The 144,179-nt window shown below is 37.1% G+C and overlaps 3 protein-coding genes across 4 annotated transcripts; 2 read left to right on the plus strand and 1 right to left on the minus strand.

Moving 5' to 3' along the window:
* Positions 1-25,475: 25,475 nt before the first annotated feature.
* Positions 25,476-37,839, plus strand: LOC104225714 (uncharacterized). Its single transcript, XM_009777566.2, has 20 exons — positions 25,476-25,661; positions 25,743-25,829; positions 25,954-26,022; positions 26,564-26,696; positions 26,828-26,874; positions 26,969-27,055; positions 27,321-27,382; positions 28,088-28,130; positions 28,222-28,302; positions 29,397-29,513; positions 30,608-30,713; positions 30,850-30,913; positions 31,142-31,184; positions 33,927-34,187; positions 34,269-34,430; positions 35,103-35,237; positions 35,356-35,508; positions 35,666-35,752; positions 37,378-37,446; positions 37,541-37,839. The coding sequence occupies exons 1-20, from the start codon at positions 25,530-25,532 to the stop codon at positions 37,646-37,648; spliced, it is 2,046 nt and encodes a 681-aa protein (XP_009775868.1). The 5' UTR covers positions 25,476-25,529; the 3' UTR covers positions 37,649-37,839.
* Positions 37,840-50,145: 12,306 nt separating this feature from the next.
* On the plus strand, positions 50,146-52,209 carry LOC104225715 (adenine/guanine permease AZG2). The gene has a single exon (XM_009777568.2). The coding sequence runs from the start codon at positions 50,335-50,337 to the stop codon at positions 51,958-51,960; it is 1,626 nt and encodes a 541-aa protein (XP_009775870.1). The 5' UTR covers positions 50,146-50,334; the 3' UTR covers positions 51,961-52,209.
* An 867-nt stretch (positions 52,210-53,076) lies between these two features.
* Positions 53,077-62,665, minus strand: LOC104225716 (B3 domain-containing protein Os01g0905400-like). 2 transcript variants are annotated; one of them, XM_070171163.1, is made up of 7 exons: positions 62,535-62,665; positions 61,556-61,718; positions 56,025-56,931; positions 55,817-55,909; positions 54,966-55,043; positions 54,689-54,810; positions 53,077-53,586 (listed from the first exon to the last, which is right to left on the minus strand). In XM_070171163.1, exons 2-7 carry the CDS (start codon positions 61,673-61,675, stop codon positions 53,344-53,346), a joined length of 1,563 nt encoding a protein of 520 aa, XP_070027264.1. In that variant the 5' UTR covers positions 61,676-61,718; positions 62,535-62,665; the 3' UTR covers positions 53,077-53,343. The 2 variants fall into 2 exon arrangements, with proteins under 2 accessions (XP_070027264.1, XP_009775871.1); XM_009777569.2 differs by having other exon boundaries at positions 53,254-53,586; positions 56,013-56,931; positions 62,535-62,635.
* Positions 62,666-144,179: the final 81,514 nt, after the last annotated feature.

Consider the following 144,179-nt stretch of genomic DNA (forward strand, 5'->3'; position numbering starts at 1 on the left):
TATATATATATATATATATATATATATATATATATATTATCACTTGGAATCTTCCTTGATTTTGAAAAAAAAAAATGAGTAAGAAAGAAGAAAAAAGGAAAGAAAAATAAGGAGTTGTTGTCACACCTCCTTTTTCCGGCACCCGCGAGGGTGAAGAAGTTTTTTCCAATTAAAGGACAATCGAAACGAGATTTATTTATTTATTTCAGAGTCGCCACTTGGGAGATTTAGGGTGTCCCAAGTCACCAATTTAATCCTGAATCGAGGAAAAGAATGACTCCATATTACAGTCTGCGAATCAGAAATCCGGATAAGAAATTCTGTTAACCCGGGAGAAGGTGTTAGGCATTCCCGAATTCCGTGGTTCTAGCACGGTCGCTCAACTGTTATATTTGGCTTATTTAAAACAATTAAGAACTTATATGCAAATTTAGCATTAAACCGCTTTTATCATTATTCTTATTATTATTTTATACAAGAATTGCAACGTCGTGAAAAAGCATCTCGAACCACGTCACAACCAGTGTACACGTGATTTGTTGACGCATTTTGACTTCGTCAAGATCGGGATTTGGGTTACATAAATGCACACCCGTATTTAAGAAAATAACTTTATTAAATATGCGCCAAAATACTACGCGTTATTAAACTATTAGGTAGGACTGTGAAATTTACTAAATGGCCCATCCCGGAATCTAAATATTTTTTTAAAAAAATAAATAAATAAGATTGGACGACCCTGCAAATTTTGTATTGTTTATATTTATTTATTTTTAGCGAAATCCTCCCTTATTTTATGATTATTTTTTAATGACTACATTTTATTATTACTAAGTTTTTCTATAAATATAAAATCAATCTCTACATACTTAAAATAACATATTAGATACTAGTTTAAAACAAATATTAATGAGAAGTAATATTACTAAAATTATAATTATAAATACAACATGGAATTGTCAAATAAATTTTTTTTTTTTAAAAAAAAATTAATTATCCCATAGTCGGATTAAAAATTATATTGTTAGATGACTTGAGCTATTGAAATTAATTATTTAAAAATACTGAAAATTAGAAATAATCTTGATTACTAAACCGTATTTCTAAAAATTAAATAATTTAACCTTAATTATCCTTGTTTTAATTCAAATTATGTCATAATACTTGATTCGCAAAATTAATTCTTGTTTTAACTGAATTTAGCTACATGATTTCGATTAACTTAACGTTGGCGATACTAAAACCCTTATGAATAAGGAACTTAATCAATTTTGCCAAACTGATTTAATAAAGCCATTTTTACATTATTTTCTTCTATTTTTATTATTTGACAGTTTATTCAGTAATGAACATGCTTAAATATATACTACCTAATAATCAGGTTAAAGCAAAGCATTATTTAATACATCGCTACAATATGCCTAATTATGCAAACGACGGCGATTTACAGAATAATAATACATAAAATAACCTAAATACAATTAAAAAAAATTTAAAACTAAATTAGAAATTTAGCATTTCATTCTTCATTTCAGCTTACAAAATGCCAAAATTACAGTTGTGTACCTGATATTGCCAATATAAGAAGAAGAAATTCAGCCACGTAGTACGTAACACAGCAACAACAATAATAACCAGCAATCTAGTCAACAGAAATCCAAGTGACAGATTTGAAAATCAAAATAAAATCCAGAAACACTGTCAACAAACAACGGACAGAAACCAATGGAATTTTCAGATTTGAAAGGCTAATTAATGTTTAACCCTTAATTTCTAAACTCGTATATCAGAATATTTATCAGGTGTGTACTACTCTCTCTTCTAATTTCCAGCTCTTTTTATTTGTATTTTTTTTTCTTTTTTTTTCTTGAAAGTTTTAATATTTTTCGAATTTTTTCTTTCTCTCTTAAATATTCAGCTTTTTTTTTCTCTCTTTCTCTATCCCTTCTTTTTTTTAAAAAAAAAATCTGATCAAGCCTCCTATATATATCACATCCCAAACCCTTTAATTAATTAATAAAACAACCATTTTCTCCTACCAAACCCATTATCTTCCCACTCATCCCCATTTTAATCCCACTAAATTAAACAAATATATCAACCACACCTCATTACATCTTGTCCCCCATGCTTATCATAAACAATTATCATATTCCCCTCCACTACATTATGTCTTGTCCCCCATTATATTAAACAATTATATCACCTACACCCCATTACCTTTTGTCCCCCATGCTTAACATAAAGAATTATTCAAAATGTTCAATTCCCAAACTACCCCTCCAAACTTATTGCAATTACCATTTTACCCCTGAACGTACTGCAAATTACCAAACTACCCCATCATCTATAACCAATTCACCTAATCAATCTTAACCAAAATATAGCCAATATGATCAATTTCTAACAATGTTCAACAACAAATTCAAACTAAATGATGAACAACAAAGAAACAACTAAAATTATCTTGATTGAACAACATCTTTAACAACAAACAAACCTACTTTCAGATTCAACAACAACAACAACAAACAAATATATTCAGATTTCTAAATTCAATAATCATTTGAACTTAAAATCTAACAACTTTACAACCAACAATTCCTATATTAAAACTAAACAAAATCATGAAGCAAACTGAAGAAATAATCAAAAAATGATAATCAACAAACAAGAAGATCAAACTATACTAATTTCGGATTCAAGATCAATCAAACAAAGTATGAGCATAAATGAAAAGATTCAACAACAATAACAAACAAGCTTTATTCAACTTTGAATTAAACTTAAACAAAAACAAATAAACATATTCAAATCACTAATCTTCAAATAATCAATTAATCTTTTTAAATTAAATCCAACAAAATTATAACAAAGATACATGATCCAAAAATTAAAAACCAAAACATAACTTCACATTAAATCACTGAATTAAAAACGAACTTCAAAAAAAAATGAATGAATACGAATTAAATCTATATTAACAACAAACAACGGATTCAAATGATTTAAGCTAACACTTTTCTATATTAAAACTAAATCCTCTTAAAATTAATAAAACAAACTGAAAAATAATTTAATAATTAATTGAACTTCAACTTAAATCTAATAACAATATAATTAAACTAACAATTTTTAAAGCAAACTTATACTAATTCCAAATCTGAAAATATCAAACAAATTACGGACGAAAATAAACTTAGAACAACTAACCGTAAATGACCACCGACGAACTCGAACGAACTTTAAACGAAACCAACGAAACTTTGACATAAACGAACTTGAAGATGACGAAGCGACAAGCTGCGATGGTAGCCATGGCGGAAAAAAAACGAAGAAGAAGGAGCAGCAACACAAAACAGTAGCAGCAATATGAAGGAGAAGATGCAAATGGCAGCAGCACGAAGCTGCCATGAGCAGCACTGCAGCAGTACGAAGGCAGCAACGGCAGGCAGCAGTACGAAGGCAGCAACGGCAGGCAGCAGCGCAGCAGACGGGCAGCAGCAACGGCACGGAGGAGCTGGGAGGCGAGGTGAGGCAGCCATGGCAGTCCGCGCGACGAAGAAGACGCAGCTGGTCGTTGACGAGGAAGATGAAGCAGAAAACGCAGCAGCAGCGGCTGGACGCGAGGAGGAGGAAGGAGGAGTCGTTCATGTTGGTGAAGCCGCGGGTGTGTGTGTGTTACGTCGCCGTGGTTGTGTGTGTGTGTTGTCGACGTGGTTGTGTGTGTGGCGTGGGGATGAAGGGAATGAGAGAGGAGCAGCCATGGGAGGGGCTTTGAGCTCTTTTGGAGAAGAAGGAGAAGAGAGAAAGAGAGGGGGGGGCGGATGAGTTTAGTCTAGGGTTTTCTTTTTTTGTTTTTTTTTGTTTTTGTTTTGTAAAAATGAAAAATAAAAATGAAGAGGGGGAGTTAGGTTGTTGGTACTGGACTGGGTCGACCCGGTTTGGAATGGACCGGGTCATAGGGAAGGTTGGGCCATTTTTTGGGCCTGTGGCTTGAAATTGAAGAAGTGGTCCAATCCGATTTTTCTTTGTATTTTTGCCCTCTTTTCTTCCTTTATTTTTCTAAAACTAAATTATAAAAATACTTAAATTATTATTAAGAATTAAATTAACTTATAAAAGCGCAAATTAACTCCCAATAACAATTAACACACAATTAGGTAATAATTAAGCATAAAATTGTACAATTGGACATTAAATGCTAAAAATGCAAAAGATGCCTATTTTTTGTAATTTTCAATTTTTGTAAAACAAACTTATTTACTAACAATTGTATAATTAAATCCTACATGCAAAATGTGACATATTTTTGTATTTTTTATTAATTTAACAAATAAACATGCACAGACAAATACAAATAATTATCCAAAAATGTCACAAAATTCTCAAAATTGCACACCAAGGAAAATCATTTTATTTTGAATTTTTTGGGAGTAATTCTCATATAGGGCAAAAATTACGTGCTTACAGCTGCCCCTCTTTGCCCGAAGACACGAAGGGTTTTCGTGCAAAGATAAAATGAGTGATTTTTGCCCATCCAAGTACTCTGTATGAAGCATTTTTTTTTTTGAAAAAAATTTTGACCGAACCTTTGCTTCAGAGGTTCCTACATATCCGGGGCTAAACAGGAATCAGGTCAATGTAGTTCGGAAAGTTTTGGTAGCTGGGACTACCATGGGACTGCAATGTTACAGGTGGGCGCCTAATGGTAAAGACATGAAATGTATTCCCTTGTTATACAGGTGGGCGCCTAATGGTAAAGACATGAAATGTATTCCCTTGTTATACAGGTGGGCGCCTAATGGTAAAGACATGAAATGTATTCCCTTGTTATACAGGTGGGCGCCTAATGGTAAAGACATGAAATGTATTCCCTTGTTATACAGGTGGGCGCCTAATGGTAAAGACATGAAATGTATTCCCTTGTTATACAGGTGGGCGCCTAATGGTAAAGACATGAAATGTATTCCCTTGTTATACAGGTGGGCGCCTAATGGTAAAGACATGAAATGTATTCCCTTGTTATACAGGTGGGCGCCTAATGGTAAAGACATGAAATGTATTCCCTTGTTATACAGGTGGGCGCCTAATGGTAAAGACATGAAATGTATTCCCTTGTTATACAGGTGGGCGCCTAATGGTAAAGACATGAAATGTATTCCCTTGTTATACAGGTGGGCGCCTAATGGTAAAGACATGAAATGTATTCCCTTGTTATACAGGTGGGCGCCTAATGGTAAAGACATGAAATGTATTCCCTTGTTATACAGGTGGGCGCCTAATGGTAAAGACATGAAATGTATTCCCTTGTTATACAGGTGGGCGCCTAATGGTAAAGACATGAAATGTATTCCCTTGTTATACAGGTGGGCGCCTAATGGTAAAGACATGAAATGTATTCCCTTGTTATACAGGTGGGCGCCTAATGGTAAAGACATGAAATGTATTCCCTTGTTATACAGGTGGGCGCCTAATGGTAAAGACATGAAATGTATTCCCTTGTTATACAGGTGGGCGCCTAATGGTAAAGACATGAAATGTATTCCCTTGTTATACAGGTGGGCGCCTAATGGTAAAGACATGAAATGTATTCCCTTGTTATACAGGTGGGCGCCTAATGGTAAAGACATGAAATGTATTCCCTTGTTATACAGGTGGGCGCCTAATGGTAAAGACATGAAATGTATTCCCTTGTTATACAGGTGGGCGCCTAATGGTAAAGACATGAAATGTATTCCCTTGTTATACAGGTGGGCGCCTAATGGTAAAGACATGAAATGTATTCCCTTGTTATACAGGTGGGCGCCTAATGGTAAAGACATGAAATGTATTCCCTTGTTATACAGGTGGGCGCCTAATGGTAAAGACATGAAATGTATTCCCTTGTTATACAGGTGGGCGCCTAATGGTAAAGACATGAAATGTATTCCCTTGTTATACAGGTGGGCGCCTAATGGTAAAGACATGAAATGTATTCCCTTGTTATACAGGTGGGCGCCTAATGGTAAAGACATGAAATGTATTCCCTTGTTATACAGGTGGGCGCCTAATGGTAAAGACATGAAATGTATTCCCTTGTTATACAGGTGGGCGCCTAATGGTAAAGACATGAAATGTATTCCCTTGTTATACAGGTGGGCGCCTAATGGTAAAGACATGAAATGTATTCCCTTGTTATACAGGTGGGCGCCTAATGGTAAAGAATAACTTGAATTTGTTTCCTCGATTCTTCGAGAAAAATTTCACTTGTGGCAGAAAATTTTCTGCCCCAGTTCTGGCGATCTTTCCTATGGCGTGTCTTTAGGCCATCATCAACACCTTATTTCCTGTTCAAATCAAAGAAAATTTAGTTAGTTTTTTATATATATATATATATATATATGGCGAGTGGTCATGTCGCTCCTGATGGGGATGATTGTTCCCTTCCCCTTATTCCTGTTTGGCGTTCCCAAAACTTGTTGGGGATGATGTTATTCGCTGGGGATAACATTCTGCTGGGGATGGCTTTTCCATTTATCCCTTCCCCGTTCTGTATCTCAAAACTTGCTGGGGGTTATTTTGCTGTAGATGGATTTTCCTTTCTTCCTTTCCCATTCTGTGTTGTCCGACCACCTCGGAACTTGGTCGATATTCGGTCGGAGTCCTGTTGAGGATCCTCTTGGAACTTGACCTACAATTTCCTCAACATGTTTTTTTCGGTTCTTCCCCGTACTTTCCTTGCCATTTTAGGACAATATTATTCGGCCTGGCAACCAACGTGTTTTGTCTTATTGCCTTGTCTCTGGCCTGCCCTCTTCACATTTTACGTTGTACCATTTTGGCAACTGGTAGTAAGCTCTGAAAGACCTTTCTCAAAAATAAATTTCTGGAAAAAGTCTTTTTAAACAAAGAAAAGAAAAGAGAAAATCTTTTTGTACAAATGATGGGGGAAAGAGAGAAGAAAAAAAATGAACTTATCTGGGTGGTACAACCGATTCCAACGATCATGTTGTGCATTCCGGATAAATCAACCCAGTCTATTTGTGTCGATCAATCTTTCTGATGTCTTCACTTGCTGGGGATAAATAGGTGACTACTTCTTTGCAAAATGCGGATCCTTTCCGCCAATATACTTTGTCGCCTCATAGTGCCATTTGAGGGGTTTTTATTAATAAGACTCTCTCATTTCTCACAGCTCCCGTCGCCTTATGGTGCCTGTGAAGGTTTTCACCGATAAGACTCTCTCATTTTGCTTCTCTCAGCTTACGTCGCCTCATCGTGCCTGTGAAAGTTTTCACCGATAAGACTCTCTCATTTTGCTTCTCTCAGCTTACGTCGCCTTATGGTGCCTGTGACAGTTTTCACCGATAAGACTCTCTCATTTTGCTTCTCTCAGCTGGGGATTGGAGTGTTGCCGGTAAGATACTCTCTGCTGGGAATTCTTATGGCTATCAATTCTTTCAGCTCATGATCCTTATTTAGTCGGTGACCAGCGTGTTATTCTCGGCTTTCCTTTGCCTGTCTTGGTACCCCTCGGATACTGATCGGGAGATCTTTTTTGGATATCGATATGGGTTTTAGAAGAAAAGGATATAAAATTCAAAATAGCTTTGATGGGTAAAACATTACAACTCTTGGAATCAAACTCTTTTTTTTCCAAAATTTAAAAACATAACTTCTGCCCCAGTTTTCTTGCTTGGGGAATTTTTGATTTTTTGTTACATTATGAACGAGCCGTGAGGCGCCTACGTATCCTCTTTGAGGAATCAGGTCGAACGTAGTTCACTTGACTCCTTTGTTTTCTTACGACCTTCAAAAAAAAATTATTATTATTTTTTCATTAATGATTCCAAGAGAGGGGTATAAAAAGATAAGTAAGGCTCAAAGGGGTAAAGCAAAGGTTAAAAGTGTTTGGATAGAAGAAATAATTGTCTCCGTCATTTCATTATCCGCTAATCACTAAGTACAAACAAACAAATAAACAACAAAAGAAATTACACATAATATCTTTTGACTGCATCAGAATTGATAGCCATGTCGACGCATCTTCCTTCGACATCTGTCAGACGTAAAGCGCTGTTGGATAATACTCTGGTCACAATATACGTCCCTTGCCAATTCGGGGCGAACTTGCCTTTTGCCTCAATCTGATGTGGGAGGATCAGTTTCAATACTTGTTGCCCTACTTCAATTTCCTGGGGCGCACCTTCTTATTGTATGCTCTTGCCATTCTCTTCTGATATAACTGGCCATGACATACCGCTGCCAATTTTTTTTCATCAATTAAACTCAACTGCTCTAGTTGAGCTTTGACCCATTCATCATCGTCAATCCCGGCCTCAACGACAATTCGAAGGGATGGAATTTCGACTTCTGCTGGTATTACTGCTTCAGTTCCGTATACCAACAAATAAGGAGTCGCACCTATTGAAGTACGAACAGTAGTGCGGTATCCCAACAACGCAAATGGTAGTTTTTCATGCCATTGTCTGGATCCTTCAACCATTTTCCTCAATATCTTCTTTATGTTTTTGTTGGCTGCCTCAACCGCTCCATTCGCCTTGGGCCGATACGGTGTGGAATTACGGTGTGTAATCTTAAACTGTTCACATACTTCTCTCATCAAGTTGATGTTAAGATTATCACCATTGTCCGTGATTATTATTTTTGGGATCCCAAATCTACAGATGATATGAGAATCGACAAAATCTACCACTGCCTTCTTGGTTACTGACTTGAAAGTTTTGGCTTCAACCCACTTAGTGAAATAATCGATGGTTACCAGAATGAACCTGTGACCGTTCGAAGCTGCCGGCTCGATAGGCCCAATGACATCCATGCCCCATGCTACAAATGGCCATGGTGCGGACATTGTGTGCAATTCCGTTGGTGGAGAATGAATCAGATCTCCGTGTATCTGACACTGATGGCATTTTCGTACGAAACTGATACAATCATGCTCCATAGTGAGCCAATAATATCCCGCTCGCAGAATCTTCTTTGCCAACACATATCCGCTCATATGGGGCCCACAGACTCCAGCATGTACCTCTGTCATCACTATCGTGGCTTGACCTGCATCAATACATCTCAGCAATCCCAGATCTGGGGTTCTTTTGTACAACATTCCTCCACTGAGGAAAAATCCATTTGCCAGTCGTCGAATGGCTCTCTTTTGATCTCCGGTTGCCTGCTCCGGGTATATCCCCATCCTGAGGTATTCCTTGATATCATAAAACCATGGCTCGCCATCCATTTCTTCTTCTATTATGTTGCAGTAGGCATGCTGATCACGAACCTGAATATACAATGGGTCAACATGGATTTTGTCTGGATGGTGCAACATCGATGCTAAAGTGGCCAAAGCATCGGCAACCTCATTGTGAACTCTCGGGATGTGTCTGAACTCCACTGATCGAAATCGCTTGCTCAGATCGTGCAAACATTGTCGATATGGTATAAGCTTCAAATCCCGTGTTTCCCATTCACCCTGGATCTGATGTACTAGGAGGTCCGAGTCTCCCAAGACCAAGACGTCCTGAACATCCATGTCTGCAGCCAATCGTAGGCCCAAAATGCATGCCTCATATTCAGCCATGTTGTTGGTACAATAGAAACGTAGCTGAGCTGTAACAGGATAGTGATGTCCTGTTTCTGAAATAAGTACTGCTCCTACTCCAACTCCTTTTGCATTAGCAGCCCCGTCAAAGAAAAGCTTCCACCCTGGTTCCTCATTCAGTTCTAACTCCTCTATATGTATCACTTCTTCATCTGGAAAATACGTCCTCAAAGGCTCGTATTCTTCATCAATAGGATTCTCAGCCAAGTGATCGGCCAATGCTTGGGCTTTCATGGCCGTCCTCGTCACATAGACAATGTCGAACTCTGTGAGTAATATCTGCCATTTTGCCAATCTTCCTGTGGGCATAGGCTTCTGGAAAATATACTTTAATGGATCCAGGCGTGAAATAAGGTAAGTAGTATGTGACGACAGATAATGCTTAAACTTTTGTGCTACCCAAGTTAGAGCACAACATGTTTTCTCAAGTTGAGTGTACTTATTCTCATAGACTGTAAACTTCTTGCTGAGATAATAGATGGCTTGCTCTTTTCTTCCTGTGATGTCGTGTTGACCCAACACGCAACCAAACGAATGATCCAGGACCGTTAGATAAAGGATTAATGGCCTCCCCGACTCAGGTGGAACCAATACAGGTGGATTGGATAAATAACCTTTGATCTGGTCAAATGCCTCCTGACATTCTGCCGTCCATTCTATCGCGGCATCTTTCCTCAGCAATCGAAAGATGGGTTCACAAGTTGTTGTGAGCTGAGCGATGAATCTGCTGATATAGTTCAACCTTCCCAACAGACTCATTACTTCTGTTTTGTTCCTCGGTGGCGGCAATTCCTGGATGGATTTGATCTTTGACGGATCCAACTCAATGCCTCGCCGACTGACGATAAATCCTAACAGCTTTCCAGATGGAACACCAAATGCACATTTGGCTGGGTTGAGCTTAATGTCGTACCTTCGAAGTCTTTGGAAAAACTTCCTAAGGTCTGCTACGTGGTCTTCCTGACGCTTGGATTTGATGATCACATCATCTACGTACACTTCGATCTCTTTGTGTATCATATCATGGAACACAGTAGTCATTGCTCTCATGTACGTTGCCCCAGCGTTCTTCAAACCGAATGGCATTACCCGATAACAATAAGTCCCCCATGGCGTAATGAAAGCTGTTTTCTCTGCATCTTCTTCATCCATCAAAATCTGATGATACCCAGCGTAGCAATCCACAAAGGAGCCGATTTCTCGCCCGGCGCAATTGTCGATCAAGATATGGATATTGGGCAATGGAAAGTTATCCTTTGGGCTTGCCCCGTTCAGATTGCGGTAGTCGACGCATACCCTGATCTTCCCATCTTTCTTTGGTACTGGCACCACATTAGCCAACAAATCAGGATATCGAGTGACCCGGATAACCTTTGCTTGCAGCTGCTTGGTTACTTCTTCTTTAATCTTCACACTCATATCTGTCTTGAACTTCCTCAGTTTCTGCTTGACGGGAAGGCATGCCGGGTCAGTGGGCAATTTGTGAACCACTAGCTTGGTGCTTAAACCCGGCATGTCATCATACGACCATGCAAAAACATCTTTAAACTCAATGAGTGCTTTGATTAATTCTTCCCTGATGCCAGGCTCAATATGGATGCTAATTTTGGTTTCTCGGACATTATCCGCATCCCCTAGATTTATAGCTTCGGTGTCATTCAGATTAGGCTTGGGTTTCTCTTCAAATTGGCATAGTTCTCGGTTTATTTCTTCGAAGGCTTTATCCTCGTCATATTCAGACTCATCATCACAATCGATCTCTTGTATCATTAAATCATAGTCAGATTGATTTATTAGACTAGGTCGAAGATCCGTCGTGCATGCCATGTCATTAGAACCAGTAAAAAGAGAACTGTTCAGAAAGAGAAAAGAATAAAACAAAATTAAAATGAGACAAGAAAAGAATTTTATTAAAATGCGGGATAACAGGGTTCACACTTTTACAAGATAAAATAAGATTTGGATTACACCCTGAATAATCCGAAAAATAAGAAAGCAAAAATCAAAGCCTACTACCAGGACTCTCCCCGAGTAGGAAGAGGAGTAACCGTCCAATTGTTGGTTTTGGCCTCAGGCCCCATAAACTGTATGTCTGTTCCGCTGGAACCCTCTCCGACTTCTACCATATTGACATCAGTGAACAATCTTTCGAAGCTCTGATTCAGATCCCCGTCAATCCCAATCAATGGCCCGAGAACTTTCGGGACCGGTGACCCCTTGGCGCTTGCTCTAACAAAAGATCTTGAGAGACGTGGCACAGGTTTGGGAAGAAACCAAACTTTCTTCTTCATTTTCCGCGCTCGCTTTACATCTACCGCAGTCGGTTTGAACCCCAACCCAAAGGTCTCCAAATTCTTGGGCAAGGAAACAGGTTGAACAATTCCCTGAAGCTCAGCTCCCAAGCCTTTTCCTGGCACAAACCCATTACCCAGCATTTCTGAAACCATCATGACCGTTGCGGAAGCTACCCTAGGGTGCTGAATGATTTCACCCTCAGGGATCTTGTTTGCCGATACCGCATCAAAAATCTGGTAGACCCAGGGACCTTTGTCATCATTGGTCTCTATGAAGGGTACAATGGCGCCTCCTACGGTGCACGCAGTGTCCTCGCCGTGCAACACGACCTCTTGTCTATCCCACTCGAACTTGACCATCTGATGCAAGGTGGATGGCACTGCTTTGGCTGCATGGATCCACGGTCGTCCCAACAGAAGGTTATAAGATACCGTAGCATCTAATACCTGGAATTCCATGGTAAACTGGACTGGACCGATGGTCAACTCAAGTACAATATCCCCCACGGTGGCTGTTCCATTTCCGTCAAATCCTCGGACGCAAATGCTATTCTTGTGGATTCTTCCGTGGTCGATCTTCAATTGGTTCAGGGTGGATAATGGACAAATATTGGCACTTGAGCCGTTATCCACCAATGCCCGAGTAACTGCCGAATCTTCACATTTGACAGTTAGGTAGAGAGCTTTATTATGCTCCGTGCCCTCCACTGGCAGATCATCATCTGAAAATGTTACCCTGTTCACCTCGAAAATTTTGTTGGCAATCGTTTCCAGGTGATTTACAGAAATCTCATTGGGCACATGAGCTTCATTCAGTATCTTCATCAGGGCCCGACGATGTTCATCCGAATGGATTAATAATGATAGCAGTGAGATCTGGGCCGGTGTTTTCTTCAACTGTTCGACCACGGAGTAATCCTGCACTTTCATCTTCTTTAAGAAATCCTCAGCTTCTTCTTCTGACACAGGTTTCTTTGTTGCAGCTGGATTGGGTCTTCTCAACTCCGCCGGAGCAAAACACCGTCCTGATCGAGTCAGTCCCTGCGCCTCACAACTATTCTCCTCCACTTGTTGTCCCTTGTACATCACCACTGCCTTCTCATACTTCCAAGGCACAGCCTTGCTATCAATCACTGGTGTTTGGACTACTGGTTTTATGATGACCGGTTCCCTGCAGACCCCCTTCACAACAACCACGGGTGCAGATGATGCTCCCGTTATTACCAACTTGGCTGGTTCTGGTTTCCTTGTAGCGGCAGATGGATTCTTCCCCAATATCACCACTGGCTTGACATCTTCCCCCTTCAACTGTACCCCTGCTTCCTCATCGATCGATTTTTCTTTCGGAGTGGCACGAATCATCATCACAGTTTGTGAGGGTTTCTTCGGCTCCCCTCCTTCGTGCACAAGCTCGATCATGTGGGCTTCGGGGTGCTTTGGCAATGGGTTCTGGTTAATGTTGGGTGCCTCCGGGGCCTGTACCTCGATCTTGTTGGTATCAATAAGATCTTGTATCGCATGTTTCAGCCTCCAACATTTCTCGGTATCATGTCCGTGAGCTCCCGAACAATATTCACATCTTACCGAGTGATCCATATTTTTGGGTAAGGGATTTGGCAATCTAGGATCCACAGGATTTAATAAACCCAACTGCCTCAATTTGTGGAACAAGGCAATATAAGTTTCCCCCAACTCAGTAAAAGTTCTTTGCCTCTGCAATCATTCATTTCTGAAGGCCGGATTTCCCCTGAAACCCATCCCTGGAGGGTTCATGTAGGCTCTTGGCGGTGGATAGGTCTTTGTGGTGGTGGGTAGGTGTTATGTGGAGGTAGGTATGTATTGTGGGGAGCCGGCGCGCGCCATTGTGGGCGAACCGGAGGTTGGGTGTATGTCTGGGCTTGATGGACGGTGAAATGTTGTTCTTGTGGTGGGTAGTAGGGTTGTGAAGGGTAATTTGGAATGTGTGGGTAGTTTAGACGATGGGGTCTGGGTTGGTAATGAGGGAAAGGACCTCTAGATCTGGACCAATTGTCGGCCTCTATTGTCGTGACCTCCTCTCTCCTTTTCTTTCCGAGCGCACCTCTCGTGCCGCTCTAAATGGCCTGAGTTGTTGCCTTAATTGTCGAGTAACTCAGGATCTTATTGGACTTAAGTCCCTCTTATATCATACCTCCCATTTTCACCACTTCATTGAATGATTTGCCAACTGACGTCACCAAGTGACCAAAGTAAGTTGGCTCGAGAGTTTGTAGAAAGTAATCCACCATTTCTCCCTCTCTCATTGGGGATCAACTCTGGCTGCCTGTTCTCTCCATCGGAACCCAAATTCCCGGAAGCTCTCTCCGGGTTTCTTCTCAAGCTTTAGCAATGTGAGACGGTCTGGGACTATCTCAAGGTTGTATTGGAAATGTCCTGGGAAAGCCTGTGCCAAGTCATCCCAGGTGTACCACCTGCTCGGATCTTGTCTTGTATACCACTCTAATGCCGACCCGCTCAAACTCTGGCCAAAGTAAGCTATCAATAGCTCATCTTTGCCCCCTGCTCCCCTCATTTTGCTACAAAAACCCCGTAGATGTGCCATAGGATCGCCATGCCCTTCGTATAAATCGAACTTGGGCATCTTGAACCCTGCTGGTAATTGAACGTCAGGGAAAGGGCATAGATCCTTGTAAGCCACGCTGACCTGGTTACCTAACCCGTGTATGTTCCTGAAGGATTGCTCCAGGCTTTTAAATTTCCGCATCACCTCGTCCTGCTCTGGGCTCTTAGCCGGCTTTTCAATCTCCGCCGGGACCTCAAAGTGGGGATTATAGGTATGTGGCTCGGGTGCTTTGAATGTGAGTTCAGGGGGGTAATATTGTGTGTCGTGAGCCTGAAACAGTGGCTCACTGGATGATCTGTGCAATGGGGCTGGGGGAGGTGCCACAAAGACGGGAACATTTGGTGGAGGAGGGTTTTGATTGGGTGGTGGAGCTTGGGGATCATAAGCCTCTCTTCCCTGATAATAGTGAGGACTTGGGAAACTTGTTGAAGGACCGGGAGAGGGATATTCTGATGTGTGTCCTGGTTGGAGAGTAGGAGTAACAGGTAGTTACTGCCCTTTTTGGGCTCTAGCCAAAGCTATCTGCATTTCATTCATTTCCAGCCTCATCTTTTCCATTTTTTCCATGGCTTCCTTCAGCATCTAATTTGCTGTTTTTTCCGACTCAACACTGTTGTCTGATCCAGTCATGCTTTCTGGTATAGGACCTTTCGATCTTGTTTGATAATGGTACGGTGCCAGTACGCTCTAAAAACTAACTGATATTGATTGGAAAAATAACAAACTTGTTAGTGTTAGAGTCTTAACAGATATTGTAATTGCACGTTGGGAGATGCAATGCTCTTAGGCAGTTAATCATTTCTAACATGCTTTTGCTCTGACCGCATGCATCATCCCGGCTTATTTTGTTCTGACAGATATACATATATATATATTTATATTTTTTTTTCATAATTACGGTCGAATCCTATAGAGATTGCCTACGTATCGTGACCCCGCACGAATCAGACCAAGCGTAGTTCGTGCCATAAAATAAAGACTCAATTATAACTTTTATTATTCAAATATGCTATTACAAGCCATAAAAAACAAACAAAAATACAGACTCCATACTTTTCTTTTTAAGAATGTTTGAAGAGAACATAAGGGTAGACAACAGACTCTGAAAAACAAACAAGTGCAAGATTGAACTAGGGATACATTAAAGCTTTGGATTTTGGTGCCCGCGAGGCATCGTTCGGCCTTTCCGCGGGCTTTGGTGCCAGGCTTCTTTGCAAGCTTTTTAGTTCCTCCATGATCCGGTGGACATAACCCATAACTGAGGCAAAAAGGATATCACGGGGCATCTCTTCACATGTTAGGCACTTCGTGGTGATATAGCACCCTATCTCATTGATCCTACCCCTGATTCTATCCCTCTCTATGCAGAGTTGTTCTATCAGTTGATTCTTTAGTCCCAATATTCGAGTATTGTCGATGAGTTGATCTTGGAACCTCTCCATTTGTTCTTCCATCCGGGCTATCGACTCATAGCAGCGTTCTCTATCTATTCTAGCATCCCGGGTTTGTTCAAGGATCCGATCATTGAGAATGGAGTTTATCTCTCTCAATGTCGCAACACTCATTTCGTAGTCCCTTTTCACTTGACATAGGTGCTCTCTCCGCGCTACTGTAACTTTTGCCCACCTGATCTGCATTCTTGCTATACAAGCCTCAGATCTCTCCAAGTCTTCTCGGCTTTTGCTGACCTGACTCCTCAACTCTGCTATCAACCTCGTATCAGCCCGGCTTCTCAGTTGGTTGTTGGCATCCATTTTCATCCTCCGGATCTGAGCTTTAAGGTTCTCGCTTTCTCTGGTTAATCTGTTCTTTTTTCCCTTGTCGGCAGCAACATGCACTTTGTTCTTAAATTTTAGATCTTTAATCTGTTGTTTCAGCTTGCCTATTTCGACAAGATATTCCCGCTCTTTGGCCAACTGGTCCCAATGTTCTTGTGAAGCCTTGGCAAACTCTTAAAGGTGAGGTCTTTTAGCCGGCCTTCCAGATGACATTTCCCCTTTGTACCAAGCCTGATATCCAGGTGAAACTTCCCCTCTTGCTTGATTCAATACACAAGTATTTGCCTCTAAGTATTGACATTGGCTCCAAATCTGGCGAACCCTCGCTTCAGGAAACTGACCATCGGAACTGATCTCAATTACCTGAGTGCTTAAATCCTCATCTTTGGGCACTATCTGACACCTCCCAAGTTGCCTCAAAACCCGATACGACGCATAAGGTTAAATGCTCTTAAGTCCCATCAAGAGAAAATGGGGTCTAGCTGCTGGCATGTATATGACTTCGTCGATCGGTAACCATCCCAGTGTCCACTGTATTTGACTGGCGTTGAGGGTCCGGAAATATGAAGTCCATGCCGAGACTCCTTCAGGTAGGCGGGCCTCATTAATTCTGGTGTAGAACTCCTCTATGCATGTCTTTTCAGAAGACCCATGGCTTAGGAACTGGGCTCGGTGACATAGGTGTTCGGTCATCCACATTTGCAACAACAAGTTACAACCTTCAAAAAAGTTTCCTCCGGCTTTGCAGGCCGTGAGAGCTCGGAACATATCATATACAATCATCGGTGCCAACGTGCTATCTTTTTGAGTGAGCAAAGTACTGATGACCCCAGCTATCTTTATGTCAATATTCCTGTCTTTCCTCGGGAAAATTAAAAGCCCTAAGAAGGTTATCATGAAAGCAACCCGTCTATGTTCGTCCCACTTTCGACGGTTACTTTTGCTGCACAACTTGTTTTCTGGCTTGTCGAATCCTCCTATGTGGCCATATCTTTGGTATATGAAGCTCAGAGTGCAAAAACCTTTTGCCAAATCAAGGTTATGGATTGTTCTGACTATCTTTAACGAGTCCAGAAATCGGTGCACTGCTACAGCTCTTGGAGCAACCAGGTATTTATGCCTCAACGGAACCTCAGTACTGCCGATGTACCCTGCTATTTCTTCTAAAGTTGGGGTGAGTTCAAAGTCCGAGAAATAGAAGACATTGTGCGCAGGGTCCCAGTAAGGGACTAGGGCTCTTATAATATCTCCTCGAGGCCTGATGTCCAACAAACTCGTGAGACCTTTCAAATGTTTCTTGATTTCGTCATGGCCTTCTTTGCCTAAATCACTCCACCATAGCCGCAACTGGAGGGGAATTTTATTCATGATTGAAAAAGGTTCATTCTGAATCGTGCTCATTATGCACATTTATTAATATGATTAAACAAAAGAAAATTTATTTGACTCAAAATGATTTGATTATTTTCTTAAAAAAAACAGATCTTCCGAACACGACCTTTCAGCACTTCAGGGACGAAGATTTTAAGGTTGTGCGAGTAAAAAAAAAATGACAGAAGTGGCCATTTACACAAAGTCAGCCTTCCGGCGTTCCTTTTGGGAGCATTCAGCTTTTGATAAAAAACGGCATCACTCGACTCTGTGACAGAAAATTAAAATTTTGACATATATTTTTTCGATTTTTTACAAAATGGGAGGTTGGACCCGAAGAGGGTTGCCTACGTATCTCACGTCCTGTGAAAATCAAACCGGCGCAGACATAAACTAAACTTGTAAACAAGACTCTTTTCTTTTCTTTTTTTTTTCAAATAAATTAAACTAAAAAAACAAAACATTTTTATTTTTATTTTTTCAAAATTTTGGCATGGTTTTGATACTTTTTGGACTTTTGGTTTTATTTTTCTAAAAGATAGTTATCTCCCTACACTGCTATTTTTCTCTTCTTCTTTTTTTTCACAATTTATCTTAAAAATTGATGATTTCAGAAGCCGGTCAGCATGCAGATCTGAAGCAAATAAATATGCAAATCAAACAGGATGCAGCAGGATGGTCTTTTTCTATTTCAGGTTGCTAGTCCTAGACGGACCCAACCCCTATGTTGAGTCCCCTAAGTCAAATGCAACGTGATGCAAATAAGCGTTCCTACTAGGGATCCGGCATGAAGTCACGTTATTCTATGTTCAAAACCTGGGTCGGTGTTCTAGATAGTGTACCCGAGCGGACAACTCGAGCTGAGGAAGGAGCTCCTTTCCGGGAACCAAAAGGCCAGCAGACTTAGAAACTTTCCGAGCCTCTTCTATTCAGGATATGACACTAACAGAATAGGGAGTCTTAACCAGTAAGCACATCCCCGGAGGTAAGAAAAGAAGGTTTCGGTACAGTTTATATGTACAGTTCAAATAATATCAAAGTAGTAAAAAGCATCATTTTGCACATCTAGGCCAAAACATGTAATAAGATCAGATAATAAATAAAGCCAAATATAACAATTCATCTAAGCTCGAATTTCTAACCCTGAACCAGTGGTTCTGGGTTTAAAATCCCCAGCAGAGTCGCCAGAGCTGTCAAACCTCCTTTTTCCGGCACCCGCGAAGGTGAAGGAGTTTTTTCCAATTAAAGGACAATCGAAACGGGATAGTCGCCACTTGGGAGATTTAGGGTGTCCCAAGTCACCAATTTAATCCCGAATCGAGGAAAATAATAACTCCATATTACAGTCTGCGAATCAGAAATCCGGATAAGGAATTCTGTTAATCCGGGAGAAGGTGTTAGGCATTCCCGAATTCCGTGGTTCTAGCACGGTCGCTCAACTGTTATATTTGGCTTATTTAAAGCAATTAAGAACTTATATGCAAATTTAGCATTAAACCGCTTTTATCATTACTCTTATTATTATTTTATACAAGAATTGCAACGTCGTGAAAAAGCATCTCGAACCACGTCACAACCAGTGTACACGTGATTTGTTGATGCATTTTGACTTCGTCAAGATCGGGATTTGGGTTACATAAATGCACACCCGTATTTAAGAAAATAACTTTATTAAATATGCGCCAAAATACTACGCGTTATTAAACTATTAGGTAGGACTGTGAAATTTACTAAATGGCCCATTCCGGAATCTAAATATTTTTTTTTAAAAAAAATAAATAAGATTGGAGGACCCTGCAAATTTTGTATTGTTTATATTTAATTTTTTTAGCGAAATCCTCCCTTATTTTATGATTATTTTTTAATGACTACATTTTATTATTACTAAGTTTTTCTATAAATATAAAATCAATCTCTACATACTTAAAATAACATATTAGATACTAGTTTAAAACAAATATTAATGGAAAGTAATATTACTAAAATTATAATTATAAATACAACATGGAATTGTCAAATATTTTTTTTTAAAAAAAAACTAATTATCCCATAGTCGGATTAAAAATCATATTGTTAAATGAATTGAGCTGTTGAAATTAATTATTTACAAATACTGAAAATTAGAAATAATCTTGATTACTAAACCGTATTTCTAAAAATTAAATAATTTAACCTTAATTATCCTTGTTTTAATTCAAATTATGTCCTAATACTTGATTCGCAAAATTAATTCCTGTTTTAACTGAATTTAGCTACATGATTTCGATTAACTTAACGTTGGCGATACTAAAACCCTTATGAATAAGGAACTTAATCAATTTTGCCAAACTGATTTAATAAAGCCATTTTTACATTATTTTCTTCTATTTTTATTATTTGACAGTTTATTCAGTAATGAACATGCTTAAATATATACTACCTAATAATCAGGTTAAAGCAAAGCATTATTTAATACATCGCTACAATATGCCTAATTATGCAAACGACGACGATTTACAGAATAATAATACATGAAATAACCTAAATACAATTAAAAAAAAATTAAAACTAAATTAGAAATTTAGCATTCCATTCTTCATTTCAGCTTACAAAATGCCAAAATTACAGTTGTGTACCTGATATTGCCAATATAAGAAGAAGGAAGTCAGCCACGTAGTACGTAACACAGCAACAACAATAATAACCAGCAATCTAGTCAACAGAAATCCTAGTGACAGATTTGAAAATCAAAATAAAATCCAGAAACACTGTCAACAAACAACGGACAGAAACCAAGGGAATTTTCAGATTTGAAAGGCTAATTAATGTTTAACCCTTAATTTCTAAACCCGTATATCAGAATATTTATCAGGTGTGTACTACTCTCTCTTCTAATTTCCGGTTCTTTTTATTTGTATTTTTTTTCTTTTTCTTTCTTGAAAGTTTTAATATTTTTCGGATTTTTTCTTTCTCTCTTAAATATTCAGCTTTTTTTCTCTCTCTTTCTCTATCTGTTCTTTTTTTAAAAAAAAAATCTGATCAAGCCTCCTATATATATCACATCCCAAACCCTTTAATTAATTAATAAAACAACCATTTTCTCCTACCAAACCCATTATCTTCCCACTCATCCCCATTTTAATCCCACTAAATTAAACAAATATATCAACCACACATCATTACATCTTGTCCCCCATGCTTATCATAAACAATTATCATATTCCCCTCCACTACATTATGTCTTGTCCCCCATTATATTAAACAATTATATCACCTACACCCCATTACCTTTTGTCCCCCATGCTTAACATAAAGAATTATTCAAAATGTTCAATTCCCAAACTACCCCTCCAAACTTATTGCAATTACCATTTTACCCCTGAACGTACTGCAAATTACCAAACTACCCCATCATCTATAACCAATTCACCTAATCAATCTTAACCAAAATATAGCCAATATGATCAATTTCTAACAATGTTCAACAACAAATTCAAACTAAATGATGAACAACAAAGAAACAACTAAAATTATCTTGATTGAACAACATCTTTAACAACAAACAAACCTACTTTCAGATTCAACAACAACAACAACAAACAAATATATTCAGATTTCTAAATTCAATAATCATTTGAACTTAAAATCTAACAACTTTACAACCAACAATTCCTATATTAAAACTAAACAAAATCATGAAGCAAACTGAAGAAATAATCAAAAAATGATAATCAACAAACAAGAAGATCAAACTATACTAATTTCGGATTCAAGATCAATCAAACAAAGTATGAGCATAAATGAAAAGATTCAACAACAATAACAAACAAGCTTTATTCAACTTTGAATTAAACTTAAACAAAAACAAATAAACATATTCAAATCACTAATCTTCAAATAATCAATTAATCTTTTTAAATTAAATCCAACAAAATTATAACAAAGATACATGATCCAAAAATTAAAAACCAAAACATAACTTCACATTAAATCACTGAATTAAAAACGAACTTCAAAAAAAAATGAATGAATACGAATTAAATCTATATTAACAACAAACAACGGATTCAAATGATTTAAGCTAACACTTTTCTATATTAAAACTAAATCCTCTTAAAATTAATAAAACAAACTGAAAAATAATTTAATAATTAATTGAACTTCAACTTAAATCTAATAACAATATAATTAAACTAACAATTTTTAAAGCAAACTTATACTAATTCCAAATCTGAAAATATCAAACAAATTACGGACGAAAATAAACTTAGAACAACTAACCGTAAATGACCACCGACGAACTCGAACGAACTTTAAACGAAACCAACGAAACTTTGACATAAACGAACTTGAAGATGACGAAGCGACAAGCTGCGATGGCAGCCATGGCGGAAAAAAAACGAAGATGAAGGAGCAGCAACACAAAACAGTAGCAGCAATATGAAGGAAAAGATGCAAATGGCAGCAGCACGAAGCTGCCATGAGCAGCACTGCAGCAGTACGAAGGCAGCAACGGCAGGCAGCAGTACGAAGGCAGCAACGGCAGGCAGCAGCGCAGCAGACGGGCAGCAGCAACGGCACGGAGGAGCTGGGAGGCGAGGTGAGGCAGCCATGGCAGTCCGCGCGACGAAGAAGACGCAGCTGGTCGTTGACGAGGAAGATGAAGCAGAAAACGCAGCAGCAGCGGCTGGACGCGAGGAGGAGGAAGGAGGAGTCGTTCATGTTGGTGAAGCCGCGGGTGTGTGTGTGTTACGTCGCCGTGGTTGTGTGTGTGTGTTGTCGACGTGGTTGTGTGTGTGGCGTGGGGATGAAGGGAATGAGAGAGGAGCAGCCATGGGAGGGGCTTTGAGCTCTTTTGGAGAAGAAGGAGAAGAGAGAAAGAGAGGGGGGGGGGCGGATGAGTTTAGTCTAGGGTTTTCTTTTTTTCTTTTTTTTTGTTTTTGTTTTGTAAAAATGAAAAATAAAAATGAAGAGGGGGAGTTAGGTTGTTGGTACTGGACTGGGTCGACCCGGTTTGGAATGGACCGGGTCATAGGGAAGGTTGGGCCATTTTTTGGGCCTGTGGCTTGAAATTGAAGAAGTGGTCCAATCCGATTTTTCTTTGTATTTTTGCCCTCTTTTCTTCCTTTATTTTTCTAAAACTAAATTATAAAAATACTTAAATTATTATTAAGAATTAAATTAACTTATAAAAGCGCAAATTAACTCCCAATAACAATTAACACACAATTAGGTAATAATTAAGCATAAAATTGTACAATTGGACATTAAATGCTAAAAATGCAAAAGATGCCTATTTTTTGTAATTTTCAATTTTTGTAAAACAAACTTATTTACTAACAATTGTATAATTAAATCCTACATGCAAAATGTGACATATTTTTGTATTTTTTATTAATTTAACAAATAAACATGCACAGACAAATACAAATAATTATCCAAAAATGTCACAAAATTCTCAAAATTGCACACCAAGGAAAATCATTTTATTTTGAATTTTTTGGGAGTAATTCTCATATAGGACAAAAATCACGTGCTTACAGTTGTGAATAAAGGGAAGATTATGGTGTGGAATGAAAAGTGAAGAAAGGATGAAAAATATTTTTGAAGGAAGTGTGCTTTAACTGTTGCAAATTGTAGCTTAGGGAGGTTTTGAGTCACTCTTATCCAAATTGTGCTCTGCCTTAACCAAAAACCTATATTACAATCCTTTAAGTCCTATTTGATTTTGAACCAAGTGTGTCTACATTAGTGGAGAAATACATGAAGGGCAAGCATGTATCACTATTTATGTGCATTTGAACATATTTCTGTGAGATAGAGAGTTAATTCTTTTCATTTGATATCCCATGTGTGTTTAAATTGCAATTTATAAGTCGAGATTCCCTCTTAAGTGTTAGGGCACCTGAAAATTTTGAGTTGTGAGCTTAATCCAATCTCCAATTGGGAGGAGTGAACAAAAGAAAATGGTTTGTGATAATAAGGCAAATTTTGAAGCGTTAGTGTCATGATTTGGTTGCTACTTTGATTAACGTGGTGTTTGAGCTCTTGAATTGAGATGAAATTTGTGAGAAGTTGGTGATTCATATGCTTTAGATTAATTGTTGGTACCAACCAAAATCACTAGATGGTGTTTAGTTTGAAACTTTTTGACTTGAAATGATGTTTGGTATGCCATTGAGCTTAATTGTTGATTTTATTAAAGGATATTCTTAGTTGTTGAATTGCTTGAGGACAAGCAATAGTTTAAGTTTGGGGGTTTGATAAGTTGGTATTTTACCAACTTATCTCTTCTTGATACTTAGGCTTTTGTATGATTTTGTTGAGAAACTAAGACATTTATTGAGGTTTATTGGCATATTTAAGGTATCAAGTGATTTAAAGAAGAAACGAAGAAACCAAGCCAAAACATGTTAAAATGAGAAAATTTAACTGCTGCCAGTAAATACTCTGCAGAGAAGCCATGCGATCGCGTAAGTTTAATAGACTGAAGTTATGCGAACGCAGTTGGAGATATGCGAACACGAGGAAGAAAGCCTGGTCAGCGGCTAGTCAACTATGCTACGCGAATGCGGGTCTATGTAGGCGATCACGTAGCTTTGGTGAAGCTATTCTCTACGAACGCGGGTATATGTATGCGATCGCACAACTTATTTTTTGGGAAAATTATGGACATAAATGAAATTTTACGTTTTTGACCCCCAAGCCATTTAATACACGACCTAGCTTATTGAAAGCAAATATTTGACTTATTTTTCAGTCTTTGGAATAGAGAATACAAGTTTGGAAGCTAGGGTTTTTGCACACACACTTGAGTCTTGAAGATTTGAAGCTTGTGGTTGATAATTTCTTACCCATTTATGTTCATTTCTTCATTTCCTTGCTTTGTATTGTATATCTAAGTGTATAGTATTTTTTCCAACACTTGAATCTTGTTTATGAGGATATTCATATTTAAAGTGGATTAAATATCTTGTTATGCTTATGTATTGAACGATTTTTAGTTATATTGAAGTGAGTTATTGTTTCTTTAATTATTCTTGTTCTTTAATGTTTCCAAAAGGATTAGTTAACCCTAGGACTCGCCTATTTACTTCGAATTAATTTTGGGAAAGATTATTTGGGGTTGGAAAAAAATAATTAATAAGAACTTGAGGCTTTAACCCCCACTTTATAGATTTTACCTAGGAATAGGAATGAACTACTTGTAGCCATAATCGGGTGTACTTAATCTCTTAATTGTTTTAGGGATAATTCAATTAGGAAATCTTGTTAGTCTTTGGAAGAAGCTAATATATAATTATTACCCAAGGCTAATTAACATAAACTCGCTCATATTTGTAAAATCGTGAAATACATTGGATCGTTACTTGAGTGTAATTTTCCTTGTATCCATACTTGTCGCCATTGATTATTTTATTTGCTTTCTAGCTTAGTTTTATTTTCGCATTTAGACATAAATATTTTCTCAAAATATTTCTAAGTGTTTGGCTTAGCATAATAAGTGATAATTCTCTTACACGCCTAATTGCCTACATATTGTTCTTTGTGGGATTCGACCCCGACTCATAGTTGGATAAATTATATTGCATGCGACCATGTCCATTTACTTTTTAGTAGTTGATTTAGACGTCATCAAACGGCAACAACATAAATTTCTTATACTGATTTAATTTATTATAACAGATTCTTTATTTTTTTGTTTAGGTTATTAATTATTATTATTTATTAAAATTACATGTAATTAACTTTTTTTACATGACTTGATTGTGTTAATTTTTTTTACTAAACTCATTTTACTTTAATTAGTTTTTCAAAATCACGGCCAGAAAGACGATATAAAATGCTCAATTTCGACAGCAGTGCGAACACTGAGCCGCCGGAAGTGAGAGCAGTAGGAGAAAATGGGAAAGAAAACGAAGAAACCAGGGAAAGGCAAGGAGAAAACAGAGAGGAAAACAGCTAAAGCAGAAGAGAAAAAGGCCCGCAGAGAATCCAAAAAACTCTCCCCTGAAGACGACATCGATGCTATACTGGTACAGTATCCCCTTCTTACTCCCACTCCCCACAAATAAACGTTGTTTTATACTAATTTAAGAGTATTGGAAAATACACAGCTGAGCATACAAAAAGAGGAAGCTAAGAAGAAGGAAATTCACGTTGAAGAGAACGTGCCTGCACCTTCTCCTCGATCCAACTGTTCGGTAAAATAAAATATCGTCACTTTTGATTATTTATGCGTTTAACGGAGTTCGACAACATCATTGATATTAATGTACTAGTGAACTTTTTATATAACTCTGTTTCTTGTTTAATTGGTTGTTGCAGTTGAGCATTAATCCATTGAAGGAGACTGAATTAGTTCTCTACGGTGGTGAATTCTACAATGGCAGCAAGGTAAGACGTTGGTAATTATTATCTGATATATTTCCCTTAAGAATTTGCTTTGGAATACTTATTCCAGTTTTTCTCTTTATATGTGTTTGTCTAGTTAATGCTGCAAGTTTAAGAAACACTTCCAGATAGCTTTGTAGTGGTCAATAATAATCCTGATTATGCGCCACCTATTCATAAAAATGTGGCGCCACTAAATAGACTATCTCTGTATTAGTTTTTTCGGCCCATTCCGCCTCTCAAGGGTCAGTTTGACTGATTTTTGGAGTTGGATTGGATATAATAATTCCTTATAGGGAAAAAAAGCTTGTCCATTTGCAAAATTGAATGAAAAGTACTATAGGATTGTAGGTTGTCAATGTTAAACGATGAAAGAAATAAACGTTTTTGTCAAATATCACTTTGTTTGACTCTCTTGAAGCCAAAAAGGTTACTAGTTTAGGGAAAAGGGAGTAATTTGTTAGCGGTTAGCATTAAGTTCCCTTTTTTATGTGTTATATTTTTGAACTGAGGATTTAAAATTTATGGAATTGGCTAAATACAGACATTTGTATATGGCGATCTCTACCGGTATGATGTGGAAAAGCAAGAGTGGAAGTTGATTTCAAGCCCTAACAGTCCGCCTCCTCGTAGTGCACACCAAACAGTTGCTTGGAAGAATTATCTTTATATTTTTGGTAAAAGATCCAAAGTTTAATGATCATGCTTTTTAGTGCACACAATTTGTGCATCTTAATATATGCATTTGAGTTAATGTCCTTTTCCTCTTCCCTGGTGATTATTGTGATAATTGCTGTTATGTTATTAGGTGGTGAATTTACGTCTCCTAATCAAGAGCGTTTCCATCATTACAAGGTAGAATCCATTATTTATCCTAGGAATGTCATGCTTTTGTCTTTGAGTCCAAAATTTACGATGTATGTCTATCCTTTTATCATTTGTGATGCAGGACTTTTGGGTGTTGGACTTGAAAACAAACCAATGGGAGCAACTGAATTATAAAGGTTGTCCTAGTCCACGTTCAGGTCATCGCATGGTACATTCGCTTTCTTTGAAATAACTTAATTCTTAATCATTCTTTGAAATAACTTAATTCTTAATCTTTCTTTGAAATAACTTAATTCTTGATGAGCAGCTCACTCTTGCTTACAGTGTGAAAAGAAAATACGAGGATGTGTATCAAAAACGATTATTTTTATCTAGAACAATGATCAATTGGATTCAATACTTGACTTCGGTTTCCTTTTGGAATTTATTTGGCCTTGCAAAGGTCCTTATGATTCAAACTTGGCTTATTGCAGATTTTGTACAAGCACAAGATTATAGTTTTTGGAGGCTTCTATGACACTCTTAGAGAAGTGAGGTGGGTATTTTTGCTATTTGTTGAATAGTTGCAAAATACTGAAATTAATATGAGAGGCTTTCAGGGACCTGTTAACCAATATTTTTTTTTGATTTGTTGTGCTTAGGAATTAGTGATTATTATCAGTGCTCCTAGTTGCTTTGTATGTGACCTGTGGCTCTCCTCATACTTCAATCAGCTAACTGAGGTTGTGAAGTTTACTCGTATATTGTTTGCAAAAAAGTTCTTTCTACCTGCAGTTAGGGCTATGTATTCACGTCAACATGCTCCCCTGATTTGTACTGCCAAATTTTTCTGCAGCCACCATACCTCCACTCACTTGAGGTAGGGTGGCACCAAGACCTCCAAGCCTTGCGGAGAATGGAGAGGCAAAGCCCAATTAGTGACCGCTTAACCTGCTAACTTTGCTTGTAGGGCAGAATGACTTGTTGAAAATTTCAGACAAGGTTTCACATGTATCCTGTGGATTCATGTATTGTATCCCCAAACATCACAGAATATTCTCCAGTGATTCATTTATTTATTTTTTCCAAGCTCCAGTGATTCCTTTATCACTTATTTATTTGTTTCTTTTCACTAGTAGCTCATTTGCATATGTCCTGCTAAGTATTATAATAAATGCATCTCAACGGAATTAACCTAGTTGGACATAAAGTGATCTTTTGGCTCGATTTCTAAAATTTACAAAACCTCTACTTGTTGCAGGTATTACAATGATCTGCATGTTTTTGATCTTGATCAGTATAAGGTGCAGTACATGATAAACATTTCTGCATTTTTTTCTAGTTTATTTGTTCAACAAGTTCTAACTGCTAATCGCTTTGATATTGGCGCTGCAGTGGCAAGAGATAAAACCTACACCTGGATGCATGTGGCCCAGTGCTCGAAGTGGCTTCCAGTTTTTTGTTTATCAAGATGAGGTGAATTATCAGTAACATCTTGAGTAATCCTCGCTCCACCACAAATTGCTCTACCTATCTTCTTTATTTGAGGTGCTTGGAATGAATGTATAATATGCTGCCACTCCGATTACTAACTAGTGGAGATTATTATCTGTCCTATTCTGCTGTCTGTTGAATTCCTGCTTTCTGCCACTCCCCCCCTGGTGCAAAACTTAGATATTGGCACTGACCAAGTATTGCTTACTGTTATTCAAGATTGTAGGTTCCACCATAAAACTTCCCACTTGGTATTCTTTTTAAGTACTCAAATTTCTTGCTGTTGTAGTAGTTTTTTTTTGGTGACTAGTTTATTGTATGTACTTCTTTGAGTGGTTAACCTGTACTTCTATGCAGCCCAAAGATATTTTTGGTCTACTTGCCATAACTCATTGAAATTGAATCAGATAAGATCTTCAGGAGTGAGTAAATATGTTGAAAATGTAATGCCTTGGCCCTTCTTTATGTTGTTTGAAGAAGAAGTAAGGATAGAAGGAAGGTTGGCAGAATTATTTGCTTTTTCTTGTGGCACAAAAGCTAGAAGATGAATGAGAAGAAGGGTGTTATTGCAAACATTTTGTTTATGTGACCAAGATATATTTGTTAAGAGATTTTTTATCTCTTCTATTCCTTTTTGGTTCCTTCTATTAGACAAGGAGAGTGCTTTAGGTGGAAAATTAAGTCTGAATTTTCCATTCTTTCATTTTGCCTTCCTCTCTGTTCAGCAAGTTAGTTCCTTTCTTTCTTTTCCTATACCCTTGAGGTGGAGCTATTTACACTCTTGGCCTGATATAGGTAATTTAATACATCTGGTAAATCTCAGGTATCTTTGAAGCTCTACTTAAGAATAATCGTTGGCTTCTCTGTTTTGTTGAATTCATTAATTGGTTACAAGTCCATTCGGTTTTGCAATGATGCTCTTTTAGTTGCATGACTTATATTTTGCATTGTCTCATCTGTTTCCTTTTGGCATTCTATGGGAACTTTTCAGTATTTAAGTTCGTGTCTCATATTATATGCTTCTGTTGGGGAAATCTCATTAATTGGTTCCTAAGTCCATCTTTTACAAATTCCAGATTTACCTATATGGTGGTTATTCCAAAGAAGTTTCATCTGATAAAAGTGGCTCAGAGAAGGGAATCGTTCACTCAGACATGTGGTCCCTTGATCCTAAGACCTGGGAATGGAACAAGGTTTATATCTTACTGTTCTCTTCTCCTCCTCTCCCTGGTATTCAGATACTTTTATGGTAGAAAGATAGAAGTAATATACTTTCAGCTCTCTCCCCCTTCTTCCCCTTCAAATTAGTTAGTGTAGCTCTCTATGTAGCAGATGGGTTTGAACCATTTGACTGGGCAATTATGTTTGACAATAATAATCATAAGTATGGTAAAGATGTCCTTACCCCTCTAGACTAGTATATTAAATAAAATATTAGAAAAGCACCTTAGTTCCAAATACTGGCAGACCATGGAATTAAATCACATATAAGATTATAACGTTATCGCCTTTCTCAACAATCAAAAAACATTACGGCCTTTCTCAAAAAAAGATTATAACAGTATCGAGCTTAGATAGGCATGTGCTGTTCAGAAATGTACTCCCCAGCCAAATGACTGGTCCAGACTTCAAAGTTTTTTGCCATTGTCACGAGAAATGAAATCAGTTTATTTTCTGAGAAAGATACCAAATATTTCTTTAATTATCTTTGGAGCAGGAAACTTGTGAGAATGCACGGGAAAAAAATCTATTGCTTAGTGTTGTACAACCCTATTTATATACAGTGATTACATAATAATAGGTATCTACTTCCCGGTGTGGGACACTATACATGACTAACTACTTAACAAAACTAAATAAATTTCTTTAAAGTACGAAACATTTTACCAGAATTCTCCTGCAGAATAGCCTCCCCCCCCCCAAAACCCCCAACCCCACCCCAAAGAAAAACAAAATTAAAAAAAGGAAAAAGATGAGCATTGTTGCTGCACGGGAACACTGTGAAATGGCTGTTGCATTTATATCTCCATCTAAATATGGATGGGAGTGGGATAATATCTTGCTTCTTTTACGAACTAGAGCACAGGTGTAGAAGCATCATCTGAAAGATTTATCTCTAAAATTCTGAGTTTAGTTTATGTTTGTTACTGTTTTCTTAGTTACATACTGACAAGTTGAAAGAGTTTTCTTATTGTACAAGTTGAAAGAGTGTTCTTATTGTATTGTGCAAATATTTTTCCATCTTCAGAACTTGTCTTTTTCTTAAATTTGTCTTGCTGCATGTAAGGTCAAAAAAAGCGGCATGCCTCCTGGTCCTCGTGCTGGTTTCTCTATGTGCATCCATAAAAAGCGGGCTATACTATTTGGAGGTGTCGTGGATATGGAAATGGAAGGTCGATTTCCTTTGTATAAGCATATCTTGTAGCTTTTTGTGCTTCTTTTCACATTCATTTGCTCTTTTAAAGGAAAAAAATTCAATATAGATGTCAAGGAATTGCGAACAAACATCTGACTCGATGTTCTGTCCAGGTGATGTTATGATGAGCCTGTTTCTGAATGAACTTTATGGCTTCCAATTAGACACTCATCGCTGGTAAATGCATATTCCATTCTCCTCTGTTTTTTTCTTGAGATGAATGCTCTGTTTACTTTGGTTTTAGCCACCTTAAGTGGCAGAAATATCTTATTAACAGAATGTCCTTCAAGTCAGCATGTCGTACATGCCTTTGTCTTTCACATTCTTTCTGTATCATCTTTCCTCCTTGGCCAGTAAAGTGCGGTGTTATTTCCTTTTGGAGGTTAATATTTATTCTGCTTACAGGTATCCGTTGGAGCTGCGGAAGGAGAAATCTACAAAACATAAGGTACTAGCACTATTAGCTTTTTGAATCATCTCTCTACCTGCTTAAACTACTGTTCAGGGTCACCATACTCCTCATGCACACCCTCTTGAAGCTTTGTTATACATGAGGTTTGCAACTTTTTAGTCCATTTACAATTTATTATAAAGTTACTGCTCTCCTGCCAGAAATTCACTACCTTTTGTTCTTTGGGTCCAATTATTTCGTCAACACCAATGAAATTAGGGAGGACAGGCGGAAGTGCTGATAGAAACTATAACGCAAGCAACTCTTAGACAGAACCTATCTTAGAAACTTGTGCATCCTTACATCACAAACAGGGTTGTAAAGCTCCTCTATCTTGGAGAGCAATGTAGAAAACAAAGTAGTGCTTGTACAGTTGTACTGTGGAGAACTAGAGATGTTCTAAACGAATAATACTGAGCCAAAATGAAGCCCCAAGTCCAAAGGCATATCAGTGTTATCAAAGGCGAAGAGCACAAAAAAGCTCTAAGGTCCATCGGGGCTTTAAGCGCAAAGCGCAACTAAAGCGTGGACTTTAATGAAAAAAGGCGCAACTGAATAAAAAGTAAAAATATGTACATGTAGTCTAAGACTAATAATTATAAGCATGAATAACAAATATTTGGACAAAGAAATTGATTTTTTTTACGATAAAGCGAAATATCAATTGTTTAATATCGCATTTCAGGACTACACTCGTTGGCAAGGGAAAGTATGCCTTAGAGCCTTGATGCGACACAAAAGCGCCCACAAAGCGAGGCGAAGCGCTCAACATGTTTTGAGCCTCGCTTCAGGGCTTAAGCGCGCCTTTGACAACACTGAGGCATATGCATGGCAGATGACGCTTAATCAGCCCTGTTCTTGTATGGGGCGTAGGTTTGGTCTTGGGCTGTTGTATGTGAATATTTTCGTAACTAGATACTTAATCACAATTTCGTTGACGTCCTCGTCAAGATAAAATCTGTGGATAATGAAGGGGCATGCCTTAGCATCTTAGTGCCTGTACTGAAGCTGTGGAAACATCCAGCTCCTGCTGCAGCTAGCTTAAGTGTTTAAGGGTTTAAATGCACCTTGAATGAGTCTTTAACAGCACTGAATCACATCATATTGCATGAGTAATTTTGGAATAAATCATATTGCATAATTTCTCATCTTATTTTGGGTCCAACCTAGATTTGAACTAAGGAAAGAAGTGGCCATATTATACTTGGGTAAGTTTGGGTTTTGGGGCAGACCAAGTTACTCTAGTTCTATGAGCTTCTTTGCTGCTATTGTTCAACCAGAAAATCTGTTGAGTAATATCTTCCCATGTCGAACATGCTCCACCTGCTAAGAGCTGACCTTTGGTTTGCACTAGAGGTGTAACTGAGCTGGGCTATCATGCGAGCCACTCATGCCCGGCTCTACACTTTCAGGTCTGAGTGAAGCAACTAGCAAATCTGCCGGAGCCGGAGCCTGTTGATGTCTGACTTGTTAGGCTTGCTAGCCTTACCGAGCCTGTCCAAATTTCTTTCCCTAATTCAAACTGAAGTACCATGTAACCCTGGCATGAAATATGAAGAGCCACCTCTACTTTCACCCTTTTCTTCTCTCTCACTAGCCAAAGTTGTATACTCATGCCTCTTTCCTTGAGGTGAGACTCTGGCTGCCTCTGCCTCCCAGGTATTCGTTCTTTTTCATCTCGGTCTGTCATTGAAATATCTTCCTTTTACAAATCGATGCAGCAGCATCTGTTTCAATTTGTCAAACAGCAGATGGTAAGTTTCACATTTGCAAGTGCTGGTCAAAGTATCGTTTATTTGAAGATAAATAAGAAAATTTTAGAAGGTCAAATTATTTTAATTTCTTAGAGTGAAGTTAAATGAGGAAACATGGCCAATGAGGATATATATTGCCGAACCCAACTTATTAGGGATTCATATAACCGAACCCAACTTGTTTGGGACTGAGGCATAGCCATTGTGGTAGAATGACTGAGTATATAATGGTGATTATTCATTTTCTAACTAAAAGAACAGTTATTTTGGTTAGGAAACACAAGGAGCAATTTGTGATTTTTATGAGGAATTTTTTATTATATCTGTTCTGCCTCATTGGGGTTTCGGTGTGCTGTATGTTTTTGGTTTTCGTTTTGTCTTCCGTTATTCTTCTTCTTAAAATCTACACCCTAGAAAATAGACTCTTCATTTTAGTTCATTGACATTGTTGGCCTCTGTTTCTTTCATCCTGATAAAAACTGATGCGCTGATACGAATTTTGCTTGACGTTGTAGAGCATACCGTTGTGCTTGGTGTTTTCGAGCATACCGAACAAACCTGAGTCCGGCGGAATGAGGTTCCAGCTGGGCTCAGGCTCCTGAATCTGAAGCCAGTTGAGCTCAAGCAGGTCTTCAGTTGCCCTCTAAATGTATTGAATGTAGCCGAGCTAACCTAGTAGCGTAGCTCGGCTTATTTTACATTCCTAGTGAGAATAAATCTGAGTTTCACTAAGCTGCCAGGTGGCTAATATTTTCTGGAGAGACGCTTTAGTTGGTTGCATGCGAGCAAGACATGTTTAGCGTTAATCTTACTGCAACTAATGCACAAGTGAATTTTTCTTTGCCTTTAGAGGCGTTCTCATCTCTTGCCCCTCTAGAATAAATGTGTTTCTCTCTTTTTGTGTATTCTGAAGCATGTATGTTAATGTATCTCCTAAAAATTGAATTTGATTGATAAAGACAGTGTTTTGTTGGTTCTGCTGCAGAAAAAGCAAATTTTGGATGAGCAAGCTGACAGCATGGATCTTGATAGTAAGACAAATGCAATGGAAGTTGACGCGAATGTTGAAGATGAGGACCTGGATTATGAAGAAGAGGCCACCACAGAAGGCAATATCAATAAAATGTCTTCAAACATGAAAAGGAATGTGACTATTGATGATGGCAATGTAGCTGCTAGATCTGAGGAAAAGCCAGTCGTTTCTAGCTCTAAATCTTCAGCCGTGCAACATTCAGCTTCATTAGATGTCAGTTTTGCTGAATAACATAATATCTCAATCATGTATATTCATTTGTTTGTTGCCACATGATGATCGTTCATCTTTCAGGTAGTGAAGCCTTGTGGACGTATTAATTCATGCATGGCTGTGGCAAAAGATACCTTATATATCTACGGGGGCATGATGGAAATTAGAGATCAAGAACTTACTCTTGATGACTTGTATATTCTTAATCTCAGTAAACTCGATGAATGGAAATGCCTTATTCCGGTTAGTTAATATTTTTCTTTTGTTGTTTACTGTCTCTTTCTGTTTAGCTTATCTATAGTGAGTCGATCTTGCCTCCCTCTCCCCTCTCCCCTCTACCTCTACCTAGTTGATCCATAATTATTTGGTTCCTTAGGAAGCAAAATCTTCATAGTTGATTAATTTTTCTATTATCACCCCCAAAAAGGATGGATTATCTCTTATATGATACTTATTCTTTCTTCATAACAAGTTCAAGCGGTTAATCATCTTCACATATCATGATGCAGCATCCTTATATATTTTGACTTGCTTTGCCTTCTGAAATTTTACTTCTTTTTGAGGTGATTCCCCTTTGACTAAAATGTGATAAGAAATGGTTAATCAACCAAGTTCTACTGGAGCTTGCGGGCATTATTTTGCACCTTACCCCATTAAATGGACTTGTGTGTAAAAAGAAAAAGGGACAACTATTTTTGTGAAGAAAATATTCCAGTGAACTATTTGGTTGATGCCTATAGCCCTTGTGCAGCTAATTATATTGCCGACCCTTTGATGTGATGTTTTCTACATTAATTTAATTGGAAGTAACATCTTCACTTAAACATGTAAAAGATAGTGAAAGCGCTATCACATTGTGAACTTGTGTTTGCTTTTTCTACGTACCTTGGACTTATCTTTGGATTTTCTACCTAGGCATCTGAGTCTGAGTGGGTTGAAGCGTCAGATAATGAAGATGATGAGGATGAAGATGAAGATGACAGTGAAAATGAAGAATGTGAGAGTGGTGACGATAGCGATGAGGACACTGATGAAGAAGATGATGCTGAGGTCTGCTTCTTTAACTGAATGCATTAAGCAAATTTAAATCTTCATCAAATATCCTATTGTCATTCTGTCAAATATTGTTTGGAAGACGAACTGTGTTGTAATGCTCATCTATTTAAAGGCTAGGAATGGTGCATCAACATCACTTGAAACTGGAGATGCCGTTGCCATAATCAGAGGTGAAGGGAAAACACTGAGAAGGAAGGAGAAACGAGCCAGAATTGAGCAAATCAGAGCCAGTCTTGGCCTCTCTGATGCTCAAAGAACACCGATGGTACCCAGTTCTTCTAAATCTGTTTCTTACTGAGCAACAAATTTAGTCATTTTTACATTAGCTTAATTTGAATCACTAGTTTTTGATTTATACACTAAATTTAGCTTGGACATTTTCTTCTACTCTTCAAATTTACTTGCTCTTTTTATTTGTGAAGCCAGGGGAGTCTCTGAGGGATTTCTACAAAAGAACAAATATGTACTGGCAAATGGCAGCGTATGAACACACACAACATACGGGAAAGGTCAGTTTGCTTGTCTTGATTATTTGGGAAAAATACGCATTGGATAAAACTTGTTATAGACCGTTATTCTCCTTAGTCTCTTGTTATGGGTTTATCCATTTTTCTATGCATACCATTTTATAGTTATACCACTATAATGAGGGTTAAACTTGACACTTTATAAGGGTTTAGACATGAGAATTGCAAGGCGTCATTCTTTTGGTTGTAATAGGTGTGAAAAATTGGGCACAAAATTGGCGCATCTCAACTAGTTCTGGTGGGAAAAATGCAGACGGGAAAAATTAAGTTGGTTCCTTCACCTACCATTGTTCATCCTTTAGGCATGAAATTGGTCACAAAATTGGCGCATCTCAACTACTTCTAGTAGGAAAATGGTAGGAAAAATGCAAACCGGAAAGATTAATTTTGTTCCTTCACCTCCTATTGTTCATCCCTTTGGCATGAAAATCTTGACTAGAAATGAATATCAGGAAAAGGGACCATTTCAAGTTATGTTTTGGTTTTCTAACTAGTTATGGTGTTTCCATTATGGTTGATGCCAAGTAACAGTGCAGATGACGTGCCCATGTCTGAATTTGAATAGCTTTGGTGGAGATGCAGCATACATTCACATTTTGTCCTGTTTCTACAATGCATTTCTTTAGTCACAAGCAGCAGTCTCACATCCAAAACAATGTTTTGCCTCCTTGATTGCGATTCTCATCCTTAATTGCATTCTCAGAATATCTCCTTTCTTGCTTTTAAGGAGTTCGCACAGTTAGTCTTCAGCAAATACAGCTATGCAAGTACCTTCCACCTAATGGAGGAAAAAATTTCTGACCTGTGACCTAGTTTCCCAGATTTTTTTTTCTGAAGTCAGTCTTGTTCAACTTGACTTTATTTAACCCCTTCTTTGTGAATATATTTCTTTGACCCCTGTCTGCCTTTTGCATTGCGTTCTCTTGTCATAAATTCTGGTTAACACTCATTTTGAACAAGTTCTCAAGTTGGCAAAGTTAGATGATGGTTGCACAAGCTTTAAGAACTAGGAACAGTAACTGCTGCTGATCCTTTTTCCTTGTAATGGAACTACTCTAACGGACTAAAGGAGTTGAATGGTAAAAGGAGAACTTATCCAAATTCATGCACATGAAATATTACTATATATGAGGTGTGCACCTTCGTGTTAAAATGCATGGAGCTTCATTTGAAATATATATAATTGGGAGGAAATTCAAAAGAGTCAAGTTACTTATGTACCATCTCTGAAATTGAGAAGCAAGGATCAGATTGGCATTGCTTTATTGCTGGAGATGATTGAGCGGGATGGCACTAGTCGAACAAACCCTTTGCCTAGAGACCATGATGGTAATAGTGTGGTGCGAGACAGAGAGGTTGATCACTGAACAAGAATAACGTGCCAGGGAGGTCAACAGTGAGGGGATTATACATGAGAGGGACTGATGGAATGAAAAGGCAATTTGATATTGGCTGGTCTTGAGAATATCGAACTGACAGATTTTCCTGATAACTTATGGTTCTGTTTATATATGTACCTATGGTACTTTTTTCAAAAGATATTTTGACTATGTATATACGATATATATCTGTGTGTGAGCTCTAGCATTGTTCTCTTGTCATTGTAGGAGTTGCGTAAGGATGGTTTTGATCTTGCTGAATCTCGATACAAGGAGCTCAAACCTATCCTCGATGAGGTACGCTTGAAAACAATACAGTTTATTCTGTTGTATGCTGACATATCATTAGTATTCAGTGTTTGACATGACTTCCAATGGGGACAAACTGCAGTTGGCCATTCTGGAGGCGGAGCAGAAGGCGGAAGAGGAAGAAGGACCTGAAAAGAGTAGTGCAAAGACGAGAGGCAACAAGAAAAATAAAAACGTTGCATCTAAGTAGTCGGGACCTTAAATTCTCTCATCTCCTAATCTGGTAAAGGGCCTAAAAGAAAATCAGTGAAATGCCAATGTAGATTATTTTATTGAAATCATCCCCCCCCCCCTCAAAGATGAGCCAGTATGTATAATTCAAGCAGCGGATTTCCATCCTCAACAATTTAACTTATTTCGACCAAGCGTTTGACTTGCCCAGTGATTGTTTTATGTTTCCTCAGCAGCAATTTTGATATGGCTAGCCAGTTACTTGCATGAACATGATAATATTGCAGGAGATTATAGTTTGAAAGTCATTCCTTCTCAGTCCTGAATTTTATCTCTACAGTATCAATTACTAAAAGAATTTTATAACTAAAAAGAATATGAGAAAATGGATATGAATGTTAAGATGAATGTGTCCTCATCTGATTAAAATAAAAGGACGAGGTTTCTGCGTCTTATGGATGAAAGTTATAAAAAATTTACAATCTGTTGAATGAACTTGAATGTGAACTAAACTACCAATAAAACAAAATGTAAATAAACTATCCATATAGATGATTTTTTTTCCGAATCCATATAGGTGATATTAATTAGTAGGAATTAAGAATTAATTATAGACACCATTTAGCTAAGTCACTGTTTGCAAGAAGTGGGTTCTACTCATTTTGTGCTGTCAAATTTGAAAATAAAAGAGGGAGTGAATTTGGATACAATCATACAATATTGAAATGATTAGTTAGCTCATATAATCTTGTTTGAATTTGATACATTTTCCACATTACCATTATCTGAAATTCCACATATAACCACGGCTTGAATCTATGCCCACCTAATATCCACTCTGAACCCATAGCAGTCTCTCAAAAGATGGACCCATCTTCACATTTGTATTTATTTATTTATCTATTGAATTGTTTCATAATTGAGTTACTTTAACCATTTAAACATCGACCACGCCATAATTACATGTTTGTATATTAGTAATGTTTTTTCTACTTTATGCAAGAAATTATTTCTGTTTGTCTCACCTATATTACAACCTTTATGCGAATTAACCAACAATTTGGACCCAGCAACGTATACTAATATTCTTTTATTGTATTATATTATAATGTTTTTGTAAAATGATTTTAAACTCAATATTCCTGTCCAAGAAGTAGTGCCTATTGCTAATAATGTTCAAACTTTAATAAGCTAATATTTATTTTATAAGCTGCATGTCCCCATAAAGATATGTGCAATCCATGACAAAGCACGCGTTGCCATCTATCCTTGTATTTTAAGCTATATTTTTTTCCTTAAAAGTGCAAAAAGCCTGCTAATTATGACCACTGAATTAGAATCTCCCTAATTACGAGAGAATTTAGAAAAAAGATTTTGAACATAGTGAGGAATCGCAGACTTCTTCAATTATTAAGAATTGTGGGGGTTTTACTCTTTAAATGTAATTAGGGCAATATATTGTGAGATGGATAGAATCGCTCCACGGCTCTATTTTTAACCAGTGTTTTCGGATTCGAGAATAAAAAATTCATATTAAGGAGCTCTTTCCTCTTTAATGGGCCTTATACGGCGGAAATTCGTAAAACTAGCACAATATAGCCAGTTTTCGGACTGGTCATTCAAAAATAGCCAACATTTACGAAGTCAATGAAAAATAATCACTATTTTGCTGCAACAAGGACCGGTCCAACATAATATACTGGAGTTCGGTGCACCTGTGTATGAACTCCAGCATATTATGCTGGACCGGGTATACTTTGCTGAATCCAGTATAATATACTGGAGACTGGAGCACCGGTGCTCCAAACTCCAGTATATTATACTGGACAATTATACTTGCTGGAACTCCAGTATATTATGCTGGAGTTCTAGTGTATTTATGCTGGAACTCTATCATATTATGCTGGAGTTCCAGCATACTTATCCTGGAACTCCAGTATAATATACTGACGTATTTTCCGGGTTTTGAATAGTGTTTTCGCTCAGATTTATCTTTACATAAAAAGTGGTTAAATTTCGATTACTTTTGAAACTGGGCTATTTTTGAACGACCAGTTGTAAATCTGGCTATTGTTGAATTTCTCCTCGGAAATTCGGATTGGTCTTAATGCGAGTACCAAATATCGAAAGAGAAATTTTTTAAAAATAAAATAAATTTCTTTTATATTTTTCTCAGAAACTAATGCAATATTTCCCTAAACGTTTTCTCAAAAACTAAATCAAATCAGACAACAGCTTAAGTTTTCTAAAAGCTAAACCGGAAGTAAATCTGAAGAGCAGTTTCATAAACATCATCATATCATACGTTTTATATCTAGATATTTACGTAATAATTCATGTTTGACCTTTAAATATTAAAAAAAATACAAGATATGATGGGATAAAATCTGATTAAAATACAATGTTAATAATAATAGCTTTTATTTTGTTTTGCCTGAGAAAAATAGTATAATGATACTAGCTTGCTCTCTAGTACAATCTTTAACGTACATTAATCATTATAGGTCTTGCCGACTTGGTGAATTTGGACTTTGGAGGACATCAAAATGTGGAATTGTACCTAACCTTGAGGAAAAAAATTACACGTACACAAACTTTAAATACTATTCTTTTTACTAATATACTGTGTGTCTTATTCTGGCTAGATGTCCGATATCCGTATTAAAGCCCTGGTTAATGTAAATACGTGCTGCATAAGGTCCATTATAGGGAGACTATAATGAGTTCAATACTAAAAATATAACAATTGAACCCATAAAATTTAACTTGTTAATCCGCGTTTAACGGGACTTGTTTATATATGGTACACATTTTCTTGTGAAATCAAATCCAATATCAAAAATAGATGGCCGTTGATAAGTTTCATATGGTGAAAGTCCAAACCTATTTCCTTTTGGGATAAGCTCTTTTTTGACCTTTATTATAGGTCTAAAAACGTCAAACAAAGTCCAAATTAGTTCTCATAACGTGTCTGCCACTGTCTAAATTGCCTTTACATGTTACTAGTAGGTTTTAAAAAGTGCCAATAGTCATTATATATCCTTGTCTAAGCTTCTCCCAGTATGAAAACAACCGTTTGAATTACTCTCTAGAAGCGGATTTAGGATGAAAATTTGGATTTAATTAAACTATTCTTTTTTGATCGAACTACATACATATTTACAAATATAATAAATTAACATAATTATACATATAGTAAAATCACATTTATTCAATTATTTTGAATTTACTGAATTTAAATTAGAATTTACCCATATAATGACCACATGAAAAGAAACACAAAATACGAAAAATTTTAAGATGCGGAGGAAGAAAGTTTTATAGCGCAATATCGATCTAGTTCGAGTTACCAAAAAAAAAAAAAAGCGGCCAAAAAAAAGAAGAGAGAGATGCATTGAACTTGTAAAATGTTATAAAATAAAGAGCGTAAAGTAAAGACAAGTATAGAGAGAAACTGTTATATTATTCGAATTCAAACTGATGTACATAATGAACTGAAATCACTTCTACTTTTAGAAGAAAGAAAGTTGTTGTGTAAGCTGCTACTATACCAGATATGGATAATCTTCTACTGAGAGCAATGTTTATCCATAATGGAATACTGAAAGGATAAGCTTATTATACCCGATATGGATAATCTTCTACCGGGGGTAATGTTTATCCATAACTGGGTACTAAAAGGATAAGCTTATTATACCCGGTATGGATAATCTTCTACAGAGGATAATGTTTATCCATAACTGAGTACTGAAAGGATAAACTTATTATACCCGGTATGGATAATCTTCTACCGGGGATAATGTTTATCCATAACTGGGTACTGAAAGGATAAGCTTATTATACCCGGTATGGATAATCTTCTACCGGGGGTAATATTTATCCATAACCAGGTACCGAAGTGATAAGCTTCTTCAGGTAGCTTATTTCCAATAGAGTACTAAATAGATAAACATATTTACGGTGGAGTCCCATATGGATAAGCTTCTTGAAGAAGCTTATTTACAACGGAGTACTAAATGAACATCCATAATATAATATATTTATAACACTCCTCCTTGGATGTTCATTAAAAGATAATGTGCCTCATTAAAACCTTACTAGGAAAAATCACGTGGGAAAAAATCCCAGTGAAAAAAAAGAGTACACATATTTAGTAAGACGAATTGCCAGGTGCCTCAAAAAACCTTATAAGGAAAACCCCATGAGAAAAAACCTTAGTAAGGGAAAAAGAGTGCATCGCGTATTTTACTCCCCCTCATGAAAACCTTGTTTCAAATATTTGAGTCTCTGCATTCCAATCTTGTATACCATCTTCTCAAAAGTTGGAAGTTGGCAAAGATTTAGTGAATAAATCTGATGGATTATCACTTGAACGGATTTGTTGCACATTAATGTCACCACTTTTCTGAAGATCGTGTGTGTAGAATAATTTTGGTGAAATGTGCTTCGTTTTATCTCCTTTTATAAATCCTCCCTTCAATTGGGCTATGCATGCAACATTGTCTTCGTATAAAATTGTGGGTCTTTTCTCACATTCCAAACCACATTTTTCTCGAATAAAATGAATTATTGATCTCAACCATACGCATTCCCTACTTGCTTCATGAATAGCTATTATCTCAGCGTGATTTGAAGAAGTAGCAACAATAGATTGCTTTGTGGAGCGCCATGATATGATAGTACCTCCATATGTAAATACGTAGCCGGTTTGAGATCGAGCTTTATGGGGATCAGATAAATAACCTGCATCTGCATAACCAACAAGGTCTGCACTATCTTTGTTAGCATAAAACAAACCCATATCAAGAGTTCCCTTTAAATATCGCAATATATGCTTAATCCCGTTCCAATGTCTCCGTGTAGGAGAAGAACTATATCTTGCTAGTAAATTAACAGAAAATGCTATGTCAGGCCTTGTAGCATTAGCAAGATACATTAGTGCACCAATTGCACTGAGATAGGGTACTTCGGGACCAAGGAGTTCCTCGTCCTCTTCTGGAGGTCGGAACAAATCCTTATTCACTTCAAGTGATCGAACAACCATTGGTGTACTCAATGGGTGCGCTTTGTCCATGTAAAAGCGTTTTAAGACCCTTTCTGTATAGGCAGATTGATGGATAAAGATCCCGTCTGCTAAATGTTCAATTTGCAGACCAAGACAAAGTTTTGTCTTTCCAAGATCTTTCATCTCAAATTCTTTCTTAAGATATTCAATTGCCTTTTGGAGCTCTTCTGGAGTTCCAACAAGATTTATGTCATCAACATAAACAACAAGTATAACAAATTCTGATGCCATTTTCTTTATAAAAATACATGGACAAATAACATCATTTATGTAACCTTCTTTCAGCAAATATTCACTAAGGCGATTATACCACATGCGCCCAGATTGCTTTAAACCGTACAAAGATCTTTGTAATCTGATTGAATACATTTCCTGAGATTTTGCTTCAGGCATTTTAAATCCTTCAGGGATTTTCATATAAATTTCATTATCAAGTGAACCGTACAGATAAGCTGTAACTACATCCATTAGATGTATTTCAAGCTTTTCATGTAGTGCTAAACTGATGAGATATCGAAATGTTATGGCATCCATAACAGGTGAATATGTTTCATCAAAATCGACTCCAGGTCGTTGTGAGAATCCTTGTGCAACAAGGCGAGCTTTGTATCTTTCAACTTCATTTTTATCATTCCTTTTTCGCACAAAAACCCATTTATGACCAACTGGTTTTATACCAGCAGGTGTTTGGACTACTGGTCCAAAGACCTCTCTTTTAGCAAGTGACTTCAATTCCGATTGAATTGCCTCTTGCCATTTTGGCCAATCAGATCTTTGTCGACATTCTTCGACAGATCGAGGTTCAAGATCCTCACTATCTTGCATAATATTAAGTGCAACATTATATGCAAAAATATTATCCACCACTATTTCAGATCGATTTAAATTAATCCCATCACCGATCGAACTTATTAAAAGTTCTTCACTCACATGAGCTTCGGGTTCATTGATTTCTTCAGGAATCTCAGAACTAATCAGATTTTGGGTCTCTTCAGGAGATCCCTTCATAGTATCGTTTTGATCATTTGTCGATTTTCTTTTTCGAGGATTTCGATCCTTAGAACCCAAAGGCCTACCACGCTTCAGGCGTGCTTTAGGTTCACTATCTCTCATGCTAGTAGATGGTCCTACTGGGACATCAATTCGGATAGGCACATTCTCTGCTGGGATATGTGACTTAGTTATCCTTTTCAAATCAGTAAATGCGTCTGGCATTTGATTTGCTATATTCTGTAAATGGATGATCTTCTGGACCTCCTGATTACATATAGGGGTACGGGGATCAAAGTGAGATAATGATGAAATTTTCCACACAATTTCTCTTTTGATTTCCTTTTTCTCTCCCCCTAATTGTGGAAAATTTGTTTCATCAAACCGACAATCTGCAAATCGAGCAGTAAATAAATCTCATGTCAATGGTTCGAGATAGCGAATAATAGAGGGTGATTCAAACCCAACATATATTCCTATCCTTCTGTGTGGTCCTATCTTATTACGTTGTGGTAGTGCTACTGGCACATATACAGCACATCCGAAAATTCGTAGATGAGCAATATTTGGTTCATGACCAAAAACTAATTGTGACGGAGAATATTTATTATAATGTGTCGGTCTGAGACGGATAAGTGATGTTGCATGCAAGATAGCATGGCCCCAAGCAGTAGTGGGAAATTTTGTTTTCATAAGTAGTGGTCTTGCTATCAATTGCAGGCGTTTAATAAATGACTCTGCAAGGCCATTTTAAGTATGAACATAAGCTACAGGATGTTAAACTTTTATCCCAATGGATAGACAATAATCATCAAAAGCTTAAGATGAGAATTCTCCAGCATTATCAAGGCTAATAGCCTTTATAGGATAATCTGGGAATTGTGTCCATAATCGAATTATTTGGGCTAATAGCTTTGCAAACGCCAGGTTGCGAGATGATAGTAGGCACACATGAGACCATCTTGAAGATGCATCTATTAGGACCATAAAATATCTAAACAACCCACTTGGTGGGTGAATAGGTCCACATATATCCCCATGTATACGCTCTAAAAAGGCAGGGGATTCAATACCAACCTTCATTGGTGATGGTCTAGTGATCATTTTTCCTTGATAACAAGCATCACAAGAAAATTCGTCATTTGTAAGAATCTTCAAGTTCTTTAATGGATGCCCACTCGAATTTTCAGTAATTCGTCTCTCATTATTGATCCGGGATGGCTCAAACGGCCATGCCAAAGCACAAAAATATTTGAATCCGTAAACTTCTGGTTTACGATAGAGTGTGCTTCAATTGTACTAATTTTTGAATAGTATAAGCCAGAAGATAAAGTTGGTAACTTTTCTACAATGCATTTCTGGCCAGAAATATTCTTTGTAATACAAAGATATTCCCTGTTCATTTCATCTATTGTCTCAACATGATACCCATTTCGGCGGATATCTATAAAACTCAACAAGTTTCTTCGGGACTTGGAGGAGAACAATGCATTGTCTATAATAAGTTTTGTTCCCTTAGACAGAAATATTATGGCTCTTCCGGAGCCTTCAATCAAACTTATATTACCAGAAATTGTTGAAACATTTGCTTTTTCCTTATGCAAATAAGAAAAGTATTTCTGATCGTTGAATATGGCATGAGTTGTTCCACTATCAATAACACAAATATCTTCATGATTTGTCTTTGATCCAAACATAATTTGAGGGTTATCCATATTCTTCAAAATAACATAAATAAAATATATTATAGTAAACATCATTATCAAAGCATAACTTTTATTTATGTACAACAATTACATAACCATACTATCTATTACAAACAACAAAAATTGAAATATTTACATTTCTACAGATTCACTACCGATTACATGACTTGTTTCTCCTTCTAGGAGTGCAAAGTAATCAGCTACATCCAAATGCATGAAGTCTAAATTATCTTCAGAAATAAAATTTGCTTCAACATTTTTCTCTGTCTTCTTCAGGGAGGCTTGATAAAGCTCAACCAGGTGCTTTGGCGTACGACAGGTACGTGACCAGTGCCCTTTTCCTCCACATCTATAGCATGCATTTTCTGCATTTGGCGCTTGCACCGCTTCATGCTTTTGTTCCTTCCTTTTCCACTGTTGGTGGTGAGGAGGCTTCTTTGGTGCATTATTATTACCATGATTGGGGTTTCTTCCCCGACCACGGCCATAACCACGACTGGGGCCACGACCTCTTCCACGTTTAGCTTGGTGGAAGTTCGTCTCATTCACTTCAGGGAATGGACAAGAACCAATAGGCCGGCTTTCATGATTTTTCATTAATAACCCATTATGTTGCTCTGCTATAAGAAGATGTGAGATAAGTTCAGAATACTTTTTAAATCTCATCTCTCGATATTGCTACTGCAGGAGCATATTCGAGGCATGAAAAGTGGTGAAAGTTTTCTCCAACATATCATGATTAGTAATATTATCACCACATAATTTCAATTGGGAAATAATTCTGAACATAGCAGAATTATACTCACTAATAGATTTAAAATCTTGTAGCCTTAGATGAGTCCAATCATAACGTGCCTGTGGAAGAACGACCATCTTCAGGTGGTCATATCTATCTTTCAAATTATTCCACAGTATGACCGGATCTTTAATAGTGAGATATTCCATTTTCAGGCCCTCATCAAGGTGATGGCGTAGGAATATCATTACTTTGGCACGGTCTTGGTTTGATGCCTGATTTTTATCCTTGATGGTGTCTGCGTGACCCATCGCATCAAGATGAATTTCATCATCAAACACCCAAGACATGTAGCTTTTGCCCGATATATCCAGGGCTACAAATTCAAGTTTAGAAAGATTTGACATTATTAGGAAAAGAAAGTTCTTACCTCTAATACTTTCAAAGTATTTGCTCGAGATGTAAGAGTCTCGTGCTGATAACGTGCTATAAAATAAAGACTGTAAAGTAAAGACAAGTATAGAGAGAAACTGTTATATTATTCGAATTCAAACTGATGTACATAATGAACTGAAATCACTTCTATTTATAGAAGAAAGGAAGCTGCTGTGTAAGCTGCTACTATACCAGATATGGATAATCTTCTACTGAGAGCAATATTTATCCATAACGGAGTACTAAAAGGATAAACTTATTATACCCGATATGGATAGTGTTCTATCGGGGGTAATATTTATCCATAACTGGGTACTGAAAGGATAAGCTTATTATACCCGGTATGGATAATCTTCTACCAGGGGTAATGTTTATCCATAACTGGGTACTGAAAGGATAAGCTTATTATACCCGGTATGAATAATCTTCTACCGGGGGTAATATTTATCCATAACCGGGTACCGAAGTGATAAGCTTCTTCAGGAAGCTTATTTCCAGTAGAGTACTAAATAGATAAACATATTTACGGTGGAGTTCTATATGGATAAACTTCTTCAAGAAACTTATTAACAACGGAGTACTAAATGAACATTCATAATATAATATATTTATAACATAAAAAAATTTGTGCATGTCTTGTCATAGCAACTTTTAGATGTGAAGACAAATTTGGACGAAGAATACAAAGGTCGCGCTTGATATTAACCTGCTCTTTTATGGTGATTTATGAGTTTGGTCAAATCTACTAAATTTTTTCTAAATTTTGTATTTAACATTAAGAAATTCACAAGATACGTATAAATATTATCAAAAATCTAGTTATTAATATTTAAAATTGTTATAAAATTCAAAACTCATAAATTTTATATCATGTATCTGCTTTTGAATTAATTTTTTTTCTTTAAATATCTGGTTTTCCAAACATTGACATTAAGAATATAATTATTCACCTTTATTTCTTCTACCTTTATCATCAAGAAGTGAAAGTTCAAGCTAATGTGTTGGATACCATGAGCATTGAGTATTACCTTTTACAAATTAATTAGTGGAGTTAAAAGTTAACAGTGCGCAAACTTTAGCTCTACTCTATTTTGGCCTTTTCTTTTACTTACTTAAATTCTAGCTAGTGCTGTTTAAAGGCAACTTTTTTTTTCTTTATATTTTTTACTACTAACTCCCTTTAAACGATTAAATGGCTACCTAACTTCACTTATAAGAAAGTCTTTAATCAATAGTGGAGCCAAAATATATGCTATCCTCTTTTTTTTTTTTTTTTTTTTTTTTGTGACAGAAGGCCACTTTTCAGAATAATATTAATCTAACCATTCTAAAAATTTTAAAGTTGGAAAGAAATTAAAAGAAGTTTCTTTTCTTAATTGGCGTTGGGGGGGGGGGTGAGTATACCTACTCTAATGAGTCTTTGTTACTCCCTAAAATCTGGAATAATTTTAATTTGCAGGTAGAAAAAGTATATAAGTATGAATTTTGGATTTGTTCAAAGATTGAATAGAGATTTTTCTTAATATTTTGAAGGGAATAAAATCTTTGAGACAAGATTGCAAAGTGGAGTTTGATGTAATGTAGTGAAATGAAAATCTCGTTGGGACATACTATGAAGTAGCACATAATTTGTGGGTTTGGCCTATAAAGTATAAACAAAAAGGCATTGGTGTTTGGTGGAGAAATATGAACCTGTGAATTCATGAGTTGGTCATTATATATATATTTGACTATTTTATCTGTCCTTTTTGCCGTCAATCAGTCCATTATAGTTCATGATGTGATACCAAACTAACTTGCCTAACCTTTTCAATTTTCTTGGTTTCATTATACTAGCCTATCATATTCATTTTCCCCAAAAAAAAAAAAAACTGTTCAATTTGAATAATACTATTAATCTTTTTGATATATATATATATATATATATATATATATTTATTAGGTGGGACATCTCAAGGAAAGATAAAGGACAGTTTGAACAAATATTCATATAATTAAGGCTACTAAGTATTTTTCTTAAGGAATATTTCAACAACACAATAGAGTGAGACTAGCCAGTTAGGAGTTAGTCTGAGAATGCTATTGGTCGTCTACTGATGCATGACTTTTGACTTTATCTACTGGTTTTTACTACACCATTCATCTATTTCGTATTTCGTATTTCGTATTTCATATCTCATATATTGATGTTATTTTATTATGAGTCTTTTGGTGGTACTAATATATCGTCTCTTATTGCTTTCTTGAGCCGTGAGTCTCCTGAAAACAACCTCTTTGCCCCTTGGGTAGGGGTAAGGTCTGCATATATATTACCCTCCCCAAACCTCACTTGTGAGATTATACGGGGCCGATGTCGTTGTTGTTGAGTGTATAAATAAATAATATGACTGGAGGTGGTATGCCTTTGGAAAATGAGAGCAGAAATTAGAATAAAGATTGCATTTTCATTTTTTACGGTGGGGTGGGGACAAAAAGGGGTGCGTGGGGGGGAGGGTGCTCGGAATTATTAATTCACACCAAGATTTATACAAAACGATGAAGCAAAAATTACAATTTGGTAATTTTAAGGAATGTTTTTATAAAAACATATATAGGAAAATCATTATACCTTTCTCGTTAATCGTTGTGCAAATTGTGATAATTCACTTACTAGTCAAAGATCTTTCTTGGCTTTGAATTCAGTGATTGTCAGATTAGATTTATAATTATTACCACTAGCAATTTATCCATAAAATCCTGTAAACTACAATGTCAACAGTCAACAAGACTACAAGTTGATCCTATGCAAAGCTCTCAACACTACAATTTGACATTATCTCTGTTCTTAATCTAACAAACATTAGAACTCCACAAAATTAGCTCATGCCTTCATTTCCAAGTTAAGACCGAGAAGAATAACCTAATAATCCCTTTTATTTATTTTTCAAAAAAAGAGCTTAACCTCTATATATTGATAGCATAAAAAAACTTTTATTTAGGTAAATAATTGCACATGTAATTGCTATAACAACTTACATTAGTGAGTTGGAAAATGAGGTAATTGACATGTTAAAACAATCAAACTTGTTTTGAAACGCTATTTTTTTTTATCCGACGAGATAGGGACAAAGTTTGCATATACTCCACCATCCCTGGACTTTACTTGTAAAATCACACCGGGTATGTTGTTGACATGTTAAAACAAGCTAAAATACATTTGGCGATATAAAAACTTTTTACACTGACCACCAAAGGATGTGGTGCAGTGGATGAGACTGCTCTTTCCTTAACCAGATGTCTCGAGTTCGAGCTCTGGGTAGTGGAAAAATCCTTGATAGAGAGCGCTTCCCCCGAGTGGGGCCCTACGCGACACGAATCCAGATATAGCCAGACTCCAATATGAGTATCGGACACCGGGTGAAAAACCAAAAAAAATCTTTTTACAGTGCACTGTATATAAGTTAAGTCTTAAAAAGAACTATCGGGGTGTGTGTGTGGGGGGGGGGGGTGTTGTACCATAATAATCATACTAACCCACTAAAAACAACCTTAAAAGACATGAGTTTAATTACTTTTTGTTCTATAATGACCACATAACAATTAACAAAATCTGTACCCGTCAGCCCGCATGACTCAAATTATCTCATTATTAAAATACCCATACTGATTCATTCCTTAAATTACTACAATCCCACACTAAATTACAACTCTCTTCCTCCCTTATATTACTACTGCTTAGCTTTCCCATGTAAGCATTCAAAGAAACAAACACAAAACCAAGGTGAGAAAAAGATATGGGGAGAGAGCTCTGTTCAACTGGTTCTTTCACTAAACTTAGAAAATCTTTGACCAAAATGGAGATGAGAGTAAACGAAGCAATTTCAAAGAGTAAAATTGGCAAATACTTCAAGTTAGAAGCTAGAAAAAGCTCTTTTACTAAAGAATTTCGTGCTGGTACGGCGACGTTTCTTACAATGGCTTACATCATCACCGTCAACGCCAGCGTTTTATCGGACTCCGGCGGCACTTGCTCCGTTTCCGACTGCACTTTTCCGGCGAACCAAACACGTGCAACTCCAGAGTGCATGTTGAAACCAAATGAAGGTTATGAAAAGTGTGTTTCCAAAATGAGGAGTGATCTTATTGTTGCTACTGCCTTAGCTTCTATGATTGGGTCATTTGCTATGGGCTTTTTGGCAAATCTTCCTTTGGGCTTGGCCCCAGGTATGGGCCCAAATGCTTATTTAGCTTATAATTTAGTGGGCTTTCATGGGTCTGGAAAAATGTCATATCAAACTGTTATGGCAATTTTCTTAGTTGAAGGTTGTGCTTTTCTTGCTATAGCTGTATTTGGGCTTCGTGGGAGAATAGCCCGGTTTATTCCTCAGCCTGTAAGATTGGCTTGTGCGGCTGGTATTGGGCTTTTTATTGCATTTGTGGGCCTACAAGCCCATCAAGGAGTGAGCCTAGTCGGCCCAGATCCATCTACTCTATTGACCCTCACTGCTTGCTCTAGTACAAATCCGGTGACCGGAGAATGCACCGGCGGGAAAATGCAAAGCCCAACTTTTTGGTTAAGTTCAGTTGGATTTATAATTATGTGTTATGGACTAATGAAGGAAATTAAAGGTAGTATGATATATGGTATTTTATTTGTGACATTAGTTTCTTGGATTAGGAATACTGCTGTTACAATTTTTCCTAACACAACATCAGGTAATTCAAGTTATGAGTACTTCAAAAAAGTGGTAGATTTTCATAAAATTGAGTCCACAGCTGGAGCTATTAATTTTAGCCATTTTAATAATGGTGAAGTATGGGTGGCATTATTAACATTGTTATACATAGATGTACTAGCTACAACAGGTACATTATATACAATGGCTGAAATTGGTGGATTTGTTAATGAAGAAGGAGAATTTGAAGGTGAATATATAGCATATATGGTAGATGCAGGATCAACAATTGTTGCATCAACACTAGGAGTTTCACCTATAGCCACATTTGTAGAATCATCAGCTGGGATTAAAGAAGGTGGTAGGACAGGACTAACGGCGATTATCGTTGGATTTTATTTTCTATTGTCTTTGTTTTTTACACCTTTGATTGCTAGTGTACCACCTTGGGCTATAGGTCCATCTTTGGTAATGGTTGGTGTGTTGATGATGAAAGTTGTTAAAGATATTGATTGGAATAATATTAAGCATGCAGTGCCTGCATTTGTGACTATGGTTCTAATGCCTTTGACATACTCAATTTCCAATGGTATTATTGGTGGGATTGGAGTGTATATTGCTCTAAGTTTGTATGATAGTATGGATTGTTGGGTGAAGTGGTTGATGAGAATGAGAAAGATGGTGGTGAAGGAGCAAAATCAAGTGTCAGCTGCCACTACAGATCAGAACATTGAAATTGTTTGATATTTTGATTGTTCATCATTGTAATTTAGTAGTTCATTTGGGTTGGAAGTAGTTTTTGTTTTATTTCATGTAGTGATAGCAGATGCACAGGCCACCGTGAGAGATCACCTTATCAATTTTTTTTAAAAAATCCAGTTGGAAAAGGCAAGATGTGATAGATTGATCTTTCAAGGGCGTTTGTGCATCTTAGGCTTTGTGGTATTCAGCTATTCTGTGTCAAGTATTAAGATTTTGATAATTTTCTGTGTTCATCTCTCCCTCCTGCAGCGTAGAGCTTTCTGATCCTTGGACACAGTTTGCTGCTTTTTCTTATTGTTGGTGAAGTCTAATTACTGCTTTTCTATTGTTTCTTTATAGGATAGATAGGTCACTCTGCCTATGTGGGTCATAGAAAAAAAACTACATAAAACCGGGATAAAAAATAGAAATAGCCAAATTTACAAATGGTAATTGAAAAATAGTTGCAATTTCAAAAGCAATCGAATTTAGCAATTTTTTATGTAAAGATAAAATCATTAACAATAAACACCATTAAAAATTAGGAAAAATTCCAGCATAACACACATAGAAGTTTGAATTTCTACGTAGCATAATGTGCTGGAATTTCATAATGTGCTAATGCTGAAAGTTCATACGCAATAGCTTCGTAATCCAGCATATTCTGCTGTAACTTCCCGTATGCAAACACTCCATAATCCAATATAATATGCTGGAACTTTCCATGTTTTAACAAAACAATAGGTGTTCCATGTTTTAACAAAACAATAACTATTTTCAATGACTTGGTAGATGCTAGCTATTTTTAAAAACTGACTAGCTCATGCTATTTTAACAAGTGAGCACGCTTCCTTGAAATAACAGACTATGAATTTTCTTTTCGAAGAATTACAATGCTCAGTGAACGGTTAGGAGTTCCTGAGTCCGAGTTGGCCCATCTCATTATAGAGATGCTGCTCGACAAAAGCCTTGTAATTAGACGAAGATCTCGCAAATGCAAACTTTCTTAGCTTTGACGAGGAAACAATCAGGGAGGATCGCTCGACATATTTCCTCCCTCGCGTCTCAATGGCCGCAATATGGATGGCCTCAGATAAGAAAATTTTCACACAAACATGCTAGTAGACTCAAAAGAGTAGAGCTTCAAAATAATCCAAACGTCCAAATGATAATTTGTGATGAGTCCTAACATCATAGTTGCAAATACAGTGCAACTTCAAAATGATAATTGGCCAGGCAACTTCATAATCAAGTTTTGACCCAGCCAGGCAACAACTGAATGCTGTTCAAAAACCATAAATAAGAATCTGGGCATAGCTCCTGTTTCATTCCTCTTGTAACTGCTCTAGATAATTGGCTCCAAGTAGTTCTTTTGGCATTTTACTTTTACAATTTACGTACAGCAAATATACATTCCAGCTGATTTTCAAGTTCAAAAAGACAATCATCTCCACGATTCAGGCCATAAGCTGCAGCAAAAGTTTTCCATCCATTTGTCAAAACATCAACACCTGCTCTGCGATGATAGATGATTGGCCAGATTTTTTTATCCGGTCCTCGTAGAAAAATAATCCACCTTTCCAGCTTTGCCTTTTTCATTAAATATTTTCGCCAGGATTCTGGTAGTTCCTGCACAGGCATAAACGAGGCATAAATTCAAGGAGAGAGAAAACGGATATACATATTGGGAAACAAAGAGAACTTCAGCCAATTACAAGAACAGCTTTGCAGAGCAGAGCGCACTAGATTCTCCAAAGACTAGGCAATATGCCTGAAATTACACTAGAAAAGAACGGGCGCGGTGGTCAGGTGATTATAAAACTCGAACTCACAAACAGCAGTGCAATGTTTCACATAGTGTTCAGGTGATGAAAGGACTGGAAATCTCAAGAATAAATGCTATGTAGGTGTTGCTTCATAGAAACTTTAATGCTCCTATATGACATCTTCCTCTTTTTTAACATTATAAACCAAGGAAGCACAAACTCTTTTTTCACAAGACAAACCTAACAGGATGTCTGCACACTTGTAAGAGTTGATCAAAATCAGCCATTTGCTGACAAAAAAAAGGAGTATAAAGAGAAATGTCCATTATTTTGCCAATTTGATTCAGTTATTTCAAGAAAATCATACCTCGACATGATTCAAGGATATTCATAATCCCAAAAGATACTCATTAACTTTAGACTTAAAGAAATTCTGCCATCATTCGCATGTCCTGCATCATAGACCTAAACTTGAAACATAGCTATTATACTTGATCAAAGTACCAATAATAAGTTACTATGTGTCCAGTGTGATTTCAGGATACTTACTTTAAACGAAGTAGTCTTGAAAAAGGGAAAAGTTTTAATCTAAATCCAGTGTATGGGCTTGTAGTCATCATTTTATTATTTATCTATTTTTCTTTTTCAATTTTTGAGTTACAAAGTAATCATCACTTCTCTTCGATCTTCATGAATTTTTAAAAACATTTTATGGTGTTTAAGCCCAAAGGAGTCCTGACAAAAACATATATTCCCTCTATAACATCTTATCAAATGCAAAGCTTTGATGAAAAGAATGTCAAAGTGCATGCATCTTCAGCGGACAGCGGTAAACTCAAGACTTGTATAAATTGAAGCAGTATATATGCCAATAGTGAAAAATATTCACAGAGAGTGCATCAGATAATAGGATTACTGCAATTCGGCAAAATGGAGAAGCGAATGATATTTAAACAAGCTGTTACCAGAAAATCTCGACCATCGACCTCCAGCAAACATGAATAGCTGACTGCCTTAAGAGATGGCATGTCTCCTGAATCAGCAGGCTCACTTTTGATGACTTTTTCACCATTTGCTGGCTCCTTTCCTGAATGATGTACATCACAACAGAAAGCAGGAAGAAGATGCTCAAAGGCAGTCAAAGCACAGCACAAACATGCAATGGCAATTTGCAGTTATGAAAAAGGAAATCAAAGTTCAAATAAGTTGTAAAAATATACAAGAATGAAATAAAAAGCATACCACTTATTGCTCTAGCAGGATAATATGCTTCTGCTGCTGTCTCCTCATATTCTTTCTTGACTAGTCTTGTTTCCCTAGCTTCATGTGGCAAAAACATTTACCATGTAAAAATCCAATAAAGTCACAATATAAGAACGAATACTAGCCGATCAAGCACCAGCCAGGGTTGAGTAGAGGTAACCAGGCATTTTAAGGATATTTCACCCAATATTCTTAAATATTCTCCCCATGTTCAAGAAAAACGAATTTACAAGTTCAAATATAATTAGAATTACACAATACAGAGCAGTTGCTTCGAACAAAGGAATTAATTATGAAATAGATACTGGTTAGCATGAATGTGGTGTTGAAGCCAAATCTTTGATGATGTCGAATATGGAGGGTAGAAACAACGTTTTCACGGAAAAGGTAGCAACTGAGGAAAAACATGAGAAAGTTAGATGGATAGGACAACAAGATGAATCCCAGCGAAGGGTTTATAGTGATGAGTACCGGGAGAAGAGAGAGGATTAGTTTTTGAAGCTTACGAGTAAAGAACAAAATTTAGGGTCTTCCAACACATACATTAAGGACAATATTGTAATTTGGTATACAATTAATCACCAAAAAGAACAAAAGGCTTCGCTGTGCTGACAAGCCTACAAAGTTGAGCTTTATGGAATCTAAGCTCGACTTGAAACTGCATTTCAGACCAGCTCATGACTGAGGTCAAGCTCGACATAGTGTGAGCAAAACCGAGCTTCAGTTGAACCCTTGCTGCCTCAACTCAGATAGACATAGCCCTAACATGTATATTCTTGCAACACAACAAAAAAAAGATTCCTAACAATTTGAGGCGATCAGAAGCTTACCGAACCAAGATGCTTCATTGGATTTCTCTCTAGTAATTTGATTACTGCCTGTGCAGCGACCATCTTTGTTGTCAGATTGCAACATCATAGACTCTAATATATCCATCATGTGGGTGAGGAAAACAAATCGGAGTCAATTAAACTATATGAAGGATAATAAGACATTGATAAAATGAAATGGGCAAAGGCAACTAACTAGTGTCAGTACTCATCCAATGATTTTGGTATTTGGTGACATTTGATACGCCATCATTTTTGTTGATATTTGCAGCAGGTTTCAAGAATGAAGAAGAGATAATACCACTTGGACAATCATTTTGATCTTTTTGACTCAAAAGTGGAATATCTTTCGCTGGTACCATATCAGTTCCCGTGATTTCAGCCTCAAACTTTGGCAACAATTCTTCCGAATTTAAGTAGTCAGCAACAACTACTAAATTTGGTTCTGTTTGTGATCTTAAATTGGTTTCAACATGAATAGAATTTCCACCGTCAGCTTTTAAAAGACTGCTAGTTCCTTCTGCAAGAGGTTTGCTTGCTGGCATTTCAAAACTTGACAGATGTAAGCACAACCTGTCGTCTCCTTGATGATATTGAGCATCTCTATCAATCATACAAAACGATTCGTCCACGTATACAGCTGGATATACTAATTGTCCCTTCCCAGTGTCAGCATCAATGTTCGTTGCAAACTTTTTAATATGTGTCTTGCATGGGACCTTTTTGGACTCTGATACAGCAGATATTTTACTCCTTTTGTTGGCTGGATTTATATCAGTTGTCTGAAGCAGCTTAACCTGGGAAGTTGCTTCTGGATAAGTCCTTGTTTTTCTTTTCCCTTTGCCGGAGTCACTGTAGAACTTGATCTTTTGACAACCACTTTTATCATATATTTGAACAATGAAGTACTGAACCTCAACAACATAGTAGAAAACCAAGAAGTCTCCCAGATTTAGACCATGTTCAGATGAAAATTTAGGCCATCCCTGTCGGATAGCAAGTGAACCTTCATGGTTACATATTGTTACCCTCCATCTCTGTCCACTCGAGTCCTCCAGATAAGTTTCCCGATCAGTCAGGTGTGAAACTGATTGAGCAAACATGGGGGGAAAGTACTGAAAAGAATTTGCAAAAGTTAAAACTAAGAAATAACACAAAATCGACACATAACTCAAGATAAAGAAACAGGTTTATGACCATATCCTTAGAAGTCTTTTGAGTACTGTATGGTACATTTGCTTATAAAAAAAAAATGCCAAGGCGTCTTGATAGCAACACACACCTTTCATTTGATCAACATAAAGTACAAGACATTAAATAAGAAGTTATAGTAACTGATGCATTTTTGCCAGTTATTTTCTAAAGAAAATAAAACCATGAAAATTGGTTTGTTAACAGCATTATTACCGGAGACCAAATTGCAGTAAACTACAAATAAAGCTTCATAAATATGCAAATACCTAGATACCACAGTTAAATATATTCCTGTAAGAAGCTTCAAGGCTTAATCAATGATTTATGATCTACCCACTAAAAACTTGAGAGGTACTTAAGGAAGATTTGAATCATCATTCCAGAAATGATGTTAACTATAAACGATTTACACGTTTTTCAAGTAACTAAAAGAATATACAGAAGCATGATGCGTGAATGGATAGGTTTGACAAAGCTCCGCAAAGTGCATGGACTGTGGGAGGACGAAAGTCCACGAGAACACCTATTGCAGGTCGCAATTACTAAAGTTGCTCATAAGCAGTTGTCTCTCTAAATTTAAAATTTATGAAGCATTTCATTTTTGTGTTAAGGTCTTTGAAAACGGGAACCTTCTTAATCCTTCCAGCAGAGTGAATTTAAAGCAATATAACATATAATATTTTTTTTTTCATTTGGGGAAGTTAAGGAGGCACTGAATACTCATTTTAGAAGCAATAGCTTGTGAAAATTGAAGAATTCTTTCCAGGATTTTCTTGTTTTATAAGAGCAGGTAATCTGTTGAAAATATGATGTTTCAGAATTCAAAGATGTTTGGCATGAGTTTTAAAACATAAACAGGCCTTTTGGGCTCTACTGCAAAACTTGACAAATGCAGACCATGATCATTATCAAGTGCATAGATACGTACTGAAAGATAAACTAATATTAGGAAATTCAAGTGGTTAAAGAAAATGCTTAGACATTCTGGATGATGGTGGAAAGGAAGATCAGATAGATACTATTGCACTCAGTTTATTTGAATGAATCGGTAGATATAGCACCGAACTCTACCATAACTAAAGAAGAAATCAAGCCTATTATATATCTAATTCAATAGCAGATTAGTTGGATTAGCTCTCTTCTCTATAGGTTACATATGCATTCTGCAAGGTCTTCCAAAATGGCAACAATGCAAAACATCTGAATTATATTAAAAGTAGCAGCAAATATTTACTAGTCATAATTGAAATTTACTTCTCCCTATTCCGCATCACTAGGTTAGGAACAACCATGAAGGGTTGAGTTTATGGAAAAGAATTCTGGCCAAGTAGTGCTATTTATGTAGTGTCCTTAAATAAAATTGCAGTTATATCTAAGGATTTTGGAATCATGAGAATGCTAAATGGGATAGACGTCTTCTAAACAACAACAACAACAACAACAAAAAACCCAGTGTATTCTCATAACTGGGGACTGGGGTAGTGCGTACGCAGATCTTACCCCTACCTTATAGAGGTAAAGAGCCCGATAGACCCTCGGCTCACGGAGCAGTGGAGATAAAGCAACAAGTTGCAAACAATAGTAACAACAACGTATTATGGTAACAACACGAATGACACAACATATAATAGTAAAGAACCATGAAGAGGATATACGTCTTCTGTTATCTTAAAAAGAAACAAAATCTATACAAAACTATGGAGGACAACAACAACAACGACCCAGTATAATCCCACAAGTGGGGTCTGGGGAGGGTAATATGTACGCAGACCTTACCCCTACCCCGAAGGGTAGAGAGACTGTTTTCAGGAGACCCTCGGCTCAAAAAAGCAACAGGAGCCAATATATTAGTACCATAAAAATGCATAATACAATAACAACAATATAAGAGATATGAAATACAGAATACGAAATACGAAATAAATGGTTGGTATAGTAAAACTAGCAGGTAAAGCCCTGCATCAATAGACGACCAATTATATTCTTAGTCTAACTCCTAACTAGCTAGTCTCACTCTATGGAGGACCTAGGACCATAAACGCAAAGATAAAGTTGTTTCGATATTTTCAAGAAGTAGGTCAAAAACCTGTTTCTCAAATCCAAAAAGTTAGTAGCCACCACTTTCAGTACTAATTTTTAATCAGTTTACTCACGAAGTTCCATAGCAGAAGTATCATAAAATTTCCTTTTCAAGAAAATTTTCATCTTTTCATTAATTTGCATTCATTGCACAACTTAGGGTGTGGTCTATAAGAAAAATAAGGTATATCTCAGTGAAGTTTATGGGAAGAGGATCAAACTAAGCTACCAGAGTAAACTGCATCATAAAATGATCATTAATAGTAGGTAACAACCTCCTTATGGTAAGTCATTTACCTGGAGCACATATAGCGATCATGAGGGCAAAACAGGATCATAAAAGAAAGATTACTTGGTTAATAGCTATTGTGGTGTTATTCCAGAAGCTGTAACTTATATTCAATATACTCCTGCATTTATTTATTCATATGTTTATTTTGATAAGCAATATATTCCTGCAGACTTTTGCTTGTGTTCTCTCAAAATTAAACTTGCTATGGTAGAGATCCTTTAGTTGGTAAAGATTTTGCGTTCTCTCAATTTTTTTAATGTGGTAGACTTACACAGCTCACATATTATCAGTTCAACCTTCCCTCCTTTATTAGGTACAGATTCTACGCCCCGTGCATTGGCATCTTCTTCATTATTTCTACACTTTTCATGGTTCCTAACTGAGTTCTTCTTCCATTTGATTGTCAAATATCAGATCACTTATTCACTATCGTCTTAAAGTTGTTATAGAGCAAATACCAATCTCATATTTCAGTGGAGCATTCACTTGAAATTTTATCAGTTAAGTTGTACTTCATTAATCTGTTAATTTCAGAATGGAAAGGTTCAAATCTTATCCCAAATGAAATTTAGTCAGAAGCTCTGAACATAAGCAAGACCTTGTTTTCATTAAAATAAGTTAACCACTTTTATGGTGTTTATTGGTCCTAATAAGTAATAATCCTGTAGTTTGCTAACTATGTCAAAGTTTATCATTTCTGGAGATTTTTATCGCCTCGTTCAGTTTAGATCCAAAGGGATATTCTTTAGCTTTGACTTTCTGAGTTCAAATGAATCTGCTAAAATCCCTATTTAGCCTCAAGTAAGAATCTGATTTTACGATCTCAAAGGGCATGTAAGGATGAGGTTCAATACCATAACTGTTTTCTGTGCAGTGTATTGCTTTAAATACGCTGATATGCTATTTTAATTTTTTAGGAGTGTTTGGAAGGCTTTCCATATGAGGAAAAGAAAAGTCTAGAGGCGTTTCACGCTAGTCAAAACACCAAGAAAGAAGCTCCAGTAAAAAATATATTTTCAGCCACGTTTGCAGAAGTAGAATTAATGTATTGATTCAGCCTTCAGGATGATTATGAGGAGTTAAATTTAGTATATGACAAGAAGGATTGAAGATACAAGGGGATGAATAAACTGAAACACTACATGGACATGTCCAGAATATCAGAATCTTGAGAAGATTTAACTGAAAGGACCCCGTAAGTCTTCAACTAAGGAAATGACTTTCATTTTCTTTTACCTTTATTTTCTTCACATAAGATTGAAATTAAGAAAATGACCTCCATTGACCAAGAAGGAGAGGTTGATTACTGATCATTGATAAATAACCAAGAAGGAGGTTGAAAATGACCTACATCGACCAAGAAGGAGGTTGATTAGCGACCACGAGTTGATAAACAACCAAGAAGGAGGTTACTAATCGACAATAGGGTGATAATCCACCAAGAATTAATTGATAATCGACTGGGAAGAAAGTTGGATTAGTGATCATGGGTTGATGAAGGACCAAGAAGGAGGTTGATTATCCACAATAGGGTGATAATCGACCAAGAAATTGATAATCGACCAAGAAGGTAGTTGATAAGAACGACTATTCGTTGATTTAATTGAAACTAATCCAAACATGGAAAGACAAAAGAACAAAAAAAATCAGACAATTCTTCTTCTTTTTTTATTTTTTATGTTCTTTAATCTAAATAAAGGGTCATCCACCAATTAAAAATAACTTGAGGTCATTTACCTAATTTAAAACTTAGAAAAGGTCTTTTCATTAATAACTTGATGCCTGCTAGTTAGCTAGGTGTTATACCTTGTTTCTTCTATTGAAAGATTGACGATTGACGGATTGAGTTCCTAAGACATCTTGGGATACCACGGAAAATAGTATAGAGTACAATCATGAACCTAAAGGGTATGCTAAAGTTCATATTTGGGAAATGCTTTTTCAGTCATTTAGTCTTTCACAAATTTTAACTACATTGATGAGAAAAAACTATAGTAAAAATAAAGATTAGTCTTCAAAATATTAAGCAAAAGGATGTCATCAAAAAGTAGACATATAACTTCAAGAATGACTGGAAATTGCAAATATGGTTATCAAAACCAACAGTACATTTAGAACGAATACTTAAACTAAGTAAAGAAAGTAAGCACACAAAGAAAAAAATCACATTCTACCAGAATTTTGTGGAAACTTTTGTCGATCATCACTTTAAAGAAAGAAGAAACTCTCTTTCCATGAAACAAGAGGCCGTTTTGCTTGCAGTACACATCAGATGCTTCCTTCTCGCATGCCATCTCCTCCCAGTACAGAGTATGTCTCCCCAGAAACTTCTAATTCCTATATAGTATATGAAACTCACGAAAATATCAGCTAAAATTTTAAGTTTAGAAGAAAAAAATGGGGGCAAGGGTGGACCAAGGTATAGTAAGATGTCAAAAGTATGTTCATGGCAACTATAGCCAGAAGAATGATATAACAGTATCTAGGCAATTTATTAAAATTCAAATAGATGGTCCATTTCCCTTTTGCAATTTCTTTCGACTACTTTGTATTCTCAAGAATAGACCAAAGTAACTTTCTTGTCTAAATCTTGATATGTATAAAGTTATAAAAGCTCAAGAGAGAAAAAAAAACAAAAAAATGAAAACTTAAAGTAAATTTTTTGTGATGATGATGGTGTGTGGGCCAGCTTCCAAGCACAACGGCTATTCCAGACAGATACTAAGTAACTATATCCACCAAGGCTTTGACAGATAGGAAAAAATCACCTAGTATATTTTAATACTATAATTAATGAAGTACAGTAACATTTTATCCAGAGATGGTAATGTAGGCCTGACCCTTCAATTTCTAGGGTTGCGCCTCAGTGAAATCGGCTATATGCACGTTATGAGATCAAGTCATATATGTTAACAATCAAAGCAGAAACAATAAAGGTAGCGATCGATGTGTTAATGCAGCCATGATCCTTCCATTTTTAAGCAAGCTCATCACTATAATCAGCTATTACCATTTTTTCACATAACCCTATATGACAATCATGGCTACTATCTGGTTGAGAGCAGCTAAAAATCAAAGAAAAAAAATGAAGAACTTCTAGACTGAGAAAAAATAGAAAGCGGAAACAACGAAGAAGAAAATAATAATACGTACCGTCTGAAAACAGAGTAAAACAGCAGGGTGAGAGTAAGCTGAATCGATTCGCTACCGTTTCTCACTTTTGTTCAAGTTGCAGAGCACTGTCCAAAAAATAGCCTTTTGTTGCTTTTATGTTTTATTCTACTGTAGGAACTTTTCGTGCGGATTTTACTATATAGCGCAGAATCTGTACTAGGATTATGTCACGCTCAATACACGTGATCATTATTTATTTATTTTTAAAAAGAGAAGATTATTTTTAGATTAAAAATAAAGCAAAAATCACGTTTGTTGATCAACTTCTAAAGTAACTTAATTATTCAACACGTGTAGAAACATTTGGACTACTTCAGGAAGTCGTTTGGTTGTTCCAGGCTTCCAGCATAAGCTAGTAAGAGGGATTAAAAAAGGGATTTTTACATACCTATACATTATTACAAACTTTATTATTAAAAATGTTCATGTTTAGTTAATTACCCGGCCTAAACAAGTTTTGTCTACAAAATATATACATTCCACCTTAAAAGATTCTCAATCCATTATTTATGCCTTCAATCAAGGGATTTAGTTACACCATTTTCTTTTTTTCTCTCTTCTTTCCAGATTCTATCTTTTTCCCCATATCTCGAGTAAACGGAATGCTTTGAATAATAATGAATTTCCGAACAAAATTTGCTACTCTAATAGACTTTGCTCAAAATCCTCTTTCTTACTTTTCTTTTAAACCCAAGAGTAACAAGTTAATTATCTAAATACCCAACATCTTTTAGACTTTGCTCTAAAAGATGCATATCTAATTTTAGTGTGCAATTATCTAAATACCCTAGCTGTCTAGAGATCTACGAACTATGTGACCTCACCTATATAGGTGGTTATTTTAAGAGAATACGCTTTGATAACTCATAAATCAACGAGTAATTTTAAATTAAACCTAAATCTTCAACTTTTTCCTTACCTCCTCTTGTATCTGGTAATTGGTGTAGGTAGATTACTTTCAGTTTCTATGGGCATAAATAAAAGAAATTTTATTAGTTTATGCATAAACTGAAAATTCAAACCGAAGGTAAAGTCATTCTATTTACCATAGTAAAAATAAATTTCATACAACTAATTATATATTATACAACTTATATACAACATATCAACATTTTCATACATTATTTCAACTCAGTTATATACAACTACAATATCATACAACTTGAATATAATTTTTATACAATATTGTTTAACTTTCATACAATATTTAAATAAAAAAATATACATAAACAACAGAATACAATTTTTCTACAATTTTACTACAGCTTTGCTACAATTTCTGCAGTATAATGCATGTAATGTTTTCTTCTTCTTCTTCTTCTTCTTCTTCTTCTTCTTCTTCTTCTTCTTCTTCTTATTCTTCTTCTTCTTCTTCGAGTTTCAATCTGAAATTCAGCCAAAATCGGGTCTAATCTTCACCAAAACACCCTCAAATTTGAGATATAAACTCCAAATAATATTTCCAATTGTTTGCAACAACACCCAATCCAAACAAATAATGATTTTGGAAAACCCAAATTCGAATTCAAAGCTTCAAAGCTTTTTAATGGCTGTCAATAGTGGAATTGCTGCTCTCTTTTCCTTTGTTTTACATTACTGGAATTAGGGATTGAGCTATAGAGAGAGACGTAGAGAGAATTCCCAATTGTTTACAACAACACCTAATCCAAACAAATAATATTTTTTGAAAACCCAAATTCGAATTCAAAGCTTCAAAACTTTTTAATGACTACCAATATTGGAATTGCTGCTCTCTTCTCCTTTGCTCAACATTACTGGAATTAGGGATTGAGAGATAGAGAGAGACGTAGAGAGAGAGAGAGAGAGACGGAGAGAGAGAGAGAGAGAGAGCGCATGAGGGAGAGAGAATAAGGATGTGAAATAATTGTTTCCTAATATAAAGAGATACTCATTTAATTCTTAAAGTGTATATAATTGGTAAATTTGTATATATGAGATAATTAAATTGAAACTTGAGTAGGGAGGGTAATAAAATTTTCAATAGTGTATAGGTATATAACAGTGTTTATATAAGAAAAATAATTCATCCATAATTTTACAGTATTTGATTGATAATATTAAATAATATCCACAATTAAGTTATAGAGAAATTTATATGTTATTTTATGGGAGATAAAATATAGTACGTATATTAACAAATGGGGTGGTTTTTGAAAGAGGAATTTAAGAGAAACTAATTACCCGGTTATACCCACTTGGATAATAATTACTATACATACATATTTCATATAAAATTATTACTGGTCCACCCATTAAGAAAGTCTTTAAAGGCTTCAGGGGCAATGAACCTATATATATCCCACACCTGATCTTCCTTTCTTCAATCCAAGGTAAGAAACATTTTATTTATCTTTTCATCGATTTCCTCTCTTTGTTCTTGCTTTTATTTTCATAAATAAAATTGTTTATCTGATATGCAATATTTTTATGATATTCATAAAGTAAAATGTTGACAAATTAATGGGTTCAAGGAATAGCAATTTTTATTTAGTTATGTGATGATTTTGTATATACAACATAAGAGGTTTGCTCAATATTTATAAATTACGATTCAATTAACTCACTACGTGCATGTAGTTTAATTTTTTCTTGCTGAATGAAATCATCACCTATTGAATATTTTTTCATCGCCACAAAATACTCTCTCTCTCCCTACAAATTTTATATTTTCTCGTTGCTATTTGTTCTAGTTCAAGTCATTTTTTGGAATTTAATTGTGATTTTGGTGCTATTAAATATTGCTTACAGCACCTTCTGAAAGTTCATATTGAAATTCGATCGCATTTGGAGCTGATTTGAGGTGATTGAGATCGAAATTTTCAGCTGAAAATCGAAAAAAAACACAGTTACCCAACAATATACCATCGCGTATACAATATGTTGCAGGAGTATATAGCTATACTGCAACAGTATATTATTATAGTATACAATATACTGCAACGGTATGTTGTAATAATCGAAGAAGAACATGGTTATCTAACAATATACCGCTACAATATACAATATACGGTAGGAGTATATAGCTATACTAAAATAGTATATTATTATAGTATACAATATACTATAATGGTATACTGTAATAATATGCAATATACTGCAATACAATGTTGTAATAGTATACAATATATCATAATAGTATACTTCGACTACTATTTGTTGAAACATCTAGGTGTTATTGTGCAAGCTAAAGTCATGGTTATAGTAACATTATACTGTTATAGTATACAATATAATATAATAGTATACCATAATAAATAAGTCATTTTTTAATATTTTTAACTTTTCCAACTAGGTCCTTACAAATATTTTCTTAAATAAATTTTTTGATGGAGTTCCATAAAAATAATATTCATTGTACAAAATAGTATTATGGGAAAAAAAAGAAAATTAAAAAAAGTTGAATGAAATTAGAAAAGAAACACGAAATTAAAACAAAAGGAAAGAAAAATAAAAATAAAAAATAAAAATAAACGAGCCAAATTGAGTATAAAACTAGATTATGGTGAATAAGGAAAATAAAGAATAATATAATTCCGAAAATATATATATGAACAGAAAAAAGAAAATTAAATAAATAAATATGAGAAAAAATAAAAGGAGAGAAGAAAGAAAAATAAAAGCAGAGAAATAAAAAAGAACATGAGAACAAAAGCTACAATTGATAGGAAAGGTAATTAGTTTGGTGGGTAGAAAAAGTAACGGGTAGACAAAGGTAATTAGTTTAGGTTTTGTTGGTAAACCTATGAAACTCCCTTTTTGAAAGTACTAAGAACCCCATACACAAAAATGGGTTCATGAAAATGAAAACAGAAAGCAAAAAGTTAAATTAAGGAGCTATTGTGGGTCTTAACAGTACTGGGAAAATGAGTGTTCATTCTTGATACTGGTAATATGTTAGAGTAGGAAATTTTGAGGCTGTTGGGGTTGAATTGTTTGAGATTTTATCATATATGAGCTTTAGATAGGTATAGTTTCATGGGAAATTGAATGGAAATGATTATAGAACATGAGATAAGAGATTGGGGTATGGTGGATGAAGTGGAGATTTTGTGTGACAAGAGAGTGCCACCGATACTCAAAGGTAAATTCTATAAAGTAGTGGTTAGACCGGCCATGATGTATGGAGCTGAGTGTTGGCATATTAAGAACTCACATATTCAAAAGATGAAAGTAGCAGAAATAAGGATGTTGAGGTGGATGTGCGGGCACACTAGGATGGATAAGATTAGGAATGATGATATTCGGGAGAAGGTGCACACAGCTCCCATTGATGACAAGATGAGGGAAGTGGGGCTCAGATGGTTCGGGCATGTTCAGAAGAGAAGCCCAGATGCCCCGGTAAGGAGGTGTGAGTGGCTGGTTGTGGAGGGCACGAGAAGAGGTAGAGGGCGGCCTAAGAAGTATTGGAGAGAGGTTATCAGACAGGATATGGCGAGGCTTCAGATTTACGAGGACATGACACTTGATAGGAAGATGAGAGGGTCGAGTATTAGGGTTGCAGGTTAGGAGGTAGTTGAGTCTTGCCTTACTTCGTACCTTTGTGAGACTAATCTGGTAGGGTTTTTGTCTAAGATTGCTAGTGGCAATGTTGTGTCTTACTATTTCACTTTTCAGACCTATTTACTAGCTATCGCTTTTGCTTTGCATCTTTCTTCTAGATTTCATGTTGTTCCTATTTTTTCTATGATTTTTGTGGTGATACTAATATTGTCTCCTTTTGTCTTTTTGTTTTCTTGAGTCGAGGATCTTTTGGAAACAACCTCTCTACTTTTTCGGGGTAAGGGTAAGGTCTGCGTACACACTATCCTCCCCAAATCCCACTAATAAGATTTTACTGTGTTGTTATTGTTGTTGTTGTTGTTGTTGTTGTTGTTGTTGATATAAGAGAAGATGACAAGAGTTTAAGGTTCTTTGGCTTGGAGGGAAAGTTGGAGTTCCTGAGAAGAAGTCGCATAAGTTTATAAATCGCATTTGACTTAAAAATCTAATAAATGAAGAAACGACTTATAAATTGCATTTCATGTTATAAATCCTATTTGATCAATATAAATCGCATCAGACACTTATTAATCGCATTCGAGACTTATAAATCGCATCAGAGAACATCACATTTCTTAGATGGCATTTAACAATTGCGACTTATAAATCGTATTTGTAACTGAGACTTATAAATCGCATTTGTTAATAGAGATTTATATACATTAGTTAATTGCGACTTATAAATCACATTTTTAAATTGCGACTTACTAATCGCATCTGTAAATTGCGACTTATATAGCATCAAATAAAACTCCCATTTATGAGTTCGATTAATACAATAGTTTATACCCCAACTTTAATTTAAAAATCAAACTCCCATCCAACTTTGAAAAATAAGTATTTTCTCCCTTATATCTTAACTAGTTTAGTGTACGTGTGTTGCACGTGTGCCTCACGTCAAGTAAATATATATGCAAGAACAATGTGTTTAACTACAGATGCTTCATCACGATTTTGTATTTTTTTTTTTTATCAATTTAACATTGATATATTTGTGATTTTCATATATACTAACCTTGTATTATATTTTCAATTTTTAATTTCAGAGGAGAAATGTTTAGAAAAGGAAAAAAAATAGAGCAGTTTTTGAATAAGATAAATGAATCTAGTCATTTAAAAAAAATTAGGATTATTCTTATCATTTCAATCCTATTTTATTCTCTTCTTTTGATTCTTCTGCTTATCTCATATCAAAAAGATTTATACAACCAAAATTGGCATGAGAATAATATAAGAAAATATCAAATATATGAATATAAAGTTACATATGAACATGCAAAATATTAAGTAGTATGGAGTTTATATCAATAATTAAAGCGTGGATCATAAATTAATAGGATTATATCCAATAAAAAATTTACAATAACTTTGAAATACATGACACACTAAAAACAATATAAAAGACTAAAAGAATTTATTCCAACGCTTTGCGCTTGTACCATATATTAAGAAATTTAGAAATTTAAAAAAATTATATAAGTATTATTAAATTTTGTATACCTAACGTGAAATTGTTAAGTGACATTTAGAAAGTATTTTTAGAATTGGTTGTTGATTAAAGAGTATAATAATTGTAAATATTAAAATAATTTATATCTAATTATAGAAATTATTATAAAGTTTTAGTATATAAACTTTATAATATGAATCTTTGATTAAAGGATAATGACTACCTAGATAACTAAACATAAATTTTCACAATTGTTTTTCTCTATTCTTTATTTTTTACTAAGATAATTAAATTATATAAACTGATTGATTTTAATTTTATGATCGATTATATATCTGTAATTACGAATAAAAAAATCGAAAGAGAGCCGATTGGCACTATCTAGTTTAGTTATAGCTTCCTACTAATTACTTTTTTTCACTTTTATTTTTTATTTAAATATAATTAAATTATATAAAATTAATTGATTATAATTTTATACAACGAATAATTCAAACTTACAACGAGTAATAGTTATGTTTTTACTTATTCTCTGTGAAATTTTTCAATTTTTGGTATTAATTTTCTTTTAAAAAATTACTATATCACCTGAGTAAAATAAGGAAAGGATCTAATGCGCAAGATTTAGTTGAAATATTAAATAAATTTTTGAATAAGATTTATACGTTTACATTAGTTTCTTTTATTTCTTAAAGTAGCTTGAGATTGTATTCGTAACTTTCTAAGGTATTGCGATTCAAAAGAATTTTGAGACTGAATCCAACACTATATAATTTTTGTGATATTTTATTTTAATCCAACTTAATCATGCTTTTTGTTTGGTTTTAAAATTATATAAATCTAATTTTTCCCTTTTATCTAGTTTCAATTTGTAAAATAAATATTTTACTATCTAATAAGAGGGAAAGCAAGGAGCTCTCCGTCAACATGCCTGCCTGGCGTAGGGGTATTATTGGAATTGCTGACTTTCCTTGCTGAGCTGTATTTCAATGTCTGGTCTAAAGACTTGACTTTTTGCTGAAATATCAGCATTATTTCTTCTAATTCTCACTGTATCCTTGTACGGGTAATAGATTGAATTGCAACAATTTTTTGAGTTTCATTTTGCCCCTACTTTTGCTTTTTTTAACGGTAAATGTACTTGTACATTTTTGTAAATCCAACGAATAGTACAACCTTGTTTCAACATCCAAAAAGGCATTAATGTTGATGATGTCACATGAAAGTGACACATGCTCTCATAAATTCACAAGTGTCTCTAACTTATAAGTACACTATCTTTTAGTACATGTTGTCATGACCCGTCATATCATCATGCCACGTAGGTGCCACTTCGCATATATTTTTGCTATATGGAATGGTTATATAAGTTAGGGACTAGATCTTGGTGGAATATTCTAGAACTATAGAGAATTTCCTTGGAAATGTTCTAGATATTTATGCACTTGTAGGAAAGTTCTAGAGAAATATAGAGGTTTCCTTAGGAAGACTATGGAACCCTATAGAATTGTTAGGAAAGTCCTTAGAAGATTCTAGTTATCTAGAATATTCTAGAGAAAGACTTATTTGTAAATACGGAAGGACTTGTAGAACAATTATTATTTACATACTAGTCCCTAGGTGATTAGTATAAATAAGGGGCATTCATTTGTAATTCATGAACCAAGCAAAACTATCAAGTTCTCTCTAATACAAAAGTTCCTTTGGCAATTCTCAAGTGTTCTAACATTCCTTAGCGATCTTGAGTGTAGTAAGACTGATTTGACATAGTAAAAACGTGAGCAGGGTGTGCAAGATCGTGAGCGAGTTGTCAAGTGCCGCACGTGCGCTTAGTTTAAGACTAAGGAAGTGACAACGTGCTTTAAAATATTTTCTTCTCCAACGTAAACTTTAAAAAGTATACAACGGAATCTCATTTTTGTATCCTTCATTGCAAATTAAATTTCATCCAGATTTAGCATACTCATTTGTAAAATTGGAGTATATAAAAATTAATAGTAGGTCTTTTTTGGGTAAACAAGATAAGCTCATTCTATAAATTAAATTTAAATTTTTTATTTTCATCATTGTAAAATAAAATTGATCTAACTTTAGCATACCTATCTCTAAAATCTTAAATAGAATGTAATTTTTGTTTTGGGTAAAGAATTTTTGTTAGAGTAGAACATAGTCAACTTGAGGTAAAAAAGAAAAACAAGTACTATCCATTAATATGACAAATGGATAAATGAAGAAAAACAACTTTAATATGCTTTTCAGTTACTATAGAAAATAAAGGATCCTAATTGGGTTAATTAATACTATGACAGAGGAATGACTCAACAAATAATTATATACGATTATTATACTTTTCGCCTACCTGAATTATTTTTAAATAAATTATATTAATTGATAAATGAAGAACTATAAATGCAACTATATAAGATTATCTTCATTTTAATCATTGGAAGGAGAAAGCTTACTAAATAACTTGTGTCCGTTGTTACTATAACAATTGGAGAACTAAATAGGTAAAGTGGATCAACAAAACTTGTAAAAGTAAAAAGTACTCCTACCTTGTAAACTTGTTTGATAGATAGCAACTTACAACAACTTTTGCGTGAGTTCAATTCCCAATTGAGATTTCCCCTTTTGATTTTTTGATGTGTTTGATTTTATTGCTAAGTTAAGTGTTGATTTTAATAATTTCAGCAGTAAAGTATTATTAAGATTATGTTAAAATCGCAATTCTTTAATAAAAATATAAAATAAAAAATCGAAGAAAACAAGAATCCTAGGGCAATCAGCAGCTTGCTCCATCGTAACTTAACTCTCATCACTGAGAACCTCTCTTTATTTCATTTAATCTTCTTGAAGTTCCGCGGTAACTTACTTTACCATCCAATTGACGACGTTGTCGAAGCACTCAGAGTCTTAAATATCCTCACCAACTCCATTTTTGTCAATTGATAATTCAATTCTTCTTAAATTAAAAACCAAAATGTAAGATATTCTCTATGCTTATGGCATAAATAGAACTGCAGAAGACAAAGAAACCAGGTTTAATTTTTGTTAAGCTTCTTTTCTGGTGATGGGCGTTGCGATGCTATGGAGACTTTGGGCAGCACATAAGCTCAGTTGAATCCCTAATTTTTCTTGTCAGAAAAATTGACACAACATCAAGAACCGATGAATATAAGACATTAATATAAAAGTGGTACAAAATCCACAAAGGAAACAAATTGCAATTTGTATAATTGAGGAAAGAATAAGTTCAGAAAGATAAACACTTTCAGAACAGAAGTCCAAAGTTAAGAGCAAGAGGAGCACTTAGAAACTAAGGACACATATTGAACCTAATTTTTTGATTAAACTATTGTCAAAAATTATTTTGGTATTCAAGACATATTAAAGAAAATTAACTACCTTACAAAGATATACAAGAAATTGACAATAAAGATAGTTGCAGGAGCACCTTTAATAGAAGCAAAACATCTATAAAACAGAGAAAGAGACGAAGAAGAGAAGAACTTTAGAAACAAAAACTCGCAAGGAGAACAATGAAGAGATGGTATATAATTTCTTATGTTGTAAAACAGAATCTTTATACCATTCAGCAGAGTTAAGCAGAGCGAACATAGAAGTCACGAGATGTAATTTTTTACGTTATATAAAAAGAATTTTTGTATCATTCAGCATAAGTTAAGCAAAAAATTTGCTCATGTTAATTAGCACAACATGATCATAAAGCAGACTCCTTTTAAAATTTGAGTTTCAGGTAATAGTTTGGACAAATAAAATTATTAATTTTTTGCTTTTCAATTATTTTAGGTGGTTTAAGATTAACTTTAGAATTATTTGAAGATGGACTTTTAAAACAAAAAGTTCTTTAATAATGAAAAAATATGAAGAATTAACCTAAATAGTCGTCCATCCAATTGCTTAGGCTAAAATATCCGTCAAATGTATAATTCATATATATATTATGAACAATCATATATCATTAGTGTCTACTTTGTGTATACCAACTAAAAAAGAAAATAATAACTGTCACTCTGTATGAAACTCTCAAAATTTATAGTCTAATATTTAGCATATGTCTATTGGACCCGTGCGCAGCACGAGCAATCGTTACTAGTTAGTATATGAATGAATAGACTTATCAGAAAGTTTAATATATTTTAATTTGTATCGAAGTGCTAGTATTTTACCCATGAATCAAAAATTTAAATACTCGACCAAATAATATCAATCATACATATTATCTAGTTGAATGTAACATAAATTTGAATTTTAAAATATAGCTCATAAAGATATGCTCTAGTTTTACCACTATATTAATGAGGTAAAGTTTCCATGTAAACTTTATATTTTTATGTGGACAGTTCATGTTTGGAAACAATATGTATTAGTTATAATTGTAATTGCTTTAAAGTCCTAAATATTTGGACTTCTTATATAGTAGTATTTAAAATAAGGAAGGTGTAACAATCCGACCGGTTGTTTTGAGCTTTTGCACTTTGCTCGCCAGTTATCGGGCATGACTTGCCCCTTGTGATGGATTATGACTTATGTAAATCGTTGGTTTTGGTTTTCAGGGTAATCAGAATGAATTTGGAAGAACAGTTCTCAATTCGAAGCTTGAAATTTGAAAGGTTTGACCAAGATTTGACTTGTTGGTATATGATCTCGGATCGGGATTTTTATGATTTGGTTAGCTCCGTTAGGTGATTTGGGACTTAGGAGCGTGATCGGAAAGCATTTTGGAGGTCCGTGGAAGGTTTAGGCTTGAATTGGCGAAATTGAGATTTTGGCGTTTGCCGGTTGATAGATGAGATTTTGGTATAGGGGTCGGAATGGAATTCCGGAAGTTGCAGTAGTTCCGTTGTATCATTTGGGATGTGTGCGCAAAACTTTAGGTCATTCGGACGTGGTTGTGAACACCTAATTTTTGACAACATTTAATTTTTTATCACTTCTTTTATGTAAATATTTTAAGGGTTTTTAACCTACTATTATTTTTGCTTTATTACACTTTTTATTATAGGATAAAAATACAAAAAAAATTAAAAGGTGAATTATCACTATTAATATTTTTTTTAATTTTTTTTGTTTTTTTTTTATAAAAACAAATCCGAAAATATTATTTTTTTTAAAAATAAAAATAAAAATTCGGGAATGATTTAAAAAATAAGAAAAAGGGAAGTATTGAATAAAAAAAAATATAAAAGTAAAAATAGGTGGACTTCTCTTTTAAAAAAGGTAAAAGAATGTAGAAAATTAAAAATAAAATAAAAAGTTTTGTGAAAATTTTAAAAAAATTAAAAAGTAAAAGAAGGTTGGAATTAAAAAATAAATATAAAGGTATCTGAAAATTTAAAAAATTTAAAGTAAATGAAAGTAGCATTTTTAAAAGAAAAAGGAAAAGAAAGTGGTTTGTTTTTTTAAAGAAAAGTTAAATAAAGTGAGATTCTCTTTTAAAAAAATAAAAAGTGGGATTTTAAATAAGATAAAAGTAATTAAAGTTGGAATTTTAAAAATAAAAGTAAATAAAGGTGGGATTTCTTTTTCTAAAAAAATAAAAGCAATTTGTAAGTGGGATTTCTTTTAATGAAAAAATAATAAAATAATAAAAAAAATCTGAATTTTTTTGAAAATTTTGCTATAAATAGAACAGAAAATTTAGGAAGAATAGGGATTTTTTTTAGAGGAGGGGAGGTGAGAATTTGAGAGTTGAAGAGACTGAATTTTTAACACCTAAAAGTTCAGTAATTGGAGAAAGTTAAAAGAGAGGGTTGAGAGATAAAAAAGACTAAAAAGTGAAGTCTTTCTTCCACTGTTAAAAATCAATGTTAGTTTGCTACTGTATCATTGAAGCTTCAAGCTTCTTTTCTTTGAGTGTTTGAAAACCAGAAAACTACCGCCTATGTCTGGTTCTTTCTGTTGCTGCATGTGATTGCATTTGGTATTGCTGGGGTCTCAAGTGGGTTTTTCCTGGGTTACTACTTGGGTATTTGCTACTACTTCACTGGTTATTGCTGGATTTTTTTGCTTGATTTTAAAATCTGCCACTGGTTTCTCGTTGCTGGTTGTTACTGGTTGCTGTGTTGTTGTGTGTGTGCTACTGCTGCTTCTACTGATCTTCCTCTTCTTTGCTTTCCAAATACTAGGTACACAAATTGATACACTGGTTTTTGTAGAATGGAAACTGAAGCATGAATATGAAATGAAAAGTTGAAGTTCTGAATTTATCTTAGTTATATTCTGAATTTTAGTTGTATATGTACATTATTTAGCTTCCTCTAATTAGAATCATGTAGTTGTTTGATATATATAATGGAACATCTGACAGTAGCTTAGTGGACGAATTGTCTATGTATGCTAGTTAAAAAGACTAATGGTGTAGTAGCTCTGTTCAGTTAGTTCGTTATTGTTTGATGATTATCATGTCTCAAAAAGCATGTTAGCTGATTTAGACTATTCTTAAACATTCAACAGTTAGCTCATTAAACAAATAGCCTGTTTCGGAACTTGTAGGAATATTGTTTAGATACTATTGGTTAATTTCAGCATGTAAATGGTTTAGGATTAAAATTAGATTGCCAAGTTCTTTAATTTGGCAAACTGTGAGCATGTGTAGTATAATGTAACTAGGTAGTAACATGTGAATGAGATGACTCAGGTCCAGTTTTGTACCATACACGTTGATTCTGGGCCCGCGTTGGCAACGGACTGCCCTGACTGCATTATAGCTTGATTTTACGAATCATATTCGGAACCCAACTATAATTAACTCGTAAGCATGTAAATAAATTAGGACCTTTTCTCTTTCATTTTTTAGAGACAAATTTAATAGAAAATGTAGTCACTTTAGGATTGTCCTTTTAAAATAAATGAGATGAGTCTCGCCTAGCAAAAACGCACAGATTGCGGGGCCCTCACACATATATGTATTAATTACTTAGAACTCGGGATCGGCCGCTTAGCGAACTTCACGGCCTTTTCCCAAAATAACAACGCGTTAGTCTTTAGGCGCGTATTTAATAATATTATTTTCTTAAACTCGGGTGCACATTTATGTGACCCAAATCCAAATCTCAACGAAGTCGGAACATATCGAAAATTGCGGGCACATTTATGTGGCGCAATTCGAGATGCATTCTCACGACTTTGCAATTCTTTGAATAAATAATAACAAAAGCGGTAAACAGTTAAAATTTGCACATAGGTTCATAATTGTATAAAAATCAGATAATCAAGCCGAATATGACAGTTGAGCGACCGTGCTAGAACCACAGAACTCGGGAATGCCTAACACCTTCTCCCGGGTTATTCCTTATCCGAATTTCTGGTGCACAGACTATTAAACAGAGTCATTCTTTTCCTCGATTCGGGATTCAACCGGTGACTTGGGACACCGCAAATCTCCCAAGTGGCGACTCTGAATCTTTAAATAAAATCCTGTTTCGATTGTCTTTTAATTGGTAAAACTCTCTTCCGCGTCCCTTTGCAGCGGCGCGGGCGAAAAAGGAGGTGTGACAGCTCTGGCGATTCTGCTGGGGAACCGAACCCAGAATCTCTGGTTCAGGGTTCAGAATTCGAGCTTAGATGAATTGTTATATTTGGCTTTATTTATTATTTGATCTTATTACATGTTTTGGCCTAAATGTGCAAAATGCTTTTTTACCGCCTTGATATTATTTGAACTGTACATATAAACTGTGCCGAAACCTTCTCTTCTCACCTCCGGGGATGTGCTTACTGGTTGAGACTCCCTATTTTGTTAGTGTCATACCCTGAAATAAAAGAGGATCGGAAAGTTTCTAAGCCGGCTAGCCTTTTGGTTCCCGGAAAGGAGCTCCTTCCTCAACTCGAGTACTCCGCTCGGGTACACTGTCTATAACATATACCCAGGTTGAACCTAGAATAACTTGACTTCATGCCGGATCCCTAGTAGGAACGTTTATTTGCATCATGTTGCATTTGACTTAGGGGACTCAACACAGAGGTTGAGTCCGTCTAGGACAAACAACCTGAAATGAAAAAAGACTATCCTGCTGCATCCTGTTTGTTTTGCACATTTATTTGCTTCAGATATGCATGATGACCGGCTTCTGAATTCAGGAATTTTTGAAAATTGTGAAAAAGAGAAAAAGAAAAATAGTAGTGTAGGGAGATAACTACTTATTTTTAGAAAAATAAAATCAATGTCTAAGTAGTGTCAAAACCCTGTCGAAATTTTGAAAAAAATGAAGAAAAAAATTGTCTTTTTTAGTTTGATTTATTTGAAAAACAAAAGAAAGGAGTCTTGTTTACAAGTTTAGTTTATGTTGAGCGAACTACGCGGGTCTGATTCTCACCGGATGTGATATACGTAGGCAAACCTCATCGGTTCCGGCCCCCAATTTTCAAAAAAAAAAAATTCAAAAAAAAAACAATTCTTTTACTTCCTTCTTTGGATTTTTTTTCTTTGAGACCCTAATTTTTAAAAATACAAAAAATATTTTCTTTTAGTTGCTTCTCAAAATCAAAAAAAAAAAATAATACAAAAATATTTTCATTCTTTAGAAATACTTCTTTCCTAACTTCAGAATAAAAATCCATAAATGCAAAAATATTTTTTTTCTTTAGAAGTTTTTCTATCGAAATTCCAAAAAAAAAAACAATAAAAGTCGAAATTCAAAAAAAAAAAGAGAAAAAAAAATCTTTCTTCTTTAAAAGTCTTTCTCTGCAAGAATGCTGAAGAAAAATCAAAATCCAATAATATTCTCTTTCTTCTTTATAAGTCTTTCTTTTGAAAAAAAAGTGAAAAAGAAAAGAAAATTCGAAATTCAGAAAAACGTAAATTTAGTTTATTTCCTTTATTCCTAATCTTCCCGAACTACGCAAGATCTGATTCATGTTCCCACATGATACGTAGGCAACCCACATCAGGTTCGATCACCATTAAAAAGAAGTGAACAAAAAATGCAGAAATGAAAAATATTGATAATAATAAGGACCGACTGAGTCCATTCTAACATGTTTTGAATTGTGAAGAAAGCTGAGGTGGTCGGCTTGTGGTAAGATGGAAACATAAGATCCAAGGAAAATGATAACTGACATCGAAGCTGTTACAAGTGCTCAAGAGACTCAGGGTCAGAGGGTTCAACAAGAGTCTACTGTGCTGGAGAAAAATAGAATACTGAAACAGCAAATGACCGAAATGTGTCAAGCATGGGCCAGTGGTCAAGGACAGCCTCGTCATGAGTCACAATTTGCGACACAACAAGAGCAGTACCACTCTCCTGAGTACCACTTGTACTCGTTTGATCTTCCTGCAAAGATTGAGAAGCCTGCCCGAAAGATGGTACAGGAAGAAATGACCCAAAGAGTGAAAAGCTTAGAACAATGGTTGACAAACATGCAAGGGTCGACAGGTCAAAAGAGTGTTGCCTTCAAAGATCTATGTATGTTCCCTGATGTCCACTTGCCGCCTGGTTTCAAGACTCCCAAATTTGAAAATTACGATGGACATGGAGATCCCATAGCCCACCTGAAAAGGTATTGCAATCAACTGAGAGGTGCGGGAAGAAATGAAGAATTGTTGATGGCTTATTTTGTGGAAAGCCTTACGGGAGTAGCCTCCGAATGGTTTATGGATCAAGACATGTCTCGCTGGTATGTCTGGGATGACATGGCACAAGCCTTTGTCAAATAGTTCTAATATAGCATCGACATTGCCCCAGACCGCATTTCCCTTTCAAACTTGAAGAAGAAACCAAGTGAAAGTTTCAGGAAATATGCCATTAAATGGAGAGAGCAAACAGCTCGAGTTAAGTCACCCATGGATGACCACGAGCTAATAACTGTCTTACTTCAAGCGCAAGAGCCATATTACTTTCAAAACATGATGTCCGCAGTTGGCAAATCCTTCTCGGAAACAATCAAAATAGGAGAAATGATAGAGAATGGTCTTAAGACAGGCAAAATTATAAGTCAAGCAGTTTTTAAAGCCGCAACTCAGGCTGTCCGGGTTGAGTCTGATAATTTTAGCGACACAAATGAGAAGATTGAAGAAATCATGATGACATCAGGGTCGAGAAGAGGTCCCAGGAGAACATCTCGAAGGTATGAGCAACCTCCTCAAGTTTTCCATGACTCCCCTGAGCAGTATTATCCACCTCAGAACCCTCGATACTCTGTCGCGACACCTCAGTATGTTGCCCAGCTACCAAAACACACCAGAAGACGAGCATGAGCATCACGAAACCTCCAACAGCCTCCACAAAATATTCAGGTGCCCTATCACCCACATCCAAGCCAGAGGTATAAAGGGGAACGAAGGTTGAAAGATAATTTTACGCCAATAGGAGAGTCTTATGCAAGCTTGTTTGAGAAGTTAAAGTATCATGACATGATTGCACCTATTCCTCCAAATCATGTGGACCCCCGTGAAAGAAGCTTTGACCCTTATAAAAGGTGTGAATACCATTCCAATGCTCAGGGGCACAATGTTGAAAGTTGTCGGGATTTGAAAAGAGAAATAGAAAGGATAATCCAGGAAAATCTGATTGTGATACAAGATAGTGACACCCAAAATATCGCGCATAATCCTTTACCTGCACATCATGATGAACGCTTTGTGGGGAAGATGCCTGGTGACATGGAGTTTGAGAATCCTCTCGGGAGCTTGCTGACTGAAGTTAATGATGTTGAAATTGGAGAAGGCTCTGCTAATTCTGATGAGCAAATTTGTGGCTAAATGTCAAGTCTAGCAATTGAAAAGTCATTCCCTCCTCACTAGGAAGGAATCTTGGTAGCTTGTTTTGATATTTTTCTATTATCTGGGTTATTTCAGGGTCGTGATCCAGATTTTTATTTGTTTTGTTGAGTCAAACTCTTCTATCCCTCCATTCTGTTTGTATGAGTCTTGTATGTCTGTTCTGTTGCTATTTTCTTTAGCCGGGTTATTTTAGGGTTGTACTCGGATTTTAGGTTGCTTGTTTAGTTGTCAAACCCTTCCATCATTGTTCAATAAAATACAGTTTGTCCTTTTGTGTCATTCTATTTCTAGTTCTTTTCTCGTTAGTTCTAATGACATGACATGCATGCGGAAATTTTGGCCAGATCTTAAGAATTGATTTAAACGTTGAAGTACTTTGGGACTAAGTTCGAGCAAAATTCACCTTCAAATCATTGTGAAGATCGGGCTTGAGGAAGAATCAATTGAAGTTTGTTGGAAAGTTTGACATTAAGGGATAGAAAGTGTCTTATGACCACGACACACCAAGAAGACAGACATGTTCGTCAATGCTGGGATCACGAAAAGATAGCATGATTGGCATTCTCGAGGCTAGGAGGCCCTTTTTCCGCTACCCAAGCACTTTATATCCTTTGCCACCCCTTTGAACATGTGTTATTTTCTTTGACCACCCTCTTTTGGAATCAAGTTTAGAGTCGGAAAAAAAAAATAAAAAAAAAAGAAAAAAAAGAAAAAAAAAGAAAAAGAAAAGAAAAGAAAAAAGATAAAAAGAGTCCATGTCCCAAGAGTACAAACTGGGGCAATTCTTAGGAAGTTCAAGAAAAAAAAAGGATTGTCTGCCTCCAAAAATAGAAGCTGGGGTAACTTGTTTTGAAAAAAAAGAAAAGAAGAAAGAATGATGAAAATTATAGTTAGGTCAGATGTTTGAACTACGTTCGACCTGATTCCTTAAAATATAAGGATACGTAGGCAGCCTCACGGTTCGGTCCAACCAAATAAGAATTTAGAAGAAAAGAAAAGAAAAAATAGAAAAATCCAAAAATCCCCAGCATCTGAAACTGGGGCAAAAATTTTATTTCACTTTTGAAAGAGTCGATACAACCCCTCATTTTGAGTCTACTTTGAGCCTTCATGTCGACCCTTCTTTCCAACCCTATCCAAAACCTTCCAAATAAAGACCTCCCGATATGCCTTCAAGAATGCCAAGATAAGCATGCAATGAGCAATGGTTGTCACGCAACATATAACACTGTCAGGATGTTTGCGCAAGAAAGTAAAAAAAAAAAAAGAAAAAGAAAAAAAGAAAAATAGAGAAGAAAAATGAGAGAGTCTTACTAGTGAAAACCCTCATGGGCATTGTAAGACGACGGTAAGCAGAGATGAATAGATGAGAGAGACTTGTTGGTGAAAACCCCTCGGACGCTACTAGTCGAAAGTGAGTCGTGAAGCTAATGTAAAGGATTGGCACGGATAGGCCTGACTTCAAAGATCATAAGAATGGTAAAAGGGTAGATTGGATTAGTTTGATAGATCACGCCATTGAGTCCAAAATGCATGTCATGATTATTAAGGCTAGTTATTGGGAAAAAAAAATTCTTCCTTATGTCCTTCCGATAGGGGCATTTCTTGTTAATATTTTTCTTTGCGTCATTGTGTCCTTCACCCTGAGTCAGTCCTTCTCAAAACAAGCAAGAAAAGATTTCAAAATCTGCTACCAGCTTTTCAATTGTACAAAGTAAATTTGGCCAGCAAACTCAGTTGTTAATGTCAACATGCCTTGAGGATTCATACAAAGGCTCCCCCAAAAGACTCTTCTCAGCCTGGTTGGCGCAAACAAAGATAACTTGTGATTCTCTCTGACAGACAAAGTGCTCAGATATCAGAAAAGATCATCTAAGAAAAGATCTTCAGTTGGGATAATGCTGATTGAGGCAGAAATACAAATGGTACCGTGTGTGAAACAGTCAGAGTTGGTGCAAAATAAAAGTTTCTTGAGACTGACTCAAGATGATCGAGCAAAAGCCAAGCTGCTCAAGACTCTAGGCCACAAACCGACCACCATTTTTAAAACTGACAAATTTTTCTTTGTTGAAACAGGAACAAAGCAGGGCAAGGAAAATGGTTCAAAAAAAAAAAGAGAAAAAGAAAAGAAGAAAAGAGCCGACAAAGGGAAGTTTCTCAAAATTTTTGTCTTTATATTGTGCATAAAATCATGCCATTGATCTTCACATTTTTCCTCCTAGGATAAAAGTCTTAGTCTGATGAATCCTTCTCCTAGGATAAACGTCTTAGTCTGATGAACTTTCTCCTAGGATAGAAATCTTAGTCTGATGAATCTTTCTCCTAAGATAGAAAACCTAGTCTGATGAATTTTCTCCTAGGATAAACGTCTTAGTCTGATGAACTTTCTCCTAGGATATAAATCTTAGTCTGATGAATCTTTCTCCTAAGATAGAAAACCTAGTCTGATGAATTTTCTCCTAGGATAAAAATCTTAGTCTGATGAATTTCTCCTAGGATAAACGTCTTAGTCTGATGAACTTTCTCCTAGGATAGAAATCTTAGTCTGATGAATCTTTCTCATAAGATAGAAAACCTAGTCTGATGAATCCTTCTCCTAGGATAAACGTCTTAGTCTGATGAACTTTCTCCTAGGATAGAAATCTTAGTCTGATGAATCTTTCTCCTAAGATAGAAAACCTAGTCTGATGAATTTTCTCCTAGGATAAACATCTTAGTCTGATGAATTTTCTCCTAGGATAGAAATCTTAGTCTGATGAATCTTTCTCCTAAGATAGAAAACCTAGTCTGATGAATTTTCTCCTTGGATAAAAATCTTAGTCTGATGAAGTTTCTCCTAGGATAAACGTCTTAGTCTGATGAACTTTCTCCTAGGATAGAAATCTTAGTCTGATGAATCTTTCTCCTAAGATAGAAAACCTAGTTCGATGAATTTTCTCCTAGGATAAACGTCTTAGTCGGATGAATCTTCTCCTAGGATCAAAATCTTAGTCTGATGAACTTTCTCCTAGGATCACAATCTTAGTCTGATGAATTTTCTCCTAGGATAAACGTCCTAGTCTGATGAACTTTCTCCTAGGATAGAAATCTTAGTCTGATGAATCTTTCTCCTAAGATAGAAAACCTAGTCTGACGAATTTTCTCCTAGGATAATTTGAAAAAAAAAGGAAGTTTGATTTTGAAAAAAAGGGGAGCCATTTTTTTTAGTTTTCTTAAGATTATCAATGTTTAGTTTTCCTAAAATCAGGGAGGCCCGCCTGGAGAACGGAATGACGATTTATTTTTCGAAGTTATTGTTGAAGTCTCGCCCGCCTGAAGAAAGGAATGGCGATTTATTTTTCAAAGTTGTTGTTGAGGTCAGGAGCCCCCCTGAAGAACGGAATGACGATTTATTTTTCGAAGTTGTTGTTAAGGTCAGGAGCCCTCCCTGAAGAACAGAATGGCAATTTATTTTTCGAAGTTGTTGAAATCTCGCCCGCCTGAAGAAAGGAATGGCGATTTATTTTCGAAGTTGTTGTTGAGGTCAAGAGCCCCCCTGAAGAACGGAATGGCGATTTATTTTTCGAAGTTGTTGTTAAGGTCAGGAACCCCCCTGAAGAACAGAATGACGATTTATTTTTCGAAGTTGTTGAAATTTCGCCCGCCTGAAGAAAGGAATGACGATTTATTTTTGAAGTTGTTGTTGAGGTCAGGAGCCCCCCCTGAAGAACAGAATGACGATTTATTTTTCGAAGTTGTTGTTAAGGTCAGGAGCCCCCCCTGTAGAACAAAATGACGATTTATTTTTCGAAGTTGTTGAAATCTCGCCCGCCTGAAGAAAGGAATGGCGATTTATTTTTCGAAGTTGTTGTTGAGGTCAGGAGCCCCGCCTGAAGAACGGAATGGTGATTTATTTTCGAAGTTGTTGTTGAGGTCAGGAGCCCCGCCTGAAGAACGGAATGGCGATGTATTTTTCGAAGTTGTTGTTGAGGTCAGGAGCCCCCCTGAAGAACGGAACGACGCTTTATTTTTCGAAGTTGTTGTTGAGGTCAGGAGCCCCCCCCTGAAGAATGGAATGTCGATTTATTTTTCGAAGTTGTTGTTGAGGTCAGGAGCCCCCCTGAAGAACAGAATGACGATTTATTTTTCGAAGTTGTTGTTGAGGTCAGGAGCCCCCCTGAAGAACGGAATGGCGATTTATTTTTCGAAGTTGTTGTTGAGGTCAGGAGCCCCCCTGAAGAACGGAATGACGATTTATTTTCGAAGTTGTTGTTAAGGTTAGGAGCCCGCCTGGAGAATGGAGGTGTTATATTTTTTAATTTATAGTTGAGGTCAGGAGCCTGCCTGAAGAGAGGAATGACATTTTATTTTTAAGTTGTTGTTGAAGTCAGGAGCCGGAGGCAGGGGGGAACAATGGCAATACGAATGCAGTTCTAAGTTGTTGTTGAAGTCAGGAGCCCACCTGGAGATCAGAATGGCGTTATATTTCTAAGTTGTTGGTTGAAGTCAGGAGCCCGCCTGAAGAGAGGAATGACGTTTTATTTTCTAAGTTGTTGTTGAAATCAGGAGCCCGCCTGAAGAGAGGAATGACGTTTTATTTTTAAGTTGTTGTTGAAGTCAAGAGCCCGCCTGAAGAGAGGAATGACGTTTTATTTTCCAGTCTTGAAGTTGGGAGCCCGCCCATATAACAGAGGAATACATTTCAGCCTTTACATTTCAAGTTTTGAAGTTGGGATCCCGCCCATATAACAGAGGAATACATTTCAGTCTTTACATTTCAAGTTTTGAAGTTGGGAGCCCGCCCATATAACAGAGGAATACATTTCAGTCTTTACGTTTCAAGTTTTGAGGTCAGGAGCCCGCCTGGAGAACGGAAAGGCATTATCTTTTTAAGTAGTTGTTGAAGTTAGTAAAGCAGAGGAATACAACAAAAAATCCTCAACATAAATTCAAGTTCAAAAATCAGAAGGAAGGCAACAGTGGTCAGAAGAAGGCAGTTCAAGCTTCGAAGGAAAAATAATGCGAAACTCACAAGAAGGAAATAAACAGTTCGAGTTCGGCAATCAAGAGAGAATACAAGTCAAGTCAGAAGTAAAGAAATATCAGAGGAAATACAAGGCAACAAGACAGCGAGGCAACAAGGCAACAACAGTCCCATGACCAAGTTTGAGAATAAATCTTTGTAATTCATAGACCATAGCTTAGTATAACTTCTTTATTTTTTACCAAGGTGTAATAAGGAGGTCAGTAAGCAGTAGCAGCAACAGCAACATCAGTAACAGTAAAACCACAGCTTCATGGTAGTCCCAGCTACCAAAAATTCTGAACTACACGCGACCTGATTCCCTTATAACCAGGGATATGTAGGTTGTCCAAAACTAGGACTCGGTTGCGCCTTTCCTTTTTATTTTCTTCCTCTTTTGAATAACGATATGATCAAAAATTAGTCGCACTATTCACTTTATCTTTGCCCGAAAGCTCTTCGTGTTTTCGAGCAAAGAGGAGCAGCTGTGAACACCTAATTTTTGACAACATTTAATTTTTTATCACTTCTTTTATGTTAATATTTTAGGGGGTTTTAACCTACTATTATTTTAGCTTTATTAGACTTTTTATTATAGGATAAAAATACAAAAAAAATTAAAAGGTGAATTATCACTATTAATATTTTTTTTATTATTTTTTGTTTTTTTTATAAAAAAAATACGAAAATATTATTTTTTTTAAAAAAAATTCGGGAATGATTTAAAAAATAAGAAAAAGGGAAGTATTGAATAAAAAAAATATAAAAGTAAAAATAGGTGGAATTCTCTTTTAAAAAAGTAAAAGAATGTAGAAAATTAAAAAAAAATAAAAAGTTTTGTGAAAATTTTAAAAAAATTAAAAAGTAAAAGAAGATTGGATTTAAAAAAAAATATAAAGGTATATGAAAATTTAAAAAATTTAAAGTAAATGAAAGTAGCATTTTTAAAAGAAAAAGGAAAAGAAAGTGGTTTGTTTTTTTAAAGAAAAGTTAAATAAAGTGAGATTCTCTTTTAAAAAAATAAAAAATGGGATTTTAAATAAGATAAAAGTAATTAAAGTTGGAATTTTAAAAATAAAAGTAAATAAAGGTGGGATTTCTTTTTCTAAAAAAATAAAAGCAATTTGTAAGTGGGATTTCTTTTAATTAAAAAAATAATAAAATAATAAAAAACAAATCTGAAAATTTCGAAAATTTTGCTATAAATAGAAGAGAAAATTTAGGAAGAAGAGGGATTTTTTTTAGAGGAGGGTAGGTGAAAATTTGAGAGTTGAAGAGACTGAATTTTTAACACCTAAAAGTTCAGTAATTGGAGAAAGTTAAAATAGAGGGTTGAGAGATAAAAAAGACTAAAAAGTGAAGTCTTTCTTCCACTGTTAAAAATCAATGTTAATTTGCTACTGTATCATTGAAGCTTCAAGCTTCTTTTCTTTGAGTGTTTGAAAACCAGAAAACTACCGCCTATGTCTGGTTCTTTCTGTTGCTGCATGTGATTGCATTTGGTATTGCTGGGGTCTCAAGTGGGTTTTTCCTGGGTTACTACTTGGGTATTTGCTACTACTTCACTGGTTATTGCTGAATTTTTTTTGCTTGATTTTAAAATCTGCCACTGGTTTCTCGTTGCTGGTTGTTACTGGTTGCTGTGTTGCTGTGTGTGTGCTACTGCTGCTTCTACTGATCTTCCTCTTCTTTGCTTTCCAAATACTAGGTACACAAATTGATACACTGGTTTTTGTAGAATGGAAACTGAAGCATGAAAATGAAATGAAGAGTTGAAGTTCTGAATTTATCTTAGTTATATTCTGAATTTTAGTTGTATATGTACATTATTTAGCTTCCTCTAATTAGAATCATGTAGCTGTTTGATATATATAATGGAACATCTGACAGTAGCTTAGTGGACGAACTGTCTATGTATGCTTGTTAAAAAGACTAATGGTGTAGTAGCTCTGTTCAGTTAGTTCGTTATTGTTTGATGATTACCATGTCTCAAAAAGCATGTTAGCTGATTTAGACTATTCTTAAACATTCAACAGTTAGCTCATTAAACAAATAGCCCGTTTCGGAACTTGTAAGAATATTGTTTAGATACTATTGATTAATTTCAGCATGTAAATGGTTTAAGATTAAAATTAGATTGCCAAGTTCTTTAATTTGGCAAACTGTGAGCATGTGTAGTATAATGTAACTAGGTAGTAACATGTGAATGAGATGGCCCAGGTCCAGTTTTGTACCATACACGTTGATTCTGGGTCCGCGTTGGCAACGGACTGCCCTGACTGCATTATAGCTTGATTTTACGAATCATATTCGGAACCCAACTATAATTAACTCGTAAGCATGTAAATAAATTAGGACCTTTTCTCTTTCATTTTTTAGAGACGAATTTAATAGAAAACGTAGTAACTTTAGGATTGTCCTTTTGAAATAAATGAGATGAGTCTCGCCTAGCAAAAACGCACAGATTGCGGGGCCCTCACACATATATGTATTAATTACTTAGAACTCGGGATCGGCCGCTTAGCGAACTTCACGGCCTTTTCCCAAAATAACAATGCGTTAGTCTTTACGCGCGTATTTAATAATGTTATTTTCTTAAACCCGGGTGCACATTTATGTGACCCAAATCCAAATCTCATCGAAGTCGGAACATATCAAAAATTGCGGGTACATTTATGTGGCGCAATTCGAGATGCATTCTCATGACGTTGCAATTCTTTGAATAAATAATAACAAAAGCGGTAAACAGTTAAAATTTGCACATAGGTTCATAATTGTATAAAAATCAGATAATCAAGCCGAATATGACAGTTGAGCGACCGTGCTAGAACCATGGAACTCGGAAATGCCTAACACCTTCTCCCGGGTTAACAGAATTCCTTATCCGGATTTCTGGTGCACAGACTGTTAAACAGAGTCATTCATTTCCTCGATTCGGGATTCAACTGGTGACTTGGGACACCGCAAATCTCCCAAGTGGCGACTCTGAATCTTTAAATAAAATTCCGTTTCGATTGTCCTTTAATTGGTAAAACTCCCTTCCGCGTCCCTTTGCAGCGGCGCGGGCGAATAAGGAGGTGTGACAGTGGTTTGGTTTGGTTTTTGTTTTTGATAAAGAACGTAATTTAGAAGATTTTGGAATTCTTAGGCTTGAATCCGATGCAAATTTGGTATTTTGAAGTTGTTTTGAGTGTTCTAAAGGTTGGAACAAGTTTGAATGAGGTTATGGGTTATGTTGACATGTTTGATTGAGGTCCCGGGGGCCTCGGGGTGATTCCAGATGGGTGACGGAAGAATTTGGAATTAAGTTTGCAGCTGAAACTTTTGGTTCTGTTATAATCGCACATGCGGTTGGGAGGCCGCAGGTGCGATGATCGCAGGAGCGTAAGGCAGCCGCAGATGCGGCCTATGTTAAGTCCTTCAGGAACCGCAAAAGCGGTGTCGTGGGCGCACCTGCGGTAGCGCAGGTGCGAGTGTTTAACCGCAAATGCGAAGATTGTCATTTTAATGAAGACTGCAGATGTGGTGTAATAGTCGTAGAAGCGTGACCGCAGAAGCGGTAATGGGACCGCCGGTGCGAAAATACCTAGGTCAGAAAGTATAGAATGTTCCTTCGCGAATTTTTTTGCTAAGTTTTCCATTTTTAAAGATAGGAAGCAAGCTAGGGTAGTGAATTCAAGGGAAAATCGAAGAGAATCGGTTGGGTAAGTTCCCTGAACCTCATTACTCATGTTTATGATCATTTTTCCATTGTTTAATCATGGTATTAGTGGAAATTAAGGAAGAAACTTGAGGGACTAGGGCTTGAGATTAAGAGACCTTTAAGTGGGGATTTGAGGGGCCATTTGAGGTCCGATTTTGATGTTCTTGATATGTATAGACTTATGTGAGGATGAGGATTCTATTGATGTCAATTTTGTCGGATTCCGAGACGTGGTCCCAAGGGCCGGGTTTGAGTAATTTCAGGAATTTTGATGTAAATTGAATATTTTTGAGTGGGCTTCATTCCCTTAGGATATTCTAATGGTTATGTACTGATTGTGGCTAGAATTGGAGCATCCGGAGCTCGATTCGTGAGGGCAAAGGCATCACGGGCTAGAGCTTGGACCGGATCGAGGTAAGTAATGATTGTAAATGTTGTCCTGAGGGTTTGAAACCCCGGATTTCACATCGTTGTGCTACTTTGAGGTGACGTACACGTTAGATGACGAGCGTGGAGTCGTGTACCATTGGGATTGTGACTTGGTCCATCCCGTACGACTGTTATGTCGCGTATTTGAATTGAAATCTTATGATATTCCATATTTTAGAGATTGATATTATATTTTGGGTTGTATGCCATGTTTAGGGCCTTGTGCCGACCTGTTGAGACCCTTAGGGGCATTTTCACTATTTTTCCTCACTTTATTTGTTTGAAAGAATATCCTCAGCCATGTTTTACCTGTTATCGTTTGAATCTGGTTTTATCACTTTACTTCTTAAAAAGTTAAAACTGTTTAGGTTGAGTTTCCTGATTTAGTGATGGCCCGAGTGATTGTGAGATTGATGACTGAGATAGACCGAGGGTCTGTTTGTGAGGTTGATGACCGAGATAGACCGAGAGTCTGATTTTGAGATTGATGACTGAGAGAGGCCGATGACCTAGTTGTGAGGATTATATTTATGGATCGGGTTGCACGCTGCAGCAATATATATATATATATATGGATCAGGCTGCATGCCACAACGATATGTTGGATCGGGCTGCACGCCGTAGTGATATAGCGCTTGGACTGTAGGAGCCCCTCCGGAGTCTGCACACCCCCAATGAGCGTCGTCGACGAGATATATGGATCGGGCTGCAGCCGCAGCGATATCTGGATCGGGCTGAGCGCCGCAGCGGTTACTATATGGTACCTATTGAGTGCTGAGTGTGAGCGATGATTGGTAAGAGTTGAGTAACGAGTGACTGAGAGGCTTGCCCGAGGGGCGATAGATATATACATGTACATGAGTTATGCTTTGCTTGATGGGCCTATTTATGAACTTATTGATTTTCTCTCCTCTTTAAAGTGAGTTTCTATTGAATATGTTGATTTATTTACTACTTTCACTCATCTTTATACTGAGCCTCTGTCGAAAATGTTGAACAAATGTTTTTTAAACAACTTTTATTTAAGCTGGGGTTTTATGAGATGTTCAGAATTTAATCACTGATTTGGCTTCGTTATTTCCACTGAGATTTTCATGTTATGAGGTGTTTATGATTCTGTTTTGCCCGAGGGGCCGCTTACGATTTTCATCTCTTTAATTATAAATTGTATTGAACCCCTATTGAAATTGTTAGAAAGTATCTTCAAATGATTTTTACCAAAAGCTGGATTTTAAATGAGACGATTGACTCGTATTCTGATTTTAAAGCTTGTTGTGCTTACTGAGTTTATCATAATGTGGATTCATCGTTCCTTACTGCTCAGACTTTATTTACTTTTATTACTTATTGGGTTGGAGTACTCACATTACTCCCTGCACCTTGTGTACAGATTCAGGTATTTCTGAGCTTGGTGGCAGTTTCACTGGAGTTAGCAAGGTAGCTGCCTGGCTATCGCGACTCTGCTTTCTCCCTCTTTATTATTCCTTATGTATAAATTGTGAATTTTCCCAACCATGTTGGTCTTGATGTAGTTAGACAGTTGTAGTAGATGCTCATGACTAGTGACACCCCGATGTCGGGCTTGTATGTTATTTCCGCACTGTTCATTCAGACTCATATTATGAAATATTTGTTTAATTAAAGGCTTAAGAATAACTCTTAACGATTAATGGGTTAAAATGGTTGTTGTGTCGGCTGGCCTTGTCTTCACGAGAGGCGTCATCTCGACCAGGTCTAAGTTTTGGGTTGTGACAAGTTGGTATCAGAGCCTATGTTACATAGGTCTCACGAGTCATAAGCAGGTATAGTAGAGTCTCGCGGATCGGTACGGAGACGTCTGTATTTATCCTCGAGGCTGTAGAACCTTTAGGAAAAACTTCACATTCTTGAATTCTTATCGTGCGTCCTTTGATTTAGCTCGAAATGTAACTCTTTGAATTCCTTCCATGCGTTCGTATGCACGTATGAGCGCTCAGTATCAGATATGCAGCGATGGCTTGTGATCCCCTGAGCGAGGGGCGAGATGTGATCTCTATGTGTTGATGTTGGGCCAGTCTGGAGGACTCGAGACCAGATTTTTGCCTATATCTTGAGCACCGAGGTGCTGATTGTGTGAGCACGTGTTTTTGAACCTATATGTTCGGTAGTGTCCCTATTAGTAGACGTGATGGCTGGATGGCTATGCGGTGAGTATGTTATGGCTGCAAGATGTATTCATATGACTTGGAAGTGATAAGAAGAAGGGTCTGCTGGAGGGTAAAAGAACTATTAGGTACTTGATGTTTATTTTGATTTGAGGTATAGCCCCGAGCTATGGGCTTGAGAAGAATCTTTTCATGTTTCCTAATTGGGAGTGAAGTAAATTTCATGTTGCGGTATGAGTCCAGACTTAGGAAGACTAAGTGACTGCATAATGTTTATGACGCTGGAAGGTATACATAAATGTTAGTTGTAGGCAAAACAGGTGGGTTATCTCCTATAGAGTGTTCTAAGGTTGTGTGATCCTTATATGTCTATTAGAAGATCTCATTTACGAGTGAAATATAAGTGTTGAAGTTTGAATTTGGGTCGCTTAAGAGAGTGGCTTTGACTGTTGCGAGGATGAATGCGAGATTTGCAGAAGATTCAAGGTACCAGATGGTCTGTGTTTCACGAGCTTATGAAGGATCGAGTTTAATCTCACTATGGTATTATGGCTGTAGTAGAGTATGGGCATTGTGAGTTCTGTGTGTTTTGACCTATGACTTTGAGCCAAGTGGGGGAACCTGCTATTGATTAGTCGATTGCACGGTTATGTGTTATATTGGTCTCAGTTTGAGGTATATTAGTGAATCAGTTGTGGCTTGCAGATGATTGAGATCGAGGATGGCTCGAGTAAAGGAAAACTCTTAACAAAGATTATAGTATGTTTCATAGGTGTGTAAGAATCACAGAATGCCTTGAGTTGTCATTGGTAAAGGATGCTCGGTGCATAGAGCATGAAGTTGCTTGGTTGTACTGGAATGAGGTTACATTTTGCGGTGTCAGAGTGCTAATGAGGCCCAGGTTGTTCGGTTCTTTTGATCAGGCTAATTGCAGTTTGAGTAGAGTGGATGACTCTAGAGAATGGTTCTAATGTGTTCAAGATTTTACATGCAATGATTGGGGATTTTCAAGTTGTACTATTGGCTAGAAGCTGAGGTTTGCATTTTGGAGGGTATCAAGACTTGTGCCATTTCTATATCAACTATGGGATTCTATTTATTAGCATCAGGAAGGTGAAGGTAACAAATTTAGATTCGCAGGAAGTTTCTTCAGAGTAAAGTATTTCGAATGTGGTGCTTTGAGGCGTTTAAGGGAGTGTTCGGCGGCCTATGAGCCTTAGATGGTATGGTTTTATGCTTGGGTCCCATGTGGTAAGTATGGGTCGGGGAATTGTGATGTCATAGCAAGAAGGAGTATCAAGTTGAAGGTAAATCAGAAGGAAAGTCGGATAGACGGGATAGCTTGGTAGTAGGACGAATGGGTATGGTAAGGATGTGATTAGTTCTTTGGATGCTTACGAGGTAATGAGTTTCTACAGGTGTTTCACGACAATTCTCTTGGGTTTTAGTGACCTGCGTAGCTCGGTCGAGTTAGAAGGATTCGGTCATGATGGTTTAGTTTTGTGCACATGGAAATTCGGAGAGTCCTTGACAGTTTCTACCACGGTAAGAGATGTATATTTTCTATGAGCATGAGAAGCATAGGATGTATAGTGGTTTTCTTCTAGATGGGATCAATGGAAGGTTCTTGGTTAGTTGAGTACATGGTTGCTTGTGGCTCGGAAGGGATATGAAGTTCTCATGTTATCCTGTGATAGTATGGTACATGCGGTATGTTATGGAGAATTGAGAATCGCGTGTGTAAGGTTACGGTTCAGTTCTGAAAGGATGGTCATAAGATTCTTAGGCAGCACGAGCAGTTTCAGATGATTAAGAAAGTGGTATTACTGATTGGTGTGGCTTGATAAGGGTATACATTTCAGAAAAAGGTGGATGTGTTGAGTTATGGATGCTTTATTGGTATTGCGACACTATCTTGTCTGATCGACTAATGATATTTGAGTTGGCTTAGTGGCATAGAAGGAGTATAGGTGTACCCCTTATGGGATGATTGAGTATTAGAGGTGTGCTGTATATTCGAGCGGCGAAATTGGAATCGATTATGGTAATTCGTGTGCTTTATGGGGTTGGAGACTGGAAGTTCTCATAAACAGGTTAGCTCGTGGCTGTGGACAGTAAAGATGTGGGCAAGTTAGTCAGATGATAGTATGTGTTATGATTCAGTCATTATGAACCTTCAGAGGGTTATTTATCAGTTGTGGGTGACTAGAGTTGATGTGTGGTTCATTGGTAGACCTATATGGATGTGTGTTATGCATCAAGACAACTTGTTGACTTCGAGTTGCTATTGATGAGGGATGTGTTGATTCGGTTGTTATTGAGCTATTAGTAATCGAGGGAATCTATGAGTTATTTTTCCGTATTGCGAGACGTTAGGAGCTGTGGGTTATAGGCACATGTGGTGCGATTCCAATGGGGTTTCATAGTGGAAGTCGAGCGGGAAGAGTACTGGGTATTGCTCGGCGGGTGGCGTATCGGTTGTGTCCCTTCAGGTATGTATAATGTTCTGTCAATTGCTTCGTGGTGGTTATGATGATTGCTTTGGTTTTAGACATCATATTGTGCATGGTTGTCGATTTTAAGCATAGTGACTTGAAGTGTTTCACGTGGACTAGTGTTTGGATGAGGTCGCGCATTGGAGCGAAGCTATGATCCTGCAGGTTAGATTCATGTGTTCTATTTCTATGATATGTGGTGGGTTCCCATCATTGTGTGTGGTGGTACCGGTGAGCTTGCGGTACAACTCTTTCATTTAAGTCATCTTCATGATTTGAGTATGTTCGGATTTTTGCTTATTGGTGCACAGATTGCATAAGTTGTGGCTCTAGCCTGTATTGATGTGTCATGTCACCAGAGTAATTGTGTTGGATTAGATGAGATCGTTGGGGTCTTTAAGGAATACAAAGGGATTCGATTTCAGCATGTTGGAAGGATAATATTGAGGTTCGACTCAGAAATTTGCTATGGTCTTTGCCAAAGGAGAAGTGGTTTCATGAATGGTTGATCTGAGAAATGATATGGCTCACTGAGTGTTTTATTTATCATTGTCAGTATATGAAGGTGTTAGAATGATACTTTAGTTGACACGAGGTTTTCTACCGGTATTCGGTTGTTGTGTGCAGCTGCTATGATTAGAAGTTATCGCTACAAGTATTTGAGGTATGTGGTACATTATGTAATTGCACCTGAGGTTGCAGGTATGGGTTAATACAGCTACTTCGGGCTTATTTAGAGTGTAGATGTAAGATTTTGATCTTGTGGATGATTTCGGTAGTGGAAATGTGGTACTAAGGTTTATGGGGGTAGGATGGATAGTAAAATTTCAGTTACATTGTGTTATGGAACCTATATGAGATAGGGTGACGTGTGATCACCCCCGAGTATATGCATGGTAAGGTTATTCAGCGATTGGTTGGCTTTTAGAACAACTCTGGGCACTTTCGAGGACGAACGTATGTTTAAGTGGGGGAGGATGTAATGACCCGACCAGTCGTTTTGAGCTTTTGGACTTTGCTTGCCAGCTCTCGGGCATGACTTGCCCCGTGTGATGGATTAAAACTTATTTAAATCGTTGGTTTTGGTTTTCAGGGTAATCAGAATGAATTTGGAAGAACAGTTCTCAGTTTGAAGCTTGAAATCTGAAAGGTTTGATCAAGATTTGACTTGTTGGTATATGATCTCAGATCGGGATTTTTATGATTTGGTTAGCTCCATTAGGTGATTTAGGACTTAGGAGCGTGATCAAAATGCATTTTGGAGGTCCGTGGAAGGTTTAGGCTTGAATTGGCAAAATTGAGATTTTGGCGTTTTCCGGTTGATAGGTGAGATTTCATATAGGGATCAGAATGGAATTTCGGAAGTTGCAGTAGTTCCGTTGTATCATTTGGGACGTGTGTGCAAAATTTTAGGTCATTCGGACGTGGTTTGGTTGAGTTTTTGATCAAAAACGTAATTTAGAAGATTTTGGTATTCTTAGGCTTGAATCTGATGCAAATTTGGTATTTTGATGTTGTTTTGAGTGTTCCGAAGGTTGGAAAAAGTTTGAATGAGGTTATGGGTTATATTGGCATGTTTGGTTGAGGTCTCGGGGGCCTCGGGGTGATTCCAGATGGGTGACGGAAGAATTTGGAATTGAGTTTGCAGCTGAAGCTTTTGGTTCTATCATAATCGCACCTGCGGTTGGGAGGCCGCAGGTGCGATGATCGCAGGAGCGTAAGCGAGCTGCAGATGCGGCCGATGTGAAGTCCTTTATGAACCGCAAAAGCGGTGTCGTGGGCGCACCTGCGGTAGCGCAGGTGCGAGTGTTTAACCGCAAATGCGAAGATTGTCATTTTAATGAAGACCGCAGATGCGGTGGAATAGTCGCAGAAGCGGTAATGGGACCGCAGGTGCGAAAATACCTGGGTCAGAAAGTTTATAATGTTCCTTCGCGAATTTTCTTGCTAAGTTTTCCATTTTTGAAGACGGGAAGCAAGCTAGGGTAATGAATTCAAGAGAAAATCGAAGAGAATCAGTTGGGTAAGTTCCCTGAGCCACATTACTCATATTTATGATCATTTTTCCATTGTTTAATCATGGTATTAGTGGAAATTAAGGAAGAAACTTGAGGGACTAGGGCTTGAGATTAAGAGACCTTTGAGTGGGGATTTGACGGGCCATATGAGGTCCGATTTTGATGTTCTTGATATGTATAGACTTATGTGAGGATGAGGATTCTATTGATGTCAATTTTGTCGGATTCCGAGACGTGGGCCCAGGGGCCGGGATTGAGCAATTTCAGGAATTTTGATATAAATTGAATATTTTCAAGTGAGCTTCATTCCCTTAGCATATTCTAATGGTTATGTACTGATTATGGCTAGACTTGGAGCATCCGGAGGTCGATTCGTGAGGGCAAAGACATCACGGGCTAGAATTTGGACCTGATCGAGGTAAGTAATGATTGTAAATGCTGTCCTGAGGGTTTGAAACCCCAGATTTCACATCGTTGTGCTACTTTGAGGTGACGTACACACTAGATGACGAGCGTGGAGTCGTGCACCGTTGGGGATTGTGACTTGGTCCGTCCCGTCCGACTGTTAAGTCGCGTATTTGAATTGAAATCTTTTGATATTCCATATTTTAGAAATTGATATTATATTTTGGGTTGTATGCCATGTTTAGGCCCTTGTGCCGACTTGTTGAGACCCTAGGGGGCATTTTCACTATTTTTCCTCACTTTATTTGTTTGAAAGAATATAATCAATCATGTTTTACCTATTATCGTTTGAATCTGGTTTTATCACTTTACTTCTTAAAATGTGAAAACTGTTTGGGCTGAGTTCCCTGATTTAGTGATGGCCCGAGTGATTGTGAGATTGATGACTAAGATAGACCGAGGGTCTGATTGTGAGGTTGATGACCAAGATAGGCTAAGAGTCTGATTTTGAGATTGATGACTGAGAGAGGCCGATGGCCTGGTTTTGAGGATTATATTTATGGATCGGGCTGCACGCCGCATCAATATATATATATATATGGATCGGGCTGCACGCCCCAACGATATAGCGCTTGGGCTGTAGGAGCCCCTCCAGAGTCTGCACACCCCCAGTGAGCGCCGTCGACGAGATATATGGATCGGGCTGCATGCCGTAACGATATCTGGATCGGGTTGCGTGCCGCATCAGTTACTATATGATACCTATTGAGTGCTGAGTGTGAGCGCTGATTGGTAAGAGTTGAGTCACGAGTGACTGAGAGGCTTGCCCGAGGGGCGATAGATATATACATGTACATGAGTGATGTTTTGCCTGAGGGGCCTGTTTATGAACTTATTGATTTTTACTCCTCTTTAAAGTGAGTTTCTAGCAAATACGTTGATTTATTTACTCTTTCACTCATCTTTATACTGAGCCTCTATCGAAAATGTTGAACATATATTTTTTTAAACAACTTTCATTTAAGTTGGGGTTTTATGAGATGTTCATAATTTAATCACTGATTTGGCTTCATTATTTCCACTGAGATTTTCATGTTATGAGGTGTTTATGATTCCTGTTTTGCACGAGGGGCTGTATACGAACTAATGTTTTGCCCGAGGGGCAGCTTTCGATTTTCATCTCTTTAATTATAAATTGTATTAAACCTCTATTGAAACTGTTGGAAAGCATCTTCAAATGATTCTTACCAAAAGCTGAATTTTAAATGAGACGATTGACTCGTATTCTGATTTGAAAGCTTGTTGTGCTTACTGAGTTTATCATAATGTGGATTCCTCATTCCTTACTGCTCAGACTTTATTTACTTTTATTACTTACTGGGTTGGAGTACTCACATTACTCCCCGCACCTTGTGTGCAGATTCAGGTATTTCTGAGCTTGGTGACAGTTTCATCGGAGTTAGCAAGATAGCTGCTTGGCGATCGCGGCTCTGCTTTCTCCCTCTTTATTCTTCCTTATGTATAAATTGTGACTTTTCCTGACCATGTTGGTCTTGATGTAGTTAGACAATTGTAGTAGATGCTCATGACTAGTGACACCCCGATGTCGGGCTAGTATGTTATTTCTGCACCGTTCATTCAGACTCATATTATGAAATATTTGTTTAATTAAAGGCTTAAAAATGACTCTTAATGATTAAAGGGTTAAAATGGTTGTTGTGTCGGCTGGCCTTGTCTTCACGAGAGGCGCTATCACAACCAGGTCTGAGTTTTGGGTCGTGACAGAAGGATTCAATATACAAAATTTTAGGTGATTATAAGATCCTAAATATATTAGGTAAATAATCAAATGACTATTTTATCCAATAAGAATTCTATTTTAAAAGGGTAAAAAAGTGAAACAATATTTTGCTAAGGACCTTCGTGCTTTTAATATAGCTAGTCTTAAATTACACAGATATTATTCACAAAAGTATATGAATCATTTAATATAAAATTTATAAATTCAAATTCCTTAAAGAAAATAATGAATGTTAATCACATTTATCCAACTTAATAAAAGAAGATCAATGCTCTATAAATACCTTATTTTGGACTTTCATAAGGGATATATTTAGATTCTCAGGCCAAACTTTTTAGGTAGATTCGATCATTATCATGATAAAGAGATTATACACACTAATAAAGGTTGGTACTTCACTTTGCTCAATAGTGATGGGTAATATCAGCTAGTCGCATATCAATAGTTTGATATTTGGTTAAAATTATATGTAAGACCTATTCGGTAAATAGATTTATCAACACTATGAGCGACCACGAAACTCTATGACAACGCTTTTTAAAAATATTTATTAACATTTTCTTATAAAAGAATAGCTTGACATAGCTAATATTTTTAACAGTACCAACTTTGAATCTTTAATATTTTAGCAATCTGAAAATACTCGTGAGCTCTTGAATGTGATTTTTGTACGTTTTGCTTTACGTTTTTGTCTCTTGGCATCTTGAAGTGGAAGATTTCTAATATCACCTGAATTATTATTATTCTTGGTGAAATAACAATCTCTAAAATTATGAATTCTTGTGAAAAATAATTTATCCGACTTATACAAGTAATTTCACTGTAATTACATTCCTAATATTAGGAGTTCTTATATAGTTCGACTAGAAAAGATAAAATAGTCAAAACTTTAGTTAATTTTAATGTTGTAAATATAAAAAAATATTTAAATGATAATTTTGTTTAATGTGATATTTATTTTTAAATGATTAAAAGGTCGGTCGATTTTGCGTTTGAAGTTTCGTACTTTTATAATTGTGGTGACCTTTTGGGTCATCACCTGTTTGTAAAATGAATTCTACGTTCCGAGGGCTTAAGAACCTTTTTCGACATCATCTCGATTTGCGAGCGCAGTCCGGGCGCGTAGCTGGAAAGCTATTATGTGAAAATCTGTGAAAAATATTAAAATTTTGACTAAAAAATACATTTAAGTTGACTTCGGTCAGTATTTTGGGTAAACGGACCCGGACCCGTGATTTGATGGTCCGTGAGGGTCCGTGAAAAAATATGGTACTTGGGCGTATCCCCGGAATCGAATTCCGAGGTCCCAAGCCCGAGAAATGAATTTTTTAAAGAAAATTATTTCTGAAAATTTCTATGAGTTTTGGAAATGAAATGCATTTAGAATTTGATGGTATCGGGCAGGTATTCTGGTTCTGGAGCCCGGTACAGGTCTTATATGTGAAATAAGATGAGTCCGTAAAATTTGGTAAGAAACGGAAGTCGTTTGAAGTGATTCAGACCCGTAGTTGTGAAAATTCCTACTTTGAATTTTTTCTTAGATTTCTATGCTAAATTCGTTGTTTAAGAGGTTATTTTGGCGATTTGATCCCACGAGTGAGTTCATATGATGTTTTTGAGTTAGTACGTATGTTTGTTTTGGAGCCCCGAGGGCTCGGATGAGTTTCGGAAAGTTTTGAACTCATAAAAAAGTTGCAGGTTTTTGGCTGTTCAGTGCCCAGGGATTTTGTTCTTCGCGTTCGCATGGTCCCACTCGCGAATGCGTAAGGTAAATCTCTGTCACGACCCGGATTTTCCCATCCTTGGGAGTTGTGATGGCGCCTACTCGTAGAAACTAGGCAAGCCACGAAATATAGAAATTCTAACTCTTTCATTTTAATCCTTTTTAACAGCTTGAATTAACAGGTAATCAACATTTTAAAATTTACGATATATAGAATAAGCGAAAGACTTAAACAACTAAAGATAACCAAGCCAGTACTACAATACCAATACACTCCTCTACCTAGAATCTGGTGTCACAATATTCACGGACGGATTAAGATTTACTACAACAAATGTATGAAAGAAATACAATCTGTCTCGAAATCTGATGAAAACAGAGTACATAATGAAATAGAAGAGAACGCCGGGCCTGTGGACGCCTGCAGGACTACCTCGGGATCTCTGGCTAAGGCTGGCTCCCCGAGTGTTACTGTCCAAAAGCTGCTTCGGTATCTGCACATAGTGCAGAGTGTAGCATCAGCACAACCGACTCCATGTGCTGGTAAGTGTCTGGCCTAACCTCGGCGAGGTAGTGACGAGGCTAGGACCAGACTCCAGATAAACCTGTGCAGTTACATAATATACAGCGAAAAAATAAACAGGAATAAACAATTAACATGGGAGGGGGTACATGCTACGGGGGAAAATATCAAATCCAACAGAAACTTAAGAGAACTATGAGAGAACAACTCAATATCTACAACAAAACAATAATAACACTGTTGCGGCGTGCAACCCGATCCAATATAACATTATTGTGGCGTGCAACCCGATCCATTTATATCACTGTTGAGGCATGCAACCTGATCTAACATAACATTATTGCGGCGTGCAACCTGTTCCATATATAGTATTCTTGCGGCGTGCAACCCGATCCAACATAACATTGTTGTGGCATGCAACCCGTTCCATATATAGTATTGTTGATGCGTGCAACCCGATCCAACATAACATTTATAGACCTTTAGCAACAACCATACCAAGAGTCCCGACAAGGGATCAACAATAAGCTACACTATCCTGGCAAGGGATTCGACAGTAAAAGTAAATACGCCATGGCAAGGGATCAACAACTATAACCAATCTTAACCCAACTTCTACTCATCTCAGCTAACACAAATACAAAATTATAAGTAATTTCCACGAAAATAAACTTAATCCTTGCTCAATATCGAGAATCATCAATTAAAGCATCTGTAGTACTATTTAAGAACACAAAATAAATTGCAATTTAAGACTCACGTTCATGCTCGACACCAACGTATAGATACTCGTCCCCATGCCTATACGTCATACTCAACAAGAAACAAATAGCAATTAGGACACAACTCCTAATCCCTCAAGCTAAGGTTAGACCGAACACTTACCTAGAACTTCCACGGCCAACTCAAGCCTCAAGCACCGCTTTTCCTTTCGAACTCGGCTCCAAATCAATTGTATCTAGACATAATCGACTTAATAACATCAACAAATGCTAAACAATCCAATTCCAATGCTTAATTATAGATTTCTAATCATTCTTCCCAAAAAGTCAAAAATTGACTCCGGGCCCGCTCGGTCAAAATACGAGGTTCAAATCAACACCCGATCACCCATTCACCCACGAGCCCGAATATATAATTTATTTTGAAATTCGACCTCAAAATGTGGTCAAATTCCCAAATAATCAAAAATTCCTAACTCTACACAAATCCCTAATTTTCTACCCTTAATCATATGTTTTACGCCTAAAAATCTAGTGGGTGTTGATAAAAATGGAAGAGAACAAGTCAAAGACTACTTACCCAAGAGGTTATGGTGAAGAAGTTCTTCAAAAATCATCCAAGAGGTGTGGAGAAGAAAAAGTTTGTGAAAAATGGGTTAAATCCCGTAATGCATTCTATTTCTGGACTTTTAAAATAACTGGGTGGATTTGGTCATCGCGTTCGCGATGAGTTAGGTCTGACAGACCTTCGCGTTTGTGGAGAAGTAACTCCTCGAGCCTTCGCATTCGCGTCCAGGTGGTCGCGTTCGCGTAGGTATAAGTTTCCCTCCTCCCTGACCAGGCCATAAGCTTTCGCGTTCGCGATACCAGGCCCGCTTTCGCTAAGGGAAAAACCCCCAAAGCTTCGCGTTCGCGACCTGGGTCTCGCGTTTGCCTAGAAGAAACTTTCCTTCAGCAAAATTAAGTCATCGCGTTCGTGAGGGTCCTCCGGCGAACACGAAGAAGGAAATACCAGAATACCAGCAACTGAAACCTGCAACTTTTTAAAAGTTTAAAACCTTCCGAAACACATCCGAAACTCACCCGAGCCCTTGGGGCTCCAAACCAAACATACGTACTAACTCAAAAATATCATATGAACTTATCCTTGTGATCAAATCGCCAAAATAACATCATTAACATCGAATTAAACCTCAAAATCAAAGAGTTATTTCAAAACTTCTTAAAACACCAAATTTGCATTTAAGGTCCGAATCACGTCAAATGACATCCGCTTCTTACCAAACTTCACAGAATTATCTTAAATCATATATAAGACATGTATCGGGCGCCAGAACCAAAATACGGGACCGATACCAACATGTTCTAATCAAAATTCATTTCCAAATCCTTTAAACAATTTCAGAAAATAATTTTCTTTGAAAATTCATTTCTCGGGCTTAGGACCTCAGCATTCGATTCCGGGCATACGCCCAAGTCCCATATTTTCCTACGGACCCTCCGAGACCGTCAAATCATAGTTCCGGGTCTGTTTACCCAAAATGTTGACCGAAGTCAAATTAATTCATTTTATAGTTGAAACTTATCATTTTTCACGGATTTTCACATATAAGCTTTCTGGCTACATGCCCGGATTGCACACGCAAATTGAGGTGATATTAAAAGAAATTTTTAAAGCCTCGGAATGCGGAATTCATTTTAAAAATAAGTGATGACCTCTTGGGTCATCACAATCTCCCAGGTGCTAGATTTCTTTTTTGCGAACGCGAAGCCTGAGACGCGAACGAGAGGCTGAGGGGGGAGTACCCTTTGCGAACGCGTCTAGGTACTCGCGAACGCATAAGGCAATTGGCCTGGGCGGAGGGATTCTCACTTGTTCTACACGAACGCGGCCAATGGCCCACGAACACGAAGGCTTGAGGGGTCAAAGCTCCGCGAACACGAGCCCAATGTCGTGAACGCGAAGGTCACTGAGGCCTAACTCATCGCGAACGCGACAGGCCTATCGCAAACGCGATGAAGGCCTATCCAGTGATTTTAAAATAGAAGCCAAATCGGGATTTAATCAAAATTTCATAACTTCTTTTTCCAAACTCCAAATTGGGCGATTTTTGAAAATGGATTTCACCATCAATCCATAGGTATGTAATCTTACACTCATTTTCTTCAATTTCCATTAACACCCATTAGATTTCTAGGCTTAAATCATGTTCTTAAGGGTAGGAAATTAGGGATTTGGGTAGAGTTAGGGCTTTTTATATAATTGAGATTTAGACCTCGTTTTGGGGTCGAATTTTGGAACTAATTGTATATTCGGGCTCGTGGGTGAATGGGTGATCGAGTTTTAGTTCGAACCTCGTATTTTGACCAAGCGGGCCCGGGATCAATTTTTGACTTTTTGGGAAGAATGATGGGAACACTATAATTAAGCATTGGAATTGGATTGTTTAGCATTTATTGATATTATTAAGTTGATTATGTCCAGATACAATTGATTTGGAGCCAAATTCAAAAGGAAAACGGTGTTTGAGGCTTGAGTTGGCCGTGGAAGTTCGAGGTAAGTGTTTGGTCTAACCTTAGCTTGAGGGATTAGGAGTTGTGTCCTATTTGCTAATTGCTTCTTGTTGAGTGCGACATATAGGCATGGTGACGAGTATCTATACGTTGGTGTCGAGCATGACCGTGAGTCTTAAATTGAAATTTATTGTATTCTTAAATAATACTACGGATGCTTAAGTTTGATGATTCTCTGTATTGAGAAAGGATTATGATTATTCTCGTGGAAATTACTTATGGCTGAGTATTGGTATTAGCTGAGGTAGTTAGAAGTTGGAACAAGTTTGGTTATAGCTGTTTCTCCCTTGTCGGGACGTAGTTACTGATAGTGTCGATTCCCTTGCCGGGATAGTGTAGCTCTTTATTGATCCCTTGTCGGGACTCTTGTTATGATTGTTGTTGATTGTATATGTGAATAGAGTTGCGCGCCGCAACAATGATATAGTTGGATCGGGTTGCACGTCGCAACAATATTATATGTGGATCGGGTTGCACGCCGCAACAATAATATAATTGGATCGGGTTGCACGCCGCAACAATGATATAGTTGGATCGGGTTGCACACCGCAATAATGATATAATTGGATCAGGTTGCACGCCGTAACAGTGATAAGTGATATGGATTGGGTTGCACACCGCAACAGTGTTGTTATGTGTTGGGATCGGGTCGCGCCGCAACAATTGATGATATAGAGTGTTTATAGATTGGTTACAAGTTCCTTATTGTTTTGTTGTAAATTCTAAGTTGTCCTTATGCCTTTTTCTTGATTTACTGTCGATATTGATATACCCCCGCAGCATGTACCCCCCTCCCATCTGTACTTGTTTATTCCTGTTTTATTTTCCGCTGTATATTATATAACTGCACATGTTTATTTGGTAGTCTGGTCCTAGCCTCGTCACTACTTCGCCAAGGTTAGGCTAGGCACTTACCAACACATGGGGTCGATTGTGCTGATGCTACACTCTGCACTATGTGCAGATCCCGGAGCAGCTATTGGACCATAGCATTTGGGTGGCTGCCTTCAGTCCAGCTAGAGATCCCGAGATAGTCCTATAGGCGTCCGCAGGCCCGACATTCTCTTCCATCTTATTATGTGTTCTGTTTTCACTTGTTTCCGAGACAGATTGCATTTTCTTTTCATACACTTGTATGTAGTACTCATAGACAGTCCGTGATATTGTGACACCGGATTTCGGGTAGAGGCGTATGTTGGCATTGTCGCACTGGCTTTGGTTACTTTATCAGATTAAGTCTTCCGCTTGATTTTATTCATCGTTAATATTTCAATGTTGATCACCTGTTAATTCAAATTGTTAAAAAGGCTAAAAATGAAAGAGTTAGGGATTCTTTATTTCACGGTTTGCCTAGCTTCTTCGAGTAGGCGCCATCACGACTCCCGAGGGTGGGAAATCCGGGTCGTGACAATAATAGTCTAGATTGATTGAAGAAGATAAAATTAAAAGAAAAGAGAAACATTATTTTCCTATATAGTAGTAGTTTTTAATTTTAGTCTCACATTATTTATCACATAGTTAGAATAATTAATATAATTTGCTGCAAATACTAAGTGAAGTAAAAAATTTCTTCAACAAAATTACTTATTGATGTTAAAAAATTATTTTGTTCATACAATTAGACTACTATTAGGATGTCAATTCCAATTGCCACGTAAAAGCTATTTCATAAGGCGTCTATATATTTTATACTATCGTCCAAACAGAGACTCTTTACACATTTATTTAAGGTACAATTTTAAAGTCCTAAATTTAGGTACCTAGTTTAAATAAGAAAAGATATAACAAAAATTTAATGAGTTTTTAGGTCCTAAATATTTGGAAAAAGTAACTAAATGATTATTTTATCTAATGTGAACCTTATTTTTTTAAGGGTAAAAAAGGCGAACGACATTTCGCTAAGAGCCTTCGTGCTTTTAATATAGTACTAGTTTTCGGGTACGCGCGTTGCACGCGTACCTAATCTTGATGAATAATATTTTTTTAAAAATCACATATATATTATATTAAAATAGAGTTTGATCTATAAAATAAAAATTTAAGCTCCTAAATTTAATGAATGTTGAACCTACATAACTAAGTTAATAAAGGAAGAAACTCATTCATCATTCCATATATTCAACTTAAACATAGTTATAATTTTATAATTTCTTCACCATCATAACTTTGGAAGATTTAAGAGCCTTAATTTCGGTTTTTTAAAAGTTATTTTCAAGTTGGTCCAGTTTTTTGTTTTTTTTGGTCATTTTTCAAGTTCATTCTGTAAGATCCAAACAATATGAAGTACCTAAAATAAGACAATGATTTTTTCTTTCTCGCGCACAAAATACAAATCGTATTATTTTTTAATCATTAAGAATTACTATATGAATTTTGTCCGACGGAATAAAAAAAAGTTCTTATCGCTAAAGTAAAAACCACAAATCAATTTTAAGATGCATAATATGAGTTGAGCTAAAAAGTCTCGTATGCAAAGAGTTTAATGTCTAACTTAACTTTTAACATGCTTAAAATTTCATACTATAAATAATTACAAACTGAAAAGTTCAACTTTTTAACATGGCTTATTTTATACAATTATTCAATTAGAAAAAGACTTTATATATTATTTCAATTCCATACCTTAATTTATACTGGCTTGACATTTTCAGGGCTAATTTATTATTCTCCTCTCAATTGAATTTCTACTGATCGCTTCGTCACAAGTGCTTGTTCCAACTCCAATTCATATTAAGTGAAGAATAAAAGCTCCAATTCGTAATCTCTTTACAAATTTAAAGAAGAAATTAAAAGAGGCACAAAAAAATTAAAAAATAAAGCACATATAGCATATACGCAACATCACAAATAGAAAAGAAAAGAACCTACTATGGTTGCACAAATATAGAATAGAAAAGATGTTTATCTCTTAGGATGGCTGAAAAGAAATACAAGAACGTGGAGAGGAAGGGTTCCGTTTTAATATTTTAGTATAATTTATATAAGGTAAATCCTAGTTTATTACATACTTGGAATTAAAATATTTACACGGTAAAATATTTATGATTTAAAGTCCTAAATATTAGGATAGCCAATATGGTTAGTTAAAGAAAGGTTAAATAATATTAAGAAAATAATAAAATTACAGATTTGTCCAGTATAAATTTTTTTTAAGCGTAAAAAAGACGAACAACATTTCACTAAGGACCTTCGTGCTTTTAGTATAGTATTAATATTAGGATACACGCGTTGTGTGTGTACCTTATCTTAAAAAATATATATTTGTGAAAAATTATATAAATAGTACGTACTATATTAACAAATAATGTTTGAGTTATAAAATAAAAGTTAAAAAAGTGAGTTCCTAAAAATGACGAGCATTAATCATATTTAACTAACTCAACAAATAAAGAAACAATGACAATAGAAGTCCTCAATCATCTTACTTAATATTTGTTCCAGCTTTATAATTTTATTAGTACAATTTTATAAGTTATCGTGCTTAAGAGGTTTTTCTTTTTTGAAATCCTTTTGAAAAGTATATACTCTCAAGTTTATTTTATAAAACACAAATGGAGTCAATTACAAAATGTATTTTTTTCAGAAACAAAATGTAAATTATCTATTTCTTTAATAAAAAAATTACTATAGAAATTATAATTTAACCCAAGAAAAAGAAATAAATTATGAGGATTTGACCAAACAAGCTGTATGTTTGTGAGATAAGGGTGTCGAACATTATCAAGGAGATTAAAGTCTTATATTCAATTAGAAAAATCTCTTATACAACATTAAGGTGCAAATCTAGACGATATATTTTAGATTTGTAGCAATTATTATTGATGTCCATATTCCAAAATTATAAATTTTTAGTTACATCCATATTCCTAGCATCTCCAATAATGAGGCCAATTTCTTTCTCTCTCTCTCTCTTTTTTTTTAATAGTTTTGAAACATGCAGTCCTGTGTGACAAGAAGGTACCACCGAAACTCAAAAGTAAGTTCTACAGAGCGGTGGTTAGGCCGGCTATGTTATATGGGGCTGGGTGTTGGCCAGTTAAGAATTCACATATCCAGAAGATGAAAGTAGCCGAGATGAGGATGTTGAGATGGATGTGCGGGCATACTAAACTGGATAAGATAAGGAATGAAGATATTCAGGAGAAGGTGGGCGTTGCTCCCGCGGACGACAAGATGCGAGAAGCGAGGTTTAGGTAGTTTGGACACGTGCGGAGGAGAATCATAGATTCCCCGGTTAGGAGGTGCGAGCGGTTGGCTTTGGCAACTACGAGAAGAGGTAGAGGGTGGCCTAAGAAGAATTGGGGTGAGGTGATCAGACAAGACATAACGTGTATTCAGATTTCCGAGGACATGACTCTTGATAGGAACGTGTGGAGGTCGAGTATTAGGGTTGTAGGCTGGGGGTAGTGCATATTTTTTCCCTCTTTATATCGGGTAGTCTGATAGAGCTTTGCCTATGTTTGGTAGCGGTCTATGTTGTGTTCACACTATTTTATTATTTTGCAAAGGATTGTATTACTGCACTCCCTTTCACTTATTTGGTGTATTTTAAGATATTATTATTACTTCTCTTGCTTCTTTTGTTGTTACAGGTCTCTTCTTGCATTTCTTTTCGGATATTATTATATCTTCTGTTGAGCTGAGGGTCTCCCGGAAACAGGCTCTCTACTCTTTCGAGGTAGGGGTAAGGTCTACGTACATCCTATCTTCCCCATACTCCACCAGTGGAATTTTACTGGGTATATTGTTGTTGTTGTTGTTGTTGTTATAGTTTTGAACCATGCACTCTATCAATTGTACCTTGTTATATCTTTATAAACGATTACTTTTTAGTAAATAGTTAAGTCTTATGTTTCTAATTTTATGTTAAAAAAATTCGTTAGATCTTTTTGCAAAATTTCACAGAAATTAAACGTGCTAAGCACTGATATTTCTCATGTAATATACATAAAAAAGTTTATAATATAAATATAGTACTTATAAAAAATTACAAGAGTATCATTTAACTTGATTTGTAATTACAGACTTGAATTGATAGCTACGTAGAAACCACAAAAACATTTGTCACTGCAAAATTCACGAAGTCATTTATTACAAAAAACTACCTGAACAATCTAAGATTTAGAAAGTTTATCTCAAATATTATTTTTCTTTTTTAACTACAATAAATATGACTTGTTTATTAGGATATTAATGGGTTTTCTAATTATTGTCTTATTATTTTTTCTTTTTAACCAACGAAAATATTTGACGGTGGCCTCTTTGTAGTATTAAGGATAGTAATTAAAGAAGGAGAATCTTACTTCTGTTAATTATTTTATGCTTCGGCATTATTTTTTTCAAAAAGGTATTGTATTTGTAGTTATTATTTTATCTATTATAAAGTGTACTAACGAAGGGTAAAAGAATATGCGCGTTGCGTGTGTACCTTATCTTCATAAATATATATTTGTGAAAAATTATATAAATAGTACGTACTATATTAACAAATAACGTTTGAGTTATAAAATAAAAATTAAAAAGTGAGTTCCTAAAAATGACGAGCATTAATCATATTTAACTAATTCAACAAATAAAGAAACAATGACAATAGAAGTCCTCAATCATCTTACTCAATATTTGTTCCATCTTTATAATTTCATTAGTACAATTTTACAAGTTATCGTGCTTAAGAGGTTTTTCTTTTTTTGAAATCCTTTTGAAAAGTATATACTCTCAAGTTTATTTTAGAAAACACAAACGGATTCAATTACAAAATGTATTTTTTCCAGAAACAAAATATAAATTATCTATTTCTTTAATAAAAAAGTACTATAGAAATTATTTAAATACAAGAAAAGGAAATAAATTATTAGGATTTGACTAAACAAGCTGTATGTTTGCGAGATAAGGGTGTCGAACATTATCAAGGAGATTAAAGTTTTATATTCAATTAGAAAAATCTCTTATACAACATTAAGGTGCAGATCTAGACGACATATTTTAGATTTATAGCAATTATTATTGACATCCATATTCCAAAATTATAAATTCTTAGTTACATACTTACATCCATATTCCTAGCATCTCCAATAATGAGGCGAATTTCTTTCTCTCTCTCTTTTTTTTAATAGTGAACCATGCGCTCTATCAATTGTACTTGTTATATCTTTATAAACGATTACTTTTTAGTAAATAATTAAGTCTTATGTTTCTAATTTTATGTTAAAAAAATTCGTTAGATCTTTTTGCAAAAGTTCACAGAAATTAAACGTGCTAAGCACTGATATTTCTCATGTAATATACATAAAAAAGTTTATAATATAAATATAGTAATTATAAAAAACTACAAGAATATCATTTAATTTGATTTGTAATTACAGACTCGAATTGATAGTTATGTAGAAACTACAAGAATATTTGTCAGTGCAAAATTCATGAAGTCATTTATTATCAAAAAACTACCCGAACAATCTCAGATTTAGAAAGTTGATCTCAAATATTGTTTTCCTTTTTTAACTACAATAAATTTGACTTGTTTATTAGGATATTAATGGGTCTCCTAGTTATTGTCTTATTTTTTTTTTCTTTTTAACCAACGAAAAAATTTGACGGCGGCCTCTTTGTAGTATTAAGGATAGCAATTAAAGAAGGAGAATCTTACTTCTGTTAATTATTTTTTTATGCTACAGCATTATTTTTTTCAAAAAGGTATTGTATTTGTAGTTACTATTTTATTCATTATAAAGTGTACTAACGGAAGGGTAAAAAAGACGAATAATATTTCGCTAAGGACTTCATGCTTTTAATATAGTATAGACTAGTTTCTATGTATGTGCATTGCACGTAAATTTTTAGTCAATCATTTATACAATAAACCAATAAATTAAATTAATCAAAAGATAATATACAACAATAAAGAACTGATTTAAAGCAACTTATATGGATAAAATGCAATAACTTTATAAGTGCTGAAAATTAATGTTATTTCATTAGCGTAGTACTTGAATTTAAAATGATAGGATACCAGTTGAATCCATGAAAATAATCAATTTAGTTCAGTCATTAGTGTAGGTTCTTTTGCGTCGCTCTAATTGCTCTTTAATGACCAGAACTCCTGTAGTCGACACTGATATCCCTCTTGAAAGCACAAAATATTGTTTCATGTGAGAAAATAGGTTGCGAAAAAAATATAGTCAAATATTAGGAATTGTCAAGCCTTTCTTTTAAACATTGCAAAGCATACTGAAAATGTATTTGGAAGGATATAAAAGTATCCCCGTCATTTCTGAAGGTAGAAGTTGAATTCGAAAAGCGCGTACCTAAAAACATATTGGCTCATCATGAGTTATGCATAATCGACTCTCCTTCATTTTTTGATATATTCATCTTTACCCGCTTAAATAACTCATTCTGTCATGTATTTCATAACTTGTATTTTCGTTTAACGATAAAAGTATTTCCCTTAGTAAGCTATCTTCTTCGTAAGAATGACCAAATTTCTTTTATTTATTTAAATCAATACTTAATAATAACTTTAAAACCCAACATACATTTGTAATAGTAAAGGACTGGATTATTCTGTTTATATTCCTCAAAAAAATTGTTATTTCTGCACTACATAATATTTTTTTCATAAATGTTGATTTACTTCTTGTGCTCTTTTGTGAATAATGAAATTAATTTTAACGTCTTTGGTATATGTAATAAAGAATACATAAAATTGGAGTACTAATGAACATAATGAAATAGTTAACGCATGTCATTGATTTGGTGACTGATTAGGTTTGTATTTTATAATGTGCGTTTTCTTCGAATTAGTCGGACTTCGAAGGACGCGCAAATTCTTTGCCAATGTTATAGTCCAAGTAAAGTTAGTATGACATGATTAGTAATATTACAATTTCGTCCTTAAGGAACAGTATTTTTCTAAACTAATTTAACTATTAAAGGTTATAAAAGTCTGTCAATATTTTGACGATATTTTAATCGTTCAACATTTAGCATTTTTAAATTCGTGCTTTTATAATAATATAGATAGATAGATAAATATAGATAGATTGACATTCTTTAATGTCCATTTTACCTTCTAGCTTATCAACTTTTATTCCCTTTTCTTCTTCTTTAGTAATATGATTTTTTTTGAATCTATATTATGTACTTACTTATGGAACAATAAATTTTACTTGAAAACAAAAACGATGAGAAATAATAAATAAGCATATGGCTTTTGATAATGAAATAAATAATCAGAACAAGAAAGTTTACAATCAAAAATTGCCCATCTCAAAATAAAAATAAAAATAATGAATACTCATAAATCTATTTAAACAATTAAGAATAAAATAGAGTGAAAACTTAAAGATAACTTAAGTTAGGTAATACAAAATCTATTATATAACAAATTCCTAAAGATTAGTTATTTAACTTTAATGAATTTTAAACTGAGGTGAATTTACCAGTTCATTTCGTATTCGTTCTTGCTTTTGATGGAGCCCCAATAATGACGGAAAGCATTTCACGTATCAAAATATTTTTAAAAAGAAGTTCCAAAATTATGCATTATTTTGATTATGGTTTTAAAACTATAATGTTCGAATGTCGTCCGAGTAAATATGAGACTTTTTTTAAAAGTAATGGTAATAACCTCAAAGTATGACGAATAGTAAAATTACAATATATAGTATAACAATACCCTTTTTCCCACATTTATTAGTTTTATTAAAAATTCAAATATTAATTAACAATGATTTTTATTTGTTACCAACTGTTGATATAATTGTCATATTAAAGCACTTAATTTCAAGATAAACTCATATATATTTTTTGTAGATATCATTAAAAGTAACAATTTCTTGTTATTAATAAATTCAAAAAGAATGTTTTGTAAGATCGTAATAAAAGAAACAGCTATGTTAATTTCAAACAGCAATGGATTAGCGCAGATAAACTATGAAATAGGTCTAGTGGTCATTAAAAGAAAAGAAAAGAAAAAACCCATGGGTATCATGTTTTAAAATTTGAAAGTTGAAACATAAATGCTATGGCAACAATGAAACTGTCTAATAGCAATAAAGCTATAAAATCACTTAAAATAAAAAAGGATAGATGAACACATCTTTCTAGTTTAGAATTAAATGACACATAAATTAAATATAGTATTAAGTAGGGGTGGGCGTTCGAGCAATTCGAATTGGATATAAAATTTTCGGTTTGGATTTTTATTTTTCGGATTAAAGAAATGACAATTCAAATCCAATCCAAATAAACCCAGATTGGATCAGATTTTTTAAGTTTGGATTCGATTAATCGGTTGTGATATTTGGGTTTTCGCTTTGAGTTTATAAGTTGAGATGTTTCTTCTTCCTAGGATAATGAACATCCAACTAAAGTATTCAAGTAATAAAATCATCTTCAAGGAAATACAACAAAGACATTAGTAAGGCCGATAAAATCATCCTCAAGGAAATACAACAAAGAAATTATTAAGGCCGATAAAAAGTAACAATAGTAAAATCATGTCCAAATAGAAAGTTTCTGATAGTAACTTAGTAATTAGTATTGAACACATGAGATTATGTCTAATGGTTGGGATATTGGACTTGTTACTATTGACATATAAATAATGTACTAAATATAAAATTGAAATATTAACGATGAATAAAATTAAGCGGAAGACTTAATATGATAAAATAACCCAAGCCAGTACTACAATGCCAACATACGTCTCTACGCGGAATCAGGTGTCACAATATCACGAACTGTCTATGATTACTATGTCACGACCCGGATTTCCCAACTCGAGAGTCGTGATGGCGCCTACTAATGTGAGCTAGGCAAGTCAATTATTGATCAATATACCTTTTTACCAATTTTATTCTCTTTAACAATTACGAAGAAATAACATTTAAACAACGGAGTATAACATAAGCGGAAGAAAACAATAAACCATCTGAACATGAATATCTATTACAACTGTTTGAGTCTCGACTACCCAGAACCGGTGTCACAGTTTCACAGATGGTCTAAGAATACTACAAATAAAGGTCTAAAAGAATTAATTACAACACTGTTTCTAGAAATACATGTAAGAAACAGAAAAGTAGATAGAAGGAGACGCCAAGGCCTGCAGACGCCTACAGGACTATCTCGGGTCGCCTGATGATCAAGAATCAACAATCTCACTTCGGTCCAAAGTCCACGACATTGGGGTCTGCACAAAAGAGTGCAGAATATAGTATCAGCACAACTGACCCCATGTTCTGGTAAGTGCCTAGCCTAACCCCGGCGAAGTAGTGACGAGGCTAGGACCAGACTACCAAATAAACCTGTGAAGTTCAATTATATACAGCGGGAAAGAAATACAAAAATAAACAAGTAAGGTTAGGAGGGGGAAACATGCTTCAGGGAATAACAGGTAAAACAGAATATCAAGAGAATTATAAAGGAATCAAAATCACCCACTAACAAGAAAAAGGAAACAAAGGCAATTTTCACTTTCTTTTCATTTCTCGTGGCAGATGTGCCACCCGCTCCCATTTCACTTGTCTTGTGGTAGGCGTACCACCCGCTCCCATTTTATTATATCTTGTGGTAGGCGTACCACCCGTTCCCATTTTATTATTTATTGCGGCGTGCAACCCGATCCACATATAATATTATTGCGGTACAACCCGATCCACATATAATATTGTTGCGGCGTGCAACCCGATCTACATATAATATTATTGCGGCGTGCAACCCGATCCACATATAATATTATTACGGCGTGCAACCCGATCCAGATATAATGTTGTTGCGGCATGCAACCCGATCCATATATAATATTATTGCGCGCGTGCAACTCGATCCATATATAATATTTACAATTATAACGAGAGTCCCAACAAGAGATCAATAAGGTCTACACTGTCTCAACAAGGGATTCGACAACATAAGCAATCACGTTCCGGTAACGGAGAAACAGCTATAACCAAACTTGATACCACACCTAACTACCTCAGCTATAACCAAACTCGTTACAACATCTAACCACCTTAGCTATAACCAAACTCGTCACCAAACCTAACTACCTTAGCTATAACCAACCTGATTCCGACACCTAACTACCTCAGCTATACCCATAATCCCTACCCAACACAAAGAATCATCAACCTAAGCATCCGTAATATCAATTAAGAACACAATGCAAGGGAACCATAATTCAACAATAGCCTGGCAAGGGGCAACATAATAATCTCTTCTCTTTCTCACTCTTACTTCACAATTCACTTCACAACTCGAACCAATGCTCTAGAGTTTCAATTATCACTTATACTTTCACAACTCATTCCACAACTCGAGTCAATGCTCTAAATGTTTAATTGTCACTTATACTTTCACAATTTCGCTATACAACTTGAGCCAATGCTCCTCAATGTTCATAGGTCACAATTATCACTTATGCGTTGGCACCGTATCTCTAAGGACACACAAATGGGGATCATCATACTGCCGATCACGGATACGCTCCAATAATGAAGAACGAGCGACTGTGCAAGCTAACACACGGTTGGGCTCAGAAATATCCAACCTCACGAACTGATTGGCCAAAGCCTAAACATCTAAAGCAAGCAGTCTCTCACCAACCGAAATATAAGCAAGACTGCCCATACTGGCTGACTTCCTACTCAAAGCATCGGCCACCACATTGGCCTTTCCCGGATGATATAAGATAGTGATATAGTAATCTTTAAACAACTCTAACCACCTCCTCTGCCTCAAATTCAACTCCTTTTGCTTGAACAAATACTGAAAACTCTTGTGATCCATGAACACCTCACATACCACGCCATACAGATAATGCCTCGAAATCTTCAACACGTGAACAATAGTTGCCAACTCTAAATCATGAACCGGATAGTTCTTCTCATAAATCTTCAACTACTGTGAAGCATAGGCAATGACCTTGCCATCCTGCATCAACACTGCACCGAGTCCAGTATGATATGCATCACAATAAACTGTATAAGGCCCTGAACCTGTAGGCAAAACCAACACATGTGCCGTAGTCAGAGGTGTCTTGAGCTTCTGAAAGCTCGCGTCACACTCATCCAACCATCTGAATTGGGCACCCTTCTGGGTCAACCTAGTCATCGGGGCTGCGATAGATGAAAACCCCTGCACGAACCGACGATAGTAGCATGCCAATCCTAAGAAACTCTGAATCTCTGTAGCTGATGCTGGTCTAGGCCAGTTCTTGACTAACTCAATCTTCTTCGGATCAACCTGAATACCCTCTGCTGATACAACATGACCCAGGAATGCAACTGAACTCAACTAGAACTCACACTTCGAGAACTTAACATATAACTGACTATCCCTTAAGGTCTGAAGAACCACTCTAAGATCCGGCTCATGCTCCTCCCAGCTGCAGGAATATATCAAAATATCATCAATGAAAGCTATCACGAACATATCCAAACAAGGCCTGAACATTCGGTTCATCAAATCCATAAAAACTGCTGGGCATTTGTCAACCCGAATGACATCACCACGAACTCACATTACCTGTACCGAGTGCGAAAAGCTGTCTTAGGGATATCGGATGCCCTAATCCTCAACTGATGGTAGCCAGATTTCATGTCAATTTTTGAAAATACCTTGGCACCCTGAAGTTGATCAAACAAATCATCAATCCTCGACAATAAATACTTATTCTTGATTGTAACCTTGTTCAACTGCCGGTACTTAATGCACATTCTCATCGACCCATCCTTATTCTTAACGAACAACACCGGCGCACCCCAAGGTGAAACGCAGGGTCTAATGAAACCCTTCTCAAACAAGTCTTGCAACTGTTCCTTTAACTCTTTCAACTCAGGCGGGGCCATACGATACAGCGGGATAGAAATGGGCTGAGTGCCCGGAGCCAAATCAATGCAAAAGTCAATATCCCTGTCGGGTGGCATACTCGGCAGGTCTGAAGGGAATACCTCAGGGAACTAACGAACAATGGGCACATAATCAATAGATGAAACCTCAGCACTAGAATTGTGAACATATGCCAATTAGGCCAAACACCCCTTCTCGACCATACGTCGAGCCTTCATATAAGAGATAACACTACGGGTAGAATGACCAGGAGTCCCTCTCCACTCTAAACGAGGCAAACCCAATAAGGCTAAGGTTACAATCTTGGCATGACAGTCCTAGATAGCGTGGTAAGGTGATAACCAGTCCATCCCCAATATAACATCAAAATCAACCATGTCCAGAAGAAGAAAATCTATACTAGTCTCAAGATCTCCAATAACCACTATACATGAACAATGGGCGCGATCCACCACAATAGAATCACCCACCGGCGTAGACACATAAATATGGGCACTCAAAGAATCACTAGGCATGACCGGATACGGCACAAAATAAAACCGAAATTTCTCTACCACAAACCAGAACAGTACTTGCACCTCCACCTCTAATACCTTTACCTCCACCTCTAGCATCTCTACCTCCACCTCTAATACCTCTACCTCTACCTCTAATACCTCTCTTTGATTGATGTGGAGAAACTTCTCCAGGAATAGCTACGTGAACTGCTCCCAAGTCAAAGCTGGCGATCCGGCTGGTCTAGCCAAGCGATAATCTCCCCACCAAGCTATGCGGATCTAGACAAGCAAAAAGTAGCAAAATCGACCCCATCAGTCTCCACGATCCCCATGTTCCTGAGAACCTCATGACAACTGTCTAGAAAGTCTTGGGGATCCTCAGAAGATGCTCCGTTGAAAGTAGTAGCGAAGAGCTTGGTGAAACTTATCCAACCTCCACAAAACCTCCGAAGACGTAGCTGATCTATCACCGGTCTGTGCTGCTGCTGCTCGGCTGAAGAAGCAGTACATGACCTCGCCATTCGCGAAAGGAAAAGAGTAGAGGTTTCAATTTAGCATTAAGAGAACAAAATCACACGATAGGGAAGAATAGAAGTGAAACTTTTCCTAACTCTGTAGCCTCTGGGAGGATAAATATAGACGTCTCTGAACCGATCCCTCAGACTCTACTAAGCTTGTTTGTGAGGTGTGAGACCCATGTAACCTAGAGCTCTGATACCAATTTGTCACGACCCGAATTTTCCACCCAGAAGTCGTGATGGTGTCTACTAATGTGAGCTAGGCAAGCCAATTATTGAACCATCTACCTTTTTACCAATTTTATTCTCTTTGACAATTACGAAGAAATAACATTTAAACAACGGAATATAACATAAGTGGAAGAAAACAATAAGCCATCTGAACATGAATATCTATTAAAACTATTTGAGTCTCGATTACCTAGAACTGGTGTCACAATTTCACAGACGGTCTAAGAATACTATAAATAAAGGTCTAAAATAATTAATTACTGCACTGTTTCTAGAAATACATGTAAGAAACAGCAAAGTAGATAGAAGGAGACGCCAAGGCCTGCGGACGCCTACAGGACTACCTCAGGTCGCCTGATGATCAAGAATCAACAATCTCACTGTGGTCTGGAGTCCACAACACTGGAGTCTGCACAAAAGAGTGCAGAGTGTAGTATCAGCACAACTAACCCCATGTGCTGGTAAGTGCCTAGCCTAACCCCGGTGAAGTAGTGACGAGACTAGAACCAGACTACCAAATAAACCTGTGCAATTCAATTATATACAGCGGGAAAGAAATACAGAAATAAACAAGTAAGGTTGGGAGGGGAAAACATGCTTCGGAGAATAACAGGTAAAATAGAATATCAAGAGAATTATTAAGGAATCAAAACCACCCACAAACAAGAAAAAGGGAACAAAGGCAAATTTCACTTCCTTTTCATATCTCGTGGCAGGTGTGCCACCCGCTATCATTTCACTTGTCTTGTGGTAGGTGTACCACCCGCTCCCATTTTATTATATCTTGTGGTAGGCGTACCACCTGTTCCCATTTCATTATATATTTGTTGTGGTGTGCAACCCGATCCACATATAATATTGTTACGTCGTGCAACTTGATCCACATATAATATTGTTGCGGCATGCAACCCGATCCACATATAATATTGTTGCGGCATGCAACCCGATCCACATATAATATTGTTACGACGTGCAACCTAATCCATATATAATGTTGTTGAGGTGTGCAAACCGATCCACATATAATATTGTTGCAACGTGCAACCCAATCCATATATAATGTTGTTGCGGCGTGCAACCTGGTCCATATATAATATTATTACGGCGTGCAACCCGATCCATATATAACATTTACAATTATAACGAGAGTCCCGACAAGAGATCAATAAGGTCTACACTGTCCTGGCAAGGGATTCGACAACATAAGCAATCACGTCCCGGCAAGGGAGAAACAGCTATAACCAAACTTGATACCGCACCTAACTACCTCAGCTATAACCAAATGCATTACAACATCTAACCACCTCAGCTATAACCAAACTCGTCACCACACCTAACTATCTTAGCTATAACCAACCTCATTAGGACACCTAACTACCTTAGCTATACTCATAATCCCTACCCAACACAAAGAATCATCAACCTAAACATCCATAATATTAATTAAGAATGCAATGCAAGGGAACCACAATTCAACAATAGCCCGACAAGGGGGCAACATAATGACCTCTTCTCTTTCTCACTCTTTCTTCACAATTCACTTCACAACTCGAACCAATGCCCTAGAGTTTTAATTATCACTTATACTTTCACAACTCATTTAACAACTCGAGCCAATGCTCTAAAAGTTCAATTGTCACTTATACTTTCACAATTTCGCTATACAACTTGAGCCAACGCTCCTCAATGTTCATAGGTCACAATTCTTTCCACAAACTTTATACAACAATTAGAAATCTTTACCAAAGCATGAATAATACAATGAAATCATGAAAAACACAATATAAGACTCACGGTCATGCTTGACACCAACGTATAGATACTCGTTACCATGTCTATATGTCATACTCAACAAGAAGCAAATAGCAAATAGGACATAACTCCTAATCCCTTAAGCTAAGGTTAGACCAAACACTTACCTTAATGCCACGAACACAATTCACGATTCAATTATAGCTTTACCCCTTGATTCCTCCGCCAATTCGCTCGTATCTAGCCACAAGTTACTTAATTACATCAATAAACACAAAATGAATCAATTTGAATGCATGAAAATGTATTTTCCAAAGTTTTACCCAAGAAGTCAAAAATCGCCCCCGAGCCCATGTGGTCAAAACCCGAGGTTCGAACCAAAACCCGATTACCTATTCTCCCAAGAACTCAAATACATAATTTGTTTTGAAATCAGACCTCAAATCGAGGTCCAAATCCCCAATTTTTGAAAAACCTAGGTTCTACCCAAAATACCCAATTTCCCCCATGAAGAAAAGTTATTTGAAAAATCGCCTCTTATGTTTTTGGGGTTTTGAAAAATTAAAAATTACTGAAAATCTTGTCTAAATATACTGCCATCGGATGCCCTGTGCAGACCGCACAAAACCGACCGCGGCCACACATGCCTCCCTGTGTTTTGCAGTGACAGACCTTATTATTTTAGCCATAACTTTCTCTAAAGATGTCTAAATTGTGATATCTTTACCTTTCCGTAAACTAGACACGAAGGACTAAAACTTTTGTTTTTGAATCATCTCAAAATTCCTTATGGATCAAAAGATATAGGCTTCCGAAGTCGGACCAGTAAAGTGTTCTTCACCGCGGACCGCACCAAAACTAGTGCGGCCGCACAGGCCTATCCGAAGCAGCGGTCCATATCGTGTGGACCGCACTGGACTGTTCAGAGGTCCTCCACCTCTTTGAGCCTACAACAGCTCAGTTTTTAAGCCTAAGACACCCCGGAACCTACCCGAAACTCAACAGACCCCTCGGAACTCCAAACCAAGCGCACACATAACATTAAAAATATCCTACGGACTTATTCGTGTAATCAAATCATCAAAATAACATCATGAACATCAAATTAAATCTCGAGATCAATGAAATTTTCTCAAAACTTCTTTAAACATTAATTTTGCGATTTAAGTCCGAATCACGTCATATGACATCCGTTTTTTACCAAATTCTACAGAAATGTCTTAAATCATATATAAGACTGTACCGGGTACCTGAACTAGAATACGAGCCCGATACCACCATGTGCTAAGCAAATTTCATTTCAAATTTCTTTAAACAATTTCTGGAAACAATTTTCTTTAAAAATTCGTTTCTCGGGCTTGGGACCTCGGAATCCGATTCCGGTATACGCCCAGGTCCCATATTTTCCTACGGACCCTCCAGGATCATCAAATCACGGGTCCAGTTCCGTTTACCTAAAATGTTGACCGAAGTCAAATTTATTCATTTTACAGTTAAAACTTATCATTTTCCACAGATTTTCACATTTAAGCTTTCCGGCTACGCGCCCAGACTGCGCATGCAAATCGAGGTGGTGCTAAGGGAGGTTTTTAAGGCCTTAGATCGTAGTATTTCATTGCAACACAAGTGATGACCTTTTGGGTCATCACATACTACAACAAAAGTCTGAAAGGAAAGTACAATCTGTTTTAGAAACAATGAAAAGAGAATACATAATAAGATAGAAGAGAACACCGAGCCTGCAGACGTCTGCAGGACTACCTCGGGATCTCTAGCTGGACTGAAGGTAGCCACCCAAATGCTATGGTCCAAGAGCTGCTCCGGGATCTGCACATAGTGCAGAGTGTAGCATCAGCAGTTATATAATATACAGCTGAAAATAAAACAGGAATAAATAAGTAAAAATGGGAGGGGGTACATGCTGTGGGGGTATATCAATATCGACAGTAGATCAAGAGTAAAGGCATAAGGACAACTTAGAATTCACAACAAAACAATAAGGAACTTGTACCCAATCTATAAACACTTTGTATCATCAGGTGTTGCGGCACGCAACCTCATCCCAACATATAACAACACTATTGCGGCCTACAACAAGATCCAGTTATATCATTGTTGCGGCGTGCAACCCGATCCAATTATATCATTGTTGCGGCGTGCAACTCGATCCACGTATAATATTTTTGCGGCGTGAAACCCGATCCAAATATATATCATTGTTGTGGCGTGCAACCCGATCTACATATACCATCAACAACAATCATAAAAAGACTCCCGGTAAGGGAATCAATAAAGAACTGCACTATCCCGGCAAGGGAATCGACAGTATAAGCAACTACGTCCCGGCAAGGGAGAAACAGTTATAACCAAATTTTTTCCAACATCTAACTACCTCAGCTAACACCAATACTCAGTCATAAGTAATTTCCATGAGAATAATCATAATCCTTACTCAATACAGAGAATTATCAACTTAAACATTCGAGTATTATTTAAGAACACAATAAATTACAATTCAAGAGTCACGGTCATGATCGACACCAACGTAGAGATACTCTTCACCATGCCTATATGTCGTACTGAACAAGAAACAAGTAGAAAATAGGACACAACTCCTAATCCCTCAAGCTAAGGTTAGACCAAACACTTACCTCGAACTTCCATGGCCAACTCAAGCCTCAAACATCGCTTTTCCTTTGAATTCGGCTCCAAATCAATTGTATATAGACATAATCAACTTAATAACATCAATAAACGCTAAATAATCGAATTCCAATGCTTAATTATAGCTTTCCCATCATTCTTCCCAAAAAGTCAAAAATTGACCCTGGGCCCGCTTGGTCATAATACGAGGTTCGGACCAAAACCCGATTACCCATTCACCCACGAGCCCGAATATATAATTAGTTCCAAAATTTGACCCCAAAATGAGGTCTAAATCACAATTATACAAAAAGCCCTAACTCTACCCAAATCCCTAATTTTCTACTCTTAAGAACATGACTTTAGCCTTGAAATCTAATGGGTGTTAATGGAAATTGAAGAAAATGAGTCTAAGATTACATACCTATGGATTGGTGGTGAAATCCTCTTTTAAAAATCGCCCAATTTGGAGTTTGGAAGAAGAAGTTATGAAATTTTGATTAAGTCCCGTTTTTCTTCTGTTTTAAAAATCACTGGACAGGCCTTCATCACGTTCACGATAGGCCTGTCGCGTTCGCGATAGGCCTGTTGCGTTCGCGATGCGTTAGGCCTCAGTAACCTTTACATTTGCGACATGGGGCTCGTGTTCGTGGAGCTTTGACCCCTCGAGCCTTCGTGTTCGAGGTCCAGTGCCGCGTTCGCGTAGAACAAAAATGTGAATCCTCCCCCAGGCCTTTAACCTTACGCGTTCGCGAGTGCTTGGACACGTTCGCGAAGGGTATTCCCCCCTCAGCCTTGTGTTCGCATTTAGGCTTCGCATTCGCCAAGAAGAAATCTGGCACCCGGGAGATTTGCCTTAAGCTTTCGCAAGTGGGACCACGCGAACGCGAAGAACAAAATCCCTCGGCACTGAACAGCCAAAAACCTTCAACTTTTTATGAGTTCAAAACATTCTGAAACTCACCCGAGCCTTCGGGGCTCCAAACCAAATATACGTACTAACTCAAAAACATCATATGAACTTATCCGTGTGATCAAATCACCAAAATAACCTCTTAAACAACGAATTTAGCATAGAAATCTAAGAAAAATCTCAAAACTTTCAAAGTAGGAATTTTTAAAACTACAGGTCCGAATTACCTCAAACGATTTCCGTGTCTTACCAAATTTTACAGGCTCATCTTATTTCACATATTAGACCTGTACCAGGCTTCGGAACCAGAATACGAGCCAGATACCATCAAATTCTAATTGCATTTCATTTCCAAAACTCATAAAAATTTCCAGAAAATAATTTTCTTTAAAAATTCATTTCTCGGGCTTGAAACCTCGGAATTTGATTTCGGGCATACGCCCAAGTCTCATATTTTTCCATGGACCCTTCGGGACCGTCAAATCACGGGTCCGGGTCTGGTTCTGTTTACCCAAAATGTTGACCGAAGTTAACTTAAAAACATTTTAAGTCAAAATTTCAACATTTTCACAGATTTTCACATAATAGCTTTCCGGCTCGCGCCTGGACTGTGCACGTAAATCGAGGTGATACTGAAAGAGGGTTTTAAGGCCTCAGAACGCAGAATTCATTTTAAAAACAAGAGATGACCCTTTTGGGTCATCACACAATTAGTATGAACTTTAAGGTAAAGATCCTATTCATGGAGACAACGAGTAAACCCATTGTCTTGAAAATACTTGTCGATGCAACTATTCCATACTCTCGGGGCTTGCTTCAATCCATATAAAGCTTTGTTCAACTTCACCACTTTATCTTCATGGTTTTTGACCACGAAGACCAATGGTTGTTCAATATAGACTTCTTCTTCAAGTTAGCCATTTCAGAAGGCTGACTTGACATCTAGTTGATGGCTCTTCCATTTCATTTGCACCGCCAAAGAAATCAGCAAACGAATCATCTCCATGCGGGCAACAGATGCATAGACTTCTTCATAGTCAATGCCTTGCCTTTTCTAAGTCGTGCCTTCATAGGAGAAATCTGAATGTTATGCGATGAACGAGGTCCTTATGGCGAGGTAGCGACGTGACGCTTCAAGGGTTTCATTGGACCGTTACGTCAGTTCAGAGTTGGATCGTCACATCGATTTAGGGCACCATGAATACCTATTATTCATCATTATATCGCACGTTTCCCAAACACTGTATCGTTTCCCATGCCCTTTTAATTTTCTGATTGGCGGCTCTTGGATTTTCGCTCAAGACATTTATATCCCTATAAATAGGGGAACCTCTCGTTTGATTGTATGATGACCCAAAATGTCATCTTCTATTTTAGAAGTCGAATCCCTGTTTCGAGGCCTTAAAAACCTCATTTTATCTCTTTTCGATTTGCGTGCACAATCCTGGCGCGATTTCGGAAAGCCCTTATGTGGAAACTCGAGAAAATAATAATTTTTGCCTTTAAAAGTTAATTTTAGTTGACTTCGATCAATATTTTGTGTAACCAGATCCGGACCCATGTTTTAACGGTCCCGATGGGTCCGTAGTAAAATATGGGACCTGGGCATATGCCTAAAATTGAATTCCGAGGTCCCTAGCCCAAGAAATAAATTTTTGATAAAAATTGTTAAATTGAAATTTCAAAGGTTTTGAAAAATTAGTAAATGTTTGATCTCGTTAATATCGGGCCCGTATTTTGGTTTCGGGGCCCAGAACAAGTTTAATATGATAATTTCATCATGTCTGTGAATATGAAAACGGAGTTTATTTGACGTGATTCGGACCTTTGGTTGAGAAAATAGAAGTTTTGCAACTATCTTAAAAATTTCATGTGTTTTGGTGTTGAATTCGTAGTTCTAGGTGTTATTTTTGATTGTGCACGCAAGTTCATATGATGTTTTAAGACTTGTGTGCATGTTTGGTTTGGAGCCCCGAGGGCTCAGGTGTGTTTCGGATAGGCTACGGAGTGATTTAGACTTAGGAAAATTTTGATGGTATAGCTGAACCTGTTTGTAATGACCCGACTGGTCGTTTTGCTTTTTTAGAACCCCATTCCCCTAAATAAAATTTCCCGCGCTTGCTTTAAATAATTTACGACCTGTGGGGAGGGTTGGTTCGGGATTTAGAAGGAATTGGGTTGAAATATACTCATTTGATTCCTTAAGGTTTTCTTAAAAAGCTAAGTTTGACTTTGGTCAACATTTTTAGCAAACGAACTCAGATTCATGTTTTGACGGTCTTGGAGGGTCCGTAGGAAAATATGAGACATGGCCGTATGCCCGAAATCAAATCCCGAGGTCCCTAGCCCGAGTAATGAATTTTTATTAGAAATTGTTAAATTAAAATTCTAAGGATTTAGTGAAAAGGAATAATGCTTGATCATGTTGGTATAGGGCCCGTATGTTGGTTCCGGAGCTTGGTACAAGTTCAATATAATATTTTAGTCTTGTATGTGAAATTTGGTGAGAAACGGGACTGATTTGACGTGATTCGGACGTCCGGTTGTAAAGATAGGAATTTGAATGTTCTTAAGGATTTCATGTGTTTTGGTGTTAAATCTGTGGTTTTAGGTGTTATTTCGGCGATTTGATCGCTCGAGGAAGTTTGTACGATGTTGTTGGACTTGTGTGGGTGTTTGGAGTGGAGCCCCGAGGGCTCGGGTGAGTTTCGGGCATGGGTTGGGGGTGAAAAACACACTAGTTTTATGGTGTTTCTATGAGAAATTGTAGGTCTCGCAAATGCGAGGAATTTGTTCGCAATTGCGACCTCGCATTTGCGAGGAAACCACCGCAATTGCGATGAAGGCAACAGGTGGGCAGCGTCGCATTTGCGATAATTGCACCACAATTGCGAACCCTCCAGGGTCCGCATTTGTGACCCTAGGATCGCATTTGCGATGAAAGCAGGAAGGGAGCCAGTTCGTAATTGCGAAGATTTTGTGGCAATTGCGAGTTCGAATTTGCGAACCTGATGTCGCAAATGCGACATCAGAGACCTGGGCACTACTTTTAAAAACGGGACTTAGGCCATTTATTTTATTTTATCTCTACACTTGGGCGATTTGGGAGCTTTCAAAGAGGGGATTTCAACATAACATTGTGAGGTAAGTTAATTCTACTTAATGTGAGTTTAATACTTGGGTTTTGGGTAGATGATAACTGTGATTTCTACATGTTTTATACTCATTCTTACCTAAGCTTTGTGCATTAACTGCCAGAAATTAGTCCCAAAATGCTTACAAGTTGCGCTTGATTGCAGGTTTGAGCGACAAGATGACAAATACTAAAGATCGGCTAAAAAAGGAGTGAAATCTGCCAAGTGTCAAAAGACAACTGAAAGGGGGGGATCAAAATGACCTGTGCGGTCCGCACTGTTTTGTCACGCGGCCGCGCAGGAGAGTTCAGAAGCTGGCCATCTTCAAGTTCAACCTTCGCGGTCTGCACTATTCTGCCATGCGACCGCGCAGGAAAGTTCAGAGGCCATGATATCTTCAAGTCAAGCTTCGCGGTCCGCGCCCCTTTTCACGCGGTCCGCGCCTAAGAGTATCAGATACTCAATCATTCAAGGCAAAAGCCCACGCGACCGCACACCTAATCAGTGCGGTCCGCGTGGATGAAGTTCACGTGGCCGCACGTTACTTTTGTGCAGTCCGCGCCCCCAGTGCTAGAAGCAAGATATGAAGGCCCAAAACCCTACGCGGCCGCGCGTCATTTGTGCGCGGTCCGCGCCAGACCCTAAGGGGTATTTTTGTCCGTATTTTCCTGTGTAGTATAAATAGAACATTTTACTTTTTAGCAGTAGTTTTTCCAGATCTGTTTTGGGAGCATAGAGCAGCTGAACTCGGGATTTCATGATTTAGTATATTTTGGGCAATTTCTTCTAGTATTAACGTGGATTTGAGTAGATTAACATTGTAGTTAATTGTTACGTCAATTTCATCTATTATTTCTTCAATTTCTGTTCCTATTATGGCTATCTAAACCCATTAGCTAGGGTTGTGGCTCAACCCTAGTGTGGGTAATTAATGGGTGTGATTGTTTAGTGCATGAATGATGTTGGGTATTTGTTATTTGAATTAATCTTATGTTTTCATTAAGATTTGGTGGTTGCAAACACTAAGTCTAGCTTAGTGAGTCTTGACTCTTCTTGAGAAAGAGAGTCTATGACCCCAAGATTAATTCTAACAAGGAATTGGGATGGACCCATGAGAATGGTAGTCCCAATTAACGGGTTAAACCTCGAGAGAGTAATTACCCAACTTGAACCATAAGTTGCTTGGGCAAATTGGCCTACCCAATTGGTCTCGAGAGAGTCAATTGGGCAAAATCACTCTCTCTACCGAGAGGTGTGAGAGTGAGTGCAAAAGTGCAACGATTATAGCATAAGTCCCATAGTCATCATTCTTGCATTAGGAATCTCTACCCGTTAGTTGACCACCTAGGTGCATGCCACGACCCTAGTGCCTTTCTCTATATTGCATACAACTTAGAATCATAATTTTAGCATAACTTAGTTTTACAATTGCAGTTGATAAATTGTAGCTATTAATCAAAAGAAAACCAAAAATGTTAGAAGATCAATTAGGACCTAAAACATAGTCCTAGACTATACAAACATGCAACTCCAAATTGAAGTTCCCTGTGAAAAATTAACCCCGATACCGCTATTGGGTAAAAGTATTAGCGCCCACTCTTCCTCAGGTTGAGTCCGCTGTGATCACTTTTTGGCGCCGTTGCCGGGGAGCTTTACGGTGTTGACTATTTGTGCAGCTAGTATTGTGTTTTGCTTCTTTTTCCTTCTTATTTACTAACTTTGTGTGTGTCGATCAATCAGGTACAATGGCTCTTAATGTAAATGACCCTCTCGGTAATGTGATAGCGGGGAAGGAGGTAGAAGATCTAGAACAAGATGAGGTCTTACCTCAACTTCCACGAAGAGGCCGAAATGTCAATATAAATGCAAATAAGAACATCAATATTCTAGACCCTCCTCCGCAACCGTCGAGAGTGGCTCCCAGAGTTCTACCAAATCAAGGATACGCCAATGCTATTGTTCCTCCCCGAATCCGGGCTGGGAACTTTCAAATCACAAATGTTATGCTGACCTTGCTCGAGCAAAGAGGTTATTTCACGGGTGCCTCCGATCAAAACACCTATAAGCACTTGAAGGGGTTCGTGGATACATGTTGGGGTAGCAAGTAGACAAATGTGTCCGAGGATGCGTTGAGATTGAGGCTTTTCCAGTTTTCTCTTCGGGGTAAAGTATTGGATTGGTTAGAAAGGCTCTCCAATCATTCTATTACAACATGGGATGAATTAGCGGACAAATTAATTGCCAAGTTCTTCTCTCTAAGTCATATGGAAGCTCTTCGGGATGAAATTCTAGCTTTCAAGCAAGAGCCAACGGAACCTTTGCATGAGATATGGGAAAGATATAGAACAATGGTGAAAGAGTGCCCTAATAACGACATGACCGAGACTATGATTCAACAAACCTTTTATCGGGGCATCAACACCACAAATCAATGCATTGTGAACCAATTGGCCAGAGGGAATTTTATGAAACTTTCTTACCAAGAGGCATGTGATGTACTTGATGAAATGGACGACACCTCTTCGGCATGGCAAAGTAGAGCAAACGTGCCCCAAGGTGACCCCACGGTCACCTATTTGCACAAGGAATTGCACGATCATGGCCAAGCTATAGCCGAGCTTACAAAAACTATGAATCAATTGGAAAAGGCGCAATTGCAACAAGTCCAAAACCCGCGCCAAGTCAACGCAATGGAAGGTGTTGCTATGTTGAAAAGGAGGCAAAGAGGACAACAACCTCAAAGTAATTATGAACAATATGACAACAACAATGATGGTGGTGGATATTCGAACGAAGGTTTTGATGACCAAAGTGAGGAAGTCCAATATGTCAACAACTACCAAGGAATAGAGGTAATCAAGGGAATCAACAATGGAGACCCCAAGGTAATTGGGGCAATTAACAAGGTGGCAATTGGAATTACAACAACAATCAAGGAGGCAATTGGGGGAACAATAATTTGGGGAATCAAGGTAATTGGAACGGGAACAACAATTGGAACAACAACAATGGTAGTCAAGGTGGTTGGAACAACAATAGTGGACAAGGTAATAGGGGCAAGGCTTTCAAAGGCCCCCAATGTATCAACAACCCAATAACCCGCCCCCGTTTCAATCTCAAGGGTCGAGTTCGTCGGGCAATGACATGGGTCGAATAAAGAGCATATTCGAGCAAATGATGAAAAAGAGTCAAGATTCCGAGGCCCAATTAGCTTCGCATAACACATCTATCCGGAACTTAGAAGTGCAATTAGGCCAAATCTCTCAATCCTTAAATACTCGCCCAAAGGGTGCTCTACCAAGTGATACGGTAGTAAACCCCAAGGGTGGGCACAATAATCATGTGATGGCAGTGACAACGTGAAGTGGAAGAGGCAGTGATGTGCATGCCTCAAGAGGAAACCAAGTTACGGTGGATGAAGATGAGTTGCAAAATGATGAGATCCCGTTGGTAGTTGAGGATGTTGTTGAACCAAGTGCAAATGATGATGTGAGAATTGAAATTGATGAAGGTGAGGAGGAGACTCAAGAGGCCGTGAACCCGTCTAGGGAACACGTCATTGATATACCCGAACCGGTGGTGCCAAAAGCCAAGGCACCCTTACCCAAACCTCCTCCGCCCTATCCTCAAAAGTTGGCCAAGCAAAAGGGTGACAACCAATTTAAGAAATTCATTGAAATGATGAAGAGTTTGACTATCAACGTGCCTTTGGTGTAGGCACTCGAGCAAATGCCGGGATACACAAAGTTCATGAAAGATTTGGTTACAAAAAAGAGATCAATAGAGAGTGAGACAATCAAGATGACCCATCAAGTGAGCGCAATTGTGCATTCTATGGCTCCAAAATTTGAGGATCTCGGCGCATTCACTATCCCATGTACCATTGGAAGTGCTGACTTTGCAAAAACTATTTGTGACTTGGGGGCAAGTATCAATTTAATGCCATATTCGGTCTTCAAGACCTTGGGAATCGGAAAACCTCGTCCAACTTCTATGAGGCTTCAAATGGCAGACTGGTCAATGAAGCGGCGTTTTGGAATTATTGATGATGTCCTTGTTCGTGTTGATAAGTTCATATTGCCGGCCGATTTTGTAATTTTGGATTACAAAGTGGATTTCGAGGTGCCTATTATTCTTGGGAGGCCTTTCCTAGCTACGGGGAAGGCCTTGGTTGATGTGGAAACAGGAGAATTGACCTTCCGTGTTGGTGATGAAAAGGTGGTGTTCCACGTATGTAAATCAATGAGGCAACCAAATAGCACCGAGGTGTGCTCATTTGTTGACATTGTCACGGCGGTGATAGTGGATGACATAAGCGCAATGGCAAATGTTGAAGACCCACTTGAGGTCGTGCTATTGAACATGGATGTTAATGATGATGCTAGAAGGGTGGAGTGTGTGAACGCAGTACATGGCATGGGCTCGTATTCTTATGAACCGAGGAAGTTATTTCTTGATCTTGAAAATCGCAAAACTCCTCCCACCAATCCATCTATTGAGGAGCCACCGGTGTTGGAGTTGAAACTACTTCCTCCTCACCTCAGGTATGAATTTCTTGGTCCTAATTTCACTTTGCCGATTATTCTTTCTTCTTGCTTGACTAACGTGCAGGTTGATGCCACTTTGGCGGTTCTTCAAAAGCGCAAGCGGGTGATTGGATGGACCTTGGCGGATATTCAGGGTATTAGCCCCGCGTTTTGCATGCACAAGATAATATTGGAGGAGGATGCTAGGCCGTCTCTTGAACATCAAAGGAGACTCAATGAGGCCATGCAAGGGGTGGTTAAAAAGGAAGTCATCAAGTGGCTTGACGCCGGTGTGGTGTATCCAATTTCTGATAGTTCGTGGACTTCTCCGGTACAATGTGTGCCAAAGAAGGGAGGAATGACGGTGGTGACCAATGACAACAATTAACTTATTCCGACTCGTACGGTGATGGGTTGGAGGGTATGCATGGACTACCAGAAGTTGAACAAGGTGACTAGAAAGGATCATTTCCCGTTGTCGTTCTTGGACCAAATGCTTGATCGTCTTGCGGGCTGGGCTTTCTATTATTTTCTGGATGGGTATTCAGGCTATAACAAAATTCTCATTGCCTCGGAAGACCAAGAAAAGACAACCTTCACATGTCCTTATGGCACATTCGCCTTCTCTCGAATGCCATTTGGATTATGCAATGCATCGGTGACCTTCCAACGATGTATGATGGCAATCTTCACCAACATGGTGGAGGACATTTTGGAGGTCTTCATAGATGCTTTTAGTGTGGTTGGGGACTCATTTGGTGATTGCTTGCAAAACTTGGATCGTGTGTTGGCCCGATGCGAAGACACAAACTTGGTTCTCAATTGGGAGAAATGCCATTTTATGGTAGAAGAAGGAATTGTGTTGGGTCACAAAATTTCAAAAAGAGGGATTGAGATTGATAAGGCAAAAATTGAGGTTATCTCAAGGCTCCCTCCCCTACTTCTGTCAAAGGGGTGAGGAGTTTTCTTGGTCACGTGAGTTTCTACCGAAGATTCATCAAAGACTTCTCTAAGGTAGTTAAACCATTGTGTAAATTGCTAGAGAAAGATGCCAAATATGTGTTCGATGAAAAATGTATGGAGGCTTTCGAGCTTCTAAAGCAAAAGTTGACGACTACCCTCATCATTACTGCACCAAATTAGAGCTTACCCTTTGAGCTCATGTGCGACGCTAGTGATGTTGCGGTGGGGGCGGTCTTGGGCCAAAGAATCAACAAAATGTTCCATCCGGTGTACTACGCAAGTAAGACAATGAATGAAGCTCAAAGGAACTACACGGTCACCGAGAAGGAATTGCTTGCCATTGTTTTTGCCATGGAGAAGTTTCGCCCATACTTTATCGGGGCCAAAGTGATTATTCATACTGATCACGCCGCCCTTAGGTATTTGATGACGAAGAAAGATTCTAAAGCGAGGTTAATGAGATGGGTGCTTCTTCTTCAAGAATTTGATTTGGAGATTGTTGATAGATAGGGTAGTGAAAATCAAGTGGCGGACCACTTGTCTCGATTGGAGGAGGAAGGGAGGCCTTTAGACGGCCTGGAGATAAGTGATGCCTTTCTGAATGAACAACTCCTCTCGGTTTCAATGCTAGACATGCTATGGTTTGCCGACATTGCCAATTATCTTGTTACCGGTGTGGTTCCGTATGAGCTCTCTTCTACCCAAAGGAAGAAGCTCAAGCGGGATTGCTTGGACTACTATTGAGATGAGCCGTATCTTTTCAAAATTTGCACCGATGGTATAATTCGCCAGTGTGTTTCCGAGGAAGAGCAATTGAGTATTGTGGAAGCTTGTCACTCTTCGCCCTATGGTGGCCATCATGGCGGGGCAAGGACGGCGTCTAAAGTGTTGAGCTGTGGTTTCTATTGGCCTTTGTTGTTCAAGGATGCCAGTGACTTTGTGAAAATATGTGATGAATGCCAACGTGCCGGAGGGGTTTCGAAGAAAGATGAGATGCCCCTTAACACGATTCTAGAGGTTGACATTTTTGATGTTTGGGGGATAGACTTTATGGGACCATTCGTAAGTTCTTGTGGCAACGCTTATATCTTGGTAGCGGTTGATTATGTATCGAAATGGGTTGAGGTCATATCTTTGCCAAATAATGAAGCTCGAAGTGTGGTGGCATTCTTGAAAAAGAGTATCTTCACGAGGTTTGGCACTCCACGTGCTATCATCAGTGACGGGGGTTCTCATTTTTGCAACCGGGCTTTTGACTCTTTGCTAGCCAAGAATGGGGTAAATCACAAGGTGACCACTCCTTATCATCCTCAAGCGAGTGGCCAAGTTGAAGTGTCCAACCGTGAGATCAAGAGTATTTTGTCCAAGACTGTCAATGCAAATAGGACCGACTGGTCGAAGAAATTGGATGGTGCTGTTTGTGGCTCAACCCTAGTGTGGGTAATTAATGGGTGTGATTGTTTAGTGTATGAATGATGTTGGGTATTTGTTATTTGAATTAATCTTATGTTTTCATTAAGATTTGGTGGTTGCAAACACTAAGTCTAGCTTAGTAAGTCTTGACTCTTCTTGAGAAAGAGAGTCTATGACCCCAAGATTAATTCTAACAAGGAATTGGGATGGACCCATGAGAATGGTAGTCCCAATTAACGGGTTAAACCTCGAGAGAGTAATTACCCAACTTGAACCATAAGTTGCTTGGGCAAATTGGCCTACCCAATTGGTCTCGAGAGAGTCAATTGGGCAAAATCACTCTCTCTACCGAGAGGTGTGAGAGTGAGTGCAAAAGTGCAATGGTTATAGCATAAGTCCCATAGTCATCATTCTTGCATTAGGAATCTCTACCCGTTAGTTGACCACCTAGGTACATGCCACGGCCCTAGTGCCTTTCTCTATATTGCATACAACTTAGAATCATAATTTTAGCATAACTTAGCTTTACAATTGTAGTTGATAAATTGTAGCTATTAATCAAAAGAAAACCAAAAATGTTAGAAGATCAATTAAGAGCTAAAACATAGTCCTAGACTATACAAACACGCAACTCCAAATTGAAGTTCCCTATGGAAAATTGACCCCGATACCGCTATTGGGTAAAAGTATTAGCGCCCACTCTTCCTCAGGTTGAGTCCACTGCGATCAGTAGATTAACACACAAAAATTAGTGAAAACTATGAGATTAGAGCAAGAACTAGGGTTTTGATAAAAGTTAGATTTAACCACGAAATTTGTTACGAAATGAATTAGAAATCATATATTATTGATCCTTAGGTTACAGAGAACAACTTCCTTCGAAAAATTTTGGAATCCGGGCAAGTGGGCCATGGGTCGGATTTTAGGAAACTTGTGTTTAAGGTTGAGAAATTGCTTAAATAGCTAGAATACGATCTTGTGAGCTTATATTGACTAGTTCCTACCACATTTAACTAGTTTTGGATCGTTCGGCTCCAAATTGAGGGTTTGGGCTCGTTCTTGATATTGGAAGTACACTTTAGAGCGAGGTAAGTCTCATTTCTAACCTTGTAAGAGGAAATTATCCCCATAGGTGTAATAATTAGATAATTTGCTACTAAATGCGGGGGCTACGTACGCACTATGTGACGAGAGTCCATGCGTAACTACTATTATATTAATTGTTCGGGTAGTCTAGGACCCATATCATGCTATATTTGTAAATATCTCTATATTTTCTTGCTAATGTGATCACTTAGGATATGCTAGAGACATGGAAAGTGATATAAGCGAATGTATACACTTGTTGGACACTTGTATGAATTTGTTTGAAAATAAATGCGCCTTCATGTGTTTTTCTTGATATTAATTGATATTTGTGGATCGGGCCGATCGTCTCGGTAGAAATAGATGCATCTATGGTTCGAGCCATTCGACCCTCTGGCAGTGCACAGTTTATTTTCTATTGGATCGGGCCGTCGACTTCGGCATAATGTGCGCATGATATCTATGTGAAATCTTATCCATGACTTGTTTTGCTAAATACTTGAAATATAATTGGTTAACTATAAAATTGTTAAGAACCTGACTTATTACCTCTTGCCACAAACTGTTGATTATTTGCGACTCCCATGCTTAGCATAACACCTTATTATATTATTTGACCCTAGTAAGTATCAAGCCGACCTCTCGTCTCTACTTCTTCGAGATTAAACGGGATACTTACTAGGTACATATTATTTATGTACTCATACTACACTTCTGTACTTAATTGTACAGGATCTGAGGTAGGACATTTGGCTATCAGTCTGGTGCCCGCCCCTGATTCATAGTCCGAGACGTCCACGGTGAGCTGCCCCCTTCCTGTGCCGTTCAGCAGCTTGATGGAGTCTTTCTTTACTTTTGTTATCTTTTCTACCTCGGACAGTAGGAGAGTTTTATTATTTTGTACATTCTACTAGTTGCTCACTACTTGTGACACCAGGTCTTGGCACACACATTAGTAAACTATTATTTTGGGGTTGTATAATTATTTTTGGCACATTACTTATCATTTCTGGTTTTAACTTTAACTTAAGAAATTGCTCCACTTACTTTTGGTGAAAGTAAAAATGAGAACTTAACTATATTTCTGCGTTGGCTTGCCTGATAATGGTGTTGGGCGCCATCATGATCTCAATTACGAGTATTTCTTCGCATTTGCGAAGTGAACTGTGAAAGGGCAAGGATCGCAAATGCGATCATTTCATCGCATTTGCGGAGGATCATGTTCGCATTTGCGAACTATCCTTTGCATTTGCGAAGGCAGCAGAAATACGAGTGGTTCGTATTTGCGATACCACTCTTGCATTTGCGAGCTTCGCAAATGCGACATCTGCAGCTATTCAAAATATAAGTTAGACGGGATTTTCTCCCATTCTTCACATTTTTCAAATCCGAGAACCCTAGAGGCGATTCTCCCAAGACCAATTCTTCCCCTAAACTTTGGTAAGTGATCCTAACCCAGTTTCTTTTAATTTTCCATCACATTTCATGAATTTCAAACTAAAAATCTAAGATTTCTATGGTAGAAATTGGGGGTTTGTGTAGAATTAGGGATTTTTATAAATTGGGGATTTAGACCTCGATTTGGGGTCAAAATCCAAAACCAATTGTATATCCGGGCTCGAGGGTAAATGGGTAATCGGGTTTTGGTCCGAATTTTGAGTTTTGACCAAGCGAGCCCAGGGCCGAGTTTTGACCTTTTGAGGAAAATGTTGGGAAACCTATAATTATGCATTGGAACTAATTTCTTTAGCATTAATTGATGTTATTAAGCTAATCATGACTAGATACGAGTGGATTGGTGGTGGAATCGAGAGGTAAAGTGGTATTTAAGCTTTGAATTTCCCGTTGGCTTGAGGTAAGTGTTTGGTCTAACTTTGACTCGAGGGATTAGGGATCCCCGACTTAATTGCTATGTGAAATTGTATGTGTCTGGCATATAGGTGTGGTGACAAGTACCTATGTGCCGCCAAATTATCTGTTTAGCTTGTTCCCTTCCCCATTCCTAATATATTATTTTGCTGTATTCACTGCTACTTGCTTATTGATGCTTCCATGTCTAATTACTTCTTGTTAAATGTTGTTTTCTCTATTGAAGTTATTAATTATTCTGTAGTTCCATTATATTACATAGTTAGTTTAAGTTGGTTTATTGGTGCTTCGCAGTACACTTTGGTTGGTCTCGTTGTGTAGTATTAACTGATGAAATTTTCACAATTGTATAGATTTCTATTGTTTGGGTTTGAGTTATAAACGTTGTGGAGGGTTTTGAGTTAATTTGTGAAATACTTGTTCTTATTTTGTGATTGGTACTGATATGGTGGGATCGGGTTGCACGCTGTAACATAAGGAATAAGAGTAAAATGTGATTGTCTTGTAAGATCGGGTTGCGTGCCGCAACAAGGAGTAATAAGGGTAGACAGGTGGGATCGGGTTATGCGATGCAACAGGAGGAATAAAGGTGATATATTGAGAAGTAATAAGGGTGGACTGGTGGGATCGGGTTGCACGCCGCAACAAAGAGTAATAAGGGTGAATATTCATATTGTTATTGATTATATGGTGGGATCGGGATGCGCGGTGCATCATTTGTTGTTTAAGTACTCTTCTGCTGTGATTTATTATTGTGGTGTTTAAACCCTCTTAAGGATTGGTTATAGCCGAGTATTCATAAAATGACTAGGTTCCGTATTTATTTAATGTAAGTTGCTGTCCTACTTCATTCCATATTTTCTTTTTGCCTTATTATAAATTATTGCAGGATATTTTGTTTATGCTCCGCCGTAGCCTCGTCACTACTTCATCGAGGTTAGGCTCATCACTTACTAGTAATGGGGTCGGTTGTACTAATACTTCCCTCTGCACCTTCTGTGCAGATTTTGGAGCTGGTTGTGGCTGATCGAGAGATCGAGTGCAGGCACTCATCAGGAGACCCAAGGTAGTCCTGCAGGCATTCGCAGGCCCTGACATCCCCTTCTTATGTTCTACTTTTCTGTTTTATTTTCTTTCGAGACAGATGTACTTTTTTCTTTTAGACTAGTATTTGTAGTAATTCGTAGAACGTTCGTGGATTGTGACCCCAGTTTCTAGGTGGTAATTATTTCGTTTTTGTTAATAGTATAAGGATAATTAGTTAGTCGTGTTCTTCCGCTTTTATTTCCACTGATCTAGTTTTTGTTAAATTTTTAATTATAAAAAGGTAAAGGAAAATGTGAATAATTCTCTAACGTTGGCTTGCCTAGCGAGTACGATGTTAGGCACCATCACGGCCTCGACGGTGGGAAATTCGGGTCATGACAAATTGTTGTGTTTTTCAATTTATCTAAGAAAGAACTTTGCAAACTTCCTCCTTCTCTATTCTTTCATACTTCTGCTATCGCTAGAATTCGATGTGACCATTACCTTTTTCCCTTCATCATTCTTGTTTATTTCGATCAAGGAAGAGAAATGGCTAGTGCTTTTTCCCAATTTGATAGAGCTGTTGGTGTTCCGGTGCCAAAAAGTGACATATCCCTATTCGAAGAGGGGGTGGAGGTGGTGGAAGACGAGGGATTTCTGACGGTGGATGAGATAGTTCCTCATCCGGGGAAGACGAGGACTAATTTTTTAGCCCTTCCAGAAATGAACCGGAGCCCGTTCCTTGTACTATAGATGAATGTGGCGATCACGACACTCAAATCTAAGTGGGGAATCCCTGCTCATATCGAAATGGTGCCGACGGGGAAGGATATTGTGCATTTGTACTGCCCAGGCTACTATGCATTTTACGTGTACCCCTTTATCATTGGATACACACTCCCCCTTACTTCTCTGGTGGTAGATTTCTACCGCTTCTACGAAGTGTGCCTGGCTCAACTCTCTATGTACGCGTACAAGCTCTTTCTTTTATGCTCATCAAGTATGCGGAGCTGGCCGACCGAGGAATTTCCCTAGGGCACATGCTCCACATCTTCGCCCCTCATTTTCTTCGGGGTACGATGATTCATATACGCCATCGAGGAACCAAAAGCTTGGTGGTTAAGATGGGCGATAAGGCTAATCGCCGTTTTTGAGAAAGCTACTTCTATGTGCGTACAGAGCACCTTATGACAAACTCGGCAGCGTTTCCAGAGACATGGAACTTTGCTCGTAAGTTTTCCCTTGTTTACTTTTGTGATTTTCTTTTTCTTAAGATGGTCGTCGATCGTCTTTTCTTTAGTGACTTTGCTGAGGACTTGTTTTTTTTACTTTTGTAGTCGAGAGACTACCTCTCCCGCCAGTTGCCGATATTCGCAAGTGGGTGAGCGCAATTCTCCCCCTTACGGTGGGAATTCGTGAGTGGGCGCCCTTCCATGAGAAGTTTGGGCGTAAGCCTCTTACTGGTGAGTTGGCTTGGTGTAGTTTTGTTTTGTTCTCTGCTTCATTGTTTTTTTAACCTTGTCGTTGTATGATCTAATCCCTCCTTGTTGAAAGGTCGGAGAGGAGTGAGGGGGACGAGGGCTCCTCTGCTCGCATTCCATCAACCAGCGACCTCTACCCGTCCTACGCCGAGGGCTGAACCCGGCCTACATCGAGAACTAGTCTGGCTTGCACTTGCAGCCGAAGCTGTGCGCTAGGAGGTTATTCAGCAGGAGATTCCGACTCCTACAGTCTGTTCAACGGGTGAATCTTCCCGCACTAGTAGTGAGGAGGCCCCATCGAAGAGACGAATGGTAGTGTTGGAAGAGGTTTCTCCCGCTGAAACTTCTTTGAGGCACTTCCTTGCCCCGATGGTGACTGAAGTTGGAGGTGGTGCCAACCCAGCCGTAGAGACAATGCCCGTTGCGAGCGTTCAAGGGGCTAATGTGGCAGAGAGACGGAGTTTCGAGGTTGTCGTTGCTATTTCGGGCGGCCCTTCAACATCTCTTTAGAACTGCACCTCCTCTTCGGCTAATGAGAGGGAGAAGGGCGTCATGGTTGAGGATTATGAATATGAGTCATACATTGAACCTGAGGACATAAGGATGTTCGAGGAGGACTTCACCCGAACTATAGTAAGAGCGGGAAGCCCTTCTTGAATACTCGGGATTCCGTCTGATCTCAACCTGCTGCAAGACAAGGTGGACTTTCTGTTGCAGTTAGATCTTATATGCTCTGCCGCTGAAAATGGAGCTCTTCAGGATGTCAGCGGCTTCGAGCTGTCACGCGGTGTGGCCGCGATGGGCCTAAGGGTGAGTTCCTTTTTTTTGTTTCCTTTGCTTTGTGACCTTTGTTTTTACTAACTTCTTCTTTCCCTCTCTTCTTCCTCTTTTTTTAGACTTACATGCTAGAGGTCGAGAGTGCTCGTAGGGCCGAGATACGAGCTGAGATTTTTTGAAGATGACCAAGAAGTATCAATGGTACCGTATTAGATGCCATGAGATGCACGAGCATCTCAGAGCGGGCGCCAGTACCCAGTCTACCAGGGAGGAGTTTGATAAAAGAGATGAGGAACTGATGCGGTCTATCCGCAGATGTAGTGAGTTGGAGGGGCTACTTCATGCAAAGGACGAAGAGCTTGAGGTGGGCAAGGGGGTTGCCGCGGAGTGTGAGGACCTTCAGGCGAAGGTGCTCTATTTACGAGCTGAGCTTTAGCAAAATGCTACTAAGGTCGATGCTCTGAGTGCGGAATGGTCAGAGAAGGTGGCCGAACAAGAAGGGAAAGTGGCCGAAATGGAGAGAGTTGAGAATGCTCGTGTGTCAGCTTTGGCGAGGATGGCGACACTAGAGGGTATTATCCGCGTCCTCAAGTCCTAGCAGGAGTATGAGAGGGTGACAACCACACTAAGGGAGGCGCGACTCGAGGAGAGAATTGGTAAGATTGATCGGGACGCTTCGATCTTGGGAGACTGAGTTGCTGCTTTTAAGGCTGAGAAGGCACAGTTGTTGGCTCAAGCTCCTCCTCAAGAGTCTGCTTCAGCTACTATTCCCTACTGCCTGTATGAGCTATGGGTCCATGCCGAGGCCTAACATGATATATACAAGGATTTATGGGAGGCGAGGAATGTTCTATAGGCTGCCATTAAAGATGCTCGGGCGAAGGCCCGCAAGGCTCGCACTGGCTGCGGCTACGAACCTACAACACTGGAGGCTGGTGAGGATGTTGATGTCATGGATGGTCTCCTTTCTGATGATGATGTTGATGTTGGGGAGGACGGCGGTGGGGATGGCGTTGAGTGAAGCTTTTGCTGCAACCTTTGTACTTAGTTTTTTTGTTCTTTTGTTATCTATTTTCAGCTTTTTTGTGAGGGCCTGTTTCGGCCTTTTGTGGGGTGCGACTGTCGCGCATGTATATTTGAATGAAATAGTTGTTTCACCTTCGTTTGTGTATATTTTGATTTTTTGTGATGATTCCCTGATCTTTTTCATTGTGAATCCGACCTTGCGAGTTCGGGTGAGGTTAACTTTTGATTTGCCAACTTAGGCGGAACCAACCTTAATTCAAACGAGGTTGAATTTAGACTTTCCACCTTGGGCGAAGTCAGTTTTGACTCGTACACTCGAGTGGGATTGAATTCCAACTTACCAATCTAGGCGAAGTCGATTTTTCCATATGTATTCGAGCGAGGTCGAACTCGGAGTTGCTATCCTGGGCGGAAGTTTGACTCATATATTCGAACTAGGTCGATCTTGGAGTTCCTATCCTGAGCGAAAGTTTGACACATATATTCAAACGAGGTCGGACATGGGGTCACCATCTTGGACGAAGTCAATTTATGACTTATGTACTCGAATGAGGTCGATATTGGGGTCTCCATATTGGGCAAAATCAATTTCTGACAAATATATTCGAACGAGGTCAAACTTTAATATTTCAAATTGGGTGGGCGAATTTTTACTTTTACTTGGCGGTGGCCGACGATCGTAAAGATGTGAATTTGAGGGATCGAGATCGTAATCCGTTGTAATTTCGAGCGAGGTCAAAATTTCCTTTTGTTTGGTGACGGCAGATGGCCATAAGGGTATTAATTCGAGCGAGGTAGGAATTGTAACCCGTTGTAAATTCGAGCGAGGTCAAACTTTTCTTTTGTTTGGCAATGGCCGATGGACGTACGAGTGTTAATTCGAGCGAGGGCAGAATTGTAACCCGTTGTGAATTCGAGTTAGGTCGAACTTTTCTTTTGTTTGGCGATGGCCGATGGCATAAGGGTGTTAATTCGAGAAAGGTTGGAATTGTAACCCGTTGTAAGTTCGAGCGAGGTCGAAATTTCCTTTTGCTTGGCGATGGCCGATAGTCGTAAGGGTGTTAATTCGAGTGAGGTCAGAATTGTAACCCGTTGTATTATTTTTACTGGAGAACATTGTTCGTCATCGCATTGTTTACACGTGCGTCGGGATGAATCCCGGTTTGCTCAATTTTGCTTCCATTGGAGAATATTGTACGTTTCGTGGGTAAGTCCCAGTTTGCCTAACTTTGCTTTAATTGGAGAATATTGGGCGTTTCGTGGGTAAGTCCTAGTTTGCATAACTTTGCTTTCATGGGAGAATATTGGGTGTTTCGTGGGTAAGTCCCTTGTTCCGGAGGTTGTTTCTCAATAGTCGACCCGTACCGGACCATTTCTGTTATTTGTAGTACGATACGGCTTAGAGGGCTTTGCTCGGTAGTTGTTTGCGAGATGGCATGGTACGAAACCTTTCCCTGGGGTATTTTGGTGGCGTTCGTTCCTTGTTCGCGTACCAATGAGAGTGCTCGTGTTCCTGTTATGAACCAACAAGAGAGCGTGATAAGTTAAACCCAAATGAAATTGCCTTACGTTGGCCTGGCAAGTCGGTGAAAGGAGGTGCGACGCTGTAGGGTCGCTCGTTTCGCCTCGTACCCGAATGATGGTTTCAGATTTGGCAGTCGTGTTCGGCTTCGTCATTAATTGTGTCTAGGCTTCTCGTGGGTGTGGCTTACCTTGCCCGAGTCCCTGTCCGACCCCATACGATATGCGCAAACAATAAATGAAATATGTCATATTTTGTTCATAAATCATCCAGTGCATGTGGGTACGAAAATAAGGCAGGATATACCCGCTATTTCAAAGGGTCACACAGTAGGCTATCATCCCTTCCTAAGGGGTGGAAGTACAGGCCGATACATAAGGTGAATACGTCAGAAGGGGTTGCGGTCATGCCAAACATATAGTGACCGTGATTCTACTTTAAACATGCATATGGCGTGCCAAACCCATCGCTACCTGTGAGGTGTAGTTTTTGCATAGACATCGATCACAATTTCTATTTTATGTAGAGATCTGACCTAGATGGGAACAATTATCTCAAAAGCTTACCTACCAGTCTTTCGAGTTGGTGCTTATGCCGAGGTGGTGAGGCTACGATAGCCTGGTGGTGATACTTGGTTGGTTCTAGATTTAAAGGAACCTAAAAAATTTGACTAAGAAATCCCCACAAACGGCGCCAAACAAAAATTATTGGATTTAAATCCAATAAAAGAGTTTGTATTATATATTAAATATATTAGTTCAAATAAATATTATGAGCTAATATAATTGGATTAATTACTAAAGTCCGATATTGTTGATGTTGAGCTGAGTTGAAATAGGTTTCATGCTTATGAAAAGCACTGAGTCTGTCATCATCAAAAAGAGAAAATTTGTTGGTCTGAGTAAGTTTGTTTTTTGATGATTGACAAAGAAACGCACGCATGAACCATGTCCATACACAATGTACACAAACATGGGTAGATTCGAGCACAAGGCATGCACGTGAAGGAGATAAGCACAAGTGATTATATTTGATATCTCCTGAACGAAAATGTTGCATATTTGATAAGGAGCAGGCCTCCTTACTTGAAAAGAACTCTATCCAAGATAAGTGAAGAGTCAGAAGTAGAAGTTGACAAGAACTTTTCCACCATGGAAGAGTAAAGCATTAGAACTCTAGTTATTTCTTATTCTACTAACTCTGTATATATCTATTCGTTCTCTTTTATAGGTGACGCACAAACGCTACAGTTAAGCAAGAGTTGAGAGCAAAATAGCAAGGCATTTTGCAAGCAATTTCTGTGTGATTCAAGTGTGCGAACCTGAAGCTACATGAACCAGATAGAAGAACCAAATCCTAATGTCTGTCTTTTAATCTAGTTCAATCGTAGTATGACTTTCAAGTTGTACCTTTCAGCTTTCTTTAGAAGCATTTGTACTAGGTACTTTGAGTTGTATTATTCAAGTTAGAGTTAACTTGAAACTGTCGTAACAACATGTGGCTGGTTGCTACTAGGGGTTAGAGGTAATTCTTAGGTTTACAAGAGTTTTGTAAACGCTATTTTTGTCTTAGTAATTTAGTGAAGTGTTGAGAAAAATCTTACTGGATAGTAGGTCGTAGTTTTTTTATACCTTTTGAGCCGGATATTTTCCACGTAAAAATACTTGTGTTCTTTACTTTCAACATTTATTATTTCATAACTGTAGTGTAAGGAATACATAGAAGAACCAGATCCTTCTATAATTCAGCGCATGCGAAAATTGGACACCATCCAAATCAGTCCTCTCATATAGTATTGAAGTATAGAACATCGGACAATTGAAATAGGACTGAAAGAATGAACATCTAAGATGGTTTTGAATTTTGATGATATTTTGTCAAGATTGAAGAGTATGCCTATGACTAAAAATTCCACGAATAGTTAATAAGGTAGTTTGGGTTTGGTTGATCTGGTAACAAGTCAAATACAATTAAAATAGACAAGTAGTCTACATTCTCTGAGTATTGAATTCAAACTTTGACCTTCTCGAAGAGACATAAGGCAAGGTCTAACTAGAGTTGCACGTCTCCTTCATTGCCTGTGGTAGTGATTCCTATTCCATTAGGCGTTGGTGGTTCACTTGTTTTATCATCCATTAATTGTACTTACTACTTAGGTGAATTTGATGAATTTTCTGCTAAGCTAGAAAACTCTTATATCTCCTTCCCAACGAAAAGAGAAAACGCACGAAATAAATTTGGTGGCTGAAATAACTAGGAGTTGCAGTCTAGATACATCATTGATGTACAATTTAATTATACCAAAAACCTCTTCTCCATTATTTTGCCATTATACCTCAACTTAGATAATTTAACTTAGATAAGCTTAAAAAAAAAGAAATATATATTTGCTTCAGTCCAAAATAAGTATCATTTTAGCAAAATCAATTTGGTCCAAAATAAATATCGTTTTAGAAAATTTTAAAAATTAGAATCTATCTTACTCCAATTAATGATCTAAAAAATCTAATGTGAGATAAAGGATAATTTGAAGAGAACACAAATGATAGTTGAGTTAAATATCGTTGATGATTAATGCTATTAAACGAGCTTCTTAGTTATTTGTCAAAAATTTAAACTATAGTTCTTTTAGATCGGAGAGAAAAATAATGTAGTAGGTGAAATGACGTCATTTGTCGTCAACTAAAGTCAGGAGAGATGTCTGTAATTTTTTTCTTTTGAATTATATCAAACTATAAAGAAAATCCTTAGTATATGCAATTTCTTGTCTGTTAAATATAAAATTTTCAGGTAATAATCTTGAATTGCGCAGCAGGACAAATCAACCTTTTGCTTAAGCTTACCCCAGAAGTTGATGTTTAATTTAATGACGTATTTTGACCATGCCATTTTAAAATTAGTATTGTGGACCTTCTTTTTCATTTTTTGCCTTAGAAATCATAAACAATTGGTTAATTGTTAGTTAAACAACTCCATGAAGGCGTCACTATTCCAACCGATATTCTAGTATTTTAGGAATTACTTTTAAGAAGATATGTGTATTAAATTTACAAATAAATTTGAAAACAATACTTAACAAGTCATTTTCCCCTTCTATTTTAA

This window comes from Nicotiana sylvestris, chromosome 3 (genome assembly GCF_000393655.2).
Source record: "Nicotiana sylvestris chromosome 3, ASM39365v2, whole genome shotgun sequence".
NCBI classification, from domain to species: Eukaryota; Viridiplantae; Streptophyta; class Magnoliopsida; order Solanales; family Solanaceae; genus Nicotiana; species Nicotiana sylvestris.

What these genes read in the sequence shown, in the direction of transcription:
- LOC104225716 (XM_009777569.2), bottom strand. Translation starts at nt 61,675, where the DNA reads ATGGCATGCGAGAAGGAAGCATCTGATGTGTACTGCAAGCAAAACGGC. An exon ending in TTGGATGAGTACTGACACTA is followed by an intron (nt 55,910 to 56,012) that starts GTTAGTTGCCTT and finishes TGGATATATTAG; the next exon opens with AGTCTATGATGTTGCAATCT. An exon ending in CAATGAAGCATCTTGGTTCG is followed by an intron (nt 55,044 to 55,816) that starts GTAAGCTTCTGA and finishes TGCCACATGAAG; the next exon opens with CTAGGGAAACAAGACTAGTC.
- LOC104225715 (XM_009777568.2), top strand. Translation starts at nt 50,335, where the DNA reads ATGGGGAGAGAGCTCTGTTCAACTGGTTCTTTCACTAAACTTAGAAAA.
- LOC104225714 (XM_009777566.2), top strand. Translation starts at nt 25,530, where the DNA reads ATGGGAAAGAAAACGAAGAAACCAGGGAAAGGCAAGGAGAAAACAGAG. An exon ending in CTCCTCGATCCAACTGTTCG is followed by an intron (nt 25,830 to 25,953) that starts GTAAAATAAAAT and finishes TGGTTGTTGCAG; the next exon opens with TTGAGCATTAATCCATTGAA. An exon ending in ACACACAACATACGGGAAAG is followed by an intron (nt 35,753 to 37,377) that starts GTCAGTTTGCTT and finishes TTGTCATTGTAG; the next exon opens with GAGTTGCGTAAGGATGGTTT.